Source organism: Monodon monoceros, unplaced genomic scaffold, assembly GCF_005190385.1.
Source record: "Monodon monoceros isolate NGI ecotype Baffin Bay Population unplaced genomic scaffold, NGI_Narwhal_1 Super_Scaffold_21, whole genome shotgun sequence".
Lineage (NCBI taxonomy): Eukaryota > Metazoa > Chordata > Mammalia > Artiodactyla > Monodontidae > Monodon > Monodon monoceros.
This window is the reverse complement of record NW_021703778.1, coordinates 90,946,990-91,052,499: the sequence shown is the minus strand read 5'-3', so window position 1 is coordinate 91,052,499 and position 105,510 is coordinate 90,946,990. Positions and strand designations below refer to the sequence as shown.

Here is a 105,510-nt window from a genome sequence, read left to right as displayed (position 1 = left end):
TCTATGTTCCAGCCTCATCCATCTACTCGAGCGTCCTCAGCTCCACCACCTACAAGGGCCTAGAAAGCCCCTGGCTCCAGAATTTGACTGAGTTGGAGTTCAAAGCAACCTGAAGGGCCAAATACCCCAGTTTAGATGCTTAAGAAACAGATCAAGAGTTCCGAAAAGCCTAGCTATTATCTACAGGTGGTGAGGAGCTAAAGCTGTGTCGCCCTCCCGCGGTGCATATTGGGAGATGTAGTCTCGGGCCGGCCCACTACCTCTTGGGAGTTGTAGTCCCCGATCTGGTAAAGGGAAGAAGGACGCAACTTCCAAATTTTGAATTAGTCGTAAGGGAGAAAAACAAGAGGGGAACCCAAAACATCCTGCGAAGTCAAGTTCTTTCGGCCTGTCTCGGCCTCACGAGTAGCCGAAGTGGCGGGGAGGCGGACCCGAGAAGGGCGAGGAGACGTTACGTTGACGCAGGCGTGACCCTGCCCAATAGGATTTGGCGGGATTTCCGAAGGCGGCAGACGGAGTGGGTGCTGCCGCCTGAGACCGCGGCATGAAGAGAGCTGAGACGCGCCCCAGGAGCGTAGTTAGGAGCTGAAAGTCGCCTGGGTTTCGTGCAGAAGGCCGGAGCAAGGGCGTAGAGAAGTGGGGTGCAGGTGAGGGGGTCTGCAGTCCGTCCGGGGTCGGGCGCGCGCGGGTCCGGCGGACTGTAGTCGGAGCGCGCAGCCCGCCCGGGCGAGTTACGCTGCAGGCTGAGGTGAGTGTGAGGCGCAGGCCTGGCCCCTTCCCACCGCGTAAGCCGGACCCGAACCCGTACCCGGACCCAGACTTGGGCCCCAGCTCCCTTAGCGGGCTTAGGGGCCCCTCCATGCCAAGTAAAAAACTCGGATATGGCGGGGCGGGGCGGAGCAGGGTTGTGCCCGGGCTAGTCCGACCCTCGGAGCTCATTGTGGCGAAAATAGAAGCGTATTCTAGAGCTGGGAGGAACCTTACTGGCGTTCACTTGCAACATCCACTTTATGGGCGTGGGCGAGGAAGCCCAAGATCCAGAGAGGTGTAGTGACTTAAAAGTCACAGCTTTTAAGCCAGAGCCGGATTTCTGGTGAGTGCCCTTTCCGTTACACAAAGTTTGGCTTACAGAGTACCCACCTCCAGTTGCCAGTAAGGTATTTGCGTTTTTTAATGCGGAAGACCGTTCAAGTGATGTCTAGGGAATGATCTCTAGTGAGATTTGTTGTTTTTTCTTAAACTTCTGAAGTGAAGTGTAATATACAAATAGAAAAATGCACAGATCGAAAGTGTTTACAGCTCCATGAATCATTACAAAATGAATATATCTGTGTAATCACCACTCAGGTCAAGAAATAGAATGCTGTCAGCACCCAAGAAGCCTCCCTTGTGCCCCCTTTTCTAATACTCTCCCTTTTCCCCAGAGGTAACCACAGTGTTGACTGCTAACACCATTGTCTAATTTTGCCCGTTGTTGAATTTTGTATAAAGGAAGACTATATATTTGTGTCTGCCTTTGCTCAACATTTTGTCTGCAGGTTTGTAAATGTTTTTGCGTTTAGCAGTTCTTTCTTGTTCCTATGTTGTATTCCTTATTCATTATACCTGTGGCGGATATCGGGATTGTTTCTAGTTTTAACTTGTATGAGAAAGGCTGCTGAGAAAGAATATTCCTGTATACATTTTGGTGCACACGTGTATGCTTTTCAGTGGGTTAATAATACAGAGTAGTGAAATTCCTGGGTCATAGCATTTGCCTATCTTCACCTTCCATATTTAATACCAGTTTTCTAAAGTTGTCCAATTTACACTCAAACCAGCAGTGAACAAGTGTTTAGTTGTTCCACACGTTTGCTAATACTTAGTATTGTCAGTCTTTTAAATTTTAGCTATTACCTTGTTGGGGTTTTTTTATTATTATTTATTTATTTTTGGCTGTGTTGGGTCTGCGTTTCTGCACGAGGGCTTTCTCTAGTTGCAGCAAGCGGGGTGGGGGGGGCACTCTTCATCGCGGTGGGCGGGCCTCTCACTATCGCGGCCTCTCCTGTTGCGGAGCACAAGCTCCAGGTGCGCAGGCTTAGTAGTTGTGGCTCATGGGCCTAGTTGCTCCGAGGCATGCGGGATCTTCCCAGACCAGGGCTCGAACCCGTGTCCCCTGTACTGGCAGGCAGACTCTGAACCACTGCGCCACCAGGGAAGCCCTACCTTGTGGTTTTAATTTTAATTTTCCTGATCATTAATGAAGTTGAGCATTTGTTGATATGTTTATTAGCCATTTGGGTATCTTCTGTTGTGCAGTGCTTGTTCAGATCTCTTGCCTATTTTTCTATTGGGTTGTCTCTCTGTCTTGCTGATTTGAAGGAATTCTTTGTATATTCTGGTTACCAGTTATATATGTGGTAAATATTTTCTCCCCTCACTATCATTTGACTTCATTCTCACAGTGGTGTTTTTTGATGAATAGAAGTTCTAAATTTAAATACAGTCTAGTTTTTCAGTCTTTTGCTTTTTGGTTATTGCTAAATGAATACAGTTCAAGCCATCTTTTTCATAAATTATGAAGGAAGACACTTAAATTTAAGCTGCATTCAGGTGATTCTGATATTTGGAATTATCATAAACTCACATTATGCTAAACATGCCATCTAAGAGCTACACCTGAACCAATCAAGAACATGGTTATCTTCTGTCAAGTCTCTAAGAATGGAGATTTCTTTTTTTTTTCCTGTTAATTTTATTTATTTATTTTTGGCTGCGTTGGGTCTTTGTTGCCGCGCACAGCCTTTCTCTAGTTGTGGTGAGCGGGGGCTACTCTTCATTGTAGTGCGTGGGCTTCTCACTGTGGTGGCTTCTCGTTGCGGAGCACCGGCTCTAGGTGTGCAGGCTTCAGTAGTTGTGGCATGCAGGCTCAGTAGTTGTGGCACACGTGCTTCGTTGCTCTGTGGCATGTGGGATCTTCCCAGACTAGGACTCGAACCCATGTTCACTGCATTGGCAGGTGGATTCTTAACCACTGTGCCACCCGGGAAGCCCTTATCTGTTCTCTTTTTTTTTTTTTTTTTTGCAGTACGCGGGCCTCTCACTGTTGTGGCCTCTGCATTGCGGAACACGGGCTCCAGACGCGCAGGCTCAGCGGCCATGGCTCACGAGCCCATCTCCGCGGCATGTGGGATCTGCCCGGACCGGGGCACGAACCCATGTCCCCTGCATCGGCAGGCAGACTCAACCACTGTGCCACCGGGGAAGCCCATCTGTTGTCTTTTGAGTTAAATTTATCTTGCTTGTTAAATTGTCCAGATTTAAGTACATTTATTCTTGTGGCCATCAAAACTTGTTTGCTTTTACTAATACCTCATAATAGAAATCTTTTTGTTCTTCATTCTTTTCAACCTGAGCAGTCTTAACTCTATCAAAATAATCTGACTTTGGTATAGGCCTTATATTTATATGGAAGATTTCAAACTGAGCAAGGTAATTCCATGTTATTTATTCATTTGTGCATTCAGTGAGGTCTGGAATTGATTAAAATGGTGATCTTTATGGGACTTCCCTGGTGGTCCAGTGGTTAAGACTCCGCGATTTTAATGCAGGGAGTGCGGGTTCGATCCCTCATTGGGGAACTAAGATCCCACATGCCGCACAGCACCCCCCCCCCCAAAAAAATGGTGATCTTTAAATTTCATACACTTCTATTAGAAGCAAACTGTGTGACTGCAAGCCGTCCTTGCCTAAGGTGGGGATACTTCTCTCATCTCAGTCCATTGTGTCTCTATCAGGAATGGAGGCTTATGGCAATTATTCTGTACCTTTGTTTCACTCCTGTCCCACCACCCCAAAACCCTGCTTTCTGGAGGGGAACAATGGGACTGAAACAGTTTAACCTTTCATCGATTTTTTTTTTTTTTTTTAAAGTAGAGTTCTGGAAAGTCTGCATTCGCTTGCCAAATATTTACCAAACACCTAAGATGTACCTAAGATTTATCATGTATCATGAGGTGTATACAAATAAATGAGACTTGGCCCCTATCCTTAAGGAATATAAAGCAGGGGAACAGAGGGATATAGTTGATCTAGTTAAGCTGTTCGTCTTTTTTTTTTTTTTTAATTTTATTTTTTGGCTGCGTTAGGTCTTCGTTGCTGCACGCGGGCTTCTCTTGTGCGGAGCACAGGCTTCTCTTGTTGCAGAGCACGGGCTCTAGGTGTGTGGCCTTCAGTAGTTGCGGCGCGCGGGCTCTAGGGCACCCAAGGCTACAGTAGTTGTGGTGACAGACTTAATTGCTCCACGGCGTGTGGGATGTTCCCGGACCAGGGATGGAACCCGTGTCCTCTGCATTGGCAGGCGGATTCTTAACCACTGCACCACCAGGGGAGTCCAAGCTGTTCTACTTTATAGAAGCAAGATAGCTGGCTCCTCCTAAAGTCTTTCTGATACAGCTATCTAGGTGAAAGGGAAGGCTGGTGAGAGATTTTTTTTCTTTTTCCTGCCATGGGTATGTCAGTGATTAAGCCAAAAGCCTAGCAAGTAATTCTTAAAGAGATTTATTGTAAAACTATGTTTGCAGCTCTGTACTTTCTCTAGTGTTCTTCCTGATGGCCATCTGTACTTTTCAGTATTGAACACTAAGTAATGGCTATGCAGATGCAGCTTGAAGCAAACGCAGATACTTCAGTGGAAGAAGAGAGCTTTGGCCCACAACCTATTTCTCGATTAGAGGTATGTGCTTGGTTGCTAATTTTAGAATTATAATGCTGGACAAGATTGTTCTACCTATTGGGAGAAATCACAACCTTTACATAAACCATTGGTTTACTACCTAAGGTCAAAATCCAAATTAGAGTTTTCAGGAGGGTTGTCAAGGATTCTGTGGAAAGGCTTAAGACAGTTGCTAAACACATCTGGCCAGATCTCTTTTTTGGTCAAGAATTCTTCTACTACATTATCATTTTTCTTTCTTAGAGCTGTATGTCAGAAACTAAGAAGCCCTATGATCCCATGGTAGAGTCTCTGCTATTTGTACTAAGTATGAAATTACTGTCCAGGGAATTACAGTGGCCTGGGCCAGCTATGCAGGAAGGGGAGAGGAACAATGTCTCTCCACTGACCTCGATCTGTGCTGAAGTTACTAGGAAGACAGCTGTCATAGGCAGAGAGAAGGGCTTGGGGTTACGTTGTGAGAGTTCAAGACTCTGCACAAGAACATCAAGCACCAGAGCTGGGGCCTTGCACTATTTCTGTGCATTGTACAGAGGCCCCAGAGTGAGTGCACTTGACTTGGGCTGAAAGAAGCAGGATAAAAAGCTGAGAAAGCCTTCATTCTTCTGTCTCCTTATGCATATTCCTCCCGTTGTCCCCTAAGCTTCCACTCTCTGGAAGTTACTTAAACGGGTCTGTGGTAAACATTGGAAAATTCAGAGTCATAACTTTTGGTTTCAGTGAGCATCCTTATACCCACACATATGTGTTGCTTTTTGCTTAAATATTAATAACAGACAGGTTTCTATGGGCAGGTACTATTCTCTCCCCTCTCCCAAACCTTCCCTGACCCCCAGATACATACACATCCCCCTAATAATTCATGCTGTCCTAGAAGTCATGGTTTTGGTGGCTAATAAAAATCAAAGCTGACTTTGTATATAGGGAGAAAGAAGTGCCTTTGGGTGGTTTGTTTTTGAGAAGTGGTATATAAATCCCTGACCAAAAGTAGTTTTCTCCATCTTTACTATCAATTGTTAAAACAGAGCTTTCCAGTCATTGTGCTACAAAAAGGTTATGCTAAGACATGCTTCCCTTAGCTCTGGGGCAGTCTTAGCTGTTTATCCCAGCTTAGTGTAAAACATATTTTTTTATGTGTGCTTGATGTGGAAAACATTGGGAAATGTTTAAAGTGGGTTTTTAGGGCCCAGGGTCTCAAAGTTCATTTAGAATCCTAGTCATAAAAGGTTTAGAGTTACAGGTTTAATCCAATTCATGACAAGAGTGTATTTTAATATACATAGTGCTAGTTTAAAACTACTGGTTTTGCTCTCCAGAAAGTGGGCATAGAGGGAACCTACCTCAACATAATAAAGGCCATATACGACAAACCCACAGCAGACATCATTCTCAGTGGTGAAAAACTGAAAGCATTTCCTCTAAGATCAGGAACAAGACAAGGATGTCCACTCTTGCCACTATTATTCAACATAGTTTTGGAAGTCCTAGCCATGGCAGTCAGAGGACAAAAAGAAATAAAAGGAATACAAATTGGAAAAGAAGAAGTAAAACTGTCACTGTTTGCAGATGACATGATACCATACATAGAAAATCCTAAAGATGCCACCAGAAAACTACTAGAGCTAATCAATGAATTTGGTAAAGTTGCAGGATACAAAATTTATGCACAGAAATCTCTTGCATTCCTATACACTAACAATGAAAGATTAGAAAGAGAAATTAAGGAAACAATCCCATTCACCATTGCAACATAAAGAATAAAATACCTAGGAATAAACCTACCTAAGGAGGTAAAAGACCTCTACTCAGAAAACTATAAGACACTGATGAAAGAAATCAAAGATGACACAAACAGATTGAGAGACATACCATGTTCTTGGATTGGAAGAATCAATATTGTGAAAATGACTATACTACCCAAAGTAATCTACAGATTCAATGCAATCCCTATCAAACTACCAATGGCAGTTTTTACAGAACTAGAACAAAAAAATCTTAAAATTTGTATGGAGACACAAAAGACCCCGAATAGCCAAAGCAGTCTTGAGGGAAAAAAACAGAGCTGGAGGAATCAGGCTCCCTGACTTCAGACTATACTACAAAGCTACAGTAATCAAGACAATATGGTACTGGCACAAAAACAGAAATATAGATCAATGGAACAGGATAGAAAGCTCAGAGATAAACCCCTGCACCTATGGTCAACTAATCTATGACAAACGAGGCAAGGATATACAGTGGAGGAAAGACAGTCTCTTCAATAAGTGGTGCTGGGAAAACTGGACAGCTACATGTAAAAGAATGAAATAAGAACACTCCCTAACACCATACACGAAAATAAACTCAAAATGGATTAGAGACCTAAATATAAGACGGGACACTATAAAAAACTCTTAGAGGAAAATATAGGAAGAACACTCTGACATAAATCACAGCAAGATCTTTTTTGATCCACCTCCTAGAGTAATGGAAATAAAAACAACAAATGGGACCTAATGAAACTTAAAAGCTTTTGCAAAGCAAAAGAAGCTACAAACAAGATGAAAAGACAGCCCTCAAAATGGGAGAAAATATTTGCAAACGAATCAACGGACAAAGGATTAATCTTTAAAATATATAAACAGCTCATGCAGCTCAATATTAAAAAAAAAAAACAGCCCAATCCAAAAATGGGCAGAAGACCTAAATAGACATTTCTCCAAAGAAGACATACAGATGGCCAAGAAGCACATGAAAAGCTGCTCAACATCACTAATTATTAGAAAAATGCAAATCAAAACTACAATGAGGTATCACCTCACACTGGTGAGGATAGGCATCATCAGAAAATCTACAAACAACAAATGCTGGAGAGGGTGTGGAGAAAAGGGAACCCTCTTGCACTGTTGGTGGGAATGTAAATTGATACAGCCACTATGGAGAACAGTATGGAGGTTCCTTAAAAAAGTAAGAATAGAATTACCATATGACCCAGCAATCCCACTACTGGGCATATACCCAGAGAAAACCATAATTCAAAAAGACACATGCACCCCAAAGTTCATTGCAGCACTATTTACAATAGCCAGGTCATGGAAGCACCCTAAATGCCCATCGACAGATGAATGGATAAAGAAGATGTGGGGGCTTCCCTGGCGGTACAGTGGTTAGGAATCCGCCTGCCAATGCAGGGGACACGGATTCGAGCCCTGGTCCGGGAAGATCCCACATGCCACGGAGCAACTGAGCCCATGCACCACAACTGAGCCTGCCCTCTAGAGTCCACAAGCCACAACTACTGAGCCCGTGTACCACAACTACTGAAGCCTGGGTGGCTAGAGCCCGTGCTTCACAACAAGAGGAGCCACTGCAATGAGGAGCCTGCGCACCACAACGAAGAGTAGCCCCTGCTCACCGCAACCAGAGAAAAGCCCATGCACAGCAATGAAGACCCAATGCAGCCAAAGATAAAATTAAAAGAATTTTTTATTTAAAAAGATGTGGTACATATATACAATGGAATATTACTCAGCCATAAAAAGGAATGAAATTGGGTCATTTGTAGAGACATGGATGGATCCTAGAGACTGTCATACAGGTGTAGAGAACAAACATGGACACCAAGGGGGGAAAGTGGTGGTGGTGGTGGGATGAATTGGGAGATTGGGATTGGCATATATACACTAATATGTATAAAATAGATAACTAATAAGAACCTGCTGTATAAAAAATAAATAAAATTCAAAAAAAACCCCACTGGTTTTGATAATGAATAGGTTGATAATTTGTTATTAAATGCCTCAAATTTTAGGTCATACTTTTCAAAGCTTTTGCATATAATATCACAGTTAAAAAGAGCTCTGTGAAGTAGGTAGGACAAATAACCACATTAGACAGATGAGGGAATCGAAGCTTAAATTTATCCACAGTTTTCTTCACTTGCAGCAATGTGGCATACATGCCAATGATGTGAAGAAATTGGAAGAAGCTGGATTCCATACTGTGGAGGCTGTTGCCTATGCACCAAAGAAGGAGCTAATAAATATTAAGGGGATTAGTGAAGCCAAAGCTGATAAAATTCTGGTAAGTACTGTTTGTGTGACCGAGGGAGGCAGTAGTGGTACAAAAGGGTGTACAGTGAAAGGCTACGGTCTTCCTCCTTCCACCCCTCCTGTGTCACCCTCTTCCCCTTTCCAGAAGTGACTGCATTACCAGATGATTATCTTTGTATGTGCCTCCTTGCATAAATTGGGATTTTTCTTAGGGAATTGCAGTATCACAGGTTATGACATAAATATTGCTAAGTTGACTACCAGTTTGCACTCCCACCAGCAGTGAGTGGTATGTACCTTATCATTCTGGATATTATGATTTCATGCCTTAGAAATACACTCATTAGTATGCAGCCACAAAAAATAGTTTCAAAGAATATCCGTTGACATAGGAAAATATTACTGATATAAGAAAGCAGGTTAACAAAACATGTTTGTGTGCATATATGTTTTTGTTTTTAAAAATGTGTGTTTTTATATATGTATAGCACATACACTGGGGATAGATACACTAAAATATTAACATTGTTTCTGGATGGTGAGAATGTGAGCAGTTTTTATTTTTGCCTCAATTTTCTGAAGTTTCTACAGTTTCTATGATAAACATGTATTAATTTAAATAGAAAAGCTGTTTTTATTGCTTGAATATTAAAGTCATGTTAATTAGGCTCTTAGGGTGTATAATCTGTTAGTCAACTAGTCATAAGCAAGATTCTTTAATAATAAGGAAAAATGTGATTCTGAATCATACGCTTGTTTTTTTTAACCTAAATAAATGACATAAAAGTGATTTCACTGGCTTAACCTAAATGAGGTAGTAACTTAATAACCCTTTATATTATATAGCACTTTAACTTTTTAAAACTTTTTTTTAATTGAATTTTTATTTTATATTGGCATATAGTTGATTTACAGTGTTGTGTTTCAGGTGTACAGCTAAGTGATTCATATACATATATCCACTCTTTTTCATATTCTTTTTCCATATAGGTTATTATAGAATATTGAGTTCTCTTATAGCACTTTAACTTTGAAATCCCATCCCTTTCATATATACAGTATTCTCACTTAGCCTTCATAATGACACTGGGAAAGACAGGACCAGTATTATCTCTGTCTTACAGATAAGGAAACTTAGGCACAGTGATTCAATTATTTATCCAAAGCCATGCAGTTAATCACAGAACTAAGACTAGAATCCAATTATTTTCATCCTGATATACTGTGATCCTTTCTCATTTCCCTCCAAAGTCTTACAGCTACTATTCATTTTTCTTGCTTCATATATTCCTTTAGCATTCATACCCTGTGATTACATTTTATTTTATGCACTTATCCTTTGGTATTTACAGGCTATACCTTGGAGATAATAGCAGGTTAGGTTCCAGACCACCATAATAAAGCAAATATTGCAGTAAAGCGCCACGAATTTTGTTGTTTCCCAGTGCATATAAGTTGTGTTTATACTGTTCTGTAGTCTATTAAGTATACAATAGTATTATGTCTACAAAAACAATGTACATACCTTAATTTAAAAATACTTCATTACTAGAAAATGCTAACCATCATCTGAGCCTTCAGTGATTTGTAGTCTTTTTGCTTGTGAGGGTCTTGCCTCCATGTCAGTGGCTGCTGACTGATCCGGGTGGTGGTTGCTGAAGGCTGGGGGGGCTGCAGCAATTTCTTAAAATAAGACAACAGTGAAGTTTGCCACGTAGATTGACTCTTCCTTTCATGAATGATTTCTCTGTAATATGCAGTGCTATTTGATAGCATTTTACCCACGTAGGAATTTTTCCAAAATTGGTAATCAATCCTCTCAGACCCCGGCACTGCTTTATCAACCAAGTTTATGTCATGTTCTAAATCTTTTGTTGTCATTTCACCAGGGTCTTCACAGCATCTTTACCAGGAGTAGATTCTATCTTAAGAAACCTCTCTTTGCTTATCCATAAGAAGAAACTCCTCATCCATGAAAGTTTTATCATGACACTGCAGCATTTCAGCCACACCTTCAAGCTCTACTTCTCATTCTTTTGTTACCGACCAGGGTTCTTGGCCTTCTTAATCAATGGAAATTGATCAGAGGCCAGACAAGAAATTCAGGCAAGGCTTTATTGGGGCCCCTGCTGCAGCAGGGGGCAGCGAGAACAAACAACAGGCTCCTTTGCTTGCTCGCTCCCTGAGTGGGGGTGAGCTTGTTCTTTACATGGGGTGAGGGTAGGGATGTGTCCAGGCATCGGGCTGGAGGGGTGGCTTAGGTGGTTTGCCCATCCCTTAGTCCGTGTTTCGTGTAGGGCGCATGGCAGTACCCTCCTTTTGCTCCAGGCTCTTCAAAAGTGACAGTTGGGTTTTTTGGTCTCTTTGTATGTTTTGTCCAGAATTTGCCCTAATTGCGCATGCAGACAGTTATTTTTTGTCCCATACAGTTTCTTTGTATTTTGTTGCTCAAGGAGAGGTGTGTCCAGGTGCAAGCATTGCAGCACTGCAGCAAAGGGTCCCAGGTCCCAGCCTGTCTCACTTGTTTTTCCCACCACATCTGTATTTACTTCCTCTGTTGAAGTCTTGAACCTGTTAGAGTCACCATGAGGGTAAGAATCAACTTCTTCGAGACTTCTGTTTAATGATATTTTGATCTTTTCCCATGAACCACGAATGTTGTTGTTTATATATATACTTTTTTTTTTTAACGAATGTTCATAATGGCATCTAGAATAGTGAATCCTTTTCAAAAGGTTTTCAGCTGACTGCCCAGATCCATCAGAGGAGTCACTATCTATGGCTACTATAGCCTTACAAGGTGTATTTCTTAAATAGTAAGACTTGAAAGGTGAAATTACTCCTTGATCCACAGGGTGCAGAATGGATGTTGTGTTAGCAGGCATGAAAACAAAATTAAATCTCATTGTACATCTCCATCAGAGCTCTTGGGTGACCTGGTACATTGTCAATGAGCAATAAAATTTGAAAGGAATCTTTTTTCTAAGCAGTAGGTCTCAAAGTGGGTTTAAGATATTCAGTAAACCATGTTGTAAACCGATGTGCCATCATCCAGACTTTGTCATTGCATTTATAGAGCACAAGCAGAATAGATTTAGCATAATTCTTAAGGGCCCTAGGATTTTCAGAATGGTAAATGAACATTGGCTTCAACTTAAAGTCACCAGTGGCATTAGCCCCTAAAATGAGAGTCAACTGGTCCATTGAAACTTTGAAACCAGGCATTGACTTCTCTTCTGTAGCTATGAAAGTCCTCAATGGCTTCTTCCAATATAAGACCATTTCGTCTACATTGAAAGTCTGTTGTTTAGGGTAGCCAGATTCATTCATTATCTTAGCTAGATCTTGTGGATAACTTGCTGCAGCTTCTACATCAGCACTTGCTGCTTCACCTTGCTTTTGAATGTTATGGAGATGGCTTCTTTCCTTAAACCTTATGAACCAACCTCTGCTAGCTTCACACTTCTCTTCTGCGGCTTCCTCACCTCCCTCAGCCTTCACTGAGTTGAAGAGAGTAGGGTCTTGCTCTGGATTAGGCTTTGGCTAAAGGGAATGTTGTGTCTGCTTTGATCATCTACCCAAACCTCTAAAATTTTTTCCATGTCAGCAGTAACGCTGTTTCTCTTTCTTACCATTCATGTGTTCACTGGAGTAGCACTTTTAATTTCCTGCAAGAACTTCCTTTGCATTCACAACTTGGCTAACAGTTTAGCACAAGATGCCTCGCTTTCAGCCTATTTCAGCTTTCGACATGCTTTCCTCATCAAGCTTAATCATTTCTAGTTTTTTATTTAAAGTGAGAGATGTGCAACTTCACTCCTTTCCTCCTCTAACTTCACTTAGAGGCCACTGTAGGGTTATTAATTGGCCTAATTTCAATATTGTTGTGTCTCAAGGAATAGGGAGGCCTGAGGAGAGGGAAGATGGGGGAATTGCCAGTGGTGGAGCAGTCAGAACACACAAAACATTTATCAATTAAGTTCAGTCTTATATAGGCGTGGTTTTTGGCAGCCCAAAACAATTATAGTAACATCAAAGACCACTGACCACAGATCACCATTACAAATGTAATAATAATGAAAAAGTTTGAAATACTGTGAGAATTACCAAAATGTGACACAGAGACATGAAGAGAGCAAATGCTTTTGGAAAAATGGTGCATATAGACTTGCTCAACTCAGGGTTGCCACAAACCTTCAATTTGTAAAACGCAGTATCTGTGAAGCACAATAAAATGAAGTACGCTTGTATGTTGTTACAGAGTTTATCTTTACTCTTGGAGTTTTCTGTAGTGCAAAGCAAGTATTTAATTTATAAAATTATATATTTATAGTTTGTGTTGACTATTGTTATACAGAAATTTTCTATGAAAAATAATCTTCAAACGCTAAAGAATCTTCAAAAAATGCATCCTACAGCTTCAGTACATGTAGTTCTGCCACATAACCTAGTCAGATGGACAATATCTGAGATTTATTTAATATCATATAATAATATATATACAACCCAGTAAATTCTGTTTTATTGTGTATTATACTAAGAGCTTTGATTTTTTCTTTTTTTTTTTTTTTTTTTTTTGCGGTACGCGGGCCTCTCACTGCTGTGGCCTCTCCCACTGCGGAGCACAGGCTCCGGACGCGCAGGCTCAGCGGCCATGGCTCACGGGCCCAGCCGCTCTGCGGCGTGTGGGATCTTCCCGGACCGGGGCACGAACCCGTGTCTCCTGCATCGGCAGGTGGACTCTCAACCACTGCACCACCAGGGAAGCCCCGAGCTTTGAATTTTTAAGCACTGTTATTTTATAGTATTAATTCAGTGGGCTCAAAAATTATAAGTAATTCTTAATTTAAACCCTTAAAGATGTTGCCATCCATGAAGTATGAAGAAGTTGTCATTTATTGGATTGCTCAAATAAATTGTTGAAGTGGTGACTTAATTGAATAAGTAAGAATTCTGAATACCTAATGCCTCTTTGAAAGATTGTGATATTAAGCCAGTAGGTGTCCCTAAAGTCTATATGTTGTTGATTTCTGGGCATCTGTTTTTGTGACTGAACAAATCCTGACCTTTGCTTATGCCTTGTCAGACATAAAAAACTCCTTGTCAGACATTGAAAACTCCTACAGATTTAAGACAGATGAAAGCAAGCTTATATAAACAAAATAATAGAAGTCAAGTTCTGCCAGATTAGGCAGTTGGCATGGTTTTTACTTCAAATTTCACTTTGGTTATAATCTGTTCCTTTAAGAGCTCATAGACTAGAAAATGTCGAGCTTAAAATGACAAGAAGGGAAAACATCTCCTATGAGTTTGGTTTTTTTCCTTCACATTTTTGATTAAAATTTTTGAACTTACTGGGAAGTTGAAAGAATGTTACAATGAACACATATTTATCCACCACCTAGACACTGCTATTAACATTTTAATATACTTATTTATCTCTCTATCCAGCCATCAGTCCATCTGGGATTTTTTTTATGCTTTTTGAAGACAGTTGTAGATGTCAGTACACTTCCCCCTAAATATTTTAGCATATATTAACTAGAGTTAAATATTGGTTTATAGTTCTTATCCCCTCTCTTTAGTATTTTTATTTTCTAATTTTCATTCATCCTGAAGATTAGTAAAAGTTATAGGAAAAAAGAAGGAAAGAAAATTCTCAAAGAAATAATACAAGATTTCCCAGAGCTAAAGGGAAGCAGAAGTCTAAGGCCCCACAGAGTGTCAAAGACGCACACCTAGACTCCTCAGTGTGAAATTTTCAGTATACCAATTATAAGGAGAAGATTCTGAAAGATTTCAGAGAAAAATGACCTCTAAAGGAACAAAAATCAAAAAGACAGCACATTTCTTATTAGAAATCTGGATGGTAGAAGCTAGTAGAGCAGTGCCTTCAAAATTCTGAGGGTAAATAATTTTAAACCTAGAATTCTATTTGTAGCAATATTATTCACCCAGTGTTAGAGCAGAATACAACATTTTCAGAAATACAAGAATTCAGAACATTTTTCTCTCATCCTATTCTTTCTTAGGAAGTTACTTGAGGATATACTTTACTAAAATGAGGGCAGGAAACATAGGATCTAGGTTGGAGAGACTCCAACTCAAATAGTCAGTGAAGGAAAGCCCAGGACAGTAGATAGCCTGGAGAGCAGATAGCCCCATTTGCAGAAGAAAAGGATACCTTCGGGGGGAAAAGGATTAGCAGAATACATAGTAAGATTGAGAGGTTGGAAAATTTGAGAAATGATAAAGTCAGAGAATACTAGAGAAAGACATTCCTCAGATATAAAATCAAGGTAAAATGGAGCATGATTTTGAAACTAGCGGCATATAAAAAAGAATTCATTTGAATTTGACAGAAACCTTTGAGAGACATCGGCTGTTAACATTGGAAGCATAGTGAAAGAATTGTATTTCTAGCACACCATTTAGTTCTGCAATAACTATAATATAAACATTGTAAGGAGTTTTCAAATGAAGTATTAAGCATATAGAGAAGTTTAGAGAATAATGCAAACCCACGATTCAGCTATTTATTGGTTTTCTCCCTTTGTGGAAAGTTTTTAAATTACAAGTTTAATCTCAACTTGCTATAGATCTATCCAGATTTTCTCCTCCCTCCCTCCCTCCCTCCCTCCCTCCCTCCCTCCCTCCCTTCCTTCCTTCCAACTCAAACAGTTTATTTTACTGAATTTAGATTCAAGCTCAGCTAATCATTTGGGGCCTGGACTTGGATTCTTTTTCTACTTCAGTGAGTTCTGATAGTTTGTGTCTTTCTAGGGATTTCTGTATTTCTTATAAGTTATCTGTTGGCATATATTTATTTTTGTAATGTTGGTAGTAATGTCCCCTCTTTCATTTCTGATTTTAGTGATTTGAGTCTTTTTAAATCAATTTTGCTTATTTTTTCAAGGAACCAACTTCAGGTTTTGATGATTTTTCTCTATTGTATTTCTATTCTCTATTTTACTAGTTTCTACTCAAATTTTATCTTCTTCCTTCTTGCTTTATGTTTAGTTTGCTCTTTCTTCAGTAACTTAAGGTGGGAAGGTTACGTTATTGATTTAAGAGCTCTCTAATATAGGCATTTACAGCTATAAATCTCCCTTTAAGCACTGCTTTTGCTGCATCCCATACGTTTTGGTATGTTTTGTTTTCATTTTCATTCATCTCAATGAATTTACTAAATTCCCTTGTGATTTCTTTGATTCATTGGTTATTTAGGAATGTAATGTTTAATTTCCATGTATTTGTGAATGCATTTATTTATTATTTTTTATAAATTTATTTATTTATTTTTGGCTGCATTGGGTCTTCATGCTGTGCACAGCCCTCCTCTAGTTGCGACAAGCGGGGGCTACTCTTCATTGCAGTGTGTGGGCTTCTCATTGCAGTGGCTTCTCTTGTTGTGGAGCATGGGCTCTAGTCGCCCGGGCTTCAGCAGTTGTGGCTCGTAGGCTCAGTAGTTGTGGCTCGCGGGCTCTAGAGCGCAGGCTCAGTAGTTGTGGCGCACAGGCTTAGTTGCTCCACAGCATGTGGGATCTTCCCAGGTCAGCACTTGAACCCGTGTCCCCTGCATTGGCAGGCGGATCCTTAACCACTGCACCACCAGAGAAGCCTGATAACTTTTTAAAGAGAGATCATTCTGGAAATTTTGTTAGATGTTATCTCTTCCCACTGTATGCCTGGTTTTTACTAAGCGTATTTCATCGATTTGGCATTTCTTATTTTTCCCCAGACTGAGGCAGCTAAATTAGTTCCAATGGGTTTCACCACTGCAACTGAGTTCCACCAAAGGCGGTCTGAGATCATACAGATTACTACCGGCTCCAAAGAGCTTGACAAACTACTTCAAGGTATAGTAATCCCTTATCCTGTGCTGTGAACTGCGGTTAGCAAAGCATCCAGGTTATAGAATATAACTAAATAAAATATTTGGGTCGGGTTTATGTGTTAGATAGAATTAAGAAATAAAGAGAAGTATTCACATTGAAGAAGGAAGACTGCTGGAGGGTGGTACTTGACTTAAAAATTACTAAAATTATCTGCCAATTAAATAATTTAATCTCCATTTAATATTGCATTCTGAGAGTAAGCTCCCTCTGCCTAAAGAATAATTATAACCTTTTATCTACCACAAGGTAGAAAATCTGATGACTGGTTAAAACACTCCACGCTTGAATACTACTTTGTAGGATCAATACATTGTAGTGCACACTAATCTTCAGGACTTTATGGAAAGCTGTAAAGGTTTTGAACTTTTGAAAGGACTGCTGTTTTAATTTTTGCAGAGTTAGATTTGGTCCTTGTTGCTTCCCCAAATATTCGATCATTCAAGTTTCCTTTTTTTTTAGGGCACAAAATAGCATGGGTTCAGGAATCACACTCAAATTTGAGCATTTGCTTTCTCTCCTGTTCCCCCCTCAGCATTTACTGGCTGTATTACATGGTGCAGACTACTTATTGTGGTCTACGCCTCGGTTTTCTTATGTTCATAATGAGGACAAAAAGACTTCCTACCGGGACTTCCCTGGTGGCGCAGTGGTTAAGAATCCGCCTGCCAATGCAGTGGACATGGGTTCAAACCCTGGTCCAGGAAGATCCCACATGCCGCGGAGCAACTAAGCCCATGGGCCACAACTACTGAGCCTGTGCTCTAGAGCCCACGAGCCACAACTACTGAGCCCACATGCCTAGATCCCGTGCTCCACAACAAGAGAAGCCACTGCAATGAGAAGCCTGTGCGCCACAACGAAGAGTAGCTCCCGCTCACCACAACTAGAGAAAGCCTGCGCGTAGCAACGAAGACCCAATACAGCCATAAATAAATAAATTTATTTTAAAAAAAAAGACTTCCTACCTTATAAGTTATTGGAATTAAATGAATTGATATATATATATAAATACATAGCACAATGCCAGATACACAAGAGACATTTGGTAAACATTAGATATTATTTATAATTTATTTTTTGAAATGACTGCTTATTGACTTGTGATGGCATAGTTCTGTATATTGATTTGTGGTGATAGTGAAATGAAGCTACAGATGTGATAAAATTGCATAGAACTACACACACACAAATGAGTGCATATATACCTGGAGAAATCTGAATAAGCTCTGTGGATTGTATCCATGTCAGTTTTCTGATATTGATACTGTATTATAGTTATGTAAAACGTTAACAATGAGGGAGGCTGGGTGAAGAATTCACAGGCCCTCTCTGTACATTTCTTTGAAATTTTCTATGAATCTAGAATTATTCCAAAATAAAAAGTATTTTTAAAATTACTGCTTGTTGAAAATTGGGGTTCTAAATTATGTAAACATCTTTCTGATGAGCTTCTAGAACATTTCTTTTTTTTATAAATATAAGTTTATTTATTTTTGGCCACATTGGGTCTTCATTGCTGCGTGTGGGCTTTCTCTAGTTGCGGTGAGTGGGGGCTACTCTTCATTGCAGTACGTGGGCTTCTCATTGTGGTGGCTTCTCGTTGCAGAGTATCCGCTCTAGGCACACGGGCTTCAGTAGTTGTGGCACGCAGGCTCAGTAGTTGTGGCTTGTGGGCTCTAGAGTGCAGGTTTAGTAGTTGTGGTGCACGGGCTTAGTTGCTCTGCAGTGTGTGGGATCTTCCCAGACCAGGGATCAAACCCATGTCCCCTGCACTGGCAGGTGGATTCTTGACCATTGCACCACCAGGGAAGTCCCCCTAGGACATTTCTATGATTATTGTTTCTAAATATTTGTATTGTGCTAAGAGGTGTTTCTTATTGCTCTTCTATTAGGAGGAATTGAGACTGGATCCATCACAGAGATGTTTGGAGAATTCCGAACTGGGAAGACCCAGATCTGTCATACGTTGGCTGTAACATGCCAGGTGAGCTGTTGGGGCTCTAACTAATCAGATCAGCAAGAATGTGTTGATTCCTGTTATTAGCAAGCATCTGTTAGCATGGGCAAAAAATGCACTTTCACTGTTTTCAGGAATGCTATAGCTAGGGGAACTTCCCGGGCCATCCAGTGGTTAAGACTCTGTGCTTCCACTGCAAGGTTCGATTCCTGGTTGGGGAACTAAGATCCTGCATGCCACGTGGCTCGGCCAAAAAAGAAAAAAAAAAGAATACTATAGCTAGTTAGAAGATAGACTGCTACTGCAAAACTTCCACAGCGTAGAAACTTTCAGATTATTAATTTCACATACTTTCTTACCAACCACCAGGCCTCCCCTGGCTTCACCTGCCCTCTTCACTAGTTTATATTGTATGATTCATCATTAAATGATTCTTCATTAAAGTCATTCCTTTACAGATACCCTCAGATTTACATCCCCCATCTGAAGAGATGCCATTCCTAGATAAACCCTATCTGTCTTTTCAGTGCCTGTTCCCAAGTAGCTGATCATACTGGAGAAAAATCCTAACATAAAGGTGATTGGCATCACTTTAAATTCAAGATGACAGACTTTAAGTTAACATTTGATACTGCTCGGCAGACCTACTGAATTTCTCCTCTGAAAAAGGTTGAATTCAGGCAGACTTTTTCCCACTCAGTAGGACAGTTATCTCATACTTTGTCCTTTCTTCTCAAACCTTCATGCTTCTCTTCAACCCTCACTCTTAGCCAAATGACCTAACCTGTTCTTCACATCAAAACTACAAAACCCACCTACCTTTTTTTAAAAATTGATTTTATGAAGTATATTTGATTTACAATGTTTTGTTAATTTCTGCTGTATAGCAAAGTGATTCAGTTATACTAATATATACATTCTTTTTCATATTCTTTTCCATTATGGTTTATCACAGGGTATTCTTTTTTTAAATATTTATTTATTTATTATTAATTTTTATTTTCTTTTTCTATTTTTCTTTTTGGCTGTGTCGGGTCTTAGTTGCGGCACACGGGATCTCTTCATTGAGGCATGCAGGATCTTTCGTTTCGGCGCGCGGGCTCCAGGGCGCACATGGGTTCTGTAGTTTGTGGCACATGGGCTCTCTCATTGAGGCACGCCAGCTCAGTAGTTGTGGCAGGCGGGCTTAGTTGCCCCATGGCATGTGGGATCTTAGTTCCCTGACCAGGGATCGAACCCATGTCCCCTTCATTGGAAGGTGGATTCTTTACCACTGGGCCACCAGGGAAGTCCCTATCACAGGGTACTGAATGTAGTTCCCTGTGCTATACAATAGGACCTTGTTGTTTATCCATTCTATATATAATAGTTTGCATCTGCTAATCCTAAACTCCCAATCCATCTCCCCCCCCGCACCCCTCCATCGCCCCCCACCTCCAGCAACCAGAAGTTGGTTCTCTATGTCTTTGAGTCTATTTCTGTTTCATAGATAGGTTCATTTGTGTCATATTTTAGGTTCCACATGTAAGTGATATCATATGGTATGTCTTTCTCTTTCTGACTTATTTCACTTAGTATGATAATCTCCAGGTCCATCCATATTGCTACAAATGACAATAAAAAATACTCCTCAGCCCAACAATGTATTACTTTGGTAAACTCTAAAAAGGATTTTGGAGACAGAGACAGTTGTATGGAAAGATGAGTTCAAAGTTAGAGATGGTGGGTTTGAGGTGTTTTGAACAAAATGGCATTACAGATCTTCCTTGATATACGATGAGGTAACATCCTGATAAACCCATCGTAAATTGAAAGTCATAGGTCACAAATGCATTTAATACACCTAACCTACTGAACATTGTAACTTAGCCCACCCTACCTTAAACATGCTCAGAGCACTTACATAAGCCTACAGTTAGGCAAAATCATCTAATACAAAGCCTACTTTTTTATAAAGTATTGAATATCTTATATGTAGTTTATTGAATACTACACTGAAAGTGAAAAACAGAATGGTTGTAAGCGTACCAGCTGTTTACCCTTTGGCTCAGGCAGCTGACTGGGAGCACGGCACACTGCTGCTGCCCAGCATCATGAAAGTATTGTACGGCATATTGCTAGCCTGGGAAAAGATGGAAATTTAAATTTTGAAGTATGGTTTCTACTGAATTTGTATCACTGTTGCACCATGGTAAAGTTGAAAGATTGTAAGTCGAGCCATAGTTAAGTTGGGGACTATCTGTATTTGAATCTAGATAGATTATACTCACTTCTCCCATGGGCAAACTTACTGATGGAGTTGGAGAATAACTGAAAGGAAATCTGCCTCCTTTTAGGTATTTTTTTTTTTTGGTTGTTTTTTTTTTTTTTTTGTGGTATGCGGGCCTCTCACTGTTGTGACCTCTCCCCTTGCGGAGCACAGGCTCCGGACGCGCAGGCTCAGCGGCCATGGCTCACGGGCGCAGCCGCTCCGCGGCATGTGGGATCTTCCCGGACCGGGGCATGAACCCGTGTCCCCTGCATCGGCAGGCGGACTCCCAACCTCTGCGCCATCAGGGAAGCCCTCTGCCTCCTTTTATCATTATGACAGAGGGGGCTTCCTAGTATCTTTCCATTCAGTGTGAATTCTTATCATCTCAACAAAATAACAGTCATTGTTGGAACTCATTTATAAATTTAAACATCAAATATAAATTGTTCTCTTTTGTGTTTTTTTCCCTTATAAAACAAGTTATGAACTATCCTTCATAATTTATTCTGTATTCAAATAGCACTTTACAAAAAATGTTTATTACATCATTGTAATGCAGTGCTATAGTTAAAGATGGTATGTGCCATAAAAAAAAAATATGGGTTTTGTTGGGATCCTGTGTCTTGGGTAGGGTTCACATTTTAGTGAAACACATATATGTGCAGAGGCTAATATTATGAGACTGATTTTCTGAAGTTACCCAAGAAAATCTGTCTCCTCATTTTTTCATGTTACAGATATGTCCATCAGTCAGTACTTCTGTCTTGAAGTGGTGAATGCCATTTCTTTCTTTCAATATTTATTTATTTATGTATTTAGGCTGCACCAGGTCGTAGCTGCAGCATGCATGCAGGATCTAGTTCCCTGACCAGGGATCAAAGCTGGGCTCCTTGCATTGGGAGTGCGGAGTCTTACCCACTGGACCACTAGGGAAGTCCCGCCATTTCTTGAGATAGGAAAATATTTTGCTTCTTCATGAATAAAAGTTTATCTAATAGCTAGAGGCCCAACTTCATGGTCTTCTGTTTTTCTCATCATTTTCCTTTCTCACTTGTCATCTTAATTGTGTTTCTCTCCTCAGTTGCTCTACTGATCTTTTCATTGCAACTAAAATGTCACCATATGACAGCCACGTTAGGATTCCAGTATCAAGTAGACCTAAGCCATGTTGGCTCCATCTCATACATAACTCCTAGTAGAAAAAGAGTTAGGGGGATAGGAGAACTTTTAGGATAAGAGGGCAAGCAATGAGAAGAGGAAGAGTGGTATAGTAAGCTGTAGAAGCTATAGCTTATTGCCCAAAGCACCATTAGAAAATTGTTAGCTAAAGGGAAATAGGAGTGTTTAAAATATCACCCAGACATGGGTCATTTGACATGATATGTGACCTTTTTAAATAGAAGTGATTTCCCCATGTTGTTTTGAGTTTTTTTTAATCTTATTTTTTTTTAATTGTTATATTTATTTTATTTTTGGCTGCATTAGGTCTTCGTTGCTGCGTGCAAGCTTTCTCTAGTTGTGTTGAGCGGGGGCTACTCTTCGTTGCAGTGCGCGGGCTTCTCACTGTGGTGGCTTCTCTTGTTGTGGAGCACGGGCTCTAGGTGCAGGCTTCAGTAGTTGTGGCTCGCGGGCTCTAGAGCGCAGGCTCAGTAGTTGTGGCGCATGGGCTTAGTTGCTCCGCGGCATGTGGGATCTTCCCGGACCAGGGCTTGAACCCGTGTCCCCTGCATTGGCAGGTGGATTCTTAACCACTGCACCACCAGGGAAGCCCCCCCACCCCATGTTGTTTTGACAGGGATTCATGTGGAATAAATATTTCAAGTACATTACACAATATAGTTGCCATGGCAACTCAGCCTATCACACTGATGCTCTTAAGTTGTACAAACAGACTCCTATATTGGAAATGTTTATTAAGTTGTCAGATAATGCCTATTAATAAACTGAAGGAAAATTCTAAAATAAATATATCCTCTCTATAAAAATAACTGAACATTCACAGTTGGCTGAATAACTATGGATCTTTGATATTTTTTTCAGAGAAAAACAATTCTAATTCATTAATAATAGAAAGGATTACATGTCACCAGCCTAAGAGCTGGAACCAGAGGTATAGGGAGGGTGTTAGATTACTATTTAAATCTAAACATTATCACCTCACATTTTTTCAGGTTTTCTCAACTTAATGAAGCGAAACCCCACTATATATTAGATCTCTGTCTAATAGTGAAGTTCTGTAAAGTTGGGAGCCATACTTAGGTTACAAAAATGAATAGCCCATGCTTGTTCAAAGTTCTAGAATAATTTTAAAATTCTGAGAAGACAGTTTAACATAAGTACCAATTTTAAATGCACATGCCCTTGACAGAAAATGTGTCTTACAGAACTTTTCACATATAGTCAAGAATAAATGTGTAAAGAATCTACACCATAGCATTATAAAATGGTGAAAGTTCAAAACAACTTGCATCACTACAAAATAGGAAGAAGAGTTCAATTATGGTACTAAGCAGGTATTAAAAATAGCTACTTTGGTGGTGTCCCAGCCCAGTAACACAAGATGGCTGAAGTGGCACTGGAAGGGTGAGGTGGAGGAGACAAAATGCAGTGGGGTGCAGAGCATATAGTCCATCCCCTTGTGACTGGCCCAGCAATACCCTGGGACCATGTCCACTTCTCTGCTGTCAGTCGACCTACCAATGCCATGCCAGCCACTCATGGCCTCCCTTCTCCCAAGGAGGTCTATTTAGCTGGAAAAGAACTCCCTGGCATGCTAGCACTAAAGATACAAGAAAGTGAGAGAAGGGAGAATTTCATTCATCTTAATTCCTGGGGACTTAGCCCCCTGAATGTGAAGATTTTCTCCTCCCCCCAAACTGAGGCAGCTTCTGCTTTCTGTCCTCTTGGCCAGTGGTTTTAAACATTTCCTCTATCAAGACCCTCTTTTGTTATATACATATCCTTTGCTCCTTTCATGGATTCCTAAGATTTGAAAGATTTATCTGCCAACCTGCATAATGATAGCGTAATCATTTCCCCCTTTCCAAATTAACAAAGCCTTCTGTAATTGAGTATATGCTAAAATCAGTGCCCTAAGAGGTGGAGGATATCTTAAGTCTTCCAAGTACATTCTGTATGTCAGGCACTGTGCTAAACAGTTTACATGAATTATCTAATCTTCAAAACAGTGCCATAGGGAGATTTTATCTACATTTTACAGAAAATGTAGAAACTGAGAATTAATATTCTCAGGTTCACATAGCAAGTGGCAGAATCACATATAAAAAGTGTTTGTATGAAAATGTGTAGAAAGTGATCTGGAAGAGGACTCCTGTGGGAGATGGGAGTGATAAAGAAGAACTTTCAGTTTTTTACTTTTTTCTATATTGTTTGAATTTTTAATACAAGCATGTAGTACTTTTGTAATTTTGAAAAAATACATTTTCTCAGAAATAGGAAAAGAAAATTTTGGTGCTACCAGGCACTTAATGTAAACTGTCCTGAGGGATTTTCCTCAGAATTTAAAGGTGTATTAGGCTCCAAAGTAGATTTCAAGGGTGGAAAATACACTTTAGCAACATTCACTTAAAATCTGTAGAACTCAGGGTGTCTGGCGTGGGATAGGTAGCCTGAAACAGATTTCCCTGAGGAGCTCATAAGACAGTTTTCATGTCATTCCTCCATTTTCTTTCCTTTTTTAAAACTCTTTGTATTCTTCCTTTTCTGCTTTTGTTCATTTTTAACATCTGTGTGTACGATTGGAGGAAACATCTTTTTATTCTTTCTTGCTCATACTGTAGATGTGCTAGGGATGCCCCTGGGGTATTTCCAGTCTCCTTTAGCAACCCTAAGGAATGAACTCTGCTCAATAAAGTGAAGTGTAAGTGTGGTCTGCATATGCTAAAATTAATTGGGTATTGGATCAGGGTCTCTTACTTATTAAAGCTAAGTAAATGATCTTCCAAATGTTTGTTGTCTTGAGAGAATTGATCGGTCGTGTGTTGGTATACAGTCATAGAATTAAAAAAAAAAAAATTAGAAGTTTTTTTTTGTTTTTTTTTAAGAATTTTGTCACCTACTTTGGTCTGTATTTCCAAGCACTCCAACTCTGGCTAGACTCTAGCCTCACGTTTTATGGGACACAATGAGCCTCATATCTACTACTAACTGTATTTCTGTCAGAAGTGAATGCCTCCTCCCTACCTCTGATTGTCACTTTAAAGTGTTTTTTCCTTTTGCTTTATTGGGGGTGGGAGGAATTTTAGACCCATCATGAGGAAGTTGGTCAGTTATATTAGAAGTACAGTGTCATTTCCACTGTTCTTTTTCTCTCTAGCTTCCCATTGACCGAGGTGGAGGTGAAGGAAAGGCCATGTACATTGACACCGAGGGTACCTTTAGGCCAGAACGGCTGCTAGCAGTGGCTGAGAGGTAGGTTACTGGATCAGATGAGAGAAATATGGCTCCATATGTCACTGTAGTGATTGCCAGGGCTAGTCTGGCTGAAGGGTGTCTCTTCTTCTCTCTTATTGCTCTGTATCCCAAAGTCGTATGTGTGTTTCAAAAGAATAACCTTCCTTAGAGAAAAACATGCTTCTTTAGTCAAAAATCTATGAGTTGCTGTCAGACTGGATAAAAAACAAGATCCAACTATATGCTGCCTTCCAGAGAACCACTTAGATTCAAAGACACAAATAGGTTGAAACTAAAAGGATGGAAAAAAGATATTGCATGCAGACAGTAACCATAAGAGGGCTGGAGTGGTTGTACTAATATCAGACAAAATAGACTTTAAGACAAAAAAAATCAGTAGAGGCAAAGAGGAACGTTTTAGAACTAAAAGGTCAGTTCATGGGGAAGATATAACAAATGTAAACATATAGAGACCTAATAGAGCCCCAAGGTATGTGAAACACAAATTGATATAATTGAAGGGTGAAATAGACAATTCAAGTTCACTGGGGCCTAATGCCTCACTTTCAATAATGGATAGAACATTTATCAGATGCCCTGATAAAGAGCATCTACAAAAAACCTACAGCTAGCATCATTTTAATGGTAAAAATCTGAATATTTTCTCTGTAAGATTGGAAATAAGGCAAGGATCTCCACTCTCACTACTTATGTTCCACATTGTACTGTAGATCCTAGCCAGTGCAGTCAGGCAAGAAAATGAAATAAAAGGCATCCAGATTGGAATGGAAGATGTAAAATATCTTTATTCACCAATGATATGATACTGTATGTAGAGAATCCTTAGGAAACTACACACACAAAACTGCTAGAACTAAATTAGTTTGTTGCAGGATGCAATCTCAATATGAAAAATCCATTGTACTTCTGTATACTGTAAATGAACAATTCAAGAATTAAGAAAATAATTCCATTCACAATAGTGTCAAAAAGAATAAAATACTTAGTAATAAACTTAACCAGAAGTTCAAGACTTGTACACTAGGGACTTCCCTGGTGGTCCAGTGGGTAAGACCCCGTGCTCCCAGTGCAGGGGGCCTGGGTTTGATCCCTGGTCGGGGAACTAGATCTTGCATGCCACAACTAAGACCCGGTATAGCCAAAACAAATATTTTTTTTTTTAAAAAAAAGGACTAGTACACTGAAAACTAACATTGCTGAGAGAAATGGAAGATCTGCATAGAGAAACATTCCACATTCATGGATTGGAAGATGCAATATTATTAAAATGGTAAGGGAGTTCCCTGGTTGCCTAGTAGTTAGGATTCTGGGCTTTCACTGCCGTGGTCCAGGTTCAGTCCCTGGTCGGGGAACTGAGATTCTGCAAGCCGAGGTGCAGGAAAAAAAAAAACACCTCCCTTCAAATTGATCTATAAATTCAACACAATGCCTATTGAAATTCACCAAGACATTTTTGCTGAAATTGACAAGGTGATTATAAATTAATATGGAAATGTCAAGGACCCAGAATAGCCAAAACATTCTTGGGAGGAAAAAATAGAACAGAATTGGAGGTCTCAGTCTTCCCAATTTTAAAACTTACTATAAACAACAGTAATCAAGACAGTGTGGTGCTGCCATAAGGAGAGACATATGGATCAATGGAACAGAATTGAGAGTTCAGAAATAAACTGTTTTGGGACTTCCCTGGTGGCGCAGTGGTTGAGAATCCACCTGCCAATGCAGGGGACACAGTTTCGATCCCTGGTCCGGGAAGATACGTGCCATGGAGCAACTAAGCCCATGCACCACAACCACTGAGCCTGCGCTCTAGAGCCCATGAGCCACAACTACTGAGCCTGCGTGCCACAACTACTGAAGCCCACGCACCTATAACCTGTGCTCCGCAACAAGAGAAGCCACCGCAATGAGAAGCCAGCGCACCACAATGAAGAGTAGCCCCCACTCGCTGCAACTAGAGAAAGCCCTTGTTCAGCAATGAAGACCCAACACAGCCAAATAAATAAATTTATAAGAAAAAAAGAAATAAACTGTTTCACTTATAGTCACTTGATTTTTGACAAAGGTGAAAGACAATTTAGTGAAGGAAATAATAGTCTTTTCAATAAATGGTGCTAATGTAGTTGGATATCCACCTTACCTTACACTATACATGAAAGTTAACTAAAAATGGATACCATTCTGGTGATTGCTCAGAAAATTAAACAGAATTACAATATGATTCAGGAATTCCACTTCTGAGTATATACTCAAAAGAATTGAAAGCAGGGACTCAGATAGTTACACACCAGTATTCATGGCAGCCCTGTTCACAGTAGTCAAAAGGTAGAAACAACCCAAGTATCCATCAACAGTTGAATGGATAAACTAAATGTCCTCTATACATACAATGGAAAATTATTCTCAAAATGTAAGGAAATGCTTACAGTATGCTACAACATGGATGAACCTTGAAAACATTATGCTGAGTGAAATAAGCCAGTTGCAAAAGGACAAATGTATGATTCCTCCTATATGAGGTACTTAGAGCAGTCAAATTCATAAAGACAGAAAGTAGAATGGTGGTTGCTAGGGGCAGGAGTGAGGAGAATGGGGGATTATTGTTTAATGGGTACAGAGTTTCAGTTTGGGATGGTGAAAAAATTCTGGACATGGATGGTAGTGATGGTTGCACAACAATGGGAATGTGCTTCCTGCCATTGGACTGTACACTTTAAAAAGATTAAATGGTAAATTTTATGTTATGTATGTTTACTGTATATATATATATATATTTAAAGAATGATATTCCTATATTTAGCTAAAATTATAAAACTTTTAGGAAAAAAACAAAATCTTTGTGACCTTGAAGTAGGCAGAGATTTCTTAGATACAACACAAGAAAGCATAGTCTATGAAAGAAAAAAACAATAATACAGAGTCAGTTTTCATTTAATCAAAATTTGAGGGGCTTCCCTGGTGGCGCAGTGGTTGAGAGTCCGCCTGCCGATGCAGGGGACGCAGGTTCGTGCCCCGGTCCGGGAAGATCCCACATGCCGCGGAGCGGCTGGGCCCGTGACCCATGGCCGCTGAGCCTGCGCGTCTGGAGCCTGTGCTCCGCAGTGGGAGAGGCCACAACAGTGAGAGGCCGTGTACCACAAAAAAAAAAAAAAAAAAAAAATTGAAATTTCTGTGCTTCAAAGAGCTCTATCAAGAAAATAAAAAGACAACCCAAAGAATGTGAGAAAATATTAGCAAATCATATTATCTGATAAGGTTCTAGTATCAAGAATATATAAAGAACTCTCACAACCCAGCAGTAAGACACCCCAATTAAGAAATGGGCAGGGCTTCCCTGGTGGTGCAGTGGTTGAGAGTCCGCCTGCCGATGCAGGGGACACGGGTTCGTGCCCCGGTCTGGGAAGATCCCACATGCCGTGGAGCGGCTGGGCGCATGAGCCATGGCCGCTGAGCCTGCGCGTCCGGAGCCTGTGCTCCGCAGTGGGAGAGGCCACAACAGTGAGAGGCCGTGTACCACAAAAAAAAAGAAAAGAAACGGGCAAAGGACTTGTATAGACATTTCTCCAAAGCAGATGTAAAATGGCCAATAAGCACATGCAGAGATGCTCAACATTATTAGTCAAGAAGAAATGCAAATTAAAACCACAGTGAGATACCACCACTAGGATGGCTGTAATGAAAAAGTAACAAGTGTCAGGGAGGATGTGAAGAAACTGGAACCCTAATACATTGCTGGTGAGAATGTAAAATTGTGCAGTCACTTTGGAAAAGAACAATGTGGCAGTTAAACATAAATTTGTCATATAGCCCAGCAATTTCACTCTGGTTATGTACCCAAGAGATATGAAAACATGTCCACGCAGAGACTTGTTTGTGGATGTTTATAGTATTGTTATAGTGGCCAAAACCTGGAAACAACCCAATTGTCCATCCACTGATGAACGAATAAAATCTGGTTGATCCATACAATAGACCGCTATTCAACAATTAAAAGGAATGAAGTACTGATACTTATTACAGCATGGATGACCCTCAAAAAACATGCTAAATGATAGAAGCTAGACATAAAAGACCACATATGATTCCATTTATATGAAATTTCCAGAAAGAAAATCTGTAGCAGGAATTCCCTGGCAGTCCAGTGGTTAGGACTTCCACGTAGGGGGCATGAGTTCGATCCCTGGTCGGGGAACTAAGATCCTGCATGCCACGAGCCAAAAATTAAAAAAAAAAATCACTTCAGGTGTTTTTTTGTTTTTGGCTGCATTGGGTCTTCGTTGCTGCACGCGGGCTTTCTCTAGTTGCGGCACATGGGGGGCTACTCTTCTCTGCGGTGCACGGGCTTCTCATTGCGGTGGCTTCTCTTGTTGCCGAGCACGGGTTCTAGGTACGCGGGCTTCAGCAGTTGTGGCTTGTGGGCTCAGTAGTTGCGGCACACGGGCTTAGTTGCTCTGTAGCATGTGGGGTTTTCCCGGACCAGGGTTCGAACTGGTGTCCCCTGCATTGGCAGGCAGACTCTTAACCACTGGGCCACCAGGGAAGTCCTATTTGTTTTCTTTTTGAAAATAGCCATTCTGGCAGGTGTGAGGTAATATAGCTCATTGTGGTTTTAATTTGCATTTCCCTTGTGATTAGTGATATTGAGCATCTTTTCATGTGCCAGGTGTTTGTTAAATATGCAAATTATCACAACTCTTCCCTGAGCATTGTGATTCATTAAGTCTGGTTTAGACCTAGGATTTTTTTTTTGTGTTTGTGGTACGCGGGCCTCTCCCGTTGCGGAGCACAGGCTCCGGACGCGCAGGCTCAGCGGCCATGGCTCACAAGCCCAGCCGCTCCGTGGCGTGTGGGATCTTCCCGGACAGGGGCATGAACCCGTGTCCCCTGCATCAGCAGGCAGACTCTCAACCACTGTGCCACCAGGGAAGCCCGGAATTTAATTTTTTTAACAGAGTATTCTTATCCTTAGGAAGTTCTGGAAACACTAAGAGAAGTTGCTTATTTCCAACCAACTTTTTCCAAGTTGTGGGAATTGAAAGTTCTATGTGCTGCATCAGGAATGTAAGCACAGAGATCCCCATAGTCGTCTTTGTGAACTCTGTTGAGAGAAAAGCCAGGATGACTCTTTGTTTTTCTAGTAAATCTTCCATATTCTGACAGCAAAAGGTAATCTCCGTTCCTGATAGTAGATTACATCAGTGTTTCTTGAGGCAAGACTAGAAGACTTGTGCAGTACAGGACTTAGGCCTCTTCAGTCTTTTTTTCTGTCTTATAGTTATGATTTAAATAAAGAAAATTTTATCTCCTTATTCCCATTTGGTCAGGATCCCAAGGTAAAACTCTATCTTCACTTCATTTTCTTATCTCCATGTCCAGACTCAACAAATTCATCATCATCAATCCACTTAATACAAGAGCTAAACTTCCATTCATGTTGATAATGGTGAAGAATAGCTGGTGAAATGTCCAGGAAAGTGCAAAGACTGCATGTGCCTAATATGATGAATCAATTCATCATAAGATGTGGAAAATCCAGTTGGATAGAGTGGGATCTCCTGATATTGTGGTTCAGCTTATTGCAGTGTTATTTCAAGTGCTAGAACATTCTTTTGTTTTTCTATTCTTTTGGGTAGGAAAAATGAGAGGAAAACTATTTACTAAAGCTAAGTCTCAGAAAAATAGTTTTGACACAGTGTATGCTTTTGTAATGATCAGAATCTACATAGAATAGACTACTTTTAAAAGACTGATAAAATCTTAAGCATAGAAGTTTTTGGTTCTCAAGGAATTATAGCACACTGATTTTGTTTAAACAGATTATCTTTTGAACTGTTACATAAGGGAGTCAGTATTATACTTTTGGACTATAATGATTTTAGGTAACATTAATATGAAAATATTACTTGAGTTAAAGTGATGATATATAATTCTCTTTTGGTTTGGGTTATAGATAAAAGCTGTATTCAGCAACATTTATTCAGAATGTACTAGGTATAAAAAAAAATGTGCTAGTTGGAAAGGCCTAGTCTTTTCCCTCAGGGAATTTGTTGTCTAGTAAAAGAATGGCAGGTAGCTCCTCACAAGTGCCATAGAAAAGCCTAAATCAAGTTTTCTGTAAGTGCAGAAGAGGGAGAATCATGTCTATTTGAGAGGTGCAGGGAAGCTTTTATAAAAGTGCAGGTATTTAGTTGTCTTGATAGATGGATAAATCAAACTCCCTTTGAAGAAATGGGGTCCCATTAGCATACATTTAATGAGAAGTTGTCTTACTTGGACCACCTTGAGTATTCATGTCTTAGGTAGCAGTTACAAAGGTGAGAAAATATAGATTGTTCTAAGAAAATAGTAAGTATTTTTAAATGCAAAGGGAAGAAAAATCATTATTGAGGTATAAGATGAATTAAGGTATCACTTATTTAACCATACTAGATACATGTCACATATTCTATAACTGTAACTAGTTACTAGCAAGAAAAAAGGGGAGAATAGATGAAATATACTTACTTCTCTTAAACCTCTTACAGTTTTGAGTCCTTAGAAGGTTTTTGAGCTTAGAAGGTTTTATTCCTATACAACAGCAGTTTATGTAATGTTTTTAATTGATTGATTCGTTGTTTTTGTTTCAGTCCCAATTCTGTCATGCTGCCCTTTGTTTTTCCAGGAGACCATTGTTTCCTTATATTTGGAAATTTCTCATTCTAGTTCAGGAGTCCTCAAAAAATAAATTTGATTTATTCGGAAGTCCTGCCAGGTAGATCTACTCTAAAGCAGTTGTTGTCATCTCTTTATAGTTTCCCTGGGCTTCCTAATAGAAAGGGAATTATATTCTTTAGCCTTCTTACTATCATTTCTTACCTACCCATCCAGGTAATTTCGTTGTTAGAGATGAATTTCTCATCTGCCTTAGTTCTGTGTGCAGCCTCAAAATGTTCTTTCTTCTAGATATGGCCTCTCTGGCAGTGACGTCCTGGATAATGTAGCATATGCTCGAGGGTTCAACACAGACCACCAGACCCAGCTCCTTTATCAAGCGTCTGCCATGATGGTAGAGTCCAGGTATGTGGGCAATAGAAGATACCGAGTATGTTCCCAGAGCCCTTACCCTGAATCTTGTACATGTGGCCAATTTGATAGTAGCTTGAATTAGATATGGGGAGATTTAAGTTTTAGTTCCTATTTTGCCACTCTTGCTTTGTCGTTTAGGTCAAGTCGCTTTTAAAATATGAAGCTATAATCCACCTGAACTTGTTGGAATTTTTTACTTTGTTATAGGGTTATTCAGAAATGGATGCTGTATAAATAAATAATATATAACTATAAAATTTCAGGGTAATGGGAAAGAGCAGAATCTGACATGGGCTAGAAACAGGCTTCAGAGAATCCGTGTTCCCTGTAGGTATGCACTGCTAATTGTAGACAGTGCCACCGCCCTCTACAGAACAGACTATTCGGGTCGAGGTGAGCTTTCCGCCAGGCAGATGCACTTGGCCAGGTTTCTGCGGATGCTTCTGCGACTTGCTGATGAGGTAAGTTGTGGGGTAGGGACAGAGAATGCCTACTTTCAGGGGCCATGAATTCTAGTAGCCTTGCTGGGAGACCAGGATACCAGGGCCTGGTATCATCAAGATATCAGTTAGATATAGAGACTTCAATCATTCATTGCTTTATGGGGGATAAGCAGTAAGTCTGTTGGAATGTCTGACCACAAAAAAATGACATTTATCCTTTCCCTGTCAGTTTGGTGTAGCAGTGGTAATCACCAACCAGGTGGTAGCCCAAGTGGATGGAGCAGCCATGTTTGCTGCAGATCCTAAAAAACCTATTGGAGGAAATATCATTGCTCATGCCTCAACAACAAGGTAAAGTGATGGGAGAGATGGCTTCATCATGGAATGTCATATTAACTGTGCAATAGACATGAAGATAACATTTCCATTTGAACCTTGTTAACCGCTGCTGTTGTGTAATTAGACACGGGAGCCCTTGCTTAACCTAATTGTCATGCTCTGGTTAGAACAGGTGTTTGCTTTTAGTTCATAAAGGAATTAAAAGCTCTCGTATGTGGAAGAATAAATGTGAGCAATTGATGTGTCTCATTATTTTTTAAAAGGTTTCAATATGGGAAATCCACTGTGGGGCAGGGGGTGAGCAGAAATGCATTCCTCTGGATTGCAAGTGCCCTAAGGCAGTGGTCCCCAACCTTTTTGGCACCAGGGACCAGTTCTGTGGAAGACGATTTTTCCACGGGGCGGGGGTAGTGGGGGGGTGGCCAGGATGGATGGTTCAGGCGGTAATGCAAGCGATGGGGAGCGGCAGATGAAGGTTCGCTCACTCACCCTCTGCTCACCTCCTGCTGTGCGGCCCAGTTCCTAACAGGCTGCGGACCAGTACTGGTCCACGGCCCGGGGGTTGGGGACCCCTGCCCTAAGGAATACAGAAAGATCCCCAAAGTCCTTCTAGGAAGTATATATGTCTAAAAAATTTTTAGATCTACTATAAGTAGTCAGGAATATAATTTTTTTTTTTTAATGTTGAGCCTTCTTTTATTTATTTTTATTTTTGGCTGTGTTGGGTCTTCGTTTCTGTGCAAGGGCTTTCTCTAGTTGCGGCAAGCGGTGGCCACTCCTCATCGCGGTGCGCGGGCCTCTCACTGTTGTGGCCTCTCTTGTTGTGGAGCACAGGCTCCAGAGGCGCAGGCTCAGTAGTTGTGGCTCACGGGCCTAGTTCCTCCGCGGCATGTGGGATCTTCCCAGACCAGGGCTCGAACCCGTGTCCCCTGCGTTAGCAGGCAGATTCTCAACCACTGCGCCACCAGGGAAGCCCAGGAATAGAATTTTTTAATTATAATAACTTTGGTGCTTTGGTCTGTGTCTTTGTCCCAGACTGTACCTGAGAAAAGGAAGAGGGGAAACCAGAATCTGCAAAATCTATGACTCTCCTTGTCTTCCTGAAGCTGAAGCTATGTTTGCCATCAATGCGGATGGAGTAGGAGATGCCAAGGACTGAATCGTTGGGTTTTTTCCTGTGATAAACCTTAAGTGCTGCAGCCTAATGGAGAGGACTGCTCCCTGAGGTTCTTCACAGGCCTCTTCTGTTGTGACTGCCAGGAAAAGGCTTCCAGGAAAACAGCTATTATATCAGCTTTTCTTATGGTGTAAACACGAGACAGGTCAGTAGTCACAAGCTGATCTGAAATGTTTATTCCTTCTAGAGTATATTAATCTCTTTGTGAATTCTTTGGTTTGGGGGTGTAGGTATGAAGTACCTTTGACATCATAGTGCCTTGGGGTTGACTCAGGACTAACTGCTATTGGCCAATCTTATGTCTATAAGAGAACTAAAACTGGAGAGACCTGACTTCTCTCACTGTCTGAATAATGTTGGGGAAAAATATGCCTGAGCTATGTGGCAAAGGGAGTGGGTCTCCTCACAGGTTTTTTTTTTTCTCTGCCAGTAAAACTCTTAAATCAGAAGCAGGTAAAGTTTGTGTGTCTGAATTAGCTTATATAAGAATGTTTTTTTAGATAAGGTGTATTGAATAGGCCTGCTGGGCTACCAGCCCTTCACCATCTACTCTTTTAATGCTAAGAGCAATTCAGGATAGTTCTGGAATCTTAAACATTTCGGAAGCTCTTCAAGTAGATTCAATGTGGGACTGCTAATAAAGTAGTTATTTGTAGTGAATGTGCCGCTTGTAGGAGTTATTCTGGTACAAGCTGAATATTTCAGGATAGGGCCTTCATAATATAGTTTTGGCTCTGGGTAGGGTGATCAGTTTCTATTGCTTTAAAATTGAAAATTTAAAAGGGAAGTCCCACATTCAGATGATTCATTTTATACTCCTTTAACCTAATAGAAGCTCTCACAAGATGGCTACACCATGGCTTTCCTGTGGCCTTTGTTTTTATTCTTTAAGTTTTGTATTGTATAGGGCTGGTTCTTGCCCAGATTATTCTACTTCAGGGGTTTGAGATACTCCTTCCTCTTCAAACTTCTATTCTACTTCAGGGGTTTGAGATACTCCTTCCTCTTCGAACTTCTACTCAGGATGGGTTCTAACCAACTCTTCCAATTTCAAAGGGCTTCTCGGCTAGTATTAGGAGGAGAGGCAGTGCAAATCTCTGCTGTTGCCAGTGTTGATCCTACTATATGTAGGGAGATAGGAAGATACAATTTAATGCAACTTTGTTTTAAAAACAGTTCTGTTCCCTGACTTTATAGAACAGAGTACCTCCTAGGCCTTCTTTCGTTTCTACATTACAGAACAAACCTGGGATGAAATAATAAAGCCACAGTAACAGATTCTGGAATGGAAGCTTGGTTCTTAAATAAAAGCATCTCATCTTTTAGTCCTATAAAGTATTTAAGTGACCTTGACCTAAAAACTGCTCAATTTTTCTTGTAGGGAGGATTTTCTTTTCAGATGGGATTAGGCTTTGTGCTATTGGCCCTGAGAGGGTCAGGGAACAGCTGCTTAGTTGGACTAGGCCTTGTTAGGCTAAAAATAAGCTCTTCTTAATGTTTTACATTTAACTAAAATTTTCTCTGGAGGTATTAGGAAGTATTATTAACCAGAGAGCTTATTCTAAACTATTTGGTACTGTTTTTCTACTTGTCTGCAATAGTCTCATAGTAGAAAACAGTTATGGAAGTGTCAAGCAAGAATAAGGAGCTATAACAAACATAGAAAGGGGATTATAATCACATCTAGTTAAATTTGGTTTATTTCAGGTTTGTACCAAAATATATTCCAGGCAACTCCTCAGATCATCATTTTCACAGTCTCATAAGCCTTATGCACTGCTGTCGTTCCAAAAGCTGCCAGGACTCTGGAAGTCAAGTAGTCCAGCCCCTCGGCCCAGGAATACAGTTACAATCCACATGATAGGTTGAGAAGAGGCGATACCCATGGACTCTCCGACCTTTTATCCGGGTAGGTTAGGGTGTGATTTTAGGACTATATACTTTGGTGTTGAATATTAATCAGTGAAAAAGAGAGAAGTTCTATGTTTTGTTCCTATAGCTAGCTCTTTGGAGTTTCATCCACCTCACCAGCAGTTGGAAGACAGCCTTCAGTGCTCTACCCACACTGTACCCTAGGGCAGGTGTTATACTAGTCTTGGTTTTTCAAGAATTCACTTTACGGAGAGAGTAACAGAAACCCGGGCCTCAAGTACTTCCCCAATTTCAGATTAGGTAACGGATTAGAATAAGTTAACCAGTAGACAATAAGAAGAAGTTGGGGAATGGTGGCAGGTAGCAGTCAGACCTAGGAGTCAGGACACTCCCTTAACCAGTCTTGCTCAGTTTCCTGATCTAAGCAGAATCTAAGAGAAAAAAGACTTGATTTTTTCCCCCTCAAGTCATGAAGGCCATTGAAATGTGATTATTCTCCTAAAATTACTTCCAATTCTTCCAGGTCCTTCTGGAAAGCTGAATCCTAGGGAGACAAGAGAATAAGACTAGGACTCAAAATCTAAGCCAACATTTCCAAAACCATTGGTACCTGAGAATGGGCCCTTTGCTTCCTTGCTAAGCTGTTATCATAGTCTTTTTCCTACTTTCCCAGAAGAGCCTGGAACCTACGAAATCTGTCTCCTCCCCTAGGGGAGATGTATACGAGACAGCACACATGCAAAAGGAGGGAATAAGACCTCAAGGGAAGATATTCTTTCCTGAAAGGGTCACATAATGACTCAGTGAAGGATCCCTGTGTTAGTAAAGGTCTTAAGTATTACCTCTTTAGTGACATTTGGCAGCTCCAGGGCCAACTTCATCCACCGTTTAGCTTCAGGGTTTTTCCCTAGTTCTCTGTAGCACTGAGAAGAGACAACAGTGAAAACCTGGGAGAAGTGCCACCAGGAGACTAGAAGGGGATGAATATGTGTGCCCTCAGGAGTTCCTAGAAATATCAACACACATACTTTCATCTATGTTGAAATAGGCAGGTGAGTTTACCTTGGAAATATATATCCTTCCTGCTTTGGAAAATCCTGGCTGTAGTTCTTCAGCCTGGAGAAGGGAGAACACATTTCAGTAAGGTGTTCCAAAGTCCAAGTCAGGCTAAAGTTTATTAGAGAGTTCCAGTCCCCAACCTGGAGCTTGATTCAGTGAATCTATATTTTTTATAAGCTTTTCTGATGGTTCTGATTTTCCCATAGAACAGGCACACATAAAGCTGCCCTCTACTTATAACCCCTTCCAATAATGTCCTTAGGAAAAGTAAGGTCACTCTGGCCTTTCTGGCTGCTGTCCACCCTTCCCTTCCTTCCCCAATACCTTTAGGAAGCTCTGGAGGGCATCCTCCACAGTAGCACCGAGAGGGCTTTCACACAAGGCTGTCGCAGTTTTTTTTTCTAGCCAGCTTAGGTGAGAGACCTGCCACCAAGAGATGAAGGTGTGACTAAAAACTTAAGTACCTTTAGGAACACTGAATGTTCTGTACTGAAAGCAAACAGGGCCAAATAGGACTGGGTCTAATCACCACTAACGTGACCACTTAGAGGAAATAACACATAAGCCAGACCAGGCTGAGGACCCTGCTCTTCCTTGTAAAGGTGATCAGTGTCTCAGGACAGTTAGTTAGGGCCCTTATGTCAAGCCCTGAAATTTAGCTTACCTGGTAGCACCACCTGCCAAGGAGAAAGTATGCCATGGGGTTTTCTGGCTTTAGAGCAATGGCTTTGTCCACATGCTCCTGAGGGGAAAATATAAATATAAGCTAACATCAGATAGCAGAATTACTAAGGGAACAGAGGCAAGTCACAGAGGCTGCAGGAACACCTTTGCAAGGAGCTAGGATGCAGCAGGGAATCTGGACTAGACCACCACCAGGGAAGGAGGAGAAGCCTTTCCTCACCTTGAAGCTAAAGCCACTCTGGATGCGCCTCTGGATGCCCTCATGCTCAGCCAGCTGACCACAAAGCACTGCATACCTAGGGGGAAGCAGCAGCAAGCTCAGGGACAAGGACTGAGTACCGTCCCTGCCAGTATTGGGATTCCCACCCATGGGCAATTGCACTGCGCCTGCATCCTTATCCAGAGATGAAAATATCATTTCCATCTGTACTTAATTCCTCTTTTCACAGACCTGTGGTCCCAATTCATATTCTTTAGCAGATACAGTGGTAGGCTCACAATTCTCCAAAGTACCCTAGGTACAAAAAAGGTGGGTCTTCCACATTAAAGCTCTCTTATACTTAATATTTAGGCAAGGTCTCAGTCCAAATTTCCCCTCATAATGAGTATAGCCATAGCTATCATAAACACTTAAGCAGGTATCTAAAAATCAGCATCAAAGTATGAGAGACCTGAGTACACTGCTTTTTGTCTCCTGAGCAGACATTGAAGAAGAAGGTCTCATTAGCCTTGGAAGTATACAGGTATATCACTGGGAAGCTGTTTGGGAATGGGATTCTCTAGAAATTTCTAATGTTAGCTTGGGAACCAACAGAAGCAGAGGAGGGAGAAAAGGCCTCCGATTTCAGCCCTCTCCTCTACATCCTCCCTCCCAGGAGAACAAAGGCAGCCAGCTTCCTATCTTCTGCCTTCAGAAACAAAGGCAGAAGATATTACCCCCATCCCCTCTGCATCCTTTCTAGAAGCACAGTTGACAAATGAGTGTCTAAAGGCCCAAGTTGCTTTTTTGTGTACTCACTAAATATCTGGGGGTATTTGTATCGGATACTTCCAGAGGCTCATTTCCAGTTTAGTCCAAACAGCTGTTCCCCAGGAAAAGCTAAGAAAGTATGAGGTCAATTTCCATCCTTGGGACCCCAGGAGCCCCAAGAGAGCCCACAGGGAAACAGCACCTGTGACTCCCAAGAAACAATGACCTGGCCTCTGAGAAGAGGCGCTGCAGAGACAAAGTTTCAGCAACAGATAGAGAAACAGCCTCTCCCAGCTCACAGTCTGAGGGCAGGGTTATGGGAAGCAGGGAGGTGGAAAAGGAACATTTTCACTAAAACTGAGGCGCTGGAAGCACGCCCCCAGGACACAGGTTGCCCCTGACCCACATGGGTTGGCAGAACTTTGCCTCACGTCAGACCACAGACAGGGCTGATGGTTTTGTAATATTAGTGACTACTGAACTTCCTGGGAGTGAGCTCACATCTACTTTTCCTCACGCGAGCCAAGCGAAGAAGCCAAAGTCCACCACCAGCCAGGGATTGCAGCTAGGGGAATGAAGAGCTTGTGTGGGAGAGGTGAACTGCCACCGTCCCAGCCTCTCTGAGGAGCCAAGAACCCACAAGTTTTGTAGCCAGGGGTGACTACCAAAGCTACTCGTTTCTCCAAGCTTCACCAGAAAGAAAAACTATTCCCCCTTGCCTCATCCCCAAGGCACTTCCCAAAGCAAACTCCCCTGGGTCCCTAGCTTGGGGAAGGATGGGACATATGAAAATAAAGGCCAGAGCTCCCTCTCCTGGTGCCTCTGGCAAATGCCTCTTTGGCCACAGGGCAGAGAAACAAAAGGGCTCTCCTCCACTCTAACCCATGCTGGCTCTTCCTGGGACCCTGTGGGGTGTTATTACCACTGGTGACACTCAGCATTCTCATTCCCCTTCTCCAGAGCGGCCTCCGCTGCTTCTTTTCCTGTAAGACAGAGGTGATCCAGAGTTGACAAGGGCTCCTATGCACCCTTCCACGGGAAAGGCTGTGGGAAAAATGACTGCTTTTGCTCTCACCAACCCCCACCCGAACGGGACTTGTAAATACTTATGCACTTGAGCAGAATGAAGAGCTGCAAATAGCTTTTCAGGGATGACTTCTGCTTCACCTTGTTCTCCCTATCCATCGTCAGCTGCCCCAGCTCCCTTATTTTTATAATACCTACCTGATATGCTTGAAGCATTTCAAATATAAAAGGACTCAAAAGCAATCAGAAACTGTCCCCAGTAGACCGTTACCCTGGAGAGTTTTTGATTTGGGGTCTGGATAGGCTTCACGGTGTCCATGAATCCCACTGAAGTTGTATATAATTTTAGGTATATGTGCATTTTATTGAGGAGAGGGTCCACAGCTTTGATCAAATTCTCAAGAGGGGGACTTCCCTGGTAGCACAGTTGTTAAGAATCCGCTTGCCAATGCAGGGGACACGGGTTCGAGCCCTGGTCGGGGAACTAAGATCCCACATGCCTCGGAGCAACTAAGCCCATGTGCCACAACTACTGAAGCCTGCACACCTAGAGCCCGTGCACCACAACAAAGAGTAGCCCCCGCTCGCCGCAACTAGAGAAAGCCTGTGTGCAGCAATGAAGACCCAGTGCAGCCAAACAAATAAACATTAAAAACAAATTCTCAAAAAGATCCATGATCTAGGAACATTAATCATGGCCCTAGGCCAGAACTCCTCACCAGAGCCAAATGGACTGGGATCTGACCAAAGATGAGTTTCATGTAGTTCTTCCCCAAGTTTTCCAGGCACCCAAACTAACAGAAATCAAGGCCTAAACACATGTAGGCTCTTGACATGGGTCCCCTAGAATGTCAAGGAGCTGGAGCCCTTCAGATGAGGACCATCACACCTACACATGGGAAAAGAGAACACTGCAAAATGGGAAATCTGATTAGAACAGAGAGGGCTTCCATAAAAAAAAAAGAATGAAATAATGCCACCTGTAGCAACATGAATAGACCTAGAGATTATCATACTAAATGAAGAGAAAGACAAATATAATATCACTTATATGTGGAATGTAAAAAAAAAGGATACAAATAGGGACTTACCTGGTGGCACAGTGGTTGGGAATCCACGTGCCAATTCAAGGGACACGGGTTCGAGCCCTGGTCCGGGAAGATCCCACATGCCGCAGAGCAGCTGAGCCCACGCACCACAACTACTGAGCCCGTGTGACACAACTACTGGAGCCCACACACCTAGAGCCTGTGCTCCGCAACAAGAGAAGCTGCCGCAATGAGAAGCCCCTGCACCGCAATGAAGAGTGGCCCCCACTCGCTGCAACTAGAGAAAGCCCACACGCAGCAACAAAGACCCAATGCAGCCAATAAATAAATGAATTTAAAAAATTTTTAGAAAAGGTACAAATAAACTTACTTACAAGACTCATATAGAAAACAAACTGGTTACCAAAGGGGAAAGAAGGGGGGAGGGATAAATTTGGAATTTGAGACTAACAGATAGAGACTACTACATATTAAGTAAGCAAGGACCTACTGTATAGCACAGGGAACTATATTCAATATCTTGTAATAAACTATAATGGAAAAGAAACTGAAAAAGTATATATATGTATAACTGAATCACTTTGCTGTACATCTGAAACATTGTAAGTCAACTATACTTTAATAAAATTTAAAATTAATAAAATTTTTTAAATGGTGAGGGCTTGGAAGGGAAGACAGAGAACAAAAGTAATGGGTTGAGGTGATAGGCTGGCTATTCTGAAATGTTTCCTCATGTTTAAGTGATAGTAATCATGGTATAATTTTGTATATGCAACAAATACATTTAAAGAGAGCAGATGAGAACCCTACATTCCCCTATCCAAGCAGAAGAACCATATGGCTCCACCACTGAGGGACATTTTCTCTTAGGGGACTTCTCTCCGCCCCCTTCAAAGCACTATCTCACTAGGAAAATAACGGTGAAGAATGAGGCAAACCAGTTCCCGCTGCCTCCTGGTGGTCCAGCTTCTAGAGAAAGAACAAAATGAAGAACTTAAGGTCCAGCAAGGTTGGTCCTAAAAAGCTAGGATCCCAGAGCAGAGTCTTCAAAGATACTGCATAGTCCTCTGACCTCCAGGAGGAACAGATTTGTCTAAGGTGCTATACTCAGGAAGCCAGACCAGACCAGTGCAGGCTTCGCTGCTCCTCTAATCACTGCCCCACCTCCACCTGTAGGGTTCATGTTGGCTGTTAGTACACAGAGATGATCAAAAGGGAAAGGAAAGGTGGTTGTTGCTACCAAAAGTGCAAAAAACAGCCCCGAAGGCTGATCAAAATCCTCACCTGAAATTTAAGAGGGGAAGCAGAAACTGTTTTGAAAAGAAGCAAGCTGTGTCCCCTGCATCAGTAGGAGGACTCTCAACCACTGTGCCACCAGGGAAGCCCCTCCAGGGATTTTTTTGAAGATCTATATCAAACATTCAACTCAATTGACCTTTGTATATTGGCAGAATTCTGTAACTGTTTAGAATAATGATCTTGAGGTACTGTCACTCTACATTATCAAAGATTCAATGTTTGCAGGACTGTACTTATAAAAGTGGGAAAGCAGTTAACTTTGGATAACTGAACCACAAGATCTGGAAGTCCACTGATGGTGCCTGACTCAAAGGGTGTGTAGGTAGGCAGGACACATCACCTTCCCCATAAAACCAGTCTCTATTTTTAAAGTCCCAGGGTTCTCAATGACCTCATGACAGAGAAGGACAGGCCTTGAACCTGGCACAAGTCAGATGTACCCTACACCCCCAGGTACAGATTTTGACAACAGAGTTGCTAAGTAGACCCCAGGGACTTCTAACCTAGCAGTATTCTCCCAAACTGCTCCTTCTGGGCACTCACCAAACATACTCCACTCATTCTTAAACACCTGCCCCACAGGCTCCATAACTGAAACCAGATTCCTAAGCAACAGCAAAAACAACCTCCTCAGATTAAGAAAGGTTGTGCCTTTTGTAGTTGAGGAATGAGAACACAGAACTGTGCTAATATGATACAACTACAATTGGCCTTGGACAACGTGGGGGTTCGGGGCACCGGCCTTCTGCCCAGTCAGAAATCCACATGTAGTTTATAGTTGGGTCCAACCAACCATGGACTGTGGATTGAAAAACAATCCACATATAAGTGGACGTGTGCTGCTCAAACCGCTGTTGTTCAAGGTTCAACTGTACTCCTAAAGTCGTGTATACCCGTGTGACTCAAGCACCATGCCATGCGGAGAAGCAGAGGTTGCTCTCTGTCTCCAGGAGGAAGCAGGGGTCTCTGGGAGCCAGTCTGTCCCAAAGAGTAGTAGAGCCCCAGCTGTACTGACAGCATGTGTCTTGGTGGTTCCCCTGGGCCCCAAGCTGATGGGCTGGCTCCACCCTCAGAGTCAGTCAGTGGCCTTCCCACCAGGAACCTGTCAGCACTTACCACTTAGGGCATAGGACCTCTTCTCACCTGCCTCCTCAGCAAGCTCACACATGTCACTGTAGGCCCGGGCCAAGCGCCAGAGAAAGTCCTGCTGGCTTCCATGCTGCAAACCAAACAGAGGGATGAGGCCCCCTTCTCTCAGCTGCAGAGAACTGGGGCTCGACCTTCTCCCCACACTCTACCTTTGAGTGTGTTATGCACACTGACATCAGGCCACCCCACGTGACCTCTCACCTGCAGTTAGCTGATGACATTATCCCTAGTCAACAGATTGCACAACCCACAGAGTGAGGGCATTCTGGCCTTTTAATACTGTGAGGAAGAAAGGTCAATTCCAACATGTAATGAGGCACAACAACAGAGAAGTCTTGCTAACAATGAAAAATTTGTGAAAATGCCCAAGAAAAAGGAAATTCTAACTTTGGGGGCATTTATAGCCAGGTGAGCATAAATTCTGGCAGTGAACCTGAGAAGGGAATTGTGGTTGAGTGACCTAGTGACCTAACACTTGTCACTTGTGATGAAAGCTTTAAATGGGGTAGGCAGCTGTGGCTCTGCCTCAAGGGAAATAAAAGAGGGAAAAACATTCTAGTTCTTTCCACATTTCTCCTTAAGGTGAGAGGAGGAGCTCTTCTGCAGTAGCTCTACAGGAGGCAGCCGACTGCCCTGGGGCTGGCAGAGAAAGCAGCTCTGGCTGGGGCAGGCAGCACACAGGGCCGGTGCTCAGCCTCCCAGGAAGAGGATGTACAACCCTGGGTGCAGATGCAGACCTAGCCACCTCACCCTCACTTCCCTTCCCACGTCACCTCGCAGGGTCAGTGACACATTCGCGGGGGGTTAGTGGGGGATGGAGGACAGACAGGCAGTTGGAGCCTCACCGCCAGCTTGTTGTTGAGCAGCAGCTGCAAGCCCTCCCGCTTGCCCTGCTCACTGCCCTGGCGCAGCTTGTCTGCCTGCTGCAGGAGGGCCAGCACATCTTCTGGGCCAGGGGAGCCACCAGCCTCCAGGGCTTCAGGTGCCGGGCCTGAAGCCACCTCCAGGTCCAGAGAATCCTTTCTCCCCATCTTCACGGTCTCACAGCTCACTTCATCTTCCCCGTCGTCATCACTCTCCCTTTCAGAGTCCCGCTCATAGTCAGACTCAGCGTTGGCTGTTGTGTAACTGTGGCAGAGAAATGTAAATGACAAGGTCAAGGGAGGGATTCCTTAGCCTCAGATCCCTGGGGTCTTGCTTCCACCCACAAAGAGGCACTCTCCACGGCACTGTTGTCCAAAGCACCAACTAAGAACCATTCCCCTCCACTTAGGGGCAGGAATTAGTCCTTGAGAGAAAGCTTCCTATGGGAAGTATGGGCTGGGGCCCTGTGACAGTCAGAGGCCAGTATGAGAATCCCCTGCTTAGCTACCACCAAGTCTGCCAGAAAACAGACAAAAAGAGAAAGCCTAGAAAGGTATGTACCAAAATGGCAGTAGATCTCGCAGGGTCAAGGAATTAATTTTTCCCCCTATACTTCAGTATTAGATATGATTGCTTTACCGAGCATGTATTCTTCTTATAAATAAAGAAATAAAAGCTTAAGATAAAACCTTAAGATGGTGGAACGAGGGGAAGATGGCGGAAGAGTAAGACGCGGAGATCACCTTCCTCCCCACAGATACACCAGAAATACATCTACACGTGGAACAACTCCTACAGAACACCTACTGAACGCTGGCAGAAGACCTCAGACCTCCCAAAAGGCAAGAAACTCCCCACCTACCTGGGTAGGGCAAAAGAAAAAAAAGAAAAAACAGAGACAAAAGAATAGGGACAGGACCTGCACCAGTGGGAGGGATCTGTGAAGGAGGAAAGGTTTCCACACACTAGAAGCCCCTTCAAGGGCGGAGACTGCGGGTGGCTGGGGGGGTGGGGAGGGAAGCTTCGGAGCCACGGAGGACAGCACAGCAACAGGGGTGCGGAGGTCAAAGTGGAGAGATTCCCACACAGAGGATCGGTGCCGACCACACTCACCAGCCCGAGAGGTTTGTCTGCTCACCCGCCAGGGCGGGCGGGGCTGCGAGCTGAGGCTCGGGCTTTGGTCGGAACGCAGGGAGAGGACTGGGGTTGGCGGCGTAAACACAGCCTGCAGGGGTTAGTGCACCACGGCTAGCCGGGAGGGAGTCCAGGAAAAGGTCTGGAGCTGCCGAAGAGGCAAGAGACTTTTTCTTCCCTCTTTGTTTCCTGGTGCACGAGGAGAGGGGATTAAGAGTGCTGCTTAAAGGAGCTCCAGAGATGGGCGCGAGCCACAGCTAAAGGCGCGGACCCCAGAGACGGGCAGGAGACGCTAAGCCTGCTGCTGCCACCGCCAAGAAGCCTGTGTGCGAGCACAGGTCACTCTCCACACCCCCCTTCCGGGGAGCCTGTGCAGCCCGCCACTGCCAGGGTCCCAGGATCCAGGGACAACTTCCCCGGGAGAACGCACGGTGCGCCTCAGGCTGGTACAACGTCACGCCGGCCTCTGCCGCCGCAGGACACTGGTCCACAAGAGACCTTCCAGCTCCAACTAATATCAAACAGCAAAAATCTCCCAGAGATCTCCATCTTAACGCCAGCACCCAACTTCACTCAACGACCAGCAAGCTACAGTGCTGGACACCCTATGCCAAACAACTAGCAAAACAGGAACACAACACCACCCATTAGCAGAGAGGATAATAATAAGTCCACAGACACCCCAAAACACACCACCAGACGTGGACCTGCCCACCAGAGAGACAAGATCCAGCCTCATCCATCAGAACACAAGCACTAGTCCCCTCCACCAGGAAGCCTACACAACCCACTGAACCAACCTTAGCCACTGGGGACAGACACCAAAAACAACAGGAACTACGAACCTGCAGCCTGCAAAAAGGAGACCCCAAACACAGTAAGATAAGCAAAATGAGAAGACAGAAAAACACACAGCAGATGAAGGAGCAAGATAAAAACCCACCAGACCTAACAAATGAAGAGGAAATAAGCAGTCTACTTGAAAAAGAATTCAGAATAATGATAGTAAAGATGATCCAAAATCTTGGAAATAGAATAGACAAAATGCAAGAAACATTTAACAAGGACCTAGAAGAACTAAAGATGAAACAAACAACGATGAACAACACAACAGATGACATGAAAAATACTCTAGATGGGATCGATAGCAGAATAACTGAGACAGAAGAACGGATAAGTGACCTGGAAGATAAAATAGTGGAAATAACTACTGCAGAGCAGAATAAAGAAAAAAGAATGAAAAGAACTGAGGACAGTCTCAGAGACATCTGGGACATTAAACACACCAACATTCGAATTATAGGGGTTCCAGAAGAAGAAGAAAAAAAGAAAGGGACTGAAAAATATTAGAAGAGATTATAGTTGAAAACTTCCCTAACATGGGAAAGGAAATAGTTAATCAAGTCCAGGAAGCACAGAGAGTCTCATACAGGATAAATCCAAGGAGAAATACACCAAGACACATATTAATCAAACTGTCAAAAATTAAATACAAAGAAAGCATATTAAAAGCAGCAAGGGAAAAACAACAAATAACACACAAGGGAATTCCCATAAGGTTAACAGCTGATCTTTCAGCAGAAACTCTGCAAGCCAGAAGGGAGTGGCAGGACATATTTAAAGTGATGAAGGAGAAAAACCTGCAACCAAGATTACTCTACCCAGCAAGGATCTCATTCAGATTTGATGGAGAAATTAATACCTTTACAGACAAGCAAAAGCTGAGAGAGTTCAGCACCACCAAACCAGCTTTACAACAAATGCTAAAGGAACTTCTCTAGGCAAGAAACACAAGAGAAGGAAAAGACCTACAATAACGAACCCAAAACAATTTAGAAAATGGGAATAGGAACATACATATCGATAATTGCCTTAAATGTAAATGGACTAAATGCTCCCATGAAAAGACACAGATTGGCTGAATGGATACAAGAACAAGACCCATATATATGCTGTCTACAAGAGACCCACTTCAGACCTAGAGACACATACAGACTGAAAGTAAGGGGATGGAAAAAGATATTCCATGCAAATGGAAACCAAAAGAAATTGGAGAATTGCTACTGGAGTAGCAATTCTCATATCAGACAAAATAGACTTTAAAGTAAAGACTATTAGAAGAGACAAAGAAGGACACTACATAATGATCAAGGGATCGATCCAAGAAGAAGATACAACAATTGTAAATATTTATGCACCCAACATAGGAGCACCTCAATATATAAGGCAAATACTAACAGCCATAAGAGGGGAAATCGACAGTAACACATTCATAGTAGGGGACTTTAACACTCCACTTTCACCAATGGACAGATCATCCAAAATGAAAATAAATAAGGAAACACAAGCTTTAAATGATACATTAAACAAGATGGACTTAATTGATATTTATAGGACACTCCATCCAAAAACAACAGAATACACATTTTTCTCAAGTGCTCATGGAACATTCTCCAGGATAGATCATATCTTGGGTCACAAATCAAGCCTTGGTAAATTTAAGAAAATTGAAGCTGTATCAAGTATCTTTTCCGACCACAACGCTATGAGACTAGATAGCAATTACAGGAAAAGATCTGTAAAAAATACAAACACATGGAGGCGAAACAATACACTACTTAATAACGAAGTGATCACTGAAGAAATCAAAGAGGAAATCAAAAAATACCTAGAAACAAATGACAATGGAGACACGATGACCCAAAACCTATGGGATGCAGCAAAAGCAGTTCTAAGAGGGAAGTTTATAGCAATACAAGCCCACCTTAAGAAACAGGAAACACCTCGAATAAACAACCTAACCTTGCACCTAAAGCAATTAGAGAAAGAAGAACAAAAAAACCCCAAAGTTAGCAGAAGGAAATAAATCATAAAAATCAGATCAGAAATAAATGAAACAGAAATGAAGGAAACGATAGCAAAGATCAATAAAACTAAATGCTGGTTCTTTGAGAAGATAAACAAAATTGATAAACCATTAGCCAGACTCATCAAGAAAAAAAGGGAGAAGACTCAAATCAATAGAATTAGAAATGAAAAAGGAGAAGTAACAACTGACACTGCAGAAATACAAAAGATCATGCCATAAAATGGACAACCTATGCCAATAAAATGGACAACCTGGAAGAAATGGACAAATTCTTAGAAATGCACAACCTGCCAAGACTGAATCAGGAAGAAACAGAAAATATGAACAGACCAATCACAAGCACTGAAATTGAAACTGTGATTAAAAATCTTCCAACAAACAAAATCCCAGGACCAGAAGGCTTCACAGGCAAATTCTATCAAACATTTAGAGAAGAGCTAACACCTATCCTTCTCAAACTCTTCCAAAATATAGCAGAGGGAAGAACACTCCCAAATTCATTCTACGAGGCCACCATCACCTTGATACCAAAACCAGACAAGGATGTCACAAAGAAAGAAAACTACAGGCCAATATCCCTGATGAACATAGATGCAAAAATCCTCAACAAAATACTAGCAAACAGAATCCAACAGCACATTAAAAGGATCATACACCATGATCAAGTGGGGTTTATTCCAGGAATGCAAGGATTCTTCAATATATGCAAATCAATCAATGTGATAAACCATAATAACAAATTGAAGGACAAAAACCATATGATCATCTCAATAGATGCAGAGAAAGCTTTTGACAAAATTCAACACCGATTTATGATAAAAACCCTGCAGAAAGTAGGCATAGAGGGAACTTTCCTCAACATAGTAAAGGCCATATATGACAAACCCACAGCAGACATCATCCTCAATGGTGAAAAACTGAAAGCATTTCCACTAAGATCAGGAACAAGACAAGGTTGCCCACTCTCACCGCTCTTATTCAACATAGCTTTGGAAGTTTTAGCCACAGCAATCAGAGAAGAAAAGGAAATAAAAGGAATCCAAATCGGAAAAGAAGAAGTAAAGCTGTCACTGTTTGCAGATGACATGATACTATACATAGAGAATCCTAAAGATGCTACCAGAAAACTAATAGAGCTAATCAATGAATTTGGTAAAGTTGCAGGATACAAAATTAATGCACAGAAATCTCTGGCATTCCTATACACTAATGATGAAAAATCTGAAAGTGAAATCAAGAAAACACTCCCATTTACCAATGCAACAAAAAGAATAAAATATCTAGGAATAAACCTACCTAAGGAGACAAAAGACCTGTATGCAGAAAATTACAAGACACTGATGAAAGAAATTAAAGATGATACAAATAGATGGAGAGATATACCATGTTCTTGGATTGGAAGAATCAACATTGTGAAAATGACTCTACTACCCAAAGCAATCTACAGATTCAATGCAATCCCTATCAAACTACCACTGGCATTTTTCACAGAACTAGAACAAAAAATTTCACAATTTGTATGGAAACACAAAAAACCCCGAATAGCCAAAGCAATCGTGAGAATGAAAAACAGCTGGAGGAATCAGGCTCCCTGACTTCAGACTATACTACAAAGCTACAGTAATCAAGACAGTATGGTACTGGCACAAAAACAGAAACATAGATCAATGGAACAGGATAGAAAGCCCAGAGATAAACCCACGCACATATGGTCACCTTATCTTTGATAAAGGAGGCAGGAATGTACAGTGGAGAAAGGACAGCCTCTTCAATAAGTGGTGCTGGGAAAACTGGACAGGTACATGTAAAAGTATGAGATTAGATCATTCCCTAACACCATACACAAAAGTAAGCTCAAAATGGATTAAAGACCTAAATATAAGGTCAGAAACTATCAAACTCTTAAAGGAAAACATAGGCAGAGCACTCTATGACATAAATCACAGCAAGATCCTTTATGATCCACCTCCTAGAGAAATGGAAATAAAAACAAAAATAAACAAATGGGACCTAATGAAACTTCAAAGCTTTTGCACAGCAAAGGAAACCATAAACAAGACCAAAAGACAACTCTCAGGATGGGAGAAAATATTGCAAATGAAGCAACTGACAAAGGATTAATTTCCAAATTTTACAAGCAGCTCATGCAGCTCAATAACAAAAAAAACAAACAACCCAATCCAAAAATGGGCAGAAGACCTAAACAGACATTTCTCCAAAGAAGATATACAGACTGCCAACAAACACATGAAAGAATGCTCAACATCATTAATCATTAGAGAAATGCAAATCAAAACTACAATGAGATATCATCTCACACCAGTCAGAATGGCCATCATCAAAAAATCTAGAAACAATAAATGCTGGAGAGGGTGTGGAGAAAAGGGAACACTCTTGCACCGCTGGTGGGAATGTGAATTGGTACACCCACTATGGAGAACAGTATGGAGGTTCTTTTAAAAACTGCAAATAGAACTACCATATGACCCAGCAATCCCACTACTGGGCATATACCCTGAGAAAACCATAATTCAAAAAGAGTCATGTACCAAAATGTTCATTGCAGCTCTATTTACAATAGCCCGGAGATGGAAACAACCTAAGTGCCCATCTTCGGATGAATGGATAAAGATGTGGCACATATATACAATGGAATATTACTCAGCCATAAAAAGAAACGAAATTGAGCTATTTGTAATGAGGTGGATAGACCTAGAGTCTGTCATACAGAGTGAAGTAAGTCAAAAAGAGAAAGACAAATACCGTATGCTAACACATATATATGGAATTTAAGAGAAAAAAAAATGTCATGAAGAACCTAGGGGTAAGACAGGAATAAAGCCACAGACCTACTAGAGAATGGACTTCAGGATATGGGGAGGGGGAAGGGTGAGCTGTGACAAAGCGAGAGAGAGACATGACATATATACACTACCAAACGTTAGGTAGATAGCTAGTGGGAAGCAGCTGCATAGCACAGGGAGATCAGCTCGGTGCCTTGTGACTACCTGGAGGGGTGGGAGGGAGGGAGATGCAAGAGGGAAGAGATATGGGAACATATGTATATGTATAACTGATTCACTTTGTTATAAAGCAGAAACTAACACACCATTGTAAAGCAATTATACCCCAATAAAGATGTTAAAAAAAAAAACAGCCTTAAGATGTAGGTGGAGCTGATCTCCTGAGCTAGATGGCTCACCAGGCTAAGGGTCTGTCAGTCATTTTTGCTTTATCAGCCAAATGCACCTGCCAGAACCAACATGGGTGGGTGCCAGTCTCTGTGGCCATGGGCGGCCACAGATACCCACATTTTCTTTCTCAATTCAGTGTATACCTCTGTCCCAAGTCAGCAACCAAACCTAAACCACAACAGGAGTAGCCCTTGAAAACCCTGGCAAGTTGCCAGGGCTGGGGAGGGGCCCTTTTGCAGCTGGAAGCAGGAAAGGAGAAAGATGCGAACAATCCCTTGGGAAGGTGTCTGTGGGGCCACTATGAGCCAGATGTCTCCTAGGGAGCCCAGCCCTGAGGCAGCCACTGAAGAGGAAGCCAAGTTTCCCTTGGATCTTGGCCTCCACCAGCAGCTGATTATGGTGTGTTCCCTACTTGCCAAATGAATCAGACAAAAACCGAGTAGAGCAGAAGATAAGGCTTCCAGGGGTCACAACCAGATACCAAAGAGCCCTCCAGACTGAGTGAAGGAGAAGAAAATTCCATCAAAGCCAGAAGGTTCCAAGGCACAAGGAAGATCTTTGAGTCACTTAAGGATAAGCCTCTGTCCTGGAATGAAAGGGGTAGGACCCCTATGACTGGAGCGATCAGACCTGAAGGAGAGACATGTACGAATAAAGTCAATACAAGACAGCCTAAGGTCAGGGGCTGAATGCTGTGGGCCGAAGTGCTGTCTTTCTTATCCAGAAAGCCAGAGATGACGAGGGGGCCGGCTCCAGAAGGCAGCAGGTGAGAAACCAGACTTGATGCCCAATCCATGCATGCTGTTTCTTTTTTGTGTGTGTGTGGTACGCGGGCCTCTCACTGTTGTGGCCTCTCCCATTGCGGAGCACAGGCTCCGGACGCGCAGGCTCAGCGGCCATGGCTCACGGGCCCAGCCGCTCCGCAGCATGTGGGATCCTCCCGGACCGGGGCACGAACCCGTGTCCCCTGCATCGGCAGGCGGACTCTCAACCACTGCGCCACCAGAGAAGCCCCATGCTGTTTCTTTATAGAGGAGCTTTCAGACTCATTTAACAAAGGGGCTCCAGTTACATCTATTACAGGAACTTTTGAGGTACCTGTAGGTAACCTGTAACCTTCCTAACCTTGCTTTTTAAGAGGTTATCCAAGTATCTCTCCCCTCTAGCAATTTGCAGTAAAAACTTCAGAAATTAAAGGGACAAGGAAAAGTGGTATCAGATTTCACAACCAACCTGGGTGATGATGAGCAAGACCACAGAGACAGCCTAGAGAAACTCGCTACCAATTCCTAGGCTTAGACAATAACCTGCCCCAAATGAGAAAGTCAAATCAGCCAAATCAGCATCTACCAGTGCCCCTACTCAGCCCAGCCAGGCCTAAAGGTAAAATGAGTAAATGGATTTTTTGGGGGGTGCGAGCCTGAGTCTCATCATCTCCCACTGCAAAAAGGAGACCCCATTCCCTGTTCAGCTGAAGGCTACCTTGGCAGATCAGGAATCTCCCGGGGAAGGACCCCTGCTCTCATCCCTGCTGGAGCACAGGCATCAGCATAGTCTCTCCAGGGAGCTAGGCTAAGAGGAAGGTCCTGCAATGCTGTGATCCTGCTGGGTCCTAATGGCCAGGAAGCTCACTTGGACAAGGAAAAGGAGAGGTCAGGAGGGGCCTTGCTGCCACCCAGAGTGAGAGCTGGTAGAGCCCTGTGAGACAGGGAGGCTCTAGCAAGGCCGGCGTGGTGAGGAGACCTTTTATTGCACCTCAGCCCCACTTCGAGGAGCTCTGCCTCACTAATCTGCAGCCCTGCTGCCTTACATGCAGCGGGCTGGCAAACACTTGTTGAGTGAATACAGACACCGGCCACCTGGACTTCCATGGGCTTCCAGCCCCATCTCTTCCAAAAGAGAGTTTTCACATGCCAGAGCTCAAGGGCTGCTGTCTCGACATTCACAGCATTCTCTCACATTTCTTGGACCACCAACCCAGCCTCTGGAGAAATCCACCAGAGAAAAAGGGGTGGCCCTTTTGTTTAACATGCCCGGCAGCTTTTGAGATGAGTCAAAGACTGCAGAGACCTTTGAAAAGGCCCTTTGGACCTGTGCACTCAGGAGGACACACTGTTCCCACAGCAGGGCGAGGACCCAAGGCTCCCTTGAAGCAAGGAGGCCACCTCTACTCCTTGAGGAGAGCCCCCAGGTCAGTGATCAAAAACTCGGTTATAGACGCACCCCCTCCTGGCAATTACTTTTCTTTCTTTCAACTCCTAAGCCCCATTAGAGGTGCTGAGCTGAGGCATTCAAAGACAACCAGGCCTGGGCCCTGACCCTGAGAGACTCTCAGTGGTGGGGGAAGATAAGACCTAGCAGAATGAGGTGATAAAGGCCCAAGAAGGAGTGGCAATGAGGTTGCAGGCAGTTGCTCTTGGCGGGGATGCCTGGGAAGGCTTGCCAGAGGAGCTGTAGGGCAAGTTAGGTTTTGACAGGGAGGGAACTAAAGCTGTGTTTGGAACAATGCTCTGAGGACAAGCTCACAGACCCACCCAGTGATTCTGACTCTACCACATTCAGTTGATCCTCTGGGAGCTCAAAGTTGCTATTTATTTGGAAGAAAGAGGGAACACAGCTTTCAGTGGAGTAGAGTAGCCCATCAAATCATCTTATTCTTTCATCCCTCAAAAAAGCTCTCCTTCCCCAGGGCCCACATGTTTAAAGTCATTCCAGACCAGTCATTCAAGAATTCTGGTCTCCTCCCAGAATTCCCCCTGGACCATGACCATGGCAAAATGAATGATTCACCGTGGCCACTGCTCCAGATAGCAGCCAGCTAAACCAGAGTCTTGAACCATGCACGACCATCGGCTTCCACATGCCTTAGGGTCGATCATGGGGCTGAGCCTGCTAGAGCTGTAATTAAGAAAGACACCCTTCCTCTCCCACCACTACAGGTGGCTGGCAGCCCAGTCCTGCCCTTTATGGCCTTGGGAGCCCCAGTGAGCATCCCAAGCTGTGAAGCACCTGCACGCTTCCCTGGTTAATCACTCTGGCTCTCACTACCCCCAGAAGTTTGTACAATTACTAAAGATCAGCACTAAGGGGTCTGAGTTCTAGTATCCTGGTCTTGGGCAGAGCTGTGACCTCTCCTTCTGTTCTACGCTGTTATAAAGTTCAAATGGCAAGTGATCGGCTTCCTTGGGTCGCATAGAGATGCTCCTTAAGTCTCAGGGCCCACTATCAACTATTTTGTCCTTTCTTTTCAATCCAGACGTGTCCATTTTTATTTTTTTTAATTAACTAATATATTTATTTATGGCTGTGTTGGGTCTTAGTTGATGCACGGGGGCTTTTCCTAGTTGCGGCGAGCGGGGGCTACTCTTCGTTGTGATGCGCAGCTTTTCACTGTGGTGGCTTCTCTTATTGCGGAGCATGGGCTCTAGGCACACGGGCTTCAGTAGTTGTGGCACAGAGGCTCAGCAGTTGTGGCTTGCGGGCTCTAGAGTGCAGGCTCAGTAGCTGTGGCACACAGGCTTAGTTGCTCCATGGCATGTGGGATCTTCCTGGACCAGGGCTCAAACCCATATCCCCTACGTTGGCAGGCAGATTCTTAACCACTGCACCACCAGGGAAGTTCCCAGATGTGTCAAATTTTAATTTCATTTTTGCCCCCTCTAACACAGCCCTCTAGAAGCATGCTTCAGCCCAGAGGTACTAGGTAAATTGAATAGAAAAGGGCTACTTCTTTGAGCCCTTGAGAATACAGATAATAGGGATCAGACAACCCAGGCAACAGCAGTCATGAATGGAGGACCAAAGCTTTTTACCAAGACCTCACTTATTTCAAGAGGCACCTGAGCAATAGTTAAATTCAGCACAGATGCCCAATGGCAGTGACGTAGAAAAAGAGAGAAATACTACTCTTAATTTTCTTAGAAAACCACATAAGGAGGCAGGAGAATATAATGGTTCAAACAAGAAAACAAGGCTGAAACTTCTGAAGACGATGTACTGAACAGACCGTACTGCTCTGGACAGGTCTTCCCTGGGCAGTGAGCCGTGGCAGCTTTTTTTTTTTTTTTTTTTTTTTATTTTTGGCTGCATTGGGTCTTCGTTGCTGTGTGTGGGCTTTCTCTAGTTGCGGCGAGCAGGGTCTACTCTTTGTTGCGGTGCACAGGCTTCTCATTACAGTGGCTTCTCTCGCTGTGGAGCATGGGCTCTAGGCACGCGGGCTTCAGTAGTTATGGCTCACAGGCTCTAGAGCGCAGTCTCAGTAGTTGTGGCGCACGGGCTTAGTTGCTCCGTGGCATGTGGGATCTTCCCAGAACAGGGATTGAACCTGTGTCCCCTGCATTGGCAGGCGGATTCTTAACCACTGTGCCACCAGGGAAGCCCCTGAGGCAGCTCTTAATCAATGGGAAGACCTGCCCGGGACTGCAGGCGACACGTCTTCTTGTGAAGGCCCTTCTGTGCCCTGACGACCAAGCCATGCCTCAGAAGGCAGATGAGCCTGGCTGAGCCTGTGCTTAGGAGCTGTATAACCCTGGGAAAGCATGCATCAAACCTCGCTAAGCCTCAAGTCTCTGTCTGAGAAACAGGGCAAAGAACATCACCTACTTCACAGGAACCTTGTGAGGATTAAATGAGGAAATACCTCTGAAGTGCCTTGCACAGTGTCTGTTACAGAGGAAGGATAAACAGTAGTTAATACTATAAAGTGTTTTCAGCTGAAGAGGGACAGGCTGCGAAGATCATCCTGAATGGCTGGTTTTAGCTTTTAGTTTCTGTGTGCATGTTTTTAGCTAAACCAGTCATTCTGACCTGACAGAAGGCTTGACTGTTCACTTCGCCAGGCTCTTCCTTGAGGAGGAAGAAAGGTCATCAGAGGCCACCAAGGAGAGACCAGCCTCTAGACCTCACAGAGGCCACCTGGATGACTGGACCTCACAGCAGAGAAGGGCAGATGCTGCCACCTACAGCATCGGGCGCCCCAACAAAGATGTTCATTCAGACTCCGTCCTTGGGACCAAAGTTTCAAAAAGGGCAGCCCTTTGCCTGCCCAAGTTTGGGGGTTGTCCACCAGACTCCTGCCTGCGGCCCTGTCTCACACACAGTAAGGCCTATGGTCAGACCTGCTGGGCCACCAATTACTCAGGTGAGTCACCGCCCACCTGTGAAGATGGCAAAGATGCATGAGCAGGCCTCTCCCATGGGAAGAGAACTTCCTGAGGGAGGGAGAATGCTTAGTGCTTACAGAGCTCTGTAGACCTGGCCCAGCCACTCAGTGAAGGAAACAGTCTTAAGACAAAGCTTACAAAGTCCTTGTGGTAAAACAGGGAAACGCCCAACCAATGTTACAGGAAAACAAAAGTAAAAGATATAATAACTACATAAAAAACAAACCTACTCGGAGGAAAATAACAGATGCAAGCACTAACCACTGTTAACATTTCAACTTGTCTGGATGACATAAGGTGGATGGTTTTTCTTTTTTAGGTAAGAAGTGGTGTTTTTGTTTTTGGTGGATGGTTTTTCTTATTTCAACTGTTCTGTATTTCATTTATTTATACCCTTACCTTGTTCCAAAAATTATTTACAGCAGCTTGGTGTGAATTTTCCATTATAAACATTACTTTTACAAAACGTAACCTGGCTGAAGCCACAGCTGTCTCCAGGAGAGAAGACTCACCCGCCTTCGCTCTCAGCATCTGTGAACGTGGCTCCCGAGGTGGCCGTGAAGTAGACAGAGCTGGAGCCAGTGGAGTCACTCCTCTCCCGGGCAAATGTGAACCTTCGCCGCCGGGCCACTTTCTGGTTCTCTTCCAGGTGGGATCTGAAAAGCAGGCTCGTTTCTAGAAGGTGCCATTGGGCCCCATCCAGCCTGCCTTTCCCCTCACCATGAGGGAGCTTCTTACTACTGCTGCTCATTAAAGAGCTAAAAGCAGAGAAAATCCTGGGTCTCTACCCTCAGGAGAGCAAGCAGGGCAGCTCGCTGGCCCCAGCCTGCACGGCAGACCAGGTTAGTCAGAACAAAGCATTTCAGCTGCTACAAGAGACCATGAGGGCCCAAAAGCAGCAAGAACTTGTGCAAGGCAAGGAATCAAGCACATGGCTTCCCTGCCAATTAGGTGAGAAGCTATAAAACTGGCTTCGTCCTGAGACAGGCGGACAGCAAAGGCTGAAAAGCTGTAGGGACAGGGAAAAAGCTGGGGAGCGGGGGACAAGGCAGAAAAGGAGGCTGCATTACTTACCGGACCTCGCCCACAATCTGCCCAGCAAGCCCCTGCAGGCTGCGCCTCAGCTCCTCCACCTCCCCACGCAGCGCCAGCAGGCTGGTCAGCACAAACTCCAGACGGCCCAGCACCTCCTCCTGCCCTTCTCGTGGAAGGCTCGGCAGCACCGCAGCATCACCAGCCTCACCTGGAGCTGCCCGCAACGGCCTCACTGCAGGAAGGAGGACAGGAGACATTGATGCCCATGGGAGAGAGTGAGGAAACGATCTTGCACCCAGAATTCAGAAACACTTGTTTCTCACTGGAGTTCAATTTACAAAGATCTTTGAGGCTCAGAGAGCATATGTTCACGAGTCCCAGGTAATGATCCAGAAAAAAATCAAGGTCCCAACCTCCAAACAAGAGCCCTCTGTTCCAAAAATCTTCCACACCAGGGCCCTTCAGCAGTACTGCATATCATGGCAGATCATGTAAAATGCTCACAAGAGTGTGGTATCCAGAAGGAAGGACAGCTGTCCTGCTAGAGTAAAAGAAAACCCTTTATCTGACTATATTTCATGCCCAAATCCCAGGCAGTCAATACTAACCCACAGCAAAATAAAATGGAGCTCACTCAAACTCTGATCTTTCATTTTACAAAGAATGGCAAAGAAAACTCTGAGCTCCTCTCAAGAGCTTCATTTAGTATCATCAGAGAGGGGCAAGGAGAAAAGGGGCAGTTACTGAGAGGAAAGGTACACTGGGAAAAGCCCACCCAAACCCCACTGGAGAAACACCATTGCCGAGCCCTGAATTGAGCTCTAGGTAAATGCTAACAGTAAATGCTAGAAAACTGACAGCTACCTAAGGCAAGTGGACTGGAAAATGTAAAAACAGAGAAGAAACCAGTAAGGCAGGACCCACAGTCCAAGCAAGCATAAAGCTGTTAAAGGAAATCTAGTAACAATCTAGGCCAGATTACAATACACACCCAACAGTGTTCCAGTAGGTAAAGCAAGAAAGATCCCTGGGAATGTGGCCACTTTCTCCCAACCTCAGCAGAAGAAACACTAGAGCTAAGAAATTACAAACAAACAAAATACAAGGAAAAGAAAGGAAGGACAAGCACATTTGCAACACTAGGTTACTACCTAGTGCTATAAAATGGTGAAAAATGATTGCAATCTAAGGTGACAACTCTTTGAAGACTTCAAAAACGAACTTTTCCAAACCATCTGGCATTTGGTAATCAGAGGCAACACTTGTGCCCAATTAACACAGGGTGAGATGATTTGAATGCTCCTCTATCACACACACCTGGGAGTGGTTTGAACCAGCCCTAGATGCTTTGCTCCAATTAGTTAAGGAAAGTTTTTACAAAACTGAAAGCACTACCCATTTCAGCCGTGGCTGGCTCCCAGCCATATTCAGCTTCAATTGCAGTAAGTGCACTCCCAGCCCCATGCTGTGGAAAGTCCACAGGAACAGGTGACCAGGCCACTCAGGAGAGCAAGCAGCACAGCTGCCACTTACTTGCTCTGTGACAGCCTCGGGAAAGTTACACAATCTTTTTCAATATCGACTTATAAGAAGGATTTTAAAAACTTGGCCTAGATAGTCTCCAAGGTGCCTGCAAAATTTAACACCTAATTTAATACATAAGCCTCAAAAAATTTTAATTCCTACAAGACTAGTTTTTCCTTTTACCTTCTTTTGGACTTTTCCTCTACTTATTAAACAGCTCACCCACACTAATCAAGTGCCTTTAATATATATATAGCACTCCTGTGGCCAGAACTAAACGTGAAAGCTAAGCCTTTTCGCAGTATACTTTCCTGCAATTACAGGAGAAAGACGACAGAAGAGGAAGACTGCTTTTCCTTTTCAATAAACTTTCCCCAAACGTGAAACTCTCGGGCCTCGCACCCACCCTCCTATTCCTTCCTCCGTTGTCCTGTCCCACAGATTCTGCTAAAGGCAGCCCCGACCCCAGGCCCACCCCTCAGCAGTCACTGAGGCCGGCCTCAAGAGACCGTCTCCTACCCTGGCGTCCAGGCTCTGAAGTCTGCATGTAGTCCAGGGAGCTGGGCTGCCTCTGGCTCTGGCCCCGTTTCCACCGCTGGCTGTAAAGGGCACATAGGAATCCAAGGCCCGCGGCGGTGCCCAGCAACAGTCCTAGCCCGGCGCGGGTGCCACCCAAGGCCCCCAGACTAGACATGCTGCACCTGCAGCCCGCGTGAGCCACCGAGAGCAAGCGAGCGAGGGAGGAGGAGAGATTCATGAGCGTGGTCCACCCACCTCCAAGGTTGAACCCCTGGAGATAATCTTGCCCAGACCCTGGACACCCACCACCCTCACCCTAGTCCCGACCCTAAGGTTTCTGCTAGCCCCAGACCTGGCTAACGCGCGGTTCAGCCGGCCCGGACGCAGCCTCCCCTCCAACACGCCCCCTAACCCTGATTCCGGAGTCAGGTTGCTGGGCCTCCAAACTCCTCCCCCAGCCTCACGACACTGCAGACCACAAACCCGCCGCCCTGGCTGCAAACCCCTGGCCTCCCCGCCGCGCCATTCGAAGGCCCCCTGGCCTGTCAGGAGCTCAACTCACACTCCTACTCCGCCGCTCACTACTGCGGCACCGGCCGCCGCTTCGCGCTGTCAATGACCGTGACGTCATCAAACGGTGCCGACCGTCAGCCCCGCGCGCCTATAGGAAGGCGGGGTGAGAAGGTCACCGAGGCTCCGCCTCCGGCGCAGGGTTTTTTCAGGGGGCGGGGCCACGGGCTCTGCCTGAGGGGAGAAACCTGCAGAGAGTAGGAAAGGGGATCCTAGAATGGGTTAGAAGCCGGGAAGAGGGGGAAAGCTGGGAGACCCCTTGGGCCGGATGCTAGAGCAGTAACCCCCACGGTCTGGCCAGCTGAGGTTCCATTTCCCTCCATTTACACCAGATTACTTAGTGTTCCCGGAATATGCTCCGCGTATTCACCCTTTCTAGCTTTTCGACTGCTTTCTGCCTAGAATGACCCTTTCTCTACCTGGAAAACGCGACCCCCCTCCCACCTTTCCTTAACACTGGGTCATAACTCAGACTTTGATTTCAGCTTAATTTGTTTATGCATTTTTACCCAAACCATTTACTAAGCACTAGACAATAGTGACTGGCATTTCAGATTAGAACTGATAAATTGTTGGTTATCCACAAGAGGTCCCTGAGTCCCCAGGGCCAGCTTCTGCCAGTTGAAACCTAAAAACTTTTATTGTAGATGCACACCCCATCATTAAAAAAAAATCTTAAACCTTACATTGTCGTTTTAACATTAATCAAGGACAGGGTTATAAAAACTTCTTTATTTCCAGAATGTAAATGAAATTCATTCCTCTAATGATAACACTTTTTAACATTTGGCTGAGGCTGAAACTTGGGTTTATCTCTGATTGCTTAAATTGGTTCAGATACCATTTCAGGTTTTTTTGTTTGTTTTTAATCTGAGTTAATCATTTTTTTCTACCTACCTGTGGCCCATAGTTCCTTCTATAATTCTATTTTACTCCTGTGATTTTATGCAACTTATAATTTTAGAAACTAAAAAGACATGATTTTGTGCACTATGGTTCCAATTTTATCATCAGCATTCCTTAAAGTTAAATTTTAGTTTAGTGGGAGCTGAAATATCTAGACCAGTCCTTCCCAAATCCTTTACTAGATATTATTTATTCACTTTTTAATTGTGAGATATTTTACACATTTAAGAGACACTTGAGGACTTCCCTGGTGGCGCAATGGTTAAGAATCCACCTGCCAGGGCTTCCCTGGTGGCGCAGTGGTTGAGAGTCCGCCTGCCGATGCAGGGGACACGGGTTCGTGCCCCGGTCCGGGAAGATCCCACATGCCGCGGAGCGTCTGGACCCGTGAGCCATGGCCGCTGAGCCTGCGCGTCCTGCGCGTCCGGAGCCTGTGCTCCGCAACGGGAGAGGCCACAACAGTGAGAGGCCCGCATACCGCAAAAAAAAAAAAAAAAAAAAAGAATCCACCTGCCAATGCAGGGGACATGGGTTCAAGCCCTGGTCAGGGAACTAAGATCCCACATACCACAGAGCAACTAAGCCCGTGTGCCACAACTACTGAAGCCCACGTGCCTACAGCCCGTGCTCTGCAACGAGAAGCCACCGCAATGAGAAGCTCGTGCACTGCAACGAAGAGTAGCCCCCACTCACCGCAAGTAGAGAAAGCTCACACGGAGCAATGAAGACCCAACACAGCCAAAATTTAATTAATTAATTAATAATAATAAAGAGTACATTTGATGCATAGGTACATTGCAATGAATCACTGAAAAGCAATGAGGTACCCATCCCACTGCCTAAGGAACAGAACTTCACCAATACCTGCTACTCATTTTTAAGGACTCAGTTTGATTAGTACCTCTTGTGATACACTAAGAGATTAACTATGTTGTCTTGGTGGTGAGAAAGGAATGTTTTTAATATCTTTTCCATATTTTTCCTCATTTTTCTGAAATAAGCATGTATTTCTTTTCTAATAAGAAAAAATATTAACTTTACTTTAGAGGGAATAAAAACCCGTTTCCTCTGGGAAACTTTCCCAGACCACCATCTTAGTGGAATTAATCTTTTTATCTTTCTTTGCTCTTGAGGCTTGTTTACCTCTATTACACTTGGTTCCATGATTATTTGCTTTCTAGTCTGTCTACCCCACTGGGCTGCTCACTCTTCCCGGATAGAGTTCATGCCTGATTCATCCCCTATGCCTAGCAGAGCTCTAATGCAAAAGCCATCCATAAAAGTTGGAGAAAAGAAGAAAATAAAGAACGACCAATATCCAGCCCCTGCCACACTGATAATGCTTTTGTTACCAAACCAGGTTTGTTTGCGCAACGTGTGGCAAGCCAAATGCTGAGACACAGAGGTTTGCGGCAGAAAGATAATTTATTCACAAGGCAGCCAAGCCAGGAGACGGGAGAACAAATCTCAGATCCGCCTCTCTGAAGGTTTGAGCTATTTATGGGATAAAGAAGTAGTGTAGACTTAGGCATGGGGAAAGGTGATTAGAGGTAGGGAAAGGTGAGGTAAATGGTGTTTTGCGCAGGCGTATCTGGATTATATGCTTCTTCATGGGATGCATGTTCAAAAATGGAGGGGCTTAGTGTGATCTGAGAGTGGACTTCTGGCCTTCTTATGTCAAAAGGTTGTTCATTGGACACCTGTGAGGGCCCAGCTTTAGGGTCAGTGGTCCCAACCAGCCTTAGCCAGATTGAACTGACCAAGAGCTGATTCAAAGTTCTGAAAAAACAAATTAAGCCCCTGTTACTATAGCGACCCATACTTCAGAAGTGTTATCTGTAGGGGTGGTTAAGGAGTCTTGTGATATATTACCCAGGCTATGCGATGCCTGGAGGGTATGAAATTAAACAGGGTAAAAAAACAAATTAAAGGTAGCTTAATCTGTGAAGGTAGTTTACAAGCAGAGGGGTTTTTAACAAGCTGTTCCTTATCTGTTGTTCTGTAAAACGGGCTGAAGAATTTCTGCTAGTCACAAACCTCCGTTAACACTGCGGACACAGTTTCATTTTCATAATGAAAGCCGAGTTGTAGAAGAACAATTTCTCCTCTTTTTACAGGGAAGGGAGATCTGCCAGATAAACTCATTGTGGCAAGGGGCGAGGCCAGATGGGAAAACCAAGTAGGGGAATTCATTTCCTCCTGGATATTAGAGATGTTATCCAGCGTGCATGCGTCTGCCAGGGGAATCAGGCGCGCATGCGTCTGCCAGGGGAATCAGGCGCGGGCTGGGTGATTCTGGATGGAGTGCTCTATCTTATGCTGCATCTGCAGACCAGTTTTGCAAATGTAATAAATCCCTGGCAGTCTGAGATAGGCACTGCCCTCCTGTCTCATCCCCACCCCTCAACAGCCCAGCCTGAGAGAAGAGAGTAGAGCAGACCCCAAACCCCTGTCCTGCTCTCTGCCCAGAACACGAGAGCCTTATGTACCTAGTTCTTTCAAGAGAGGCGACATATGCCTTGGGATGGTGGCCTTACCTCTTGTGTCTAACCTCTAATACGCTTGACACTTTAAAAAAAATTGTTCTTGTAAAATATTTAATGGCTACAAGATACTTATAATACATGTATAAAAATGGAGTACATTTATAACCCTTTGCACGCCGGTCCTAGTGTAAGAAAGAGAACATCATTTTTGTCTTTTAAGAACCCTGCGTTCGTTGTTTTGCGTATATTGAAGAATCCTTGCATCCCTGGGATAAATCCCACTTGATCATGGTGTATGATCTTTTTAATGTGTTGTTGGATTCTGTTTGCTACTATTTTGTTGAGGATTTTTGTGTCTATGTTCATCAGTGATATTCCTCTGTAATTTTCTTTTTTTGTGATACCTTTGTCTGATTTTGGTATCAGGGTGATGGTGGCCTTGCAGAACGAGTTTGGGAGTGTTCCTCCCTCTGCAATTTTTTGGAAGAGTTTGAGAAGGATAGGTGTTAACTCTTCTCTAAATTTCGATAGAATTCGCCTGTGAAGCCATCTGGTCCTGGACTTTTGTTTGCTGGAAGATGTTTAATTACAGTTTCAATTTCATTACCTGTGATTGGTCTGTTTACCATATTCACAAATTAAAGAATAAAAACCAGCGGCTTCCCTGGTGGCGCAGTGGTTTGGAGTCCACCTGCCAATGCAGGGGACACGGGTTCGAGCCCTGGTCTGGGAAGACCCCACATTAGTTGCTGTGGAGCAACTAAGCCTGTGCGCTACAACTACTGAGCCTGTGCTCTAGAGCCAGCGACGCCTGTGCTCTAGAGCCAGTGACTCTGCAACTTCTGAGACCGTGCGCCACAACTGCTGAGGCCTGCGCACCTAGAGCCTGTGCTCCACAAGAGAAGCCACCTCAGTGAGAGAAGCCCACGCACCACAACGAAGAGGAGCCCCCGCTCGCCACAACTAGAGAAAGCCCACCTGCAGCAACGATAACCCAATGCAGCCATAAATAAATAAATAAATAATTTTAAAAAGAATAAAAACCATATGATCATCTCAATAGATGCAGAAAAAGCTTGTGACAAAATTCAACACCAATTTATAATAAAAACTCTCCAGAAAGTGGGCATAGAGGGAACCTACCTCAACATAATAAAGGCCACATACAACAAACCCACAGCAGACATCATTCTCAATGGTGAAAAACTGAAAGCATTTCCTCTAAGATCAGGAACAAGACAAGAATGTCCACTCTCGCCACTATTATTCAACATAGTATTGGAAGTCCTAGCCATGGCAATCAGAGAAGAAAAAGAAATAAAAGGAATACATATTGGGATAGAAAAAGTAAAACTCACTATTTGCAGATGACATGATACCATACATAGAAAATCCTAAAGATGCTGCCAGAAAACTACTAGAACTAATCAATGAGTTGGGTAAGGTTGCAGGATACAAAATTAATGCACAGAAATCTCTTGCATTCCTATACATTAACAACCAAAGATCAGAAAGAGAAATTAAGGAAACAATCCCATTTACCAGCACAACAAAAAGAATGAAATACCTAGGAATAAACCTACCTAAGGAGGCAAAAGACCTGTACTCAGAAAACTATAAAACACTGATGAAAGAAATCAAAGATGACAGAAACAGATGGAGAGATACCATGTTCCTGGATTGGAAGGACCAATATTGTGAAAATGACTATACTACCCAAAGCAATCTACAAGTTCAATGCAATCCCTATCAAATTACCAATGGCATTTTTCACAGAATTAGAACAAAAAATTATACAATTTGTATGGAAACACAAAAGACCCCGAATAGCCAAAGCAATCTAGCGAAAGAAAAACGAAGCTGGATGAATCAGGCTCCCTGACTTCAGACTATACTACAAAGCTACAGTAATCAAGACAATATGGTACTGGCACAAAAACAGAAATATAAATCAACGGTACAGGATAGAAAGCCCAGAGATAAACCCACGTACCTATGGTCACCTAATCTATGACAAAGGAGGCAAGAATATACAATGAAGACAAGACAGTCTCTTCAATAAATGGTGCTGGGAAAACTGGGCAACTACATGTAAAATAATGAAATTAGAACACTACCTAACACCATACACAAAAATAAACTCAAAATGGATTAAAGAGGCTTCCCTGGTGGCGCAGTGGTTGAGAGTCCGCCTGCCGATGCAGGGGACACGGGTTTGTGCCCCGGTCCGGGAGGATCCCACATGCCGCGGAGCAGCTGGGCCCATGAGCCATGGCCACTGAGCCTGCGCGTCTGGAGCCTGTGCTCTGCAGTGGGAGAGGCCACAACAGTGAGAGGCCCGCGTACCGCAAAACAAACAAAAAAAAACAGTACCAGTACTATTTAAGGTCCCTGGGTAACCTTCCATGATCTCGCCATCCTTACTCTTTATACCCCCTCCTAGATGTAACCACTGCCCTGAATTTTGTTTTTTATGTTCCCATTCATAAGTTTATTACACATGTACATATCAACTAAAAACATGTCAATTTTCATATTTTTCCATTTTATATACACGGGAGCATACTATCTGGATTCTTCAGCAACTTATTTATTTTTTGCTCAAGATTAGGAAAAGCATCCATATTTAATTTTCAATAATGTATAATTGTCTAATGAGTGAGTTTATTATGATTGTGGTTAGCAAATACCTTTTGAGTATTATATAAGTTGTTTCTAAATTTCTTTTTGCTATTATAAATAATTCTGTAATTTTTGTACCTGTATTCTTGTACATTGAGTTTATCTTGAGTTTTCTGTTTAAGCAATTATATTGTTTGAATAAAAAAACTCATTTATGAAAAAAAAACCCTACAAACAATAAATGCTGGAGAGGGTGTGGAGAAAAGGGAACCCTCTTACACTGATGGTAGGAATATAAATTGTTACAGCCGCTGTGGAGAACAGTATGGAGGTTCCTTAAAAAACTAAAAATAGAACTACCATATGACCCAGCAATCCCACTACTGGGCATATACCCTGAGAAAACCATAATTCAAAAAGACACATGCACCCCAATGTTCACTGGAGCTCTATTTACAATAGCCAGGACATGGAAGCAACGTAAGTGTCCATTGACAGATGAATGGATAAAAAAGATGTGGTACATATATATAATGGAATACTACTCAGGCATAGAAAGAAATGAAATTGAGTCATTTGTAGAGATGTGGATGGACCTAGAGTCTGTCATACAGAGTGAAGTAAGTCAGAAAGAGAAAAACAAATATATATTAACGCATATATGTGGAATCTAGAAAAATGGTACAGACGCACCTATTTACAGAGCAGGAATAGAAAGGCAGACGTAGAGAACGGACGTGTGGACACGGCGGGTGGGGAAGGGGAGGGTGGGATGAATTGGAAGATTAGGTTTGACACAAATACACTACCATGTGTAAAATAGCTAGCTAGTGGGAACCTGCTGTATAGCAGAGGCAGCTCAGCTCGGTGCTCTGTGATGGTCTACTTGGGTGGGATGTGGGGGGAGGGAGGTCCAAGAGGAAGGGGATGTGTGTATGCATATGGCTGATTCACTTCACTGTGCAGCAGAAACTAACACAACATTGTAAAGCAATTATACTCCAATCAAAAAAAACCCAAAACCCTGCATGTCTGTCTCCACTCCATCCCTTTCCCTTTTCTCAGAGGTAACCACTCCCCTGAATATTACATTTATCATTTCCTTTTCTTTTAAATCTGACCACACATGTCTTTATCTCTGAACCATATACTGTTTAATTTTGCATGTTTGTGAGCTTTAGGTAAATAGAATTATTCTGTATTTTTCCAAGATTTGCTTTTTCATTCAGCATTTTCGTTGCTATAGTTTCCATTGTATGAATCAACCAAAAACTCCACTTTTGTTGGCCATAAAGTCTGTTTCCAGTTTTTTGCTTGTTACAAACAGTGCTATTATGAATATTCTTTTTTTTAATATTCTTGTATGTGTATCCTGATGCGGTCAGTGAGTTCTCCTAGGTTTATCTAGGAGAGGTTTGGTGGGTCACAGTGATGCATGTCTTAAGCTTTACTAGACGATGCCGAATTGTTTTCCAAGGTGATCGTATCAGTCATAACAATCTGCAATCCCAACAGTAATGTTTCAATTGTTAGACATCTTCACCAATACACGATGCTTACACATTTTTATTTTTTGCAAATCTGTAAAGCAGTATCTCACTGGTTTAATATGCATTTCTGGGATTTCTAATGATATTGAACATCATGTTATAAGTTTATTGGCCATCTCCACTCTCTCTTTTGAAAAGTGCCTATTTGAGTCATTTGCCCATGTTTCTTCTATTGATTTATCTTTTTCTCCCTAATTTGTAAGAGTTCTTCATATGTCCTGGGCATTAATCGTTTGTCAGTTTAACAAATCCTTTGTTAATCTTGAACATGTCTTATCTCTCTAGCTAAACTGTTAGTCCTGGAGGTTGAGGATAGGGATAGAGAGTACAGAAAAATAAATTGGACCAGTAAGGATCCTTTAGGATTACAACTTCCTATTTCCCTTATACCTTTCTCCACATGGGTCAAAGTGCTGGAGGCACAGAGCATACCCTTCAGTGAAGTGAAGATTTTTCAAGAGCCTGGGAGGGAAGGTTACAAGCTGGCTTTCTTTTGCTTTCTTTATCTTTTTCATTTATTTTTTTGCTCCAAGTATTTTATTTTTTTATTGGGGTATAGTTGTTTTACAATGTTGTGTTAGTTTCTACTGTACATTGAAGTTCCCTGTGCTAAATAGCACGTTCTTGTTAGTTATCTATTTTATACATATTAATGTATGTATGTCAATCCCAGTCTCCCAATTCATCCCACTGTCTTGCTTTCTTTTTAAAGAACCAATCACAACAAGGCAGATAAAGAATGTTCAGTTGTCAGACTTTGATACATTCAGATGAAGGCGTGGACGCGTGGAGGTGAACTCGCTGCACTCTCTTTGGTGGCTGGTGCGCAGAAGTTTCTTTTGCCCCCAGGTGTTGCCTTGTGAGCTCTTACACGTGCGCTGAGTCTCTCCAGCTTCGCCGGAAACTCTCTGAACCGACGGCCAGATTCCGTTGGTTTAAGTCTCCAGGCCTGGCACTCAGCCAAGCGCTCAGTTCCTTTACAGATTTACCTACAAGGCCACAGAAATGCACGGTTCCGCCGCTGTACTAGGAATTACGGTCGGGAAGGCGGGAAAGCGCAGTGCACCCGAGGGGTCTCCTGCCTGTCTCCCGCGCGCTGAAGGAATCTCTGGAGAACGTGTCTCGGGGCCGGGAAGTGGGGATCCGCTAAACATTATAGAGGCCTTCCGCGGGTGGGGTGGGCAGGAGCTTGGGAGGCCTCAGTGGGGTAGCCGTTTGCACCCTGCTCTGCTTCACAGGGGAGGGGGCGGGGACCAGGAGGACTTTGGAATCTGTTACCGAAGGTGTTGCAGTAACAGGGCGCAAAGTCAACACGCGCGCAGGGCGCCACGGCCCGCCGCAGCCGGCAGAGCCCGGCGGGCCACCCCGGCCTCCGGTCCGGGGCTGGGGGAGCGACACCCCGCCCTCGCCCGCGCCCAACACAGATCCCGCCTCGCCTCCGAACGACCCGCGGAAGCGTCGGCGGAAACCAAGGGTCTCAGGGCGCTGCCCTACCGCTGGGGGCGGGTCTCGAATCGCCGAGCTCCGGGGCGTGTCACGGGCGCCAGCTCCTGATTGGCCGGCCGAGGCGGTAACGGGCCAGGAGCTGCTGGATTGGCGCAGCCGGAGGCCAGAGCAGGAGTAACTGGACTCCAGGTGGCCGGTCGCAGTCCCGGAGCCCGAGGGGCTGGCGTCTGCGCCGGGCCCAAAGTCTAGGGAGAGATCCTGACCGGGACGCGCGCACCATGCCCTACCTGCTCATCAGCACCCAGATCCGCATGGTGAGTACCCGCTGGCCAGCCCTGGGAGTTGGCGTTCGGCCCGGGTCAGGGGTGGGGGCGGCGCTGCAGACCGCATCTCGGCGCCTCCCTCCCGGGCGACGCCCGCGCGTGGCCGGACCCGGAAGCCGCCCGGAACACGCCCCCCTGGGCGGCCGGGAGGGAGGCTGGGTCTTGGACTTAACCTGGATCCAGGGACTCAGAGAGCTCTGGCAGCCCGGCGACTCCAGCGCCGCGAAGGGGGCCAGGTGAGTGCGTCCCCACCACCCAGCGAGCTCCGGGCGCCTGTGGCTCCGGTCCTACCTGCCTGCGGGAGGTCAGGAGCCTTTGGGAGGGACCCAGGAAGTCCTGGTCTCACATGTGCAGCACCCACTGCCCCACACAGAGCCACTCTGCCAGGGAGTGGGGAGTGGGAGTGGACTAACCTGAGGGAGAGAGGTTTGTTAAAGGATGTGCTAAGACGCCAAGACCCCTGTGCCGAGTGGCCCACTAGCTACACCCTTAGGCACTTCCAGGAAGAGCTCTCCTGAGACCTTAGAAAAGGAAGAGAAGAAAAAACCCGAGACAGCCCATGGGGTTAGAGATGGGAGAACACCATTCAACAGTCAGAAACCACGCCCCTTTCCCTGGGCGCAGTTTCCTCTGCAAAAAGAAGGTGCTGGTTGCTCTATGAGTCCCCATTTGGCTTCAGAATAATATGACCGGGTCCCCAACCTGGGTAGCAGGATGCTCCTCTGCCCCTTCCCACTCCCCAGTGCTTGGGTGATCCATCAGAGGGTACACAGCTCCCTTGGGATGCAGGAAATAACAGATGGGCTCACCACTGGGCAGGAGAGGTCTCGGCAGTGCCACAGGGCAGTGGTTTAAGAACCAGTCAGCTGTGCAGTTGTTAAAATGTAGACTCCTGGACCCCTTCCCAGACCTCCAGAAGCACTCTGGAAGCCTGGGGCTTGGGAATTCAGTGCTCCTCAAGCAACTTAAAAAAATAAGTTTCATTGATATATTATACATATCACGACAGAATTCACCAAAGTGTACAATTCAATGGTGATGGGGTTTTTGTTTTTTAGCTTGCTCAGAGTTGTGCATCCATCACCATAGGCAATTTTAGAACATTTCTATCACCTTACAAAGAAACCCTGTACCCATACCCTGTCCCTAGCAGTCACTCATTTCCCCCGGGCCCCTCAGCCCTAGGTAACCACCCGTCTACTTTTCGTTGTAATATGTGGTCTTTGGCCTCTTTCACTTACGTGATGTTTTCAAGGTTCATCCATATTGTAGCAGACATCAATACTTGTTCCTTTTTATTGTCAAATAAAATTCCATTGAATGGCTATACCACATTTTATTTATCCTCTGATCAGTTGACAAACATTTAGGTTGTTTCCACTTTCTGGTTATTATGAATAACGCTACTGTGAACATTCGTGCGCAAGTTTTTGTGTGGACATGTTCTCATTTCTCTGTTCTCCAGCTTATTCTGACACACAGATATAGGTGGTGGTGCCTGGCGTGAAGGTGCCAGTAGTTGGGCATTGCCCAGCCCGGCCTAGAGGGTGCAGGGAGGCCCCGCATGGCTCAGCCTGATCACTGATGGACTCCACCCCTTCCCAGCTTGTGTTTAGCGCCCAAGATTCCTTTCCTCTCCCTCCAGTCTTTAACTGAAGCGGGCTCAGAGCCAGCAGGCGGGGGAGGAAGGAGAGGCGAGACAGCTCACCTCTGCCTGGCAGCCAGCCAAGCAGCCGCTGTGACTTACCTTGCAGGAGGTGGGCCCCACCATGGTGGGCGATGAGCACTCCGATCCAGAGCTGATGCGGCATCTGGGGGCCTCAAAAAGAAGCGTCCTGGGAAACAATTTGTAAGTAGTAGCATTCCTAAGGATCTTCTCCTTGCCAGCCCCTAGACTTGTCTCTGTTCCTTTTACACAACAGGACAATGCCACTGCCTAGCCTCAGGACCCCTCTGCCTGCATCCTGGGGATCTGTCCTCTGTAGACTTTCTCTGAGAGCTTTCCCACTGGCCCTCCCTTCACAAGGGAGCCCCTGGACAAAGTCCCAGGACAGAGTCTGGTTCCCTGAGTATAGGACTCTGCAAGTGGACTGCTCCTTGCCCTGCCCTTTCATCTCTAAACTGGATCCCATCAAGGCAAAGACAAGCACAGAGAAAGGCTTCTGTCTTGAAGAGATGGCTAAGTAACAAAGCTCAGCCCTAGAAACAGGGAGAAGGGAGCCTGGGTCCTGCTTCCAGTTCAGCTGCTGCCTGGGGACTTAGCCACTTCCCTTGGCATCCTTCACACCAGCCCCAAGTCTAAACAGTGATTCATGCTTCCTTTTCTGCCCTTCACCCCTTCCTGCCGTAGGCAGGGAGAACTCTGGCTACACAGGCTCAAACTCCTGAGAAGGGTCACCAGAGTGCACCCCAGTTAGAAGAAGGGAAAGAGGAGGCGAGCTGGCTGTAGCCCCCTGGTCAGGGTTGGAGGGCAGAAGCCAACGCCATCCCTTTGCCATAAGGCTTTTGTCTCTCAGATGCCCAGCCTGGGGCTTCAGCCCTTTATCTACTTGATGGCCCTTCAGAATCATTTAACCCTGAAAGAAGGGAAACCAGGCATTCTCCATCCTAGACAGTGGCACTCAGAGCCAGGAGCTCTTGGGGGCCAAACTTATTGCTCCACCACTACAGGACAGCCAGGCAGCAAGAGGGCAGAGGCCTGGGGGAGGGTCCCAGGGAGAGCAGGCCGCTCCTGCTGAATGGGCAGTGGCCCAGGGCACATGGAGCTGTTGTCAGACTCATGCCGGTTCTACTCTCTGGATGACATCGGGAAAGCTGCTTTACTCCTCTCTTTTCTCACTTATAAAATGGGAACAATAACAGTACCTTCCTTAGGTTGTTGGGAGGAATAAATGAGATGATGCAAAGAGCTTAGTAGATGAGGGGCAGGGAATGTGTACTCAGCCTGGCACCCAGAAGTCACCCAGCAAACGTCAGTCCCTGTTAGGAGTACTCCTGACCAGGCCTAGTCTGCAGCAGATACTAGCTTGGTACGCAGGGCTGTGCTGTGTACTCCCTCACGCCACCCTCCTTCTCTTCGCAGTTGTGAGTACTACGTCAATGACCCTCCTCGAATAGTCCTTGACAAGCTGGAGCGCAGAGGCTTCCGTGTGCTGAGCATGACAGGGGTGGGCCAGACGTTGGTGTGGTGCCTGCACAAGGAGTGACCCTCCCACGCTGAGGAGCTGCAGTCACCCCTTCTCTGGAGTGGTTGCCATGGGCCCCGACCCCAGGACCCTGCCTCACTCACCGCCCTGCCCATTCTTCCCAAGTCGTCATTTTCCTCGGCCCAGCACCACTGGGCAATGAACGGCCTTCTCCGAAACCTGCCTCAGCCAGTGGGGGGGCAGGGCCCCTGGCCCTGGTGCCCCCAGCTGCCCCTCCAGCTTCAGGCCTGGCACGGGCCCTGGAGGAGGCCGTGTTCTGTGGCAGGCTGAGGAGCTGGCAAGAGCCAGGCTGCCCCTGGCAGGGATCTGGGTGCCCCCGCGGAGCATGGCTCCAGGACTGGGCGTGTGGGTCCTGCGTAGCTAGTCCAAGCCAGTAAAGGGCTGTGATGAGTGGCTGCTCCTCTGCTCTGCTGGCCACTGACTCTCACCGTGTGGAGCGCCTCCCTGGGAGGGAGAGCCAGGCCTGGGTGGAGCCCTCCGAGGCAGAACCCAGAAACCAGGGTCATGCTTGGGCAGGCCCACACCCTACACCTATGTATGCAATAGAGGTAGACTCTTAAAAAAAAAAAAAAAAAAAAAGTTTATTGGTGACGTTTAAGAAAAGGGCTGTGGGATGGGAGGGCTGGAGGCAGGAGGCTACGTGGGCTGCCCAGCCTGGTCCTCCTGCTGCATCTGGGCGATCAGCTGCTGCCTCTCAGCTGCCTGGCGCATACGCATCATGACGAGGCTCTCATAGTCCCTCTCAGACCGCACGGAACCCTGGGGGGACAGAGGGAGGACACGGAGGCGTCAGGGCACAGCCCCACGGATTCCAGACTCGGAGGACAGGGCCTAGGCAGAGCCGCCGCCAAGAGTCGAGGAGGGAGGATGCCCAGGAAGGGAAGGACCCTGGAACATCCTGCAATCCCAACTCACCCATGTTCCTTCAGAGCAAGCAGGCCTTTGGCCCCAGGCCAGCTTCTCAGCTGGCTCCCCTTCAGCCCATCTCAAGCAGCTATCACCCCGCCCCACCTCCCCTTTCCCAGGCCCTTCCTCATGCTCAGGTGAATCAGGTGAATCACTTCCTCATGCTCTAGCCAGGCCCTCATCCCTTCATTTCCTCCACCCCATGGCTTCTGCTTCTCACAAGTTACCAGTGAAGGGGGGTTGTCAGGGGCACAGAAACACACTCCACTCTGCCAGGTGGAGGTGAGAGCATCGACCCCTCCCAGCTGCCCACCCTCCCTGTGGTCTGGCTCCTGCTGAGGATGCACAGGGAGCCCTACCCTACACACAGCCTCACTCAGCCCCACCCTAGGAGAGAGAAGCAAGCATGAGGCCAGCTTGCCTCCTAAAAATACACACTAGGGCTCCTGGAGGGCAGGGCCCGTGGCTTTTTCTTTTATGATCCTGCCCGCACAGTGAGGGGGACTGAACGGTGCAATATTTTCATAATCAAAATAATAAATGACCACCTCAGTGGGCCAAGGCTGTGGGGTGGAGAGGCAGCTCTACAGGAGAGCCCTGAGCCGCCAACGCCATGCCCTGATAAGGTCTGCAGTGGCACTTAAATCATTTCCTCCCTCTGTGCAGCTGAAGCTGCATGAAGAAGTATGAAGCCCACCAGAGCTGGCACAGAAGGGAGCCAGGCCAGGGGGGCTGCACAGTAGAGCTGCTGAGGCCTGCTTCGCAGTACCCCAAGCTGATGCGCCTTCGTGGAACAGGCCAGGAAAAAAGTTTGGTGGTCAGTGACCCGGGGAATTAGAAGGGAGTGGCTGGGGTTAAGATGCCAGGCCCTGGCCAACTGGTTTGGAGTCAGGGGTGTACAGAACCAGGAAGTGTTACCCAGCCCAGATCCCCCTGCCCTTCCCGACAGCCCCACGCCTCCTCCCAGGCCTCCGCAGTTCCTAGGAGAATTGCCCTCCCAGCCAGGCCCACCTCCTAGCCTTGACCCAGCCCCTTCCCCAGAGGCAGGACCCCAAATGAGGCCCAGGCAGCCCCACAGGAAGGCAGGACACTGGCTCTCAAATGTCCTTTCCTGCCCTGAGGCTATCTGGGAAAATCCAGGAAGGCTGAGGAAATGGGAGCAGCCAGGCTTGCTGTCAGGCCAAGGGGAGGGCAATTCTCCCCCCGCCCAAGGTAATGCTGCTCTGCTGAGAAAACTTGAAGTCACCCTCAGCACGCCCCGAGCCTGGCCCTGGGAGGAGCCAGCCCTTTATAGGCACAGGGCCCCGTTAACACACCCTCTGCCTCCTTCCTTCCCCCCATCCCTGCAGGCTCTGCTAATGAGGGCCAGTCACTCACACCAGCGGCAGGCCTCTTCCTTCCCCAGCAGTCGTTCCACACGCCTGCCTTTCAATTAGCTCCCACCTCCCGGAGCTCCTCACCCCACACCCACGGGGGCTGGGGGGCCAGGCCTGCCCGCAAGGGCGCAGGGCGTTGGGCTGTGGAGGAAGAGGTGGCAGCGTGGTGACACACAAGGCAGGGCTGCCCCAGACGGTCCCCAGAGGAATGTTAGGCTCCCCGGTGCCCTGGGGCGTTGCCGCTGCCCCAATCCCTGCCTGCGGAAGCTGCAATTACCTCAGAGCACGAGACCAGCCTCCCATCTGACTGAGTCAGCCGAAAACAACACGTCTCCACCGCCACACACTGGCACAAACAGCCAAGCCACTAATCAGTCTGGGAGCCAGCGGCGGAGAGGCCAGCCCCCGCAGGGCCAGGAGCCACCCCGGGTCGCGCAGCAGCTGCCCTCGCTCCGGCTCCACGGAGTGGAGTGCTGTTTCTTCCTCCTGGGGTTTTTCCACTGCCCTATCAAGTAACCAGGCCACTCCTGTCCCTCTGGGAAACTCCCGTCGCCAGGAACGCTCAGCTTTTTCGGCTCTCCTGGACTCGCGTACGCAGGTCCCTGCTGAGCAGAAACCCGGAGGCCTCTGCTTCTGCCAGCGAAGGCTGCCTCCCTGATTCTCGCCGTTCACTGCTCCAGCGGGACCAGATGGCCCCCAGCTGCCCTTGAACCGGGCTTCTGAGGTACCAGGCTTGTCTGCTGGCTCCCTGGGGCCCCATGGAGATCTGGCGGAAAGGCTCCTTCCGCAGCGCCTCCTTCTTCAAGCGGCTGAGCCTGCGGCGGCCGCGGAGACTGCGGCGACAGGGCAGCGTGCTCAGCCAGGCCAGCACGGCTGGAGGGGACCACGAGGAGTACAGCAACCGGGAGGTCGTCCGGGAGCTGCGAGGGAGGCCAGATGGCCGGCGCCTGCCACTGTGGGGGGACGAGCAGCCCCGGGCCACCCTGCTGGCCCCGCCCAAACCCCCGCGCCTCTACCGAGAAAGCTCCAGCTGCCCCAACATCCTGGAGTCCCCGTCCACCTACACTGCAACCTACTCTGCCACCCTGCCCTCCGCGCTCTCCGTGGCGGACGCCCTCTACCAATACTCTGACGAGGACCTTTCGGACACGCCCCCCTTCCAGAGGACACCTGCTCCAGACCTCAGCGATCCCTTCTTCTCCTTCAAAGTTGACCTAGGGATTTCACTTCTTGAGGAAGTTCTACAGATGCTGAGGGAGCAATTTCCCAGTGAGCCCAGCTTCTGAATGGGGGGAGGGTGGCCAGAGGTGGGTGAAAGAGCCAGAAGTCTGGGGACCCAGAGAAGGAGGGGACAGTCGTGGATTAAGGTAGGGATAGGAATCCAGGTCCCTGCCTTCCCTCTGGGTCCTGAACAGTTCTCTGAGTCACCCCAGAGTGGAGGGACAGAGGTACAGAGGCAAGCTGGAAATGTGAGGGGGACACCTGCTGGCAGGAGCCCTGAAGGCAGCTAGCTAGGCTGGGAAAGGAAGGCCACACCTGCAACCACAGGGACCAGGCAGAGGCCAGCAGAGAGGGAGGGAGGCACAAGGGGTGAGTCCAGGAGCGGAGGACGTGCAGACTGGGCACGACAGATGGGTGCCCTGCGCCAGCTCCCTCTGAAGCCACTGTCAACAGAACGAGGTTACAGGACAGGTCTGGGCAAAAGTGGTCCAATCCAGGCTGGAGAGGAAAGTGGGAGACCTAAGGGGAGAGGGATGAAACAGGCGTGACCTTGTACAGTATGGTAGCCACTAGCTGCACGTGGCTGTTTAACTGAAATTAAATACAATTAAAAATTCAGCCCTCAGTCACACTAGCCACGTTTCAGGTGCTCGACAGCCACATATGACTAACGGCTACCACACTGGACAACGCAGAGTGAACGTTAACATCACTGGAGAAAGTTCTACTGGGCAGCACAGGCCTAGACCATGGCCTGGGGCCTGGTGGGGGGAAGGGGGAAGCATATGGGGCCTGCAAGGGAAGGGAGGGGCTGACAGAGTAGGAAGAGTGAGGCAGGTAGAGATACACAGTGTAACTCTGGAAAAACGCCAAACAAATCACTAGCAGAAAAGGGGGCATGAGAGACTCAAAGTGCCAGTACAGCTGCCCGGAGCACAAGCACTCCCTGGTGCCCAAGGAGGGAGGCTCTGGGGAATGCCAGGCACAGACAGCTTGCGAAAGGGGGCTGTGGGGAATTCCCAGAATTATTAGTGACGAGACCCTTGGGAAATCCAACAAAAAACAGTGGCAGGTTTCCCTCCTTCCTGCGCCCATGAGAATATGGGAGGGAGGACTGGATCAGGGACAGACACGAAGCTCAGAGCTGTTACAATGAAGAGGCAAGCTGGTCTCCAGAATTCTCACCAGGACTGAGGAACTTTGCTTTGCTCAAAACCTCTGACAACGGGGCTACGACCCCACCCTGAGGCCTGGCCAGAAGACTTGGAGCAGAGCCCAGTTGGCCGCATGAGCTTCTGACACCCCAGGCCTTTCCAGGTGTGGCAGAGGGGGAAGGGAAGCCTGGACACACAGCACCTCCACAACCCAAACCTGTGGCCTCCCCCTTCCCTCCTCTTGTGTGGCTGTGCTGAACTGAAAGCCCCCGTGGGATGGTGATAAAGAGAGCTCTTTGTAACACAGCCTATGGAGTGCCGTCTGGGGCTCTGAAATGCTGGGCCTTAACCGTGGGGAAACAGTCTCTAAAGAAGGATCCCAAGTCAAGCTCAGACCAGGTCCTTTGCCTCCTCTGTCCAGGGTCTGGGACACACTCTAGAGAGCTCCCCATCCTCACGGCCAGGTGAGGGGCGTGGTGGCGGGGTGCCTGAGGCAATGGGAGTGGAGCCCTTGCTGACCCGTGGAGCGGAACAGAAGCCTTCGTGGAGCCGCGAGGACTAAGAGCCGGTGTTGGGCGTGTGTCAGCTCAAGTGCATGCTTTACCACAAGTCGGGCACCAGGCAGCACTTCAGTGTCGGCAGGGTAGCCAGTGTTATTTCTAAAGAGGAGATATTGCCTCTTGACATTAGGTCCCCATCTGGGACAGCCATGGACACACCTGGAAGGAAGCTGGGGAAGGAAGCAGCCACCCTCATCACCGGCCCCTTCCCTGAAGCACCAGGTCATCTCAGCGCCAAATGCTTCACACTGCAACCAAGCGACCCGCAGGCCAGGACAATGCCTTTGGGTGATGATGAGAGACCCCAAAGGGGACCAGAACATGGAAAATAAGGTCTAAGAGGTCTGCATAGGGTGGGCCCCGCTGGCACTCAGAGAGGAAAGGGGATCAGCAAGGAATCACAGTCCTCCTGCTTGGATTGGCGGACCTGCCAATCTCTCCATATTCCTGATGACTGGGATATGCGAGGAAAGGGCCCTGAGAAGAGCCCAAACAGGAAGAGGTGCCCCGAAGCCTGAGCAGGCCCAGCTGTGTGAGGCCTGGCTCCTTACCTGGGACAGTCCTGGGTGGTTAGGGCCCATTGTGCTCTGGGGCCGTCCCTCCAACCAGGAAATCTTCAGAGGGTTATCGACTAGGCCCACTTCATTCTGGACAGCCAGCTCCTGTCAAATACAGCATCCGGTCCTGGTCCCATCACTCCAGTCGGCTACAAAGTAGCTCTCGCTACCCCCACAGAAAGAACCAGAACCAGCGCTCTCATCCTCCAAGCAAAGCACAGCAAACTTCATACAATGGTGTGCTGAAGCTCTGACCTTCCTTGTGCGCCACGTGAGCTTTCTGACTGGGGAGTGGGGGAAGGGGAGAAGGCAGTGCGAGGGCTCCAACCTGGAGGCGTGCTGGCTTCCAGGGGAAGGTGGAGGGTGTGGAGCCAGGCAGCAGGAAATGAAGCCATCCCCGGAATATTCTCCTGTCCATCCCTTCACTCGCTGTGCCTCTACTCCTGGGAGCTGGAGGGGCTCTGGGAAATCTTGGCTCTGAGCTGGCCCAGAGATCCCTGGGGAGTGTGGACACCTAAGCTCAGAGGGCCTACAGAACTGGATTCCTCCCCTGGAAAGGCAGGGCTGTCGGTAGCCCCCAAAGCCCCACATAGCACTCACCGCAGCCTTGATGGTTGCAAACTCCACCACGGCGGTGCCTGCCTTCTTACTGGACAGTACCAGGTTGAGCACCTCTCCGTACTGTGAGGATAAGGGGGTCCCAGTAAGCGTGGCTCAGCCTTCAGGATGGCCCAGCTCACACCAGAGACAAGCCTGAGCCACCCAGAGGCCACTAGGCCATTTTTAGCCGGGGTATAACCTCTCATTGCTAGGTTCAACCAGAAAGGGGATATCAGAGATGGGAAAGAAAGGTTCCCCCGCCCCTCGGGAATGCAGAGGACAGCAAAGGAGAGCTTGGCAGACGTGGGAATTTAGACAAGCAGAGACGCACAGCTGCCTCAGCAACTGAAGGAGGTGAAGAGGATGGGGCTTTGGTGCCAGACAATAGCCTCCTCTCGCCCCACAAATGCAGCCAAGCCCTTTGCTTCTAAGGATGGCAAGGGAAGGGGCACATGGCAACATGAGTGACTGGAAGGCCGTGGCCTAGGGAGAAGGTCTATGACACAGAAAAAAAAGGCAGGTAGAGATGGGAAGGAAGGTTAGGCCTGGAGATCCTGGGGTTTGGGCTGAGGTGGGGCCTGAGATGACGGGTTAGGGGGAAGTCAGCAGGGCAGACCTTTTGAAAAAGCCGCAGGAGGACATCTCTGGAATAGCCGCCTTGTGACTTGCTCTTCCACTTGAGCTGAAAAGATAGCAGTGGGTGTCACCATTGAACACTGACTTCTCAACAGAACCAGACCCTGCACGTGAGCTTTACAGTCTGAGCAGACAACCCCCTTCAAAGTACTGGTAATCTAAGGAGCACCCCCCAAAATGCATTCCCCTTGAAAACAGGCAGGTGGCCTGCTCATCCACAGCTACGCTTCCAGCCCTGTAAGATGCTCTCCTTCGAGGGCCTCAGGGAGGGCTGCCCTGCAGCCTTTCACGGCCAGCTCTGAGAGGCCATCCTGATGCCCAGGCAGTGGGAAGATGGAAGGATGGGATGTGGGTAGTGGTGTGGCTCCCAGAGATCCAGCGTCCCCGCCAGAAGCACCTGTGCCCATGGAAGCATCTGTTCTGCTGAGAGGAGATGGTGTGAGGTGGCCCGTAGATCCGCAGAGCTCACCTTTAGCTTGGGGGTTCCTTTGCTTCCAGGATTTTCTGCCATTCCTAGAAAATTTAGGAAAATTAGCAAGGTAGAATATGATGGAATCAGAGGTTCTCTTTCCCAAAGGAGACACAGCCCAGGGCCAAAGGACCTAGAAAAGATCACTCCTGACCAAGGGCAGTATCTGCCCCACCCTGCTGTGGAGCCTGGTAGGGCAAGTAGAGGCAATCCCACCCCAACCCTGAGGAGCTGTCACCTTGGGACAGCTGCCCAGCTGCCTGCTGAAGGCCATGGTCAGCACTCTGCCAACGAAGGGCTATGAACACCTACGGGGGGCAGAAGGTAGAGGTATAGACCACACAATTCTACTGAAACAAAGTACCCCAGAGCCTTCCCCGCCCCGCCCTGGTGATCTGCTCCAAAATAGAGCCAGCTCTGCTTGGGACTAAGATAAATGGGGCCAGGAGATCGCAGGTAGAGTGAAAATCCAATAGGCCTCAGAGAACTGGTAAGAAGAGACAGGTGGCATGTGTCCAAGTGGGGTGCCCAGGGGGTTCCAGCAGGTGGAAGCTTCCAGAACAACTTCCCTGAGTAGCCACTGTGGCCACTCTGGGCATCAAGAGCTGCCTCAGAGTGGGAGGCAGGTTTGGGGGACGGACTCTCACCTCTCAACCTCTGTTCCCGTTCCTGGCGTATCTGCTCCTGGATCACCCTCTGCTGCTCCTCCAGCTGCCGGGAACCCTCTTCTCGCAGGCGTTTGATCTGCAGAGTGGGAGTTGGGGAGGGTGACAGTTCTGTGCAGATCCAGTTCCAGGTTGGCTCACCTTGCAAAGGTCCCTGGGACATTCCACCTGCAAGCTAGGCTCAGCAACCTGCAGGTGGGACAGATCACCCAGATCCCACAGAAGAAAGTGGAAATGGCATGCCCTCTCCAGCCACAGCAACCCCTTTGCTCCACCAGCCTCCTCCCCCTCAGATGGCTGCAGTGCCTGGACGCTCACCTCTTGCTCTAGTGTTCCAGTGCTCCGGCTCTCCTCCTCCTCCTCCTCGTCGCTGCCGTGGGCCTGGGCCTGCCGCTCCCGGGCCTCCAGGTCTACGAACAAGGGTTGAATGACCCAATGTCTGGTCTAAGCAGTTTCTACATGGCCCCAGCCTACCAGGCTCTGGCTGCTTCCCCAAAGTCTCACACAGCATGAACCTATACAGTAACTCTGGCCCCTCCCTCAATGCCCATGTGCTCCCAAATTAATTTCCATTGAGAAAAGTCCTAACAAGGAAGAGAATAGGATCCAGCTGAGTGGCTGGGGTCTGGAAAAGTTAAAGCAGCTCACGCTGACCAAGCTGGTTCTCCAAACAGTGAACAAGGTGTGGGTGGGTGCTTATGTCAGCAGCCCAGGGCCACGGGTCAGGGCTGCCAGTGGGTGGAGCTCCTGGCCTCTGTTCCTGTGGTTTGGCACCACAGCCTGACCTGTGACCTTGCCATGGCTTTGATGCTCTTCCCACCACTGAGCTTGAGTTCCCACAGAATCTTCTTTTTTTTTTTGGCTGCACTGGGTCTTCATTGCTGCGCGCAGGCTTTCTCTAGTTGTGGCGAGCAGGGGCTACTCTTCGTTGCAGTGCGCGGGCTTCTCATTGCGGTGGCTTCTCATGTTGCGGAGCACGGGCTCTAGGCGTGTGGGCTTCAGTAGTTGTGGCTTGCGGGCTCTAGAGCGCAGGCTCAGTAGTTGTGACGCACGGGCTTTGTTGCTCCACGGCATGTGCACTAGGGATTGAACCCGTGTCCCCTGCATTGGCAGACGGATTCTTAACCACCGCACCACCAGGGAAGTCTCACAGTGGAATCTTCTACCTCCCCCCTCAACTCACATTTACCAAGCCTCACTGTGGACCCGGCTACAACGGCTCCTACAGGGATGGCAGCCACCATGCAAGGACATCACCCCAGGTCCTGGAGCCTTCCCACCTTCCAAGAGAAACCTGCTTGTGGCCCTGTCCCAGGCCAGCTGCTGTGACAAATGCTTCTTTCAGGTCTGGGACACACCACTTTGTTTTCTGTTCACTTTATTTACCTAAACTCTTCAGGTTTGTTTGTTTTTGATGGATGTACTGGGATGGTATATGTACATAATAAATATATGGATGTGAAGCAGGCAAGAGGAAGGGGAGAAAAATCGAGTAAAGCATGCTTGGACCAATCTTATGGGGGTGATGAAAATGTTCTAAAATTGATTTAGAGTCATAGTTGCACCATTTGGTAAATTTACTAAAAATCACTGAATTGTTCACTTGAAATGGGTGGACGATATGATATACAAAATATATGTCAATAAAGCTGTTTCTTAAAAGACAAACGCCTGGATCTCTTTGGATTCTTCTGAGAGGATTTCACGGAGTGAAAGCTCTGTGCAGAGCTGGGACGAATGAAAAAGATCCAGGACGGCGTGGCCAACAAGAACGCTGACTGTACTCATGCTGTGTGGGTTCAAATCCTGGCTCCAGCAAGTTCTTATCCTTTTGGTGCCTTAGCCTCTTTTGTCTATAAAAAGTGGGTTTCATAACACCCAGCTCCTTGGATAGTTGTAATAATTAAAGGAGGCACTAAAACATCTGTCACAGCGCTTAGCTAATAGCATACCTAGTCACTGTTATTATTCCTATGACTGTCCTTTAGGAGCCACCCCTGAGAACAAGGTTCTGCCCAGAGCCGGGGCCGCCAAGCTCTGAGTTGCTGGAACTGAAGCTGCAGGAGGAAAGGTGGGGGAGCTGCAGGAAAGCGGTCCAGGGAAACTGCAGGCTACCAGCACCACGATGTCACCTACCAAGCTTCACTTTCTTCCTTCTCTCATCAAGTTTCTGGGTCCTCTCTGCTGCCTGCTTCTTGGCTTTCCTGACCTTGTCATATGCAGCCTGGCAGAAGAAAGGAACACAGAGGAGCAGTCAGCCAGGGAACACACACAGAGCCCAGCCACCTCCCCAGCCCTGCCGCTAGCCCTAGAGCCATCAGGAGGCAGTCTGGTGACAGGGTCTCCAGGCTAGGACAGCAAGGACTGTGATGCATGGCCAAGTATAGAGGATGAAGCACACAGTGGTCTATAAATGTGGAGTAATTTAGATAGAGAAGGATGAGCTTACCCTGGCGGCAGCATCGGTCAGTACCTCCAAGGCCTGAGAAAGCTGATGGAAGAGTTCAGCTAAACATAGGGATCAAAAAAGAGAGAGGAGAAAAGTAAAGTTAGACTTGATGATGGTGTACTCCCTCCAGAGAGCACCTCAAAGAAGCCACAGGCTGCTAGAAAAGCAGACATCAGCAGATGATGGACTAGCAAGGAAGGGTGAGTGCATCAGCAATCGACCAGATGCTCCTAACATGCGAAGTGCAGCCTTGGGGCCCAGCGCCCAGAGCCAGGCTGTGTGCGTTGGCCTCCCACGGCACTCACACCACACCCAGGTGGGTTGGCCTCCTTCTCCCCATGCCTAGGAGAGGCTCACCTGCTCTGGGATTATCCGGATTTTTGTCTGGGTGGCAGGAGAGGGCCTTCTGCCTATATGCCTTCTTTATCTGGAAGAGTCAAGATTTGGTTATTTACTCTCTCACCCCAGGACGGAAAGGAAAACATTGTTAAAGTGATAAGGGAAATCCAGGGAGTGCTCTCCATCGCTAAAAGAAAGGCTGCCACACTGAAACCGTCACCTCACAACCACAGAGGAGACCTGCAGTGGGGGCAAAGGCCGTGGAGGGAGCTGACCACTGCCCTGCAGCAGAGGGGCTGGGCCTGCTTCCGCTGAGCACCCAGTCTTACCACTGTGGATGTCAGAGGGCTCCTGGCGGGGGGCAGATATCCCTATAGCCACCCGGAAACAGGCACTCTCACACACTCATGGTGTAATGTAATGTAAACCAGGGCAACCTTTTGCCCTGGAGGGAAATATAGCCATCAAAATTTAAAATGTGGTCGGTCTCGGCTCCTCGTCATGTCCTACGGTCCCTTAGATATGTACTGGAACCCGGGGGCCTCGGGGACCCCGCTCCAGGACTTCAACAGCATCATCCAGACGTGCAGCGGCAACATCCAGCGGATCAGCGAAGCCAGAGAAATAACTTGTACATGCTGCTAAGGACTAAGTTGTTCAGTTTCTACGTAGGAGAAGAGTCACTCAGCAATCACCTGGAAGATTTTGCTTAATTATTGTTTCTTAACAGACTTAGAGGCTATTAACACATCTATGTTTTTGTAAGCTGCTCAGATAAAGAATTTGATGAGCCAACTAAGAACTAAGCAAGATTCAAGCAAGCTACAGGAAAATCTGCAACAGTTACAGCACTCTACAAATCAGCTTGCCAAGGAAACAAATGAATTACTGAAGGAATTAGGGTCCTTGCCCCTTCCTTTATCTACTTCAGAACAGCGCCAGCAGAAACTTCAGAAGGAACGTCTCATGAATGACTTCTCTGCAGCCTTAAACAATTTCCAGGCTGTGCAGAGAAGGGTATCTGAAAAGGAAAAGGAGAGTATTGCCAGAGCAAGAGCTGGATCTCGTCTTTCTGTGGAGGAGAGGCAAAGAGAGGAGCAACTCGTCTCATGTGACAGCCATGAGGAGTGGAACCAGATGCAGAGCCAGGAGGATGAGGTGGCCATCACTGAACAGGATTTGGAACTTATTAAAGAGAGGGAAACGGCAATTCAGCAGCTGGAGGCTGATATTTTGGATGTCAATCAGATATTTAAAGATTTGGCAATGATGATCCATGACCAAGGTGATCTCATTGACAGCATAGAAGCCAATGTGGAAAGCTCAGAGGTGCATGTAGAAAGAGCCACTGATCAGTTACAGCGAGCTGCTTACTATCAGAAAAAATCTCGCAAGAAGATCTGTATCCTGGTGCTTGTCCTGTCAGTGATTATTGTAATCTTGGGACTTATTTTGTGGCTAGTTAATAAATGAAGTGATTGCCTCCGAGCCTTCTCCTGCTGAGCTGTTTTCAAGGGCAAGTGCTTGCTGGAGTCTTGCCAGAACAAACTGATCACAAGAAGACAGAATACACCAGAATGTCCTGTAATAATTTAGTTAGAAACTAACTACTAACTAGTCCTTGGAATTCGTGACCTGTGGAGACAGTATTTATCAATTTATGTATACATTTTATTGATTTCTCAAATTAAGAATTAATTTATGTGGATTTTGCTTTCTCTTATATTTTGATTGCCCTTCATCCCAAGTGTTTACTGAAAATTACACTCTAGATATTCTTGTTTTGGTAGGTAACACTATAGTCTTGTAATATTGTCTTTCTATGTACATACAAGATTTACCTTTTTACTAGCAGAGAGATAGAATTACTTTCTGTCACCCAGCATACTGGAGTCTGTCAGAAACTGTGTAATAAGCCAGCAATTTTTATTATTTAATATTTGTTTGAATTTCTAAGAAGCCTGCCCCCTATATGCTTTGAAAGGTTTTGGCAATGTATTTAACTAGAGAATAAAAAATTGCACAGGTGATCCAGATTAAATGAGAAGTAACTATTTGAGCTGGTCAGCTGTTGGGGTGTGTGTTAATCTGGGTTTAAGTTTATTATCTGCTAGTGTCATCGACTGCAATTCATCCATATATACACTAAATGATCTTGTTCACTTTTTGAAGAGTTTAATTTAATTAACATTATGATTCTCTGTGGGGTTCCTCTCCCACCTGTCTGTATAGAAGGGGAGAATTAGACAAAGCGTTCTTCTGGAGAGCAAATAGGAATTGTTTGGAATGATTTAATCTTTTGTTGTTGTTGCTCAGTTGTGGTTCTGCATTCCTGGTAAATGATGAATGTTGCCATCAAAAGGCTGCCCCCTACCCTAATAAGGTTTGCTGGGCATTTGATGGCAGGAAGATTTTAAAAGCTAGACTGAAGTTGGTTTAATATTTAGTCCTGTGAACCTGGCGATAAAGCAAAGGTTCTTTTTTGTAAATAATACTGGCTTGGAATAGTGATGTTAGACTTATCCTAATTTATGAACAAGAGATTAATCTCTCCATGCATAGTTTTAGACAAAACTGTTTCAATAAAAGATTGCTGTCTTGTAACATAAAAAAAAAAAATTTTAAATGTACTTTCCCTTTGACTTACTCTGGAATTTGGACTCGTAGAAGCATGCCAAAATAAATATGCAAGGATGTCCACTAAAACATAGTTTATATTAGTCCCTAAGTGGAGCCAACCAAAATCTCCAACAACGGAGACCCATTAAAAAAATTACCATAGACTGAAGTCTGTATGTGCTTTCTAGAAAGATCTTCAAGTCCTCATAACAAGAAAAAAAAATCATAACAATGTATGGTAACAAATAGCAAAGCATTATGTTGTACAAAATGTGCCAATTATACCTCAACTTAAGAAAAAGAAAGAAATATCTTCAAGGTATGGTGCATGAAAAAAACAAGGCTTAGTATATACAATGATCATTTTGGGGTTGAAAATAAGAAAATAAAAGAAATGTAAATAGTTAGAGACACTCGGGCATGTGCACAGCCCTTGTTTTCTCTTCTTTCCTCAAAGCAATCATAAACTTGTGGTTTCCTTTGGAAAGAAGCTGAAAGTGGAGGGGAAGGAAACATTTACTTCTCATTTTATACTTTTCTGTAGTTCAAATTTTCAAACCTTAAACATGTCTTACTTATTATCTTTTTTATTGATAACAGGGGTTATCCTGGTGGCAAGGCTATGGTCCTTTTTTAGTTTTTATCTTTGCACCTCTCTGTATTAAAAAGAAAATGTTTTATTTCTTATATTAGTAAAAATTAGCAAAAATAAGCAAACATAGCCACCAAGATTCTCTTTTATATATTCCACACACATAAGGGAAGGCAGAGCACAAAATCCCAGAAGCTACCCTCTGCTTCCTGAGGCCTTGCTCTCAGTTCTGCCTGCACACCTTACCTACTGCTCAAACCTCCTGGGAGGAGGAGCCTCTAGACCAGAACCTCTACCAGTAGCTAAGAAGACTGGCTTCCCAGGCTTCCCAGAGGGAACCAATAAACACTTCTATCCAAAGTGTGCTAAATAAGGGGCTTCGGAGGCAAGCAGCCAGCACCCCCAGGGGAGGGCCTGCGGGCAGGTGCCTAACTCTACTCCCACCTCCAGAGCTAAGGAGGGCCAGGAGCCACCTAGCCCAGGGCCTCTGGGGTGTGCTGCCACCTGCTGGGCCACGCCTAGAAACACACCTTCACCTGGCAGGGCAACCAAGCCCATCTAGCTCTCCTGGCTGAGCCTGAGGAAGCAGGAACCACTCCCAGGACAGGCTTTGAGCAGAGAGGGTGTAGATGTGCTTCCCTGCTCCCCAACCTTCCCAACTGCCCGCCTATGTTCACCTCCCACCCCAACTGAGGTCTTCACCATTAAAAAGAAATGCCAACAATAACAAAATCTAGCTTTTTTCACTATTAAGAAATAATAATAAGGGAAGGGGAGGTGATAGTTTTATATATAGTCTCACACTTGGAATGTCATCTTTACTCTTTTTTTTTTTTTTTTTTTTGCGGTACGCGGGCCTCACTGTTGTGGCCTCTCCCGTTGCGGAGCACAGGCTCCGGACGCACAGGCTCAGCGGCCATGGCTCACGGGCCCAGCCGCTCCGCGGCATGCGGGATCTTCCCGGACCAGGGCACAAACCCATGGTCCCCTGCATCGGCAGGCAGACTCTCAACCACTGTGCCACCAGGGAAGCCCCATCTTTACTCTTTAGGCACCTTATCATTCATCTTTTCTCCCTTTTACTCTTTCTTTTCCTTTCTCCATTATGCCCAGGGCCTTATTTCTTTTTATTTTAAACCAAGCCTTTATTGTATATTCTTTATATTTAAGGGTCCTTTATTTGTTTTTTCAAGAAGTAAAACAATACAAAAAATATACAAAGAGAGAGCTAAAAAGCTAATGTTCTTTCCCCATTTCCCCAGCCCTCTCTCCAAGGTTCCAGTGTTAACTGGATGGTGGGTGTCCTTCTAAACCTTCCCCCTTGATCATTCCAACAAATGATCTGGGGTCTTTGGGGTCTTGTTTCTGCCTCTCCACCCCCACCTCTCTCTCTCTGATCCCAGGCCCTTTCTCTGAACTGGTTGAGAGGAAGAGGAAGGGAGAAGAGGGTGTATATTGCCTCAATTTGTAACACCGCCCTCGGAATGAGCTTCCTCAGGACCAGGATTAGCAGGCGTGCACTACTGATACTGGAGGATTTTGTGGGAGATGGTTTCTTTTATATCATGGGGCTCTTATTAAAGAGTTACATGTTCTTTTTTGTAAATCTAAGAGGGACAGTAAAAGGGAGAGAGGAGCTAAGAAGGAATAGCACGAAAGAAAAATAAAAGAAGCATGGGGGTGCGGGGTAGTAGTACATTCTTCATTTTCTTTTCTTTTTTTAAAGAATACTTTACAGATTTTTATTCTAAAGGAATGATATTAAATATTGTTTTGTGTTTTTTTGTTGTTGTTGTTGTATGCAGGCCTCTCACTGTTGTGGCCTCTCCCGTTGCGGAACACAGGCTCCGGACACGCAGGCTCAGCAGCCATGATGGCTCACAGGCCCAGCCGCTCCGTGGCACGTGGGATCTTCCCGGACCGGGGCACGAACCCATGGTCCCCTGCATCGGCAGGCGGACTCTCAACCACTGCGCCACCAGGGAAGCCCTTGTTTTGTGTTTTATAATTCATTTTATATGTTCTATATCAGAAGATTGGTTTTTTTTTCACTTAAACAGGAAAACAAAACTGTTCAAACAAAAAACTAATTATATAATAATGGGAAATACTCTACATATATTAATTTGCTTCCTTATCAATTCTCTTTCCAGAATGTGTTCCTTTGACATATGTCTTTAACTGTCTCAACAAACTTTATGTGAAGCAATAGTACAACTGGACCTAGGTCACCTCACTCCCTGTCTGGGTGGACCCCCATCTTACCCCCACCCCTCCAGCCTCCCACACTCCCCACATCTACAACCAAAAACAACTGCCCCAATCAACTTGATGTATCCTGGACCCCTATTCCCTCAAGGCCTGACTGGGCCTCCATTTCCAAATCACCCTTTAAAGGTGTAAGGGGTTGAACATTCTGTGTTTCAAGAACCTATTGGAAAAATTTACCAGTCTCATGAGTAGGGGGAGAGGTGAGGCCAGAAAGTCAAGGTCAGGCTGGTATTCATTTTTAGAGAGGAATGTCTAAGGGTAGGAGGGGAGCTCTCCTACAGCCCTTCAGTACAGCACTGAATCTACCCTACCTCCCAGGTCCACTCATGGAGCAGCTAGGATATGGAGGGGCTGAGCTGAAGCTGGGGATACAGAGGAAAATCAGGAATTTCCCTGACACTGAAGAAGAAGGACACTGCTTAGCAAGGAAGATGGCTATGAAAACAATGAATTACACTGAGGTTGTAAGATGCCTGTAAGAGAGGGCCCTAAGAATGGAAACAAAGAGAAAAGAATGGCTAATTTTAGCCCTGAGGGCCTCACAGAGGAGGCAATATCTGAGCTGGATCTGAAAGGTGAGTAACAGTTCTCCAAGCAGGGCCAGAAAGGGTATTCAAGACAGAGGATGTGGAACAGCCCAACTTCTCTTCAAGCCCCAGACAAGCTTAGAGAAGAAATATGTTTTCCTTTACTGAGGAATAAGTACTGAGAACAGAAAAAGACATGAAAAAGGAGAGACATGGTTGCAATAAAACATGGGAATAAAAATAATGTTTTTGTCAAAGAATATTTTGGTTAATTAAAAAAAAATTCAACCAAAGAAAAGTAATAGAAGAAAACCAGGAAAAGAATAAATTCATACCAACAAGTTTTAACACACAAACTTGGGGTGAAGAAATGCTAGGGAATGAGAGCATACATGTAGGCAAAGAAATGCAAACTGGGCTGAGAAGAGGAGAAAAAGATTAAAGTTAACTCAGGTATGATACTGAAAGTACAAGAAAGTTAATGTGATTCATAAGGTATGTGTAATTCATCAAACAGAGAGTAGAACAATTAGAAGGGAAAGCCCCACAGTGCATATGAGCAGGGCGAGATGTGGAGAGCCTTCTGAGTTCAAAAGTAATGAACCAGGATGAATGACTGAGGAGGCATTTGGGGTCTCCAAGCCCAAAGAACTTGAACCTCAAAGTTCTCTGTGACCTAATCAAAGTTTATTGTAAAGCACAAAGGCAAGATTAATGGAACATATAAGCATGGCCAAGAAACAAATAGTAATAAATGTAAAAATTCAATGTATAGTAAAAAGTATTACTAAAATCCAATACACTGAGTGAAAAAAAAAAGGTTTTAGCTCTTCATCTCAAACCATATACCAAAATAATTCCAGATAGATAAAAAAACTAAATACAAAAAAAGAAACTAAAAGAACCTAAAGAAAGAAAATGATGGTAAAGAAAGAAAATGATGGGACTTTTAATCTGCTTTTAGGATGGGGAAGAAATTCCTAAGCATTAAAACAAGGGAAGGAATCACACACGCATGCACACACACATGCATACTTATACAAAATGAATGGATTTACAAATGAAAAAATTTTAATTTCTCTAAGTAAAAAATCATAGACAAAATTAAAAGATGAGGGATATGATAACAGAGAGAAGTATGTGCATGAAATATGACACACAACACAGTCTTCACTATGCAAAGAAATCATGCAGAAAAAGACAAGCAAGAAAAAGACAAACTACAAGAAAACAGAAAGAACATGAAGAAACAATTCATAGAATATAAATGGTTAATAACAAGAAAAATGTGCACAGCAAAGGAAACAATAAACAAAATGAAAAGAAAACCCTCAGAATGGGAGAAAATATTTGCAAATGAAGCAACTGACAAGGGATTAATCTCCAAAATACACAAACAGCTCATGCAGCTCAATATCAAAAAAACAAATGGCCCAATGAAAAAACAGGCAGAAGACCTAAATAGACATTTCTCCAAAGAAGACATACAGATAGCCAAAAAACACATGAAAAAATGCTCAGCATCACTAGTTATTAGAGAAATGCAAATCAAAACTACAATGAGGTATCACCTCACATTGGTCAAAATGGCCATCATAAAAAAATCTACAAACAATAAATGCTGGAGAGGGTGTGGAGAAAAGGGAACCCTCCTACACTGTTGGTGAGAATGTAAATTGGTACAACCACTATGGAGAACAATATGGAGGCTCCTTAAAAAACTAAAAATAGAGCTACCATATGACCCAGCAATCCCACTCCTAGGCATATATCCAGAGAAAACCATAATTCGAAAGGATGCATGCACCCCAATGTTCATTGCAGCACTATTTACAATAGCCAGGACACACAAACAACCTAAATGTGCATCGACAGAGGAACGGCTAAAGAACATGTGGTACATATACACAATGGAATATTACTCAGCCATAAAAGGAATGAAATAGTGCCATTTGCAGAGATGTGGATGGACCTAGAGATTGTTGTATATACTGAAGTAAGTCAGAAAGAGAAAAACAAATATCGTATAATATCACTTGTATGTGGAATCTAGAAAAATGGTAGAGATTAATTTATTTGCAAAGCAGAAATAGAGTCACAGATGTAGGGAATAAACTTATGGTCACCAAGTGGGGAAAGGAAGGGTGGGATAAATTGGGAGATTGAGACTGACATATATACACTACTATGTATAAAACAAATAACTAGTGAGAACCTACTGTGTAGCACAGGGAACTCTACTCAGTGCTCTGTGGTGACCTAAATGGGAAGGAAATCTAAAAGAGAGTGGATATATGTATATGTACGACTGATTAGCTTTGCTGTTCAGCAAGAAACTAACACAACATTGTAAAGCAACTATACTCCAATAAAAATTAATTAAGAAGAAAAACATGAGGGATTTCCCTGGTGGCGCAGTGGTTAAGAATCTGCCTGCCGGGCTTCCCTGGTGGCGCAGTGGTTGAGAGTCTGCCTGCTGATGCAGGGGACACGGGTTCGTGCCCCGGTCTGGGAGGATCCCGCATGCCGTGGAGCGGCTGGGCCTGTGAGCCATGGCCGCTGGGCCTGTGCGTCTGGAGCCTGTGCTCTGAGGCGGGAGAGGCCACAACAGTGAGAGGCCCGGGTATCACAAAAAAAAAAAAAAAAAAAGACAGAGTGGCTGGGACTTTCCAGGTGGTCCAGTGGTAAAGAATCTGCCTTACAATGCAGGGGACGCAGGTTCAATCCCTGGTCAGGGAACTAAGATCTCACATGTTGCCGGGCAACTAAGCCCGAGTGCCACAACTACTGAGCTTACGCGCCTCAACCAAAGCCTGCGTGCCACACACTACAGAGCCCACACTCTCTGGAACCGCATGCCACAACTACAGAGCCCACCTGCCCTGGAGCCTGCACGCCACAACTAAAGAGAAAATCCACATGCCACAACTACAGAGAAGCCCACGCACCACAACAAAAAGGCTGCACGCTGCAACGAAAGATCCCCCATGCCTCAATGAAGATCCTGCATGCCACAACTAAGATCCGATGCAGCCAAAAACAAACAAACAAACCCCAAGACCCCTCTATATGCTGTCTACAAGAGACTCACTTCAAGGGCTTCCCTGGTGGTGCAGTGGTTGGGAGTCCGCCTGCCGATGCAGGGGATGCAGGTTCATGCCCTGGTCCGGGAGGATCCCACATGCTGCGGAGCGGCTGGGCCTGTGAGCCATGGCCGCTGAGCCTGCGCGTCCGGAGCCTGTACTCCGCAGCAGGAGAGGCCACAACGGTGAGAGGCCTGCGTACCGCAAAAAAAAAAAAAGAGACTCACTTCAGACGTAAGGACACACACAGACTGAAAGTGAAGGGATGGAAAAAGATATTTCATGCAAATGAAAACCAAAAAAAGCTGGGGCAGCTATACTTATATCAGACAAAATAGGCTTTAAGACAAAGACTGTAATAAGAGACAAAGAAGGTCATTACATAATGATAAAGGAGTCAACCCATCAAGAGGATATAACATTTGTAAATATTTATGCACGCAACACAGTAGCACCGAAATATATAAAGCAAATATTAACAGACCTAAAGGGAAGCATAGACAGCAATACAATGATAGTAGAGGATTTTAATACCCCTCTTTTGTCAATGGATAGATCATCCAGACAGCATATCAATAAGGAAACACTGGCCTTAAATAACAATTAGTTCAGATGGACTTAACAGACATATATATAACACTCCACCTAAAAGCAACAGAATAGGGGCTTCCCCGGTGGCATAGTGGTTAAGAATCCACCTGTCAATGCAGGGGACACAGGATTGAACCCTGGTCCAGGAAGATCCCACATGCCACGGAGCAAATAAGCCCATGCGCCACAACTACTGAGCCTGCACTCTAGAGCGCGTGAGCCAAAACTACTGAGCCTGCATGCTACAACTACTGAAACCTGCATGCCTAGAGCCCGTGCTGTGCAACAAGAGAAGTCACTGCAATGAGAAGCCCACGCACCGCAACAGAGTAGCCCCAACTCGCCGCAACTAGAGGAAGCCTGCACACAGCAACAAAGACCCAATGCAGTCAAAAATAAATAAATAAAATAAATAAATTAAAAGAAAAAAAAAAAGCAACAGAATACACATTCTTCTTAAGCACACATGGAACATTCTTCAGGACAGATCATATATTAGGCCACAAAACAAGTCAATAAATTTAAGAAGACTGAAATCATACTGAGCATCTTTTCTGACCACAATGGCATGAAACTAGAAATCAATTACAAGAAGGGAACTGGAAAATTCAAATATGTGGAGATTAAACAACATGCTACCAAACAACCAATGATTCAAAGAAAGATCAATGAAAGCAAGATCTTTTTTTTTTGAAAAGATAAGACAGATGAACTTTTAGCTAGACTCCCCAAGAAAAAAGAGAGGACTCAAATAAATAAAATCAGAAATGAAAGATGAGCCATTATAATTGATATCATAGAAATACAAAGGATCATGAGACTACTCTGAACAATTATATGCCAAAAAATTGGACAACCTAGAAGAAATGGATAAATTCACAGAAACATACAACCTACCAAGACTGAATAATGAAGAAACATAAAATCTGAACAGACCAATTGCCAGTAAGGAGGTTGAATCAGTAAATAAAAATCTCCTAATAAACAAAAGTTCAGGACCAGACAGCTTCACTGGTGAATTCTACCAAACATTTAAAGAAGAATTAGGGACTTCCCTGGTGACGCAGTGGTTAAGAATCCGCCTGCCAATGCAGGGGACATGGATTCAATCTCTGGTCCAGGAAGATGCCACATGCCGCAGAGCAGCTAAGCCCGTGCACCACAACTACTGAGCCTGCACTCTAGAGCCCGCGAGCCACAACTACTGAGCCCGTATGCCACAACTACGGAAGCCTGTGTGCCTAGAGCCCATGTTCCACAAGAGAAGCTACCTCAATGAGAAGCCCGCACACTGCAATGAAGAGTAGCCCCCACTCACCACAACTAAAGAAAGCCCGCGCACAGCAATGAAGACCGAACACAGCCTAAAATTTAAAAAAAAATTGTTTAAATAAATTTTTAAAAGTTAAAAAAAAAATAAAGAAGAATTAATACTAATCCTTCTCACTCTTGCAAAGAATAGAAGAGGAGGACACATTTCCAAACTATCTTTGCAAGGCCAGCATTATTGCCCTGATACCAAAACCAGACAAGGATGCCACAAGAAAAGAAAATTATAGGCCAACACCCATGATGAACACTGATGCAAAAATTGTCAACAAAATATTAGCAAACAGAACTAAACAATAATATGTACATTAAAGGATCATACATAATGATCAAGTGGGATTTATTCTAGGGATGCAAGGATAGTTCAACATCCACAAATCAATTAATGTGAAACACTATATTAACAAAATGAAAGATAAACATCTTATGATCATCTCAAGAGATGCAGAAAGGCATTTGACAAAATTCAACATCCATTTATAAAAACTCTCAACAAAGTGGGTATAGAGGGAATATACTTCAACTTAATAAAGGCCATATATGACAAGTCCACAGCTAATATCATGCTCCATGGTGAAAAGCTGAAAGCTTTGCCTCTAAGAATCAGGAACAAGACAAGGATGCCTACTCTACCCTCTTTCATTCACCGTAGTACTGGAAGTCCTAGCCAGAGCAATTAGGCAAGGAAAAGAAATAAAAGGCATCCAAATCAAAAAGGAAGAAGTAAAACTGTCATTATTTGCAGATGACATATTATATATATAGAAAACCCTAAAGAGTCCACCAAAAAAACTGTTAGAATAAAAGAATTCAGTAAAGTGGCAGGATACAAAATCAATACACAAAAGTCTCTTGCATTTCTAGGCACTAACAATGGATGATCAGAAAGAGAAATTAAGAAAACAATCCCATTTACAATTTCATCAAAAAGAATAAAATACCTAAAAATAAATTTAGCCAAGGAGGTGAAAGATCTGTACACTGAAAACAAAAAGACGACGATTAAAGAAGTTGAAGAAGACCAAATAAGAGGAAAGATATTCCATGCTCATGGTGTGGAAGAATTAATATTGTTTAAATGTCTTTACTACCCAAAGCAATCTATGGATTCAGTGCAATCCCTATCAAAATTCCAATGGCATTTTCACAGGAAAAAAAAAAAAATCCTAAAATTTGTATGGACCCACAAAAGACCCCAAAAAGGCAAAGCAATCTTGAGAAAGAAGAACAAAGCTAGAGGCATCACATGTCCTGATTTCAAACTATTTACAAAGTTACAGTAATCAAAACTGTATGGTATTGGCATAGAAACAGACACCTTGATCAATGGAACAGAACAGCCCACAAATAAACCCACATATACAGTCAATTAATTTACAACAAAGGAGCCAAGACTATGTAATGGGGAAAGGACAAAGAAGCCAAGAATATGCAATGGGAAAAGAACAGTCTCTTCAATAAATGGTGTTGCGGGGAGGGGAGGGATAAATTAGGAGCTTGGGATTAACATACACACACTGCTGTATATAAAACAGATAACCAACAAGAAACTACTGTATAGCACAGGGAACTCTACTCAGTATTCTGTAATAACCTACATGGGTAAAGAATCTGAAAAAGAATGAATATATGTATATGTATAACTGAATCACTCTGCTGTACACCTGAAACTAACACAACATTGTAAATCAGCTATACTCCAATAAAAAAATTTTCCCCAATAAAATTTTAAAAAATAAAAAATGGTGTTGGGGAAATTGCATTCCCCATTTTGCATTTTGCCACATGCAAAAGAATGAAACTGGATTGCTATCTTACCCATACACAAAAATTAACTCAAAATGGATTAAAGACTTGAATGTAAGACCTGAAATTATAAAACTCCAAAAAGAAAACATAGGGAGTAAGCTCCTTAACATTGGTCCTGGCAATGATTTTTTTTTTTTGGATTTGAGAGCAAAAGCAACAAATGCAAAAAATAAACAAGTGGGACTACATCAAACTAAAAAGCTTCTGCACAGCAAAGGAAACCATCAACAAAATGAAAAGGCAACTATGGAATGGGAGTAAATATTTGCAAATCATATATCTGATAAGGGGTTAATATCCAAAATATATAAAGAACTCATACAATTCAATAGCAAACAAACAAACAAAAAACCCCAAAAACAACCTACAAACAAACAACAAAAAACCCAATCTGATTAATAAATGGGCAGAGGTTCTGAACAGACATTTTTCCAAAGAAGATATACAGATGGCCAACAGGTACATGAAAAGGTGCTCAACATCACTATCCATCAGGCAAATGCAAATCAAAATCACAACAAGATACTACCTTACCAAAAAGACAAGAATAAGTGTTGGTAAGGATGTGGAGAACAGGGAACTCACGTGCACTATTAGTGCAGCCACTATGAAAAACTGTATACAGATTCCTCAAAAAATTAAAAATAGAACTACTGGGAATTCCCTGACAGTCCAGTGGTTAGAACTCTGAACCTTCACTGCCAAAGGCCTGGATGGATCCCTGGTCATGGAACTAAGATCCCACAAGCCGCACGGCATGGCCTAAATAAATAAATAAATATTTTAAAATAAAAAACAGAACTACCAAATGATCCAGCAATTCCACTTCTGGGTATTTATCCAAAAGAAATGAAAACACTAACTTGAAAATATAATGCACCCCCATGTTCAATGCAGCATTATTTACAGTAGCCAAGACATGGAAACAACCTAAGTGTCTACTGATGGGTGAATGGATAAAGAAGATGTGAGATTATACATATACATACACACACACACACACATACACACACAGATAGATAGATAGATATACTCATTCAGCCATAAAAAAGGAAATCTTTCCCTTAGACAATATGGATGGACCTTGAGGGCATTATGCTGAGTGAAATGAGTCAGAGAAAGACAAATATCTTATGATCTTATTTACATGTGGAATCTAAAAAACAAACAAACAAGAAACAACTCATAGATACAGAGAACAGATTGGTGGTTGCTAGAGGCAGGCAGTTGGGGGAGGGTGGGGGGAGCAAAATGTCAAAATGTACAGACTCCCAGTTATAAAATAAATAAGCCATAGGGATGTAATGTACAGCATGGCAACTACACTTAATACTGTACTGTTTATTTGAAAGTTACTAAGAGAGTAGATCTTAAAAGTTCTTATCACAAGAAAAAACAAATTTTAACTATGTACAGTGATGGGTGTAATTTACTTAGACTTATTATGCTCATCATTTCACAATATATACATCAAACATATCGAATCATTATGTTGTATACCTGAAACTAATATGTTATATGTCAATTATATCTAGAAAAACAGGGGACTTCCCTGGTGGCGCAGTGGTTAAGAATCCGCCTGCCAATGCAGGGGACATGGGTTCGAGTCCTGGTCCGGGAAGATCCCACATGCCGTGGAGCAACTAAGCTCGTGTGCCACAACTACTGAAGCCCCAGCACCTAGAGCCCGTGCTCTGCAACAAGAGGTGCCACAGAAATGAGGAGCCCGTACACCACAACGAAGAGTAGCCCCCGCTTGCACCAACTAAAGAAAGCCTGTGTGCAGCAACAAAGACCCAACACAGCCAAAAATAAATAATAAATTTATTTTTAAAAATAAAAAAACAAAAAGCAAAAAACCAGGGATGTTGAGCTTCTTTCAACTATTCTAAGCTAGGAAGTAGCATGGTTCACGGAAAGAAAGAAGGCTCTGGAGTCTAACATGTGTTTTCAAATTTTGAATCTTCCACATACTACTAGCGTGACCTTGGGCAAATTACTGGATCTCACTCAGCCTTAGGTTCTTCAACTACGAAGTGTGGGAAGTATCCCATACACATAGGGCTGTTGTGAGGATTAAAGAAAATAACCCATGTGAAGTACCTAACAAAAACCAGGCACTCAATATAAGGTCCAAACCTCTTGTTTATCCACTCCTGAGAGGGAGGTAAATTGTGACACCAGCCCAGGACAATGCCAACCTAACAGGAACTCCAGGGATGGACATGGGTCCACAATGGGCCCAGGTGAGTCCAGTATGAATTCTTGAGGTGTACAACAAGGCTGGTTTCAGGTCTGCTGGGGGCAGTTCTAAAATTCTATCCTTGGTTAGCCCCCAGGGGCTCTGAACTACTCTCATTCAAAGTGTAGGGGGTACGGGTAAGTAGCCTGAGATCTTCCAGAGTGGCCATGAACCAAAACCCACCTGGCCTAAGAATGCTGGCCAAGTGTGTCTGTCCTGATTAACTAGTTATTACTATGGTTAGCTGCTAAGCCTGCCCTGGGCAAAGCCCACTGCTAGGTTTTAGCCTCGAAGGCCAGTTCTGACTTTGAACCGGTTGGCCTGGAGTTTGGTGTTTTGTGTTACAAATAAGACTCCCAGCTTTGCCCAGCCCTCCTGGAGTGACTGGTGCCTGAAGAATTTCTCATCATGTAAACACAACTCTCCAGGCCTTTGAAAAGCTTCCATGTCGATATTGTTTATTACGAAATATTCTACCTTATTAGCTAGCAGCTCAAGAGGCTGGATTCAGGGCAAAAAGATGCAACAATATTTTTCTTAACTATGATAAGTTGGGAAGGAAGAGGAACTTTCAGAAGAACAAAGAAACAGTAGGATCCTACATGTAATGATGTGAGAGAAAGACAGGACCATCTAATCCCAGGCATTCGGGTTGGCAGCTCCTCTATGAAACTGAGTCTGCAAGTGCTGGGACACCTAGGCAAGGTTGAAGTAGCCACTGGAAGGTGCCAAAAGCTACTGAATTGTCTTAACACTTGCAGTTTTCCTTCCTTACCTATAGGTTTCTCCTAAATCCCCAGGTTTCCCTAGCACTTGGAAACATTCATTTGCATTTCCTGAGACTTCACAGAAAAGAGCTAGGTGACAGTTGAGGGGCCTCTCACCCAATGCCCCCTGCCCAGACCATGGTTTTTCAGAGGACCAGGCTGTCTCCAAGGCTCAGCCCCAGAATAACAGAGATCTCAGACGAACATAAGCTCCACGAGGACTTTAAACTCCAATTTGCAGAAGTGTGGTCTTCCTCCTGATGTCTTTCTAAAATATTACTCCCTTTCCCCATCCTAGGACACTACTTGAATTTAATGTCTTCCATATCTCAGGATCATCATTCAGAACAGAAACTACTGAACAGTACATGTTCAGATGCTACTGAGGGCAGAGTCAGGCTTTCCCTACGCTTCCTTAGGTGGTAATGATCTTAAATTCTATTCTTTTTATAGTTTCTCTATCTCCTCCCCAGTCAGCCTCTACTAGACTGTGCCAGATGCCAGCCTGTCTCTGGAAGTGCTTATTATCTGCTGTTTCTTTTCTGGAATGGTCTGGAAAAACAGATAAACTGGTTATGATTGTGCCTCAAATGAGGGCATACAGGTACAGGAAATTATGGGGGTTCTTATGAATAAAGGGAATGTGCTTTAGGGGGCAGGGAGTTTTGCCTATCCCCAGGGGCCAGAACTGTGCACTGGACAGCACCTGGTACTCAGTAGGCACACAGTAAATATCTATTGAATGAAAGGGGCACATGTCCATTTGTTCTCAACCAAACACAATTAGGAAGCCTCAACTATGTCAATTACTTCAGGCCTATTGAAGAGCAGAAGGAAGTGGGTGCTATCCCAACCCTAGGAGACCTTCCCACACTATTTCATAATTTCCCCTTCTACCTGCTAACACTTCCTTTTGAGAAACTAAGCCTGGAAAAGGGAAGAAATCACTACAGCAGACTGATAAGAGAACTGCAGTGGGAACTAAATGTTATCCCCCCAGAGCCCACATCACAGAGGGGAATAATGAGTCATGAATTAGCAGCCACCCACTCAGCCCTTCCCGGGGCTCCATAACTGATTTCGCCACTCACAGCAACCTGAGCCCAGAGCAGGGAAAGGAGCCTGGAGCTGGGTCTCCCGCCATCTCCACTGCTTGGCGCCAGGCACACAACAGGGCCTCTGACAATCCACCTGCCTTCAGTTTCACCTCTTATAAGGAATGAACTCCTGACTCACACAAAAAAGCCAAGCACTAAGGGGTCCAATAAATATAAAATAGCCATCATTAAACTTAAAAGAAAAGTGCCCTACATAGAAGAGATCATTATTTTTTAAAAGGCTGCTATCCTTTCTTATAATAAAACTTGGAGCCAAGTAAGCAGTACAACTAATTAAGCCCAGTTCTCAAAAGCCAGACTCGTAAGTCAGACTCAGATACAGAGGGCACACAGGGAGGTCACTCTATGTGACAACAGGTACTGAATGAACAAACCATGCCAGTGAATCAGCTAGGAAGCCATTACAGGCCCAGTTCCAGGAATGGGAACAGTCAGTAATCTAGGCCTGGACAGTAATTTCTCCCTAAGCCTGGGGGAGGCAGACAGTTCCCTAAGCCTGGGGGAGGCAGACAGTTCCCCAACCCTGTACTAGCCACAACACCAGAGGCTATGTGACTGCCTGATGTCATAGGCAGGAAGTAAACCACAGAGCTCTAGGCACTTACCTGGAAGTCCCCTCTGCCTAAAAGATTGGCCACTTTCATTCCTTACAGCCTGTGGTCCACACTGCAACAGCACTACATAGAAATTCCCAAATTCCTGCGGAAACCAGACTGCTCCAAAGGCTCTGAGCAAGCAGGGTGCCAGCCACCCCTCAGACCAGCACCCTTAGTTCAACATTCCCAAAATGTGGGCCTGCTGGTGGTAACGAGATGCTGGGGACACCCGGACCTCACACCAACATCTCTTGTAGTCTGCTAACCATGGCCCACAGTCCAGACTCAGGACAGTGACCTGTGCAGCCTGAACCAACTGAGACCATGCACAGGGCCTGGGCTGCTTCTCCCCATATGTTGCCCCTATGCACCCTAAAGGATCTGGATCCCCAGCCCATCCTGAGGTCACTCTTCTGGTCCTCGTACCCCTCGGGCTCTCACCTCTGGGTCCCCCTTTAGCACTCCCAGTATCCCTTCCTGGGCCTCAACCCCTTCCCTGCCCTCCTTCTCAGCCCACTTCCCCAAGCCAGCTATCCACCGGGGGCACAGTCTACAGCCCTCCTCCTCCTCCGATGCCCCCTTCTCTCAGGCCCCGCCTCTCCCTCCCACCCTTACCCTAAGCAGGCTTACATCATGCTCAGACTCCAAAATCCTCACCTGCATTCTTCTATCAGGTTGGAGATTCCCACCCCTCAGATCTGTCAGATACCCTGGGTCTGGCGGCCCCTCACCTCTCCCCACAGCCTGCTGTCACTCTTAACCCCTGGAGACCTGGGTCCCTACCCCCAAAGCCACTCTCCTCTGCCCAGGTGCAGAACTCTTTCTCTCTGGGCCCTGGTACTCCCTACATCTCATTCTTTTTTCCCCTTAACACACTGGTTTCCTTTATAAACAAATTATATTAGTAAAAACAAGTGAGTCAATTTAAAGAAAAATAATAATAACCAAATAACAGTATTCAGGAACAGCAAAAATAGGGAAAGCAGCTATGCAAATGGAGAATATTTTGAATTCTACCTTAGCTGAAATGAAAACTCCACTGTGGTAGTTTTAACACAAATTTTAACATACTTCCTCAAGTTGTCCGGGTCGGCTTAATACCCTTTGAGCTCACCCAGGTCGTTCAGCTTTACCCACAGAGTCAAATCTCTATCTGTGTCACAGATGGGAACACAAGGCTTTCTGGGGCCCGCAGACCCATATCTTGTTACCCTAATTGCTCCTGAGGTGTGAGTCATGGAAAACAGCTCTGAAATAGGAGTAGAAAATGCAGGTTTGGGCAGGCGTTCTGCGTTTACTAGCCACCTTATGCTGAGCAAATCAAACTCTGTCAGTGTCAGTCTTCTCATCTATAAATTGGAGCTAATAGTCCTTGCATACCTCACACTCTTGTTTTTTTTTTAATTAATTAATTTATTTTTGGCTGTGCTGGGTCTTCGTTGCTGCGCACAGGCTTTCTCTATTTGCGGCGAGCGGAGCCTACTCTTTGTTGTGGTGCGTGGGCTTCTCACTGCGGTGGCTGCTATTGCTGCGGAGCACGGGCTCTAGGTGTGTGGGCCTCAGTAGTTGCGGCACACAGGGTCAGCAGCTGTGGCTCACAGGCTCTAGAGCGCAGGCTCAGTAGTTGTGGCACATGGACTTAGCTGCTCCACAGCATGTGGGATCTTCCCGGACCAGGGCTGGAACCCGTGTCCCCTGCATTGGCAGGCGGATTCTTAACCACTGCGCCAGCAGGGAAGCCCCACACTCGTTTTTTTTTTTTTAAGTTACAGATTCTTTTTTTTTTTTTTTTGCGGTACGCGGGCCTCACATTGTTGTGGCCTCTCCCGTTGCGGAGCATAGGCTCCGGACGTGCAGGCTCAGCAGCCATGGTTCACGGGCCCAGCCGCTCCGCGGCATGTGGGATCTTCCCGGACCGGGGCACGAACCCGTGTCCCCTGCATCGGCAGGCGGACTCTCAACCACTGCGCCACCAGAGAAGCCCAAAAACTTATTCCTTTTAAATCTGTAAGAAACAATGTCAATGTATCACATTCTAGGGTATAACAGAAATAAGTGATTTAAATAAAGGTATTACGGCATCCCTGGTGGCAGCACAGTGGTTAAGAATCCTCCTGCTGGGCTTCGCTGGTGTCGCAGTGGTTGAGAGTCCGCCTGCCGACGCAGGGGACACGGGTTCGTGCCCCGGTCCGGGAAGATACCACATGCCGCGCAGCAACTAAGCCTATGCACCACAACTACTGAGCCTGCGCTCTAGAGCCCACAAGCCACAACTACTGAAGTCCGCGTGCCTAGAGCCTGTGCTCTGCAACAAGAGAAGCCACTGCAGTGAGAAGCCCACGCACCGCAACGAAGAGTAGCCCCCGCCGGCCACAACTAGAGAAAGCCCGCACAGCAACAGAGACGCAACGCAGCCAAAAATAAATAAGATAAATAAATAAAAATAAAGTTCCCTTTAAAAAATAAAGTTATTAGCTAGCAAACAGGTAAAACAGCCTTTTCCTTAAAGCAATAATAAAATATAAACTGAAAAGGTGAATATTAAGTTTCCATGGGAGTTTTCCTGGTAAATACATTTAAAACTTCAGTCTTCAAACAGTTGATTAAAATGCATTTTCAAACTTCACCAAGTAATACCTGCCAAGATACAGTGAGTTATGTACCCTTCAAAGGGCTTCAAATGAAAGGCAAGGCTGCTATAGACAGGAGAGAAATTCACATGTCAACTGCAGAGCAGTGGAAGGAATATTAAACTGGGGCTCCAGTCTGACCCAACACTCACTCACTGGGTGATCTCAGCAAGTTCCATAGCCTCTTTGGACCTCCATCCTCCTGTCTATAAAATGAAGAGAGTAAATGACCATGATGATCCCTTTTAACCCTGCTGTGATATATTCTTTTCTCTTCTCAAGGTCTTGCACAAAAACACCTCCTCAGGGGAAGTCTTCCATGATCCTGCCAATCATATGAATCTTGTCTTCCTCTTTATTCTGACAGCATTTTCCTTATATACTTTTATTCCACCTCTTTCACTCTACCTCAGAATTCATTCTTTACTATATTGTGTGAGCTGTCAGAAAGCAGAAGTGATGTCTTCTTCAGCTCTGAAGTCCCACCATGCCTACACAGTCCCTTGTCCATGGTGACATACTCCATTCATTTGTAGATTTGAACTGAACAGTGAACTCTGCTGATCCTCAATTTTGTTCTACCTGATGCCCCACCGCCTTTCTACCCTGACCACTGCCTTGGTCGAGAATCACTGGTGTAGTGTGAGGTGAATCAGCACTGGTCTATCAGGACTGGAATGAGTGAGAAGGTGTGAGGAGTGGAGGGTAAACTTAGACATGAGTTTGGGAGATGTGCATTGGACATTAGCACTTACAGTGTTAGGAAGGTGGAGCAACAATGATAACAGCATGAGGGAACTTGTAGTGAGTCTGTGCCAAGTGCCTTGCCAAGTGTTTTGCCTGGACTGAGCCTCATAACAAGGCCGGCGAAGAGGGACTGCCACCATTCCCATTTCGCAGACATGGAAGCCAAGGCACACAGAGGTTAAATATTTGCTCAAGGTCACAAACTAGGTAAGTCATGGAGCCAATATCCAGGCAGTCTGCCTCTAAAGTCCACTTTCTTAACTGTCACTGGTGATAAGTACAAAGATGATTATAAACGCACATTTAGAATTCCCAACATTGCTCAAGGCTCTGTATTATGATTTCCATCCATTCTCAACACACGGTAGATGTAACAAACAACGACTCTTGGCCTTACTTGTTAAGATTAGTTATAAAAGCTGTCATTTTCTACATGAGTTACACTCTCTAGGAAATCACCATCTGATTAGAAAGCATCACCTTCTAGAATTATCAACTTTGACCTCTGCATTTCAAAATGATGGACCACAAAAGCAAGAGACAGAGAGGCTGGAAACAGACACGATGGGGTGACCCTCCAGGAACTGCTCTCTTCACATTTGTATCCCTAGCACCAGGCTCTGCGACAGGCACACAGTAGGTAGGCACTTAAAAGTTTGTGGAATCGAATGGTGTTTGTGGGAAATGTTTCTACCCTCCTCGAAAACACAGATGAAGAAAGAGAAAAACAAGAGAGGCAGGGAGAACACTGTAAAGTTTCATTTAATGAACTGTGGGACCTGCTGTGTGTGTGTGTGTGTGTGTGTGTGTGTGTGTGTGTGTGTGTGTGT

General features: G+C 44.8%; 5 protein-coding genes and 1 pseudogene across 6 annotated transcripts in view; 4 read left to right on the top strand and 2 right to left on the bottom strand.

Annotated features, from left to right (window-relative positions):
- Positions 1-496: 496 nt before the first annotated feature.
- RAD51 (RAD51 recombinase) lies at positions 497-34,668 on the top strand. The gene is made up of 10 exons (XM_029239189.1): positions 497-748; positions 4,612-4,714; positions 8,639-8,776; positions 16,487-16,604; positions 18,536-18,627; positions 25,188-25,282; positions 32,228-32,341; positions 32,682-32,811; positions 33,023-33,144; positions 34,168-34,668. Exons 2-10 carry the CDS (start codon positions 4,628-4,630, stop codon positions 34,289-34,291), a joined length of 1,020 nt encoding a protein of 339 aa, XP_029095022.1. The 5' UTR covers positions 497-748; positions 4,612-4,627; the 3' UTR covers positions 34,292-34,668.
- A 132-nt stretch (positions 34,669-34,800) lies between these two features.
- Positions 34,801-60,338, bottom strand: RMDN3 (regulator of microtubule dynamics 3). 2 transcript variants are annotated; one of them, XM_029239187.1, is made up of 13 exons: positions 60,281-60,338; positions 59,719-59,900; positions 57,715-57,907; positions 57,153-57,296; positions 44,263-44,545; positions 43,412-43,487; positions 39,817-39,877; positions 38,145-38,220; positions 37,905-37,982; positions 37,565-37,663; positions 37,244-37,297; positions 37,024-37,104; positions 34,801-36,725 (listed from the first exon to the last, which is right to left on the bottom strand). In XM_029239187.1, exons 2-13 carry the CDS (start codon positions 59,891-59,893, stop codon positions 36,672-36,674), a joined length of 1,374 nt encoding a protein of 457 aa, XP_029095020.1. In that variant the 5' UTR covers positions 59,894-59,900; positions 60,281-60,338; the 3' UTR covers positions 34,801-36,671. The 2 variants fall into 2 exon arrangements, with proteins under 2 accessions (XP_029095020.1, XP_029095019.1); XM_029239186.1 differs by having other exon boundaries at positions 35,997-36,725; positions 43,385-43,487.
- A 9,006-nt stretch (positions 60,339-69,344) lies between these two features.
- GCHFR (GTP cyclohydrolase I feedback regulator) lies at positions 69,345-73,226 on the top strand. The gene is made up of 3 exons (XM_029237254.1): positions 69,345-69,612; positions 71,376-71,470; positions 72,704-73,226. The coding sequence occupies exons 1-3, from the start codon at positions 69,577-69,579 to the stop codon at positions 72,825-72,827; spliced, it is 255 nt and encodes an 84-aa protein (XP_029093087.1). The 5' UTR covers positions 69,345-69,576; the 3' UTR covers positions 72,828-73,226.
- Positions 73,227-73,411: 185 nt separating this feature from the next.
- The window catches only part of DNAJC17 (DnaJ heat shock protein family (Hsp40) member C17), a 38,326-nt gene continuing 6,227 nt past the window's right edge, over positions 73,412-105,510 (bottom strand). The window contains exons 2-11 of the mRNA XM_029237251.1: positions 83,778-83,847; positions 83,421-83,479; positions 83,108-83,195; positions 81,290-81,381; positions 80,954-81,050; positions 80,307-80,350; positions 79,818-79,883; positions 79,202-79,282; positions 78,596-78,706; positions 73,412-73,586 (exon numbers count right to left, since the gene is read on the bottom strand). Of these exons, the coding sequence (XP_029093084.1) occupies positions 73,464-73,586; positions 78,596-78,706; positions 79,202-79,282; positions 79,818-79,883; positions 80,307-80,350; positions 80,954-81,050; positions 81,290-81,381; positions 83,108-83,195; positions 83,421-83,479; positions 83,778-83,847 (831 nt within the window). The 3' untranslated portion in view covers positions 73,412-73,463. The remainder of the gene's footprint in view (positions 73,587-78,595; positions 78,707-79,201; positions 79,283-79,817; positions 79,884-80,306; positions 80,351-80,953; positions 81,051-81,289; positions 81,382-83,107; positions 83,196-83,420; positions 83,480-83,777; positions 83,848-105,510) is intronic.
- CUNH15orf62 (chromosome unknown C15orf62 homolog) lies at positions 75,392-78,589 on the top strand. Its single transcript, XM_029237253.1, has one exon. It carries the CDS (start codon positions 75,868-75,870, stop codon positions 76,393-76,395), a length of 528 nt encoding a protein of 175 aa, XP_029093086.1. The 5' UTR covers positions 75,392-75,867; the 3' UTR covers positions 76,396-78,589.
- Positions 83,789-85,461, top strand: LOC114903992 (annotated as a pseudogene).

Excerpts from the sequence above, each read along its gene's own strand:
- RAD51 (XM_029239189.1), top strand. The coding sequence starts at position 4,628 with ATGGCTATGCAGATGCAGCTTGAAGCAAACGCAGATACTTCAGTGGAA. Across the intron at positions 16,605-18,535 it reads GCTTGACAAACTACTTCAAG|GAGGAATTGAGACTGGATCC; the intron begins GTATAGTAATCC and ends CTCTTCTATTAG. Across the intron at positions 25,283-32,227 it reads CTGCTAGCAGTGGCTGAGAG|ATATGGCCTCTCTGGCAGTG; the intron begins GTAGGTTACTGG and ends TCTTTCTTCTAG.
- GCHFR (XM_029237254.1), top strand. The coding sequence starts at position 69,577 with ATGCCCTACCTGCTCATCAGCACCCAGATCCGCATG. Across the intron at positions 69,613-71,375 it reads TCAGCACCCAGATCCGCATG|GAGGTGGGCCCCACCATGGT; the intron begins GTGAGTACCCGC and ends CTTACCTTGCAG. Across the intron at positions 71,471-72,703 it reads AGCGTCCTGGGAAACAATTT|TTGTGAGTACTACGTCAATG; the intron begins GTAAGTAGTAGC and ends TTCTCTTCGCAG.
- RMDN3 (XM_029239186.1), bottom strand. The coding sequence starts at position 59,893 with ATGTCTAGTCTGGGGGCCTTGGGTGGCACCCGCGCCGGGCTAGGACTG. Across the intron at positions 57,908-59,718 it reads TTCAGAGCCTGGACGCCAGG|TGAGGCCGTTGCGGGCAGCT; the intron begins GTAGGAGACGGT and ends TCCTTCCTGCAG. Across the intron at positions 37,983-38,144 it reads AGAGTGGCTTTAGCTTCAAG|GAGCATGTGGACAAAGCCAT; the intron begins GTGAGGAAAGGC and ends TTTTCCCCTCAG.
- CUNH15orf62 (XM_029237253.1), top strand. The coding sequence starts at position 75,868 with ATGGAGATCTGGCGGAAAGGCTCCTTCCGCAGCGCCTCCTTCTTCAAG.